Source organism: Telopea speciosissima, chromosome 5, assembly GCF_018873765.1.
Source record: "Telopea speciosissima isolate NSW1024214 ecotype Mountain lineage chromosome 5, Tspe_v1, whole genome shotgun sequence".
NCBI lineage: Eukaryota > Viridiplantae > Streptophyta > Magnoliopsida > Proteales > Proteaceae > Telopea > Telopea speciosissima.
In genome coordinates this window covers 63,563,669-63,694,995 of record NC_057920.1, presented here as the reverse complement: position 1 = coordinate 63,694,995, position 131,327 = coordinate 63,563,669, and the positions used below count along the sequence as shown (strand labels likewise).

General features: G+C 39.3%; 7 protein-coding genes and 1 pseudogene across 9 annotated transcripts; 4 read left to right on the top strand and 4 right to left on the bottom strand.

Annotated features, from left to right (window-relative positions):
- Positions 1-523, bottom strand: part of LOC122663250 — a 3,399-nt pseudogene extending 2,876 nt beyond the window's left edge.
- Positions 524-19,373: 18,850 nt separating this feature from the next.
- LOC122663249 (putative disease resistance RPP13-like protein 1) lies at positions 19,374-22,935 on the bottom strand. Its single transcript, XM_043858938.1, has 2 exons — positions 19,492-22,935; positions 19,374-19,394 (listed from the first exon to the last, which is right to left on the bottom strand). Exons 1-2 carry the CDS (start codon positions 22,819-22,821, stop codon positions 19,374-19,376), a joined length of 3,351 nt encoding a protein of 1,116 aa, XP_043714873.1. The 5' UTR covers positions 22,822-22,935.
- A 10,845-nt stretch (positions 22,936-33,780) lies between these two features.
- On the top strand, positions 33,781-47,013 carry LOC122662756 (UPF0481 protein At3g47200-like). The gene is made up of 2 exons (XM_043858476.1): positions 33,781-33,886; positions 45,797-47,013. Exons 1-2 carry the CDS (start codon positions 33,817-33,819, stop codon positions 47,011-47,013), a joined length of 1,287 nt encoding a protein of 428 aa, XP_043714411.1. The 5' UTR covers positions 33,781-33,816.
- Positions 47,014-53,734: 6,721 nt separating this feature from the next.
- On the bottom strand, positions 53,735-78,158 carry LOC122662744 (mitochondrial import inner membrane translocase subunit TIM44-2-like). Of its 2 annotated transcripts, none has more exons than XM_043858464.1 (16): positions 78,146-78,158; positions 68,314-68,325; positions 65,883-66,022; positions 65,602-65,708; positions 64,407-64,490; positions 64,194-64,269; positions 63,425-63,469; positions 62,890-63,312; positions 62,710-62,778; positions 62,280-62,344; positions 62,104-62,172; positions 61,932-62,004; positions 61,701-61,805; positions 55,443-55,514; positions 55,285-55,347; positions 53,735-53,866 (listed from the first exon to the last, which is right to left on the bottom strand). In XM_043858464.1, exons 3-16 carry the CDS (start codon positions 65,955-65,957, stop codon positions 53,735-53,737), a joined length of 1,458 nt encoding a protein of 485 aa, XP_043714399.1. In that variant the 5' UTR covers positions 65,958-66,022; positions 68,314-68,325; positions 78,146-78,158. The 2 variants fall into 2 exon arrangements, with proteins under 2 accessions (XP_043714399.1, XP_043714400.1); XM_043858465.1 differs by lacking the exons at positions 68,314-68,325; positions 78,146-78,158 and adding exons at positions 69,024-69,030; positions 70,231-70,234 and having other exon boundaries at positions 65,883-66,021.
- An 8,552-nt stretch (positions 78,159-86,710) lies between these two features.
- LOC122663247 (UPF0481 protein At3g47200-like) lies at positions 86,711-87,651 on the top strand. Its single transcript, XM_043858937.1, has 2 exons — positions 86,711-86,948; positions 87,077-87,651. The coding sequence occupies exons 1-2, from the start codon at positions 86,711-86,713 to the stop codon at positions 87,646-87,648; spliced, it is 810 nt and encodes a 269-aa protein (XP_043714872.1). The 3' UTR covers positions 87,649-87,651.
- Positions 87,652-94,880: 7,229 nt separating this feature from the next.
- On the top strand, positions 94,881-106,541 carry LOC122660781 (E3 ubiquitin-protein ligase RNF170-like). 2 transcript variants are annotated; one of them, XM_043856013.1, is made up of 6 exons: positions 94,881-95,066; positions 96,700-96,899; positions 99,541-99,621; positions 104,734-104,835; positions 106,217-106,268; positions 106,346-106,541. In XM_043856013.1, the coding sequence occupies exons 1-6, from the start codon at positions 94,976-94,978 to the stop codon at positions 106,456-106,458; spliced, it is 639 nt and encodes a 212-aa protein (XP_043711948.1). In that variant the 5' UTR covers positions 94,881-94,975; the 3' UTR covers positions 106,459-106,541. The 2 variants fall into 2 exon arrangements, with proteins under 2 accessions (XP_043711948.1, XP_043711949.1); XM_043856014.1 differs by lacking the exon at positions 99,541-99,621.
- Positions 106,542-108,573: 2,032 nt separating this feature from the next.
- LOC122663246 (probable F-box protein At4g22165) lies at positions 108,574-109,788 on the top strand. The gene has a single exon (XM_043858936.1). The coding sequence runs from the start codon at positions 108,574-108,576 to the stop codon at positions 109,786-109,788; it is 1,215 nt and encodes a 404-aa protein (XP_043714871.1).
- Positions 109,789-125,466: 15,678 nt separating this feature from the next.
- LOC122663245 (GTPase Der) lies at positions 125,467-128,069 on the bottom strand. Its single transcript, XM_043858935.1, has 3 exons — positions 127,973-128,069; positions 127,797-127,889; positions 125,467-127,488 (listed from the first exon to the last, which is right to left on the bottom strand). The coding sequence occupies exons 1-3, from the start codon at positions 128,067-128,069 to the stop codon at positions 125,615-125,617; spliced, it is 2,064 nt and encodes a 687-aa protein (XP_043714870.1). The 3' UTR covers positions 125,467-125,614.
- Positions 128,070-131,327: the final 3,258 nt, after the last annotated feature.

Genomic DNA, 131,327 nt, shown 5'->3' with positions numbered 1-131,327 from the left:
AGGAACAGAGTTACATACCTGTTGAGTTTGGTGATGGTGGGTCTGATATTCAGATTCCAATCTCATTCTTTTTAACTTCGCACCGATATCCCTTACTTCTGATCCAAACCTTTTAATTCCCTGCAACATTTGGTGATGTTTTAAACCTTAGGCACTACTTTCAATTGATGGAGTGGAAGGAAAAGGGTTTCGTACCTGTTGGGTTTGGTGAGGGTGGGTCTGAGATTCCGATTCCGATTCCAATTTCAGCCGTAGAAGTTCAGTGGCGTACCCATCGAGTATGTCCTCCGCATCATAAAGGAGTTGTTTGATGTGGTCGAGCCATAGTTTCAGAGGAACGCTGATGAACTGCTTCACTTCAGCTTCATCAGATAAAGCCTGAATCATGGCCAACGTCAACTTCAGTGACTCTATTTCATCCAAGTCGATCTTCCATCGGCGAACGAAGTTCCTTAACTCAGGAGAGGCAAACCTGTCGAAGACCACCTGAAGGAAGGCCGATTGTCCCACATTTGACATCTTCTTCTTTGTTTTTTTTCTCTTTCAAATAGAGAAAGATGTAGTACTCAAAGAGAGCTCAACAACTGAACCAAAGAAAGAGAGAGAGAGAGAGAAAGAGAAGAAGAAGAAGAATAGGGAAATGAAGAAGGAGAAACTCTTTCCCAGGGTCCACACGTTTTAGTTTTAGCTTCACAGAAGCCATCCGGTTCATGGTTTTAGTGCACCGTATGGGGAAGGGTATCGACCAACCCAGAAAAATAGGATTGTTAACCATTTTACCCCTTTTTCATATCGTATCACTGATATATTTCGGAACCATATTGGAATCAATCACATGCAAAACCGATATGTATTGTCTGATAGAATATCAATACCTCAAACCATGATCCGGTTGCTTTTGAGTTTTCTAATCACTTCTCTAACAGGAAAGTTCCTGCATATCAATCGAATAGCAGCAAAATTTTGTCTGATCTCCGATCAATCCGGATCACAATTAACACCATCGATTTCTGGTCGATTCTATATCGGTGGAATGGTACAGACCACCACGAGTAAAAATGTTTGGGAGGGTTAAAACTTAAAAGAAGGGTGAATCTGGAGTGGAGAGGATGGATCTGATGTTGAAGACCTCACAAGTCAACAGGAGAGCCCAACCCACCCTACGGATTAAGAAAAAGAGGTGGTGGGTGGTGGTGGTAGTGGACAATGTGACCAAAAATGTCCAAGAGAAATAATTGTGCAAAGAAAAAAAATAGAAGAAAGAAGAACTACCACTTAGCTTGACTAGTCACACCCTGTAGATCGCGGAAACCTCTCCTTTGTTTTCCATAAATAGAGGAGAGGAGAAGAGCTGCCAGCTGTGGTAGGAGATGGAGAATCCAGTCTAGCAAAATAAGGGGTGTTTGAGTCATTTCATAGGGGAACTGTACGGAGCTGAGATAAATAAATCGCAATAACTATACAGAAGATCATTTCAAGAAAAGATGCAATAGAGATCCAATGATCAATGAAGCTGGACTTCATATGAACAAGGTGCACTCAACCTATTGGAACAACTGAGATCGTTTGAGGAAAGTGCAACATACCCACAATGATCATCCGAGCTGGTGTTCAGGGGTTGCAGATGGGACAAAGATTTTGTTTTAGGGACGGTTCAGGTGGAGAGCGGTGGTTTAGGAGCCGTTATCGTCTACGGTTCCTGACCGGTGCAGTTCCCTAGTGCCTCTCACAAGAGGGGAGGTGGGACCCATCCGGGGCACCTGACCGAACACTCTACCCGGGTGGGGTCCACCCTCCTCTTGTGAGAGGCACTAGGGAACCGCATACAATAAAAATTCGTGGTTTAGGGGGGGACTTGGCTCCTCTCCTGTGAGCAACCCATCTAGTGAGAGTGACCAGTGAGGCATCCAACGACGGAGCTGCTTTGTGTGTGTCGACATGTGTGCCTGGACCCGCCTCGGTGGGCATCTCGGTGCGTGCTAGGCACTCAATGGGCAGGGTACTCATTGGAGTTTAGGGGGTTTCAATTAGGTCAAGGGGTTCCGATCGGATTGAGCTCCTCTCCAAGGAGCCCAGCACCCAGGGAGTGCCCAAGGGGCATCCAAGGGCTGGGTTTTGCTGCACACTTCCTGGCGTGGGCCCAATCAACCATCGGGATATGTGCGGCATAGCCCAACGACTGGATGCCCCTGGCACTCCTTGGGCGTTCCAAACGGAACAGAAAACTCTCTCATAATGTTTTTCTTATTAGATTTGATTTAGTCTGTGATGATGTACAATAAATACAATACACACCCCCATACGTCATTGATGGATCAGATTTGAATGCTTCCATCAACAAGGTGGTCTTCATCCAATTAAAAGTCGTGAAATAGAATCTCCTACAGTCAATGTGCAATTTGACTAGGACAATCAGAACCAATCCTAAAATTTGTTCTACCAAAAAAAAAAAAATATCCTAAAACTTGAGGATGAGTTTTCTTTCATATATGCAATCCTAGGCTTAAATTTAGGATTTTAATTATTTTCGATTTATTTTTGTTGATGGATCAACGAAGTCCATGAGTTTATTTTATTTTAGGTTATGTTTGGATGCCAAAAAAAAAAATAGAAAAAACATAATAAGACAAATCATAATGATGCAATGATTGATTTATGTGTCTCGTTTTCTCTTCAAATTCAAAATTTTTTGTATTTTTTTTTTCTTTTCTTGCTATCCAAACGTAGTCTTAATTAGGGAACTTAATTAGATTAATAGTTGAGGTTGATTAGGATTTTGCTCAGGTTTTTATTTTCTTATAAATGTGTAATGAAATAATAATGTAAGGAGTAGAAGAATTAACTGAATTTGGAGTTTCTCATTTCTAAGATTGAAGAGTTTCAACCCCTTCCAAATCTTGAAGAGATTGAAGACGAGCGTGAGAAAGTTTTGTCCCTGAGCCTAGAAGAGTTTTTGTGGCGTAAAGCCTTGAAGACCTTGTATCTACTCCAAGTCTCCAACTGAGAATAATCCCCTCCCCCTTTTGTCGTTTCTAGAAAAGTACCACTAGATCACCCCTCATTTGCATCATGGTTTGAGGAATCGGTATTAGATCAGTCAATTTGTATCAGTATTGGTGGAGCCTGATATTGATTTATGGTTGATCCCATTTAGATGGATCGGTACGGACAAGAGTAAAAATGTAAAGAATTTTGATTTTTTTTTAAGAAAACAAAGGTAAATCTGTCCTATCACTACAAGAAATTGGGCCTACGACGGCGTTTTTAAACGCCGTTATAAGTACAAAAAAAGCCGCCATAGGATATAACGGTGTTTATAATTTATGCCGCTGAAATGTCGGCAAAGGTACCGCCATTTTTGTACAACGGCGTTTTTTTAGTGCGACTGTGTATGTACCTTTTTCGTGGCATTTTTTAATAAATGCCGCGAAAAATTACTACAACGGCATTTTCATAAGTGTCGTGATAGGTATTGAATTTCTTTTCTTTTGTGGCATTTTTCAATAAACGACGGGAAAAGTGTATTACAACGGCATTTAAAAAGTGTCGACGGGAAAAGTGTATTACAACGGCATTTAAAAAGTATCGTGATAAGTGTTGAGTTTATACTTTTAGCGGCGTTTTTTTACAAACGCCGCTATATGTATTTTAAAAAAAAAAAAGATTATTTCTATATTCAATCCATTAACCTGTTTCAAAGATAATAGATTCATTATGTCACCTATTTTTATATCCAAACCAAATTCATATATAAAACAGAGATATACCTCACCAAATACCCTACCCATTTCATATTCGAAGTGCATCCACAAAGATGGGATGAAATAAGAGATTTAAGTAAATATTTCCAAGTCATGTTAAAGTCTGATACATTTAAAAAGCAATGGACTGAAACAGAGATTAAGTTATCAATAGTCCAAATTAAACTCAAATCTGACCCATTTATAAGCAATAGGTAGAAACAAGGACTAGAGCAAGTAATTATCCAAATCAATAGACTGAAACAACGTGTCCTTTTATGCACAAATTCAAAATTCATCACAGATCATCTAAAAAGAATTCGGAGTTTGAGATGCTCAAGTCTAACTGATGCCTTAACACACTTGAGGGGATTGTAATCTAATAATTGATGGTATATCTCTAGAACTGTCATGAGATGGTAAGTTACAATGAATGCTCTGGTACAGAAACATGAAGCATGTTAGGTATTATGAGATCCAACACAAATACTTGTTAATGATTAGACAAACAATATCACAAGTATGGATGGTCAACTAAGTATAAGAATAGGTTAGAAACAAATATGTCTCTTGAAAAGTTGGTCTCAACTATATAAACTAACTTGTTCCTCTTTAGTTATATCAAGTCTAAAAGAATAATAAATGAAACACAATATTAAGCTAAGCATGGCATAACATAGAGAAAATGAAATTTATGAACTAACAAGAAATAGAGTTTTAATTGGATCCTTATCACCTAGCATCACACTTCTTTATACTAACAATGAAATATTACTCTTATAAAGTACTTAGCCCTTCACTCATAATCAAATGAAAACATGTTTTGCAGCCACAGTACAGTTATAATTGCCTCTTCTTACAAAGATGATTACTTTAACCATAGCATTTCAAGATTCCTAAATCATGTGGATGTACCTGAGGAGCACTGCCAAAAAGATCGTCCGGAGTAGATCTGCACAGCAGGGTAAAGTCTACATCATCAGCATTAACTTGAGCCATTTGAAGAGCTCTCTTTGCTGCCTCAACAGCCAAATCCGTCAATCTATCTTTTCCTACCAAGGCACAAGTTAAACCAAGAAATTCAATATTTTCATATGTAGACTATCATAACCTATTAAGTATCAAATAAGCTTCCCCTTACCCAAAAAAAAAGCAAGTAAGCTTCCCAATGATTGTTCACTATGTAAAACATGAAAAAGAAAAAGAAAGAGGGAAGTCTGAATGGTGGGTATCAACAGCCAGCAGCATTCCCATAGTTATTTGAGATCTGAAGATTGTGAGGATGAGGCTACCTGAAAGAACTCATCGATTAAGAATCCCAATGCAAATAGAAATCCATTCATCCATACTTACCATCTATGCAAGCCCAATTTCCAATCCCTTTCATCATGAGAAACAAGACTCATGATATGCATTTTGTGGCACATCCAACATACCCCCAAAGATCTGAAAAACACACTCACACAAATCACATGATCTGATTTTACAACCCCATCCCCAAAATCACCAAACACACACACATGAGCTCGACTAACTACAATGCTTAGCAAAAGCTTCATCAATTTCATTAGAAGTAAAATCAGAAATTTGTTGTCATATTACAATATAGAATTATAAAATAAAGTACAAATTGCAAAAGAGCAATCTTACCGCTGTGCCGAGGCCAACCCTCTTGCATTAGCATCTTCAAGTACCCAATCCAATTCTTAAAGCTTAGGAGATAACTATGACATGAATGCTACCAATTTCTCATGATCATGCTGTATTTCCTAGAAATTTACCAAACTGTTATAGTCAACTTCAGTTTCAAATTAGTTGTAATGTGGTCATCCCTTACCTGCCATTTCTTGACAAAAAAAAGTAGAGAAATCACATGCCTTGGTTGAAGAGGAAGGGAAAAAAGAAGAAAAGAAACAAAAAAAAATGTCCACCACGCCTATCCATGAAGCTTTTCAAAATCCAACATAACTAATCATCCTTGTTCCTATGACTTGACCCATTCTAATGTAATTCCATTATTCATGTAGAAAGGCTATGGGCCTTTTAGTTAAAAACATGTCATGTTTATGCATGTAGAAAGGAAAGAACTCAATCTTCACATACAGAATAATAAAGTAGAAGACAACTAGGAGGAATAGTTTCTGCTTTATATCCCCTTCTCTAATGGGACTGTTGAAGTTAAAGAAGGAGATAGAGAAGATAAGAAGAAAGGAACACAGATTTTTAACGTGGTTCGGTTTCTCAAAATCTACATCCACACAACTAATATTTTCACTGCTCTAATTCTTCACTAATCCTCTTTTTATATAGATGAAGAGGGTTAGGAAATATGGATTTACAAAGATAAGTACAAGGTTGTTGTATCGATCTAGAACTTCTCTTAGTATGATCTTGGAGATTAGGAGAGTTAGGCGATGACTCAAACACTGTGGAGATATCCACAGTATCTTCGGTAATGCTTGGGCTGTTATCATATGTAACAGTTTGATCCTTGCTTATCTTCTTATCACATGCAACGACCTGGCTAGACTTTGATCTTGTGACTATTGTAGATAAGGCTGAGTTGGATATAGGCTTATCGTTTCCACGCCCCCTCAAGTGCAAGGTGGGCTGAACCTTGAGCTTGGACAGAAGATGAGTGTATCATTTACTGGCGAGAGCCTTTGTAAAGATGTCTGCAATTTGATCCTTGGTTGATATAAACCTAACGTCGAGGTCACCCTTTGCAACCTTGTCACGTACAAAGTGGAAGTCGATTTCCACATGTTTTGTACGAGCATGAAACACCGGATTAGCCGTTAAGTATGTGGCACCAACATTGTCACACCACAGGATTGGTGCTTGAGCCATGTACATACCGAGTTCTTTTAAGAGTGATTGAAGCCAGGTGATTTCCGCCGTAGCATTAGCGATAGCCCTATATTCTGATTCTGTGCTTGAACGGGCCACAGTTGCTTGTTTGCGAGAACTCCAGAAATTAGATTTATGCCGTGATAGATAACAAAGCCACCGTGGATTTCTCGTCATCAGGGCAACCACTTCGATCAACATCGAGTAAGCAGAAAGCTGTAACGTGGGCTGGCGGTGAAGATAAAGCCCATGATCAATGGTTGATTTCAAATATCGCAAAATTCGCTTTACTGCTGCCCAATGTTCAGTACAAGGACGGTGCATGAATTGACACACTTTGTTGACGGAGAATGATATATCAGGCCTTGTCAAGGTCGCATATTGAAGACCTCCAACCACACTATGATAAAGAGTAGGGTCATCCATCGGAGTACCTCCTAGCCGTGACAGTGACTGAGATGGTGACATGGGTGTGGATATAGGTTTGCAACCAATCATGTGAGTGCGATCTAGGAGGTCCAAAATATATTGTCGTTGAGAGAGCATGAGTCCGGTTGAACTGTTCTGAACACTGATGCCCAAGAAATAATGAAGATTGCCTAGATCTTTAATGGCAAATGTCTTGGCTAGTTGACCAAGGAAGCGGCTGATGAACTGTGAATTGTTGCCAGTGAGGACAATATCGTCTATGTATACCAAAAGATACATTGTAATTTCAGCAGTGTTATAGATGAAGAGAGATGTATCTGTTTTAGACCCAAGAAAGCCGAACGCAGTGAGGTACTCACTTAATCGATCAAACCAGGCCCTTAGAGCCTGCTTAAGGCCATAGAGAGACTTATGAAGACGACACACATGATTCGGGAACTGCAAATCAGTGTATCTAGGAGGTTGAGTCATGTACACCTCTTCTCGAAGGATTCCATGCAAAAATGCATTTTGAACATCAAGCTGTCGTACTATCCATCCCTTAGATATAGCCAAGGACAACACAAGGCGAATGGTTGTGGGTTTGACGACAGGACTGAATGTCTCTGAATAATCCAGTCCCTCCTGCTGGTGGAACCCCTTTGCCACTAAACGAGCTTTATAGCGCTCAATAGATCCATCTGCCAGTCTTTTGATGCGGAAGACCCATCTACACCCAACGACATTCATTTGAGGTTATGGAGGGGCAAGGGTCCAAGTACCGTTCTTGAGTAAGGCATTAAACTCAGTATCCATGGCTGTACACCAATGTGGATTTTTAGAGGCAGTGGTATAACAGGTGGGTTCCGAGGCTTGAGCCGTCGATTCGGTTAATAGTAAAATGGGTATAGGGTGTTTGGTGGTAAGAAGAATCTTGGCACGGCGTGTACCATCTCTTGTCCGGGTTACCATGGGATGGAGAGAAGTGGTGGTAGAGGGTGGGTTTGGATTTAATGATAGAGGTGGTGGTGGAATTGATGGTGAAACAGATGGTGATGTGGGTTGAACCGGTGGGGAGGTGGATTGAGGAGAATGAGCGTGGGGGGTGGTGGGGGAAGTTGATTGGGCCGGTGTGGGATTTTGTGGAGGCGATTGGGCCTGTGGGGGGTTTGATGGAGAATGTAGTTGGAGGTTTGGTCGAAGTAGAGGTAGAGATTGAGAGAGGGGTGAAATTGGGGTAGTTGGTGGAGGATTTGATGGTGGGTGGGACCAAGAGAGAACTGGTGGTGGGCCAAGAATGGAAGGATTTAATAAGGGATCAGTGGATGGTAACCGTGCTGCAGCCTCAAGGAATGGGAACCGGTCTTCATCAAAGACCACATGTCTGGAAATGATAATGCGCTTTGTGCGCATGTTTAGACAATTATAGTCCCTGTGCTTGCAACTGTATCCAAGAAAAACATGCAGCTCAGATCTGTAATCAAGTTTATGCTTGTTAAAAGGCCTTAGTAATGGGTAGCAAGCTGTTCCAAAAACCCGTAATGTCATGTAGTCCGGTTGAGTGCCAAACAATTTAAATAGAGGACAAACATTGCCAAGGACGGGAGTTGGAAGCCGATTAATTAAGAAAACTGTTGTAGCAAAAGCATGGTCCCAATATGATTTAGGAACACCTGCATGGGACATTAAGGCTAGTCCCGTCTCAACGATGTGACGATGTCTTCTTTCAGTAGATCCATTATGTTCATGAGTATGCGGGCAAGATACTCGATGTTCAATGCCATTATTTTCCAAGTATTTGGAAATAGAGTGGTATTCCCCACCCCAATCACTATGTAGACGCTTGAGTTTCCTGTCAAACAAATTCTCAACAAGAACCTTGAATCTGATAAAAATAGGAAGTACATCTGACTTACTAGTGAGGGGAAACAACCATATAAATTTGCTAAAATCATCAATAAAATGCACATAATAACGATGTCCATCGGATGATGAAATTGGAGATGGCCCCCAAACATCAGAATATAGTAAGTTTAATGGGCCAGTAGAACGATGGGATGAGGAATAAAAAGGTAATTTATGACTTTTGCCTTGCTGACAGGCATTACAAACATTAAAACCTTGCTGTGAATTTAATGGTAAATGAAAGCTACTAGTAAGCTGACGAACAATACGAAGGGCTGGATGCCCCAATCGATTGTGCCACTGATGTAGGGATGTGCGTTCACCAATTAGAGCCCGTGGGGCTGGTCCATGGACTGTTGGAGCACCTTTATTCATAGCCAGCTGGTATAACCCATCCTTACTGATTCCCTGGAGAAGACATCTCCCCGTGTAACGATCCTTTACATAGAAACGATCAGGGTGAAATTCAAACATAACATTATTATCCTTTGTAAATTGAGATACCGATAATAAATTGCGAGTAATTGTAGGCACATGTAGAATATTTGGAAGAACAAAGTTCTTATCAGAGGAATAAAAATTAGATGATCCAGTATGTAAAATTTCCAAACCTGAACCATTGCCTACTTGGACCTGATCTTGGCCAGTGTAATCAGTGGATATAGCCAGGTTATCCATATCAGCAGTGATGTGGTTCGTTGCTCCCGAATCAGGATACCAGACATTATTGGGTGCTGGTGTAGTACGATTATAATCGACCAGATTGGCAACAGGTAGCACATTGTCTTGAGGTGGTTGGTATGCATGATTGAAGCGATTGCGACAATCGAGAGCCTTGTGACCAGCCCTGTTACAAATTTGACAAACATTTGGAGCAGGATTATGAGGTTGAGTAGCCTGTTGATTCATACCTTGGTTAGGATATCGTTGGTATCCAGTTCGATTGTTGTTACGACCATTTCGGCCACCACGATAATTACCACGGCCAGTGCATGGACCATTGGTGCCACGGTTGGTGCGGCCACCACGAGATTCAGTAGTAGTGGTGACGGTGTTGGCTATGACAGTCAACTCAGTCGAAGACTATTCATCAAGCATTCGGATTTCCTGTGTGAGAAGCATACCACGCAGGTCAGTATAGGACAGTGGTTCTCGACGGGTGGTAATCGATGTGACGAATGCCGAATACTCAGATCTGAGGCCACCGAGTGTATAGAGACATAGGTCTTCATCAGTGATGGGTTTCCCTGCAGCAGCCAGGAGATCAGTGACACTTTTGATCCGTAGGAGATACTCTTGAATAGTTGAAGAACCACACTTGGTATTTTGAAGCTGAAACCAAAGTTGCAGCACACGTGCATTGGAGATATTGTTGTAAGAGCTTTCAAGAGTACGCCAAACCTCATGAGAGGTGTTGCAGCCAATGACTTGAGCATGGACAGATTCTGTTAAGGAGGAAATCAACCAGCTCATGAGAAGTTGGTCTTAACGCTGCCATTTTTGGTAGGCAGGGTTGATCGTGGGTGGATCCGTTGGAGACGCAACGGCCATTGGTGTGAGATATTCAGAAGGGCATGGTGTTGTGCCTGTAACCATGCCATAGAGATCATATCCTCGTAGGAGGGGAATGAACTGAGATCGCCACAACAGGTAGTTAGTGTCGCTCAGCTTAATAGCAATTGCATGGCTAAGGGAGGGAAACAGAGGAAGAGTAGAAGGCCCTGTTCCAAGGCTGGGTAGGTTGCTGGTAGATCCCAAGGAGCCCTGGTCGGATGATACCATGTTGAAGTTAAAGAAGGAGATAGAGAAGATAAGAAGAAAGGAACACAGATTTTTAATGTGGTTCGGTTTCTCAAAACCTACATCCACACAACTAATATTTTCACTGCTCTAATTCTTCACTAATCCTCTCTTTATATAGATGAAGAGGGTTAGGAAATATGGATTTACAAAGATAAGTACAAGGTTGTTGTATCGATCTAGAACTTCTCTTAGTATGATCTTGGAGATTAGGAGAGTTAGGCGATGACTCAAACACTGCGGAGATATCCACAGTATCTTCGGTAATGCTTGGGCTGTTATCATATGTAACAGTTTGATCCTTGCTTATCTTCTTATCACATGCAACGACCTGGCTAGACTTTGATCTTGTGACTGTTGTAGATAAGGCTGAGTTGGATATAGGCTTATCGTTTACAGGGACCAATTCCCCAAAGGAAACTCTAAGAAAGATGAAGAGAGATAGAGAGGTTAGGTTTAGAAGAACAAAACAGAATTTTTTTAGTTTCTTGATCCAAGAGCTCCAAACAATTGGATTAAAACCCTAAAGATGGAAATGGAAGAAAACATATTTAAACATTTATGGGACCCAATACCAACCCCCCCCATACACCACTATTCCCAAACTGAGATATCCACTGAAATTTCTTGATTCCAAACCTCTCAAATCCAACAGAATAAATAATAACTTACCATATTCCTGTCAACCCACGTCAAGCTATATATCTCTTCACCATATTCATAGTTTCATTCCTGCAAGCAACACTTAGAGAGAGAGAGAGAGAGAGAGAGAGAGAGAGAGAGTCTACAAAAGAGGGCAATATATTACAAACCAGGTTATGTATGTACAAAAGAGAAAATCTATTAAACTTTCTCATAAACATCAAACATATCTCTCTCTCTCTCTCTCTCTCTCTCTCTCTCTCTCTCTCTCTCTTTGTAACCCCATCTCTAATTTACAATCAACCTGTAATGGTTGACACTGTTCTCATAATATGTTCATAAGTATGAATATAAAAGCAAGTTATGTCTATAAACTATCTCTGATTCCGGGTTCAAAATCATACTAACCTAATTAGTAACAATAAACCAAAGAAAACCTAAAGGAAATGAAATTAAGCAGATCAATACATAATGAGTAGAAAACAAATAAGATTTAACCTACAAAAGTCTCTGAAAATTGATCAAATGCAGAGAGAGAGAGAGATTAGCAACTAACCTTTTTTTCCCAGTGAAGAGAGGTGGAGCTCTTAGCTAGAGACGAAGTCGGGGGTCTGTTGCTCCCCTACCATGGCTGTTGAGAGGAAAGATTAGGAATTAGGATTTTAATTAATAACTCAAAAATGCGAATTTGTTGATCAGAATCAAAGGCAAGCGAAAATGAGCATCCAAGTCCATTGCAGAGGGTTGCCCAAGTCATCAGCTGCAATCTGTCCCAGCTTAAGTTTGATCCGAATCAAAGATAATAAGAGAATTATTCAAATAGTTCAAGTTCTAACAAAAATGGGAGATAAAAATAGTAAGACAATTATTCAAATAGTTCAACCCCCAGGAGGGGAGAGATTAGTGAGATGAACTCTTGCAAGTTGGAATCTATTTATACACACAAGCCTCAAGTTTGATCGGGATTAAAGTTCATACAAATAATGATTGAGAAAGGGAACCAATTGTCCAGAGGTTGGATGGCTTTATACAGATGGTAAAGCTCCTTGGGTTGCATCCATTTACTTTGCATCCCATATTTTAAATATGAAGAGATTTTCCAAAGACTAGAAGGAAAAACACGAATTTAACACATGCCCTTCTTAGAGAAACTTCAAAACTGTACATAAGAAGATAACACAGTCACCATGCTCATTCCGAGCTAGTTGATCAGTCAGAATACAACATTACAACGTACAAAGAGACAGAAAAAAAGGGGGGGAAAAATCCAACCAACTGACAACTGAACTCTTACTCCAAAAATGAATACATTTCGTACAAAGAATGCAAGCTATAGAGACAAAGAAGAGACCTAATTATCCAAGGAACTACGCTCATAACTTGTCAAATGAGTACACCTATACATAACGCAAGATACGAGAGACAGCAAACAATTTATCAATGCAGCATTATGTATCACTAGAATAATGCATTTGTGATGGCTATAGTTTCACCAACTATATAGTAGGATTTGTTACATTGTTGAGGTTTTAATGGTTTCACTCTTAAACTCTAACAAGAGTTTCTAACCCCAAAAAAGGAAGAAGAAGAGAAAAAAAAAAAAAAGACATCCACAGCAACTAGTAATTAGAGCTAGGTAATTTCTAATAATGATTAGAATTCAGAACCAAACAAGATATCAAAAATCTAACATCCTAAACACACTTAGAAACAAATAGAACAAAGATGAAAGTAAAACCTATTCTATTTTCTTTTTCCCCACCTTTGTTTGATCAAAACAAATCCAAATTAGCTCAAATTCTACTGTTTTCACTTTTCACCATCACATCACCAACATAGACACATGTTCATACATATATAAACTACATACACAGAATGAATCGAAGCAAAATGAAGTTATTATTCCTCAAATGTCTGCAACAGCTTTGCTTCAAAAAGCTACTCAAATGGGTTCAACAGCAAGCAGTGGAAGTGGTTCTTTGCTTAGAGGTTTTGGCAGTTCTTCATTAAGTGGTCCTAAATTTGACAGGTGTCACTTGACTGCTAATTTTAGGGCCAATTTTGGAGGTGGTGGGGGTGAAACATTGTCACAGATGGAAAATGAAAATCATCTCCAAGATCTAATGAATTCTCTAGCAAATGGTGGCTCCTCCATTTTTGGAGCTGCTTCACGAGGAATCCCTACCTTTGGAGTGAATTGCAATAGTGGTGGACATGAACAAGAGACCAATTTTGGTGGATTCAATACAAACAGAATGTCATTGGAACAACAACACCATCAGATACCAATTTTGGAAACATGGAAGAACCCAAGTTGCATCAAAATCTTACAATGACACTCCCATTACAGCACACAGAGATAGAGAGAGATAGAGAGAGATTCCTTCATGCACCTTCAAAGGTGGAAAAGAAAAAAAAAAAAAAAGAAATCTTAGGTGGTTTCTTCAGTTTCCTCTTTATAAAAAGAAAGTGTCCTACCTGCTACCTAATAGTAAAGAATATATAAATGGTGAATTTGAATTCTATGGGATTGGGTTGGGTTGACATTCTGTGAAGACACAAAACCACACTTCTCCTATTGTCACACTTCTCCTATTGTCTTTCTATGTTGACTCCTATTCACTAGAATGGCATCTCTCCACTCCACTCCTCTCCTCTCCCCTCCTCCACCTTTAACCATCCTTTTAAGTTTTATAAGTTTTATCCATCTCTTTAACTGCTCTACTTTATATTGATTGCTTGCTGAAATGTCAACATCTTCTCTTGGGGTCTCAATCTTTCTCCTCCTCTCCTTTTTCCTGAATTGACTCAATCATTGACAGAGAAGTTAGTGGAGGTCGATCTGACTCTATCCATAGTCCATACGACCATACCCAGTAGTATTAGTACTGTAGTATGATATATCAACACCTCACAGGCCATAAAACTCTATAAAGCTCCATAAAGCTCATGCCCTCAAAGCGATGCCGCCGACGATCCCATTAGAATTCCAGAAATCAAACCCATCTTTTTTTGTGCTTAAACGAAGCAAAATAATCGAATGAACGAAGACGGAAGAGAGAAGTAGAAAATACTCTCCCCCCTTAAAGATCAAAACCACATGTTCATACATATATAAACATAAGTAAATCCAAAGATAAACACAGAATGAATCGAAGCAGAAACAGAGAGAGCAGGAGAGAAAGGAGAGTTTAAGATTAAAAAAAAAAATTTAAAACAACAGAATTAACTACAAAAACCTAAACAAAAGAATTTGGACAAAAAACTTGAAATACTAACAACAGATCAAACACAAGAACTAACACTTTCTGACGAATCAAAACATGTAAGAAAAAAGGAGAGAAGAAGGGTTCAATGGGATCAAACCTTGTGGGACTTGCGAGAATTGGTGTCGCCTATTCACCGTTGCTCTGTCGTTTGAAAGGGATTTCAGAGAAGTTTGACGGTTGAGGGGAAAAAGATTTGAGAGAACTTTGAGAGAGAGATGGAAAGAGCGGGGGAAACGAAAACGTTTTTGAGATGGAGATGGGAAGCGCGGGGAAGTGAAAAGATTTTGGGGTTTTTTATCGCTGCAAACTATTACTTTATATGGCGTTTATCTATAAACGTCGTTGTATTGTGACATGCAGCGGCATTTCTTTGAAAACGCCGTTACAAAAAAATATTAAACCATTATTAAATAGTAAACTACAATGGCGTTTGTTTAAAAAACCGCCGTGGAAACTAGTTTATTTAACGGTGATTGTGATCAAACGCCGTTATATATGCATATATGACGGCGTTTAAACCCATACGCCGTTATACCTTTATATATGACGGCATTTTTAATAAAATGTCGGTATATCTTCACAGATGACGACCTTTGTAAAATATGCCGCAATAACTCAACCCAAAGTGCCGCCATTGCACCAATTTCTTGTAGTGTATCCAGACTAATAAGGACCAATCCGGATCGGTATCGAACAAGACCGATACCGATTACTAAAAGCTTGATATGCACCCCTTCCCTCAAGGCCCCTCTATCTTAGTCAGGAATTAAAAGATCAAATCCCTTTCTTAGTTGCTACAAGAGTCTCAAAATTTCTGTTTTTTTTTCTTCCTGATTCAAATTTCTAGATTTTAAGCCAATTCTAACTGATTCTGATGGAGGCTGATCCCATGTTCGATTTTCCTATGTACTTGAACCATAGCCGGTTCAGATAGGACACCACAGGGGTTAGAAAAATATGGTGTAGATAAATGGGTCTTTTTCAATTTAGAGGCAGAAAATAAGCTGAAAATTTGGATGTTTCCAAGACATTAGGTATATAAAATAAGGGACTAAGTTTTCCTCCACCCATAGAGGACGGTTCATCAACCATCCTAGGGTTCACAAACCCCTCCTAGGTTTTTTGTATGTTCCAAAATACTGTCTTGATACCCTTTCCTGCCCGCTCCCGTCCTTGCGGTGAATGGGATCCCATTTATAGTGGTTGGAGGGAAACTCAGTCCTAAAATAAGGGTAAAAGATTTGCAAAACCCTAGCTTAATTTTAAAATTGCATGTGGGCACCCCTCATAAGACTCTGATTACTGTAGCACCACCCTTGTAAAATGTCTCATATACCTTCCTTATTTTAAGTATTTTCGTATAATGCCTCTCCTCCAATTCATGAAACTGCACACTGTCCATTTAGCAAACCTCTCGCATAAAATAAGTATCTTTTGATTCAAGACGAGATGGAAAAAGAAATTCTTTTAACCAGAATTTGCAACTGGAAATATTATATGAGGTCCATATAATAATTAAGGGAAACAGAACGCTACCTAGGCACATGAAGTGCGCTGTCCCTACACCCACACACATAGCGTGTAAAATGATTGCCATGCCCTGGGGTTTTCCGCTTTTCCATAGGGCGTGGCACTCATTTTCACACACCATTATGTCTTGGCGCAGGGGTAGAGTACTACACATGCCCAGGCAAGGTTCTTTCTCCCAATTATTAATATATTAACTACCAACAGGATCCAGCCACACACTTAATCATAACTTTAAGGAGCATTACGGATTGCTAGTTAGGCAACTCAAGGTTGGTCCACATGGAATTCATAATTGGTTCCCTTTGTACTTTATTTTCTTCTTTTGCAAATAATACTATCGAGGACACTCTCTATCTGGAATATAGATTATATTGAAAGAGGTACAGTTAAGAATTAATAACGTTGCATAACAATGATTGGCAAAAGAATCATACATATAAAACACAAATTTACGTGGTTCATCCAAGAGGACTACATCCATGGCTAAGCAATAACAGAGCTTCCACTATTCTAATGAATAAATTACAAAACCCAAAATCACACTTTTTTACGAGATAATACCCTATATATAAAGTTTTGATGGTTACAATATAGAGAAACCCTAATCCTCAAGTATAAACAACTCTTCAGTGAACATGATTTCCAATATAGGGGAAGAGTGACTAGTACCATCTGGACTAAACTGAGATCAAGCTTCACCAATGTAAAGCATTTAGTAACTGCTCACAACCAGAGCTTCATTCAGCCAATTTCTAGTCACCGCAAATGCTTTTCTCCATATCGTTTAAGATACCAACTGGGGAAAGTAGATCATTGTCCCCAAAATAAGTAACACAAACTTTTATGCGAGCTGCTAGAGATGGATCCATCCTTGTCCCACAGAAGTAGTCATCAGCGCCGAAGCAGTCTACTATAACACTGCAAATATGGATAAAACACAGAGCCCCATCATAAGGGTGAGGAATAATTTTAAAAAAATTTCAGCACGTGATCAATTGGCACCTTGTGGGCTGGTAAAAGCCCATACTGGCCCGGCCCATCCTACCCATGGTTAGATCATAGATGAGAAGAGTATGGAACGAAAATGGATTTTTGCTCATGAAAAAATGGTGTTTCTATTCGGAATCGGGCCAATTGGCCCAATACATGTCAATAACAGTATTGTTCGGTGGTGACCGATTCCGTAAACTAAATACATGGGAAAAGGGTGAGTATGTAGCCGGAATGCCCACCCTGTGTCTGTCTCTCTTTCACCCCTATGGAAAGGACCAGCTTGCCCATCCCATCCCATCCCACCCTACCTAACCTATTGGTCTAGGCCGCCTGCTTAACTGAAGTGGGCAGTGTGCCCGCCCTCTGCCCTAAATCCATAGTAGTGAGGGGAAGTCATGTTCACATTCACATACGAGAACGGCTCACAACCGTTCAGATGGAATCCACCCTGTAGGACCCACAAGGAGTGGATTTCATCTGAACGGTTATGAGCCATTCGCTTACGTGAACTTGAACTTGAGCCCAACTGGTGAGGGGGTGGGTACCTGCAATTTTAGAAGCAGAGACTCTACGGCTGCTTTTGACGTCTGATCCAACGCAGCTCCTCCTTGCTACCAAGCACAAGAAATCAAAATTAGATTTCTATAAAGAATTCAAAGAACAAGTTTGTAATGTAAAAAAAAAATGATAAATAGACTCCCAATACCAATATGGGCCTCATTCTTATTCCAAGATCTTTGTGGGCTGCCTGAGCCTGCACAAGCCAAGAATGCAATAAACCAGAGATACATAGTATGAAAGTTTAAAGATGAGACAACTCCAATGTATTACATACCTATAGCTCATGTAGTCTCTACTGTACACTGCTGGAATGATATTGTCTTCCAACATATTACTGACTTCCTAGAGATTTAAACCCTAAGAATGAGTGAGATACGAGTCAGGCAAAAATTTCAAAACCAGCTAAACCTACTTGGATGCATTTGTTCATTTAGGGTTCAGGGATTAGGGTTTAGGAATATGGGGTTATGGGTTTCGGTTTATGGTTTATGGTTTACAGTTTTTGGTTTAGTTTCGATTTCGGTTTATGGTTTACGTGTTTTTAGTTTAGTTTAGGTTTTAGGGTTTTAGGGTTCTAAAGTTTGGGGTTTGGTTTTTAGTGTTTAGAATTTTATGAAGGTTTTTAAAAAATAAAATAAAATAAAATTATTCGGGTATTAGGAGTTTAATGTTTAGAGTTTTAAGGTTTAGGGTTTGGGTTTTTAGTATTTAGAGTTTTAGGATTTATTTAGGGCTCGGGTTTAGTTTTTAGGGTCCGAGATTTACTGTTTAATTGGGGGAGGGGGGGAAGAGGAGTGTGTATGCATTTGTTCTTGAGAGAGTGGACAGTTTCACATAGAACATTTGCATATGAGGCCACACTCAACATTTTATTTATAATTAAAAATTAAAATGAGGTCATTATTATTATCATTATTTGTCATTCCTAATTAGAGGGGCCATAGGCCAGTAAGTGATCCAAGAGGTGGGTAGGGTGGGGAGTGTGGCAGGGGTGTGGAGTTGGGACCAAGGAGGGGGCAGTACCAGTCAACACTATAAATACTGTGGATCGAAACCAAAGCCTAGGAGCTTGCTACGACGAAACAGAAGCTATCCAGCTGAGCAACTCAATTGTGCAATTATATTAGAGAGTGAAGAAGAGGAGCATTCCCATCGAGAGTTTCCCAGCCAATCGACCAAACATAGAGGAGAGGGATTTATGTTGGAGTCCATAAGATCAAAAGGGGTTACCACTAGCATGGTAAATTTTGAAGGTTAAAAGGCAAAAATATATTTTTGATCATTTAATAACCTCTGCCTCACATGCATAATCTTGTAAAGAAAGGAGAAAGTTGACAGAAACAAGATACCTTTACGAATTCAGTGCACCCTTCGCTGGCAGCTAATTTAGCTGAAAAAGTACATGTAATTGCTATATCACTTTGGGTCGATTCTTGGGCACGCAAGGATGTGTGTCTGTGGGGTCTGATGCGCATCTCGGCACGCACAGCAGTTCAACGCCATTGAATGCCTCCCTGAGCACTCTGTGGATGTTGGCTGGACTCATAGGAGATCGAGGAGCCAAATCCCATTTCAAGGAGGTGAATTCCGCATCATAATCGCAACAATAATAATAATAATAATAATAATAATCTTCCCTGCATATTTGTTTGCCGGCATTCTTCACTCATGCTCTTCACATCTCTTCATCATTCTCCTATGAAGAATTAAATTAAATTAAATTCACACGTATCATAACATAACATAAATTAAAGATAGAAATCCTAAATTAGTTTCTGATTTAGAAGAAATACCTGACCACTCGATGAGGCCAGGACCAAACGAAACGGATAGTCACTTAATTCCGCTAAGCAAGCATCGAATGCTACTCTATAAGGGATATGACCGACCTTTGACCATTCTTCTCCTTCCTTATTTTTCCACTGTTGTTTTAGCCTTGGACAGTTATAGATTTCCAAATGATGAAGAAGGGTTAGCTCAGAGAGTCCTTCAGGTAGGGATTCAAGACTCGGGCAATCCTTGATGATAAAAGCCTGAAGATTGGTGGGAAATAGGCCCTTTGGAATGGACACAAGAGCAGGACATCCACCAATGGTGAGACTTGAAAGAGAGGTGAGATTATGAAGGCCTAAGGTATGTAAGGGTTCAAGATTCTTACACTCCATAAGAAAATAGCAATTTGAAATCGTCAGTTTTTGGAGATTTTTTAGTCTGTCCAGTAGTCCCAGAGGCAACAAATTCAGCTTCCCACATTCTCGAATCCGCATCTCTCGAATTGCGTTGGGTAACCCCATGTTTGGAAAAGACTCTAAAGCAGGGCAATTTGAGATTTCTAATCTTTCCAGGGACGGGAGACTGTGCAGCCCTTCTGGCAGAGACTTTAGGTTTGGAATGTCACATAGTTGTAATGATTTGAGGGACTCCAAAGTAGGAAGGATGCACATTAATGATTCTGTCATATTAGGACAACACTTGATTTCTAGCTCACGGAGGCAAAGGAATAAGTTATGTACTGGTGCTGGTGGTGGTGATGGGTGGTTAGAATCCGGCAATATTGTTAATTGGTCACAATTGCTCAAATTCAACCTCTCAATTGATGGAAGAAGGCGAGGTAGTCCTTTTAGCTTGGGACAACCGCATATTAATGCCTCACGAAGGCAAGGGAATTGTCCACCTTCTTCTTCTTCAACTATTTCGAGCCACTCCTCCAACTCCGGCATGTTTTCTATAAGTAGTGTCTCCAATGATTGAAATCGCTTTCTAGCTGATGATGAACCATCCTCATTTAACTCACTTTCCACTATTTTTGTAGCATTGCCGTCCACAATCACTAGGTGTTTGAGCAAGGGTAATTTCCAAAGATGAGGTAGGAACTTGCAGTTGTGAAAACCACTGAGAATCACACTCTCTAAATTAAAGAAGGAAGGTTGCCCTATCCAGCTTGGGAATCTTGTACCACCATAATTTTCAACCCATAGCCCTTTAAGATTGGTATGAGGGTGTAGTTGGTCAAGTACATCCTCCTCTACTTTTTCATCTATCCACAAGTTATGAGACCAATCCTCACTTCCATCATCACTATTCTCCTCCTCTACTTTTTCATCTGTACACAAATCATGAGACCAATCTTCACTTCCATCATCATTATTCTCCTCCTCAACGTCTTCTTCTCTCCCCAAATAAGGAAAACTATCCTGGCTTTCATGATCACTATCCTCGGTAACATACTCACTCCAACGCAGCCGTAGCAAAAGCAGGTATGACTTGTTCTTTAAATTGACAACCATGGCTTCTGTCCCACTATTTCCTAGATTTTCCAAATTTGAAATTTCGAGAGTCCCACGGAGTTGGGACAAATCACTCAATTCACTATTATTGTTTGGCCCCATAATGAATGTGGTCAATGTTTGAAGACTAGTTAAGTTACCCACTCTTAATGGCATTTCGTAGGAAGCATACCCTAATGAGGGAAGAAAAAGATGTCGAAGGTTTACGAGGTTTCCCATATCTTTAGGTAACTTTGTAAGTCTCCCACATCCAATTAGGATCAACGTTTGTAGATTGTAAAGACTTGTAATGGAGTCGGGTAACCTCTCAATATCAGAAAATGAGAGATCAATAAGCCTTAGATGTTTCAACTTGCCAATTGAATCAAGCAATTCATAATCACGACACTTTCTAAAACGTAGCACACGTAAGAATTGGAATTGAAATTCCATGGTGGGAAAAAGCTGCTTGATACTCAAATTGTCATTACGGAAATATTCAAGATCTAGAAAGGTTCGCACATTTTTTATGCCCTCAAATTCTGTCGCCTCAACATTAGAATTCATCTCAAGGAAGGACAAGTGACGGGTTGTTGCAAGAACTTTGGATGGCTTATCAGACCCTTCTCTCCTACAGTATATTCCACCCAAAACATATTCTGCTAAATCATGGATGAGATCATGCATCACAAATCCTGATCCTGTGTTATTGCATGACTCAAAAAATGATCTGATGTGAAGTTCTTCAGATAACTTAAAAAAAAACTCCTCAAATGCAACAGGAAAGTTTGGATTTTGAAAAAGGAAAGATTGGTTAGAAGGATGTCGGTTAGATAATTCAAAGAAGGACCTCACAAATAGTTCATCAAAATATCCAGCCCCTATATCTTCTAGTCGTTTCCTTCCTTTTGATCGAACTAGACCTTCCGCCATCCATAATGTGACTAATTCAATCTTGTTAAATACATAGTCTTTGGGAAACAAAGCACAATATGCGAAACATCTCTTCAGAAGTGATGGAAGATGATGGTAGCTCAACATGAGGGATGGAAGGATCTCACTCTCCCTTAAATCCCATATTTCATTCCCCAAAATATCTTCCCACTCACTGTCCTCCATTTTATCTCGCAAGAGGCCGGCAAATGTTTTTACAGCCAAAGGTAAGCCCTTACATTTCTTCACAATTTCTTCACCAAATAATTTCAACTTTCGATCTGCATCAGAGGAATTCCGATCCAAGAAAGCATGCCTTCTAACCAATGCTAGACTATCATCGTTTGATAGACCTTTAAGATCATAATCATGATCGTTCGAATCTGTGCGCACTATTGATGAAACACCTTTGCTCCGTGTTGTAACCAGTATCTTGCTTCCTGGTTTACCAAATGCAAAAACGGTGCTTAACACATCCCATCTCTCGTAGTTCTCACTCCACATGTCATCTAGAACCAATAAGAATCTTTTCTTGCTCAATTCTTCTTTAAGTTTCATCTGTAATTGATCCAATGAATTAGAAAATTGGGATGAACGAGTGACTGACTCTAGAATTTCTTTGGTTAACCTCACCACATCAAAGTCTTCTGATACACAAACCCAAGCTTTGAGACCAAAATGCTTTCCAACTGTCTCATGGTTATAAACAAGTTGAGCAAGGGTCGTTTTACCAACTCCACCCATGCCGACTATGGGCAGCACCGAGAAATTATTATCATTGTTACTGCAAGTTTTGTCTGAAAGCAACCATCCAACAATCTTCCACATATCATCCTCTCTGCCCAACACTTTAGAACTATTCACCAAAGAACTCGTCGGTGGCCTTTCACTGAATACCCTGGGCCTTGAGGACCCAGAAGCCATGCTGGAGTTCAAGCCTAGAGCAACACCACCCTGTGCTACACTTTTTAACCTCTCATTGATGTCCCTTACTTTTGATCCAAATCTCTCATTGATGCCCTTAACCACAGATTCTGTACCAGAGTAAACACTGCTTTCACCTGAAGTGAGAGGAACAGAGTCACATACCTGTTGAGTTTGGTGAGGGTGAGTCTGATATTCATATTCAGATTCCAATCTCATTTTCTTTAACGCCTGCTCCAATCCTCTTACTTCTGATCCAAACGTTCTAGTTCCCTGCAGCATTAGGCGAGGTGTTAAAAAAAAACCTTAGGTTAGGCCCAATGCCTTTAATGCAATCTAAAGTAGTTTCATTAAAGCCCTAAATTAGGGTTTCGTACCTGTTGGGTTTGGTGAGTGGGAGTGTGATATTCAGATTCCAATTTAAGCAGTAGAAGTTGGGTAGCATAGTCATCAAGTATGTCCTCTGCATCATAGAGGAGTTGTTTGAGGTGATCGAGCCATAGTTTCACAGGAACACTGGTGAACTGCTTTACTTCAGCTTCATCAGATAAGACTTGAATCATGGCCGACGTTAACTTTAGTGACTCCAATTCATCCAAGACGATATTCCATCGGAGTAAGAAGTCCATCAACTCAGGAGAGGCAAACCTGTCCAAGGCCACCTGAAGGAAGGCCGATTGTCCCACAGTTGACATCGTTTTTTTTTCTGTTTTTTTTTTTTGCAGAGAGAAAGATGTAAACAAAGAGAGCTCACTCAAAAAAAACTACTGAATCAGAAATGAGAGAGGGAGAAGGTCAGAAGGAGAAGCTGGAGGAGGGAACTCAGGGAAGTGAAGAAACAATTAACGATCTTCGATGCAGGTTCGCTTTCGATATTATGAACGATGGTCCACACGTTTTGTCGGTTAGCCAAAATTTTATTCAAAGTGCGGTTCAGGGGACCTTTAACGGGCGTCATTTACATGACCATTCGATTGCTTTTGAATTTTCTAGTCACTTTTTTTTTCTTTCACAGGTATTTGCTTTGCTTTTGCCTCGCATGGCCGACCCCCCACACATCTGTTTATGATGAAATCACTTTTCTATAGGGGTGCAATTACTATCACTACCTTATACTTAACTTATATTTACAAAACTATCTTACCTTAAATTTCTTTTCTAATACCACCCTGCTTTTAAGCTTTTATATTTCCATCTACCCTCATGTTTGTAAATACTCAGATTGCCCTTCCTTTTCACCTTGTAACCTGCTAATCTATGTAACCTACTATTTCATCTTCTACCTTTTACTTTTTTTTTTTGTCATTAAAATAATAAAAATGAAAGCACCCACTAACTTCTCTCTCCCGTTTTTCACTCCATTCGTTTTTTTTTTCTTTCTCTTTAATTAATTTTTTATTCAACATTTCGTTCTTCTTGTTCTTTTTTTAACAAATCATGGTTCTAAGTATCAGTATCGTATTGCCCGTTTCAGGCAATACATACCGGTTTTGCTAGTCACCGATACCAATAACGTATTGGTAGCACGGTATAAACAAGGGGTAAAATGATCAAAAAATTCAATTTCTAAGGAGATTCAGGGGTAATTTTGCTTGATACAGCCAATCCAAGTTGATACCGTATCGGTATAGTATTGGTTTTGTAGGTTACCGATACTCGTTCCAATACCGTGCACTATAACCATGAAACAGATCAACTCTCTTCAAAAATAATAAAAACTACATTAAATAAAAATAAGAGAGAGAAGAAGTGGGGTGTTTTGAAGAGAGTCGACGCACAATTTTGAAACGGGTATCGGTAACCTGCAACACCGATACGATATCGATATAGTATCGGCCTGGATCAGCTGTATTTGGAAAAATTACCCCTGAATCTCCTTAAAAAATAAGTTTTATGACCATTTTATCCCTTGTACATACCGTGCTATCGATACGGTACCGACATGGTATTGGTATCAGTGACTAGCAAAACAAGTACGTATCGCCCAATACGGGCGACATGATACTGATACTTAGAACCATAATCTGTTCGAATTTCGAAGAAGAATGATGAGGCTGAAATGCTGAATAAAAAATTAATTAAAGAAAAAAATTGAAAAAAATACAAAACAAAAAAAACCGGATGAAGTAAAAAATGGGAGAGAGAAGAAGTGGGTGGGTGCTTTCATGTTTTACTATTTTAATGGCAAAAAAAGTAAAAAGTAGAAGATGAATGGAATGTTAAATAGATTAACAGACTAGTAGGTGAAAAAAAAGGGCAATCTGAGTATTTAAAAATATGAGAGTAGAAGGAGATGTAAAAGTTTAAAAGCAGGGTAGTATTAGAAAAGAAATTTAAGATAGGATAGTTTTAGTAAATATAGGCTCAGTATAGGGTACTGATACTAATTGCCCCTTTTCTATATGGGATAAAGTGGGAAGCTGGGATCCACACGGTTGCTTTTGCATAATTAAAGTTGAGTTCTATTGTTCTTTTCCAATTCATTTCTAACTACGGTCCTTTCGGGTGTGAAAATGGGCTGTGGTTCCCATACACTTATCGTTTCCCAATCATTATATGACACGTACAAAACTGTCAATAATTGCCACGTATAATGATTGTATTAATTAAATAGAAAATAAGGTAAGATAGTTTTAATAAATATAGGCTAAGTGTAGGGTATTGATAGTAATTACACCATGATTTTATCAATGGTTGTTTAAAATAGAATTTTCGTGGTTGGTATTCAACATTGGGTTGTAATTATCAGCAGCAAGGCAAGATTGTTGAATGAAGATGGATCCCACATTATTTGATGAGATGTTACTTTAGGGTCGCACAGTGCATGGTGGAGTGTTCAAGATCTCTCAGTAGATATAAGGGTATTTCGGTAAATTTCTAAGTGTTTCGATTGTAAATGTTGATTGAAACTCAACATCTTATTTACAGATATGCTACAAGGACAAAAGATCCTGACAAAGACAAGTATGGATTAAACATACTTGGACGCCATTGCACACCATGGCCAAGTACGAGTTAGCTTCAATTGACCTCACTCGACCATGGATCTAGATCCTCTACTGTCGACCTGTCCGGCAGAAACCTATTGTCAAGACACAGTAAGGCAAGGAATGATTACCTTACCCCTGCCCGAGCACTTTGCCCGAGTCGGGGTATGGCAGTCATTTACCGTCTTGCTGTGTCTTGACGCGCAATAGGGTTCTACCGGGCAACTCGGTAGTAGAGGATCCAAATTCCTCAAGCATCATGAACTACTATGACCAACACATAGATTGCCCCTGTAAAAGACCACCTTCCACATATCAATCAACCTACTGACTTGGACTATGCCCATGGGAACCCTAGTGAAAGTGCAACATAGCCACAATGACCATCAAAGCTAGTGTTCAGGGGTTTCAAATGGGACAAAGATTTTGTTTTAGGGATGATTCAGGTGGAGAGGGGTGGTTTAGGGGGACTCGGCTCCTCTCCTGCGAGCAACCCGTCCGGTGAGTGACCCGTGAGGCATCCAACGATGGAGCTACTTTGTGTGTGTCAGCATGTGTACCTGGACCCACCTGGACGAGCATCTCAGTTCATGCTGGGCACTCAATGGGTAGGGTACTCACTGGAGTTTAGGGGGTTCCGATCGGATTGTGCTCCTCTCCAAGGAGCCCAGCACCCAGGGACTGCCCAAGGAGCATCCAAGGGCTGGGTAGTGCCGCACATTTCTGCGGCATAGCCCAACAGCTAGATGCTCCCATGGACACTCCTTGGGTGCTGAGCTCCATGAGAAAGGAGTCGGATTCGTTCCGATCGGTCAGGGAGTTCCAAACGGGACAGAAAACTCTCTCATAATGTTTTTCTTATAAGATTTGATTTAGTGTGTGGTGATGTACAATAAATACAATACCCACCCCCATACGTCATTGATGGATCAGATTTGAATGCTTCTATCAACAAGGTGGTCTTCATCCAATTAGAAGTCGTGAAATAGAATCTCCTACATACAATATGCAATTTGACTAGGACAATTAGAACGATTCCTAAAACTTGAGGATGAGTTTTCTTTCACCTGGTGAGTATTTTGCAATCCTAGGCTAAATTTAGGATTTTAATTGTTTCCGATTTATTTTTGTTGATGGATCAGCCAGGCCATGAGTTTATTGTATTTTAGGTTATGTTGGGATGCCAAAAATAAATAAATAAATAAATAAGACAAATCATGACGATGCAATGATTGATTTATATGTCTCTCTCTTCAAATTCAAAATTTTTTGTATTTTTTCTTTCTTTTCTTGCTATCCAAATATAGCCTTAATTAGGGAACTCAATTAGATTAATTGTTGAGGTTGATTAGGATTTTACTCAGGTTTTTATTTTCTTATAAGTATGTAATAAAATAATTAGGGGAAGGTTTTCATAATTAAAGACAAGCGTGAACGAGTTTTGTCCCTGAGCCTAGAAGAGTTTTTGTGGCGTAAAGCCTTGAAGACTTGTATCTACTCCAACTGGGAACAATCCCCCTCCCTTTTTTGTCGTTTCTAGGAATCGGTATCAGATCAGCCAGTTTGCAGCAGTATCGGTGGAGCCTGATACTGATTTATGGTCGATCCCACTTAGATGGATTGGTATGGACAAGAGTAAAAATGTAAAGAATTCTGATTTTTTTTTTTTTTGGAAGAAAATAAGGGTAAATCTGTCCAATGCAAACTAATACGAACCAATCCGGATCGGTATTGAATGAGACCAATACCTATTACTAAAAGCTTGATATGCACCCCCTTCCCTCAAGGGCCCTCTATCCTAGTCAGGAATTAAAAAATCAAATCCCTTTTTTAGTGGCCACAAGAGTCTCAAAATCTCTGTTTTTTTCTTCCTGATTCAAATTTCTAGATTAAAGCCAATTCTAACTGATTCTGATGGAGGCTGATCCCATGTTCAATTTTCCTATATATGTACTTGAACCATGGCCGGTTCAGATAGGACACCACAGTAGCTAGAAAAATATGGTGTAGATAGATGGGTCTTTTTTAAATTAGAGGCAGAAAATATACTGAAAATTTGGATGTTTCCAAGACATTAGCTATATAAAATAAGGGAATAAGTTTTCCTCCACATATATAGGACGGTTCACCAACCATCCTAGGGTTCACAAACCCCTCCTAGGTTTTTTGTATGTTCCAAAATACTTTCCTGATACCCTTTCTTGCCCTTTCCTGCCAGCTGCCGCCCCTGAGGTGAATGGGATCCCATTTATCGTGGATGGAGGGAAACTCGATCCTAAAATAAGGGTAAAAGACTTGCACAATGTCAACTTAATTTTAAAATTGCATGCGGGCGCCCCTGATAAGACTCGGATAAGACTCTGATTATTGTAGCGCCACCCTTGTAAAATGTCTCATATAACCTCTCTATTTGAAGTGTTTTCGCATAATGCCTCTCCTCCAATTCATGAAACTGCACATTGTCCATTCAACAAACTTCTCCCAAAAAATAAGTATCTTTTGATTCAAGACGAGATGTAAAAAAGAAATTCTTTTAACTAGAATTTGCAACTAGAAATATTATATGAGGTCCATAAAATAATTAAGGGAAAGAAAACACTACCTGGGCACATGAAGTGCCCTGTCCCTATACCCCACACACATAGCGTACAAAATGACCGTCATGCCTTGGGGTTTTTTGCTTTGCCATGGGGCGTGTCGGTCATTTCTCACACCACTCTGTCTAGGCACAAGTGTAGAGTACTGCACATGCCCAAGTAGGGTTCTTTTTCCCAATTATTAATATGTTAACTACCATCAGGCTCTAGCCACACGGTTGATCATAACTTTAAGGAGCATTACAGAATGCTAGTTAGGCAACTCAAGGTTAGTCTACATGGAATTCAGAATTGGTTTCCTTTGCACTTTTATTTTCTTCTTTTGAAATAATACTACCAAAGGACACTCTCTATCTGGAATATAGATTATATTGAAAGCGGTACTGTGTTAAGAATTAACAATGTTGTATAACAATGATTGGCAAAAGAATCAGACATAAAACACAAATTTACGTGGTTCATCCAAGATGGACTACATCCACTGCTAAGCAATAACAGAACTTCCACTATTCTAATGAATTAATTACAAAACCCAAAATCACATCTTTTTACGAGACAATACCCTATATATAGAGTTTTGATGGTTACAATATAGAGAAACCCTAATCCTCGAATATAAACAACTCCCGAAAATAAATAACACAAACTTCTATGGGAGCTGCTAGAGATGGATCCATCCTTGTCCCACAGAAGCAGTCATCAGCGCTGAAGCAGACTACTATAACACTGCAAATATGGATAAAACACAGAGCCCCATCATAAGGGGAAGGAATAATTTAAAATTTCACACAATCTAAAGAAATTGGGTCCATAATGTACGGAGGAAAGTGTACAGACCTAGAATGCAATCAACCAGAAATGCATAGTTTGACAGATTAAAGATGAGATAACTCCAATGTATTACGTACCAATAGCTCATGTAGTCTACTGTACACTGCTGGACTGATATTGTCTTCCAATGTATTCTTGACTTCTTGGAGATTTAAACCCTAAGAATGAATGAGATACGAGTCAGGCAAAATCCATGCTGCTCTACATCGTGTTAGATTTGTTTTTACACTTCTTAGCAGTCTTGTTTGTATTGATTACATGGTCTTCTTCTTTCAATTCCCATTTGAGTCTAAAGAGAATTGTTTTCTTCGATTTTGAAATATTATGTTCTGTTCCTATTGTGTTGTTGATCCTGAGTACCTTAATTTGGTCTCCTTTGAAGGAATTTTATGTGCAACTTGATACTGGAAGTCACATATTGTGGGTTGCTTGCAATCGCCCAACATCCAGCAGTCTCAAAAGTAAAATATCTATCTATTTCTCCCTAATTCTTCCATTTTCGGTTAAATATTTTCCACAGATCATGTAGTACCTAATCCAACTTTGAAGCTGAATTCTTGCGCAGTGATACAAGGTCTGGCGCTGGCTAGTGATCTTAGGATCTGTAATTCAGAATTTCATTCTAAAGAAGTTTGAAATTTGATTGTAGAAAGGAAGATAAAAAAGAAAGATCATTCTCTTCTCCCACACTACCAGCCCATGCCTACACACTTGTTCATTTGGATGGGTAAAGAACCATCTTGTTGCAAGCTTGTGTTAAAAATCAGATTTGTCCATTTATTGCTTTCTGGTAACTGGTAACGTGTTTTTTCATGTTTCATTTCTGCCTGAAAAAGGAATCAGGTTGTTGTGGACCCCACTGGATGAGCCTATTAAATTTAAAATCCTAGATTTTCTTATAAATACTAGCCGGAGACAACAATTTGTTTATTCCAAACTTGATATGCAGGGTATTATTGCTTTAAGCAACATTGTGCTTAAACCCAAAACCCTAACAACTGAATTCTGACTTGTAAATGAATGGGTTATGACTCATGATAGTATATTCGAGCTTTTGATGAATTGGGGAATTTGGAACTTAAACTCCTAATAAACAAAACAAAGGGAAAAAAGTATAACTAGTTTCAAGCAGAGGCTAAAACAAATAATAATCTTACCCATAAGAAATAAGCAAATTAATGCAATTCCACTTGTTTATTTTCATTCTTTCTTTCTTTTAATTTCTTTATTTATATGTCAAAATCTCATTCTGGTTTTTTTTTTTTGTGTTTTCTCTTGGGGGGCGCCGGGAGGGGGGCGTTTCTCCCTCTTCTTCAAAATACGGTGTTGTAAGGAAGAAGATTGCTGAGCATTTTATACACAAGGGCAAGACTAGACTGTCTTTACAGAAAAGAAAGATTTACTTAGTGCCATTAACGACGGAGGAAGTGAAGAACAGCTACAAGTACCAGAAACTCTCAGAGACAGAAGAGGAGAAATTGATGATATGAAGAATGGAAAAGAAACAGACAGACATGGCTTCTGGGTTCGCGATCTCTCTCTTTCTCTCTTGATATCTAGAATTATTGGTGATGGGACGATTCAAGCTTTATTTTTTCTTAACTTTAGCAAACAGAGAACAAGAAGGGCCATTAATTTGACACAAGAGAACAAGAAGGCAAGACGACGGGGGGTACTCGATAAAAATAGGGAAGATGATGGAATTATAGTTTTTTAGTTAAATAATTAAGGGGGTAAAAGGGGCATTTCAACTTTGGGTGCTAAATGTGCTTAACGTTAGGGGGAAGGTTGATATTTTGACAAGGTTTAGAGTGTCCGTGATATATTATATACTTACAGGGGGTGTGCGTGAAGTTTTCCCTATTTTTTAAGTCATTCACGTTTTCCATTCTTCTTTAATATATGGCAAGGGTTGGGCAGTGGACACGCCGCCATAGAGCTGAGCATAACGTCATTTCACGAGGGGGAGAAAAGTAAACACATGGCTGGGCTAAGGGTGTCAATTGATCTGATTCCAATTCTTCGGTTCTGTTTTCGTTTGATTTACATTTTGATAAGATGCAAATCAAAATCGAATCGGATAGGAATTAACCAAAGTCAGAATCATTTTGCATTCAGTCTAGTTTTATTGGTTTCTATTTGGTTAGTCTTGCAATTTTAAAAAATGGTTTGGAATTCCAATTTGTAATGTGTTTAATTCTAGTTCACATTCAATTTACATGTGATTTGAAGTACTGGTTTACATTTGGTTTCAGCTTTGTACCCTTTAATTCAGATCAACTCTTTTTACATATAATTTGAGAGTATGAACAAATAAGTTTAGAATAGCTAAAGCTTACAATCTCAATATATATTGTGGATTCTCTTACTTTACATTCTAAAATCATAAAAGGCCACCTTAGAAATAAAATCCCTTAGAAACATGGAATCGGTCATGGCTTGAAGATGAAGTATAGAAAATTGAGTTTATTCAATCCAAGTTTATCGATTTTGATATTCAATATAGACCGTTGGCTTTCCAATGAAAGTCAAAATCAAATTGGAAAAAAAACCTATGAAATCAAAATCAAGACATTTCTCTGTGGCCCATCAATTCAGTTAAATCGTAAACGGTCAGTTCTTATTCCATTTTGATACAATTCCTCACAAGGGGGACTATCAACTAATTCATCACCATCACCAGTAGGATTATCAACTAAAGCAATAAAATAAAGATGTCAAACTTTATTTGGTGATTCTTCCTCAGTAGAATCACTTTCATACTACCCCAGGTGGTAGCCATTTATATATGGTGCCTGGTTCCTCCTATAATTTACTTAATATTTTCTCTTGGATGAACATTCACTAGCCATATGATCTTGCCCATTACAGTGTATATATATATATATATTATTTTTTTTTATTTTTTTTTATTTTTTTTTTGCTAAAGGTCAGCAAGTATTAAATCAAAAAATAAAAAAATATATACAGATTTAACGTCCAGACATCCCCGGATGAAAACAAAAACGAATAACCTTATCAGCCCCACTTCGGCATCAACAGGAACATAAGGAAGAAGCCCCCTTTTTGACTAAATCTTTAGCTAAAAAGTCTGCCGTTGGATTAGCTTCCCTAAAACAAAGCATAATTTTCTATCAAATGGATCCCAAATACTCCCAGAGTATAACCACAACTGAGATGAGTTATCATTATGATTAGTAGAAGGTCCATTCTTGTTCATGTTACCATTATTTCTAAAACTTTTTCTATTAAAGCTCCGGAACTTCCTAGTGAGGTAGGTTTTTTTTTTGTTTGTATGGTTAGGCCCCAAGGAGAGTTGAACTCATGACCTCTTATTTGTGAGGTGTTGGTCCTTGCCAACTAAGCAACCCCCTTGGGGTCCTAGTGAGATAGCTTGCTTCGTCATCATCTAATTTTACCTCCTCATCATATGAAGACGAGCCTTGGAGGCCCATCCCCTTTTTTTTCGGGATTCAAGATCCCCTACAGTCATCTCTTATAGGCGGTGAGAGGTGGTGAGAAATTTTTGTCCAATTAAGCAATTATATACTATTACTCCTATTTTTTATGGATGGCTTTTCCGGTTATAACCAGATCACAATGACACCCTAGAATAAAGAAAAGGCATCTTTTATCATACAATGGGGGACATTTCATTACAAGATGATGTCATTTGGACTCAAAAATGCTGGGATAACCTACCAAAGAGCAGCAATCACAGTACTCCACAACCGCAACTCAACACTGAATTATTATAAATTTCTGAATACCATGGTTAGTTCCTCAGAAGAGATGGCCCCTCGGAGGAAAATTATTTGAAGAACATGTAACATACAAGACTGAAAGAGGGACGAGGCTTTCAATTCGTTCCCATCCCCTTCGTCCTAAGCACCCCAGCTTTTCTTGTGTTTTTAAATAGAGCGACTCATCATCCTTACAAACCTCCAAAGTAAAAATCATTAATTTTTTGAATCTTTGTTTGCTTTGATGCTATCGTTTCACCTAAAAACTTGAATTTTTAGCAAAGAAAACTCTTGCAATGCACTTCCAAGGAATTAAACATTTGACCTTTCTGCTCTAGTACCATAAGATAGGAAGGAATCAATCCAATAAGTTCTTTGTATAAAAAAATGGCGTAATATATAAATATAAAAAAGGGACTTTGTCTTTGTCCAACACTAAAATAATATAAACAATAACAAACCAAGTTGTGCCTTCAGTAAATATGGACAGCTTGGTGATGCCATCGCCTTCAACAAATGTTGACGGGGCTTGGTGTTGCTATCCCAGGCTCGATGTGGGCGGCTAAGTAGTTGAGCTATCTAGTCCTTGACGATGTCAGTGGTTCTATCCAACTGCTTGATGTGGATGGATTGGTGTTGAAGGAGAAGATGTTTCAATATACAGAGTGTTCGATCACTAGTTAGATCTGCAAGAAACCTACAAGAGAATTTCATTTTTTGTTATCTGCCGTACTGAGGTATGTAGATCATATGATTTGGTTATCAGAATTTTAATTACTTTTTTCCAATTCCATATCTAATGGGTTTTTGATTTTGGCATCAGGCGGAGATAGAAGCATGGAGCATTGTGCTTCTATAGATATTGATTTGATCAGAAAAAAGCTTTCTCGGAGCTGCAATCCATCCTTTGGGTTAACAATCTCTTGCATTCACAGAGTCGACAAAAGAATTCGCAAATTGAACGAAGACGCCTACACTCCAGATACGGTATCCATCGGTCCTTATCATCGTGACAAGAAAAACTTGCAAATGCAAGCCATGGAAGACCTTAAGTCACGATACGTACAAGCACTGCTTGATAGAACGTGTGAGAGAACCAGTTTGGAGAACTATGTGGAAGCTCTCAAAGAGATAGAACCTAAAGCCCGTGAGTATTACTCAGAACCCATCAATTTCGAAGAAAATTTCATAGAAATTATGTTCTTTGATGGCTTGTTCATCATTGAGTTATTAAGGAAATATGCAAATGTTGTTGAGCCAGATTGTAATGATCCCATATTTCATTCCAGTTTAAGGAGATCAAGGGTTGTGCGAGACTTATTATTGCTTGAAAACCAATTACCAATGTTAGTTCTTCAAACTTTATTCGATCTAAGTAAGGATCCTAAACAAGATTCTAAATCACTCATCGAATTGGCTCTTGATTTCTTCGAAGGGTTGGTACATGAAGCCATGCACAATTATCCTCAAAAGAATGAGAAAAAGAACATTAATATCCACAACCATTTATTGGATCTGTTAAGCAACACACTTGAAGCTTCTCTTCCTCAAGTAAGGGATCGAGAATCAAGTACAGCACTAGAAGCTCTGCCATGTGTGACGGAGCTCCGGCATGCCGGTGTTAAGTTCAAGAGACGGCTCGAATATGGTTGTTTGATGGACATAAAGTTTAGCGAAGGAGTATTTGAAATCCCTCAACTATGTGTTGATGATTACACAGATACATTTTTTCGAAACCTTATTGCTTACGAGCAACATCGTTGTGGAGGTAGGAATTACATAACATCATATGCTCTCTTGATGGATTACCTTATTAATTCTGCAGAAGATGTTGCATTTCTCCGTAGCCGTGGAATTATTAAGAATCAGTTGGGTGATGATGATAAGGTATCGACTCTATTTAACAATCTCTGCAATGAAATTTCTGCTGATCACTTTTGTTATGGTGATCTTTGTGACAAAGTTCATGAATTTTATAACTCTCCCTATAACAAATGGAAGGAGGCATTCAGACGCGATTATTGCAACAGTCCATGGACGATCATTTCAGTGATTGCAGCAATTCTATTACTTCTTCTCACTGTCTGGCTTGCCGTATTTACCACACTGCCTGTCTTCAATGTTCATACATAAATCAGGTCAATCGGCATCACCACTATCTCACCACAATCTACTACAGTTCTATGCCATTCAGGCAGCTCGGCAGTACAGGATCCAAATTCAATTGTAACATCCAAAGTTACCTCTGTTGAATTTATGTGTTTGTCAAATTCAATTTAATGTGTTTAAAAATATTGCTTTGAATTAACCACTTTGGGCGAAAAATCGTAAGGTATTACCTTAAATTGGTCGTAACTAGGGATTGAGCTTTTTGTTCATTTGGTTGTCGCATTTTAGATAAATTAGAATAGTAGTGACTCTACAAACACAAATGTGGGTGTGTATTCATATTTATGTATCTTGAATTGAATCATTTGAGATCCTTCTTGTATGAATTATTATCAGCTATTTGAGAAACAAGACTCTCAAAAATAGCTAATTTTGGTCCCCAAACATGAGAGACATGATAGGTCGTTACTATTATAGGTTAATTTTGTGTGTTTTTTTATTAATTAAATTTATATGTATATATATATAGTTATAGGCCATATCAATTTATTCAAAGGGTTTTTTTCAAGTGCCCCCCTCATATTGCCCAAACATACAAATGTATCCTTAAAATTTTATTAATTTCAAATGCACCTAAACTTTGTAATAATCTAGTTCAGTTCGTTAGTATGGGACGTTAGACAATAATTTTAGGGAATCTAATGACCAAAATGCATTTGTGATAAAAACCCACTAAAATTAAAGAGTAAAGTAATCAAACTGCCCTGATCTTCCCCAAATCATATAAGGTTTGAAATTAAAAAAAAAAATTTTGGTAAGAAAAACTGAAAATTTTTTCTCCATTAAGGAGTTGTGGATTTCCACCCAACTCAAAACCATGGGCAGTAGAGTGAGCACTTTTCATTCAGCCCAGCCACCCCTTCCGCTTATGCTTAAAACCGTTTGCTCTCTCTTTCTCCTCTCTCTCTCTCTCTCTCTCTCTCTCTCTCTCTAGTCCATCCCTACTCCATCCTCTTATGACTCTATCCCTCTATTCCCTTTGCTTCTTAATGTCAAATACCCCTTTCTCTGTCTCTCCTCGCTCTAAAGATTTGTTTTTAATCCTGATTTTAGTCGAATAAAGCGAAAGATCTTGTAAAGTTAATGAATTTCTGCAATTCTGGGCTCGAAGATTCCTTCAATAGCTGTAATCCTGCAGCTCTGATACATTCTCTCTTTTTGAACTTTCAGTCTTTGGGTCTTTCAGCTTCAATTAGTTTCTCTTTGAATTTCAATTTCAGTTCGTTTGATTCATTTGTCCAGTTTCTTCTTACTTATGGACACCAATGGAATTTCGGGGGGATTGTTTCCGGGCATGGGTTCTGAAATGCTGGGTGTAGAGATGCCTCTGCACCAATAACAACAATAACACAAGCACCATCAATTTCTCTATAAACCTTGACCTTTCTTAAGGCTATGACCAACTATCAAAGAAAAAAAAACACAAGCACCAGCAGATGGTGAACTTCCCTACTCATGACATTGACCACCACTCCAATTTGAATCCTCTATTGCCGAGTTGCCCGGCAGGACCCTACTGCCAAGACACAGCAAGGTGGTAAATGACTGCCTTACCCCCACTTGAAGGACTATGATCCTTAATCTGGCGTTGCATAACATCTAAACAAACAATCTTGGCCTAAATGCCAGAACTTTGTAATGATGGACCAAATGAACTGCACATAAACAGGGGGAAAATTATCGAATGGAAAACCTTAAATGCATTCCAGATAGGTCTATTCTTAGGATGACCAGCTCATCCGATCTCACCTACCACATCCAATCTCACCAACCTTATCTTCTTATGTAAATATAGTATGTAATTATCACATTTATGTACATACCATATGTAGGAGACAATAGATTAGGAAATTCAATTTGTTTATGTACACCTACACATATTCTTCTTCAATCAATGGAAGCACAATATCCATTCCAGAATTATTGTCTTAACATGGTATCAGCTTAAGGAACGATCCTTACTCCTTTACTTGGCCTCCATGGTTGGTTCACCTACGGTGGCTGCAGCCACAGTTCGGGCCACTTTGTCTCCTTCTTCCCCATATTTTTTACATTCTAATAATCAGCCAGGTGCCTCTCTCATCACTCCCCTTTTGGATGGCGACAATTATCCCACCTGGCACCGTTCGATGTTGATGGCCCTTGAAGCAAAAAATAAGACTGGTTTTATTGATGGCACCCTTCCGATCTCGGCAACCTCTTCTTCGGATTATGCTCACTGGGTTCACTGTAACAGTATGGTGAAATCATGGATCATCCACTCTACTGTTGCATCTATCTCACACAACATTCTCTGGATCGATTCAGCCCAGGCTATTTGGATTGATCTCCGAGATCTTTTTTCACCTAAAAATGCCCCGCGCATTTTCGAGATACGTCGGGCTTTGTCCACACATGTTCAAGGAAGTGACTCCATTTCAGCATATAACACAATCATCAAGGGTTATCGAGACGGGTTACTGTCCTACCATGCCCTCCCTGCTTGCTCCTGTTGTGCACTCAAGACACATCATGATTATTTGGAGACCGATCACTTGTTGGATTTTCTGCAGGGATTAAATGACAAATATTCGGTTGTTCGCAGGCAACTACTGTTGATGGACCCTCTTCCCACCGTGAATAAGGCTTATTCGCTCCTCTTACAAGAAGATCGGTAGCGTAGTATTCATGATGTTCGTGCTATTCCCACCGATCAGGCTGCCTTTGCTGCCCCTAAATCTGATGGCACCGGCTCCTCTAAGCCATTTTATCACTGCACATTTTATAATAAGGACGGACACTCTGAGTCCCGGTGCTTCAAGAAGCACGGTTTTCCTGATTGGTGGAAGTCGTGTGATGCCTCAAACAAGGGCACAGGTTCGGCCAAACCTGCCTCGTCTCGTGCCTCAAGCACTCGGCCTATGGCTGCTGCCGTGGAGACCTCTGCAGCCCCATCTCTCACTGCCGACCATATCCAAAAGCTTCTGGCTCTTCTCCCTACTGATGATCACCCTTTGGTAAACCTGGCAGGTACTTCTTCACCCTGTTGTTTCACCTCAGTTCATTCTTGGGTCTTGGATTCAGGAGCCACTGATCACATGGCTTTTGATTCCTCTTTGTTTGCCTCCACTACAAATACCATGTCCCCCTCCCCTGTTCTCTTACCCGATGGTTCTCAGGCTCCCGTTATCAATGTTGGTAATGTCACTTTGTTTCCAGGACTTAAACTTCTCATTGTCCTTTGTGTTCCATCATTTCGATTTAATTTAATTTCGATTCGTAAACTTATCAATGATCCTAACAGTTGGGTTATTTTTACTTCTGACTCATGTCTTATTCAGGACCCTCAATCGAAGACGACTTTAGCAACAAGTAGGCGGCATGGTGGTCTATATTATTTGGACGTTGTTCCCCCCCTCCACCTTTGTTTCGGTAGCCTCTCCGGGTGCCCATTTCGACCTCTGGCATTGGCGGTTGGGTCACCCTAGTTCTACCTCTCATTCCAGTATTTCTAGCATTGATTCTAATATTTATTTTTCGGACAATTGCACTTGCACTATCTGCCCTCTTCCTAAACAAACTCGGTTGTCTTTCGTTTCTAGTACAATAAAAACTGTTGCATGCTTTGAGTTATTACATGTTGATGTCTGGGGTCCCTTTTGCATTAAATCATTATCGAGTGCTCGTTTTTTTCTCACCATAGTTGATGATTATTTGAGATGCACATGGATCTATTTATTTCAATGCAAAACTGAAGTGCAGTCCCTTATAATTGATTTTTTCAACATGGTTCACACCCAATTTCAGGCGACCATTAAATGCCTGCGATCTGATAATGGCACAAAATTTTTTAATGCAGAAATTTTTGCTTATTTGAACTCATTGGGTATTCTCCACCAGCCCAGCTGCATTGACACCCCCCAACAAAATGGGGTGGTCGAACGCAAGCATAGGCACCTCTTAAATGTTGCTCGTGCCCTGCGTTTTCAAGCACACTTACCCATAGAATTTTGGGGTGAATGCCTCTTGACTGCAGCATACCTCATAAATCATTTACCCACCAAACTTCTCCATGGCAAGATGCCATTTGAAATCCTTCATGGTTGCCCCCCAAACCTCTCTCATCTATTGGTATAGGGCTATTTAGCATTCAATCGTCACACTCATATCACCCATACATTTGATAAAAGGGCTTCCCCAGGAGTTTTTTTGGGTTACCCTCATGGCCAAAAGGGGTATCAAATTTTTTATCTCACCTCAAAAAAAATATTTGTAACCCGTGATGTGGTGTTTCATGAAACCATATTCCCGTTTTCTTTACATTCTGATCCCACCCTCTATGGATTTCCTGTCCTTCCATTACCCATCTATGAACCCTCAGATCCAATAGCCACACCTACCCCTCCACCACCTGCACCATCGTCCCCCCCATCATCTAATTCCCCACCACCACCCCCTCCACCACCCCCACCAACCGACACCACTATTTTACGATGTTCTCAATGCACCCGTGTCCCACCACGTTGTCTTAATGATTACCATTGCCCGCTTCCCTCGTCTCCAGTTTTGTCGACGGCTGTTGGGTCAGGTACCACTTATCCTATGGCAAATTTTTTATCCTACTCTCATTTTCATCCTGCCCATTTGGCTTTCCTTACTTCTTTATCTAGTGTGTCAGAACCTGCTACTTTTACCGAAGCTGTGAAACACCAAGAATGGAGAGATGCTATGCAAGCTGAGATTCAAGCTATGTCTAAAAATAACACTTGGACTATTGTTCCTCTACCACCTAGAAAGAAGCCTATTGGCTCTAAGAGGGTTTACAAGCTCAAACGTGCTTTCGATGGTTCCATTGAACGGTATAAGGCCCGTTTGGTTGCAAAGGGATACACTTAGGTGGAAGGCATAGACTATCATGATACCTTCGCACCTGTTGCCAAGTTGGTAACCGTTCGACTGCTTCTTGCCATTGCCATTGTTCGTGGATGGTCCCTCCATCAGATGGATGTTCATATTGCTTTCCTTCACAGTGATCTCGACGAAGAAGTTTATATGACCCCTCCACCTGGTTATCGTCGTAAGGGGGAGACCTTTGTTTGCCATCTTAACAAGTCTCTATATGGTTTGAAGCAGGCATCTCGCCAATGGTACTCCAAATTTTCCACCTCATTGTGTAGTTATGGTTTTCAGCACTCTGAGGCAGAGCATTCATTGTTTTTTATGCATCGTGGGGAGCACAATATATTCATCATTTTGTATGTGGATGACATAGTCATTACTGGTTGCGATGATACTTGGATTGGCACAGTTAAGGCTATGCTTCACAATGACTTTCATATCAAAGATCTTGGACCGTTGAAGTATTTTCTTGGCATCGAGGTGGCCAGATCGAAGATTGGTCTTTCTCTATATCAAATTAAGGAAGTATGTTCTGGACATTTTGGATGACACTGGTTTGAGTGGAGCCCGGCCTTCTGACACACCCATGGAGCAAAATTTGAAACTGAGTGATTCAGATGGCACCTTGTTACTAGATCCGTCCTCTTACCGGCGCCTTATTGGGCGATTGATTTATTTAATGGTCACCAGACCCGACATTTCATATGCAGTCAATATCTTGAGCCAGTTCATGCACCAGCCTTGCTAACCCCATCTTGATGCTGCTCACCGGCTCCTGCGCTATTTAAAAGCAACGGTTGGTCAAGGCCTTTACTTCCCTGCCAATTCCAGCATGGAATTGCACGCATATTGTGATTTCGATTGGGCTAGTTGCCCCATGACCCGCCAGTCAACTATTGGTTACTGTATCTTCGTTGGTGATTGCTCAATCTCATGGAAAACAAAAAAGCAACACACCGTGTCTCGCTCCTCTGCCGAAGCTGAATATCGCGCCATGGCTGTCACCACGTGTAAAATCACGTTGCTAACTTCTCTCCTTAAAGATGTTGGTCTTCAATGCTCTCGACCCATACCACTTTTTTGCGACAACCAGGCGGCCTTACACATTGCGGCAAACCCGGTGTTCCACGAACGAACGAAACATATAGAGATTGACTGTCATTTAGTTCGTGAAAATTGCACCAAGGACTCATCAGACCGGCCAAGATTCCCACAGCCTCGCAAGTTGCGGATTTGTTCACGAAACCATTGGGCCGTGACCGATTTCGCTCTCTTATTTCCAAGTTGGGGGCTCGTAACCTTCATGCTCCAACTTGAGGGGGAGTCTTAGGATGACCAGCTCATTCGATCTCACATACCACATCCAATCTCACCAACCTTATCTTCTTCTGTAAATATAGTATGTAATTATCACATTTATGTACATACCATATGTAGGAAACAATAGATTAGGAAATTCAATTTGTATATGTACACCTACACATATTCTTCTTCAATCAATGGAAACACAATATCCATTCCCGAATTACATCTATGCATTAAAATCAACAGGCGATATAACAAACCGTGAAAAACCGATGGATCCGCCTTTCAAACTCTTTGGCTTCTTAAACTGAACAATTCAGGAGCAGGGACAATTATGGTGTCAATAGAGAAAAAAATTTCAGTTTCAAACCCTAAACGATTTGGGGAAGATGAGGGCAATTTGGTCACTTTACTCCTTAATTTGGTGGGTTTTTATCACAAAGGAAATTTGATCATTAGATTTCCTGAAACTATCGTCTAACGTCTCAGACTAACGGACTGGACTAGCTAGATTGTTACAAAGTTTAAAAACCCTCATTCGAAAGCAGAGAAAACATTATACAAAGAAAAGACCCTACCCTAAAAAATGGGGGTACAACAAGAACAAAAGCCCTACAATGGGCATACAAACAAAAGCAAAAAATGGAAGAGCTCCCACGGGAAGCGCTAAAAGGTATGCATGTCTTGGGTAATATAGAGACTCCCCAACACTCCTTTATCCTGAACACTCCATTATCCTGCTGTTACGGGAAGAAGGCTTCGCTTTGAATGTGATGGAGTGGTACTTCTTCCCAATTTCAACTTTAATGTCCCGAATGAGCATCGGCCTCGGTCTTGTCTTGTTACAAAATAATCTACCTTTACTCTCCCTCCAAGTGTGATACACAGTTGCACAAAGTGCAAGTTTTTTGCGATGTCTCCAATGTTTCCTCTCCTTTCCCCACCCCCCCCCCCACCCAAAAAAAAAAAAAGTTCTACCAAACCAAGGGGCTATCCATAATGTTACTATTAGGACCTGAATGGATGAGCACAAACTAAGAATCTCCTTCTAGACTTGGGTTGTAAAATTACACTCAAAGAAGAGATGATTTCTACTCTCAAGGCCTGCCCAAAAGAAGCAACGAAATGGTCTTACTTGGATGTTCCTTTTAAGTAATTGGTCCATATATAGTAAGGAGCATATCGTTTGAGCATCTCCAAGTGATGAATGAATGTTTAGTGTATTCTAGGTAACCTTCTCCATTCCCAGTTTGATTTTATTATCACATTTGTTCATTGAGATTATATCTCTCCAAATTTTGTAATGGTATTCGTATCATTTTTGTTTCTGCGTTGCTAAGAAAGATAGTTTTCTCCATGGTGATTTGGAGGAAGAGATTTACATAGAACAACCCGAAGCTTTCAATATCAAGGGTAAAGAACACATGGTTTACAGGTTTATGTGTTTTACAGGTTAAGGAAGAATCTGGACAGTTTGAAATAGGTTTCAAGACAGAAGTACAAGAAGTTCAATTCTTTTATTGTAGAAAAGAACGTAACAACTACAGATCAATGTGTATTTTTGAAAAAAGAAATTCAGAATGTGATTTTGTTACTCTTACTCTATGTTGATGAAATGTTAATTGTTTGATAAGATATAAACAAAATTAACAGGTTGACGCAAGAATTGAGTAAGTCCTTCGCTATGAAGGACTTGGGACCAGCAAACAAATTTAGGCATGGCATGTTTGGATTTATCATATCTCTCCTTGAGTCAGAGTGGGATTTTACATTCTTCGACTCCTCACTTTAAGGAGAGGGACCCACACTCATATACGAGTCAATTCCTCTGCACATACGTGCACCTACACGTATGTGTGAAAGGTAACCACATGTTCCATAAATGCCATTTACAAGGGTATTGAGGGGTATTAATGGAAGAAAAAAAGGGGCAAGTAGTTACCTCTCTCTCTCTCTCATATGTCGTCTTACTTTTAAGCCGTCTACATCTTCCATTATCTTTTCATCTATATCTTAGGCCAAATGTTCTTTGTGTTGGGAGCACAGGCTGTGCCGAGACACATGGGATGGACAAAATGACCAACCTACCCCCTGAAAGACCAACCTATGTGTTAGCGCAGCCTGCGCTGCAGCACAGAAGACATAAGCCCTATATCTTATTAGAATATTTAGATAAATGGGAGCATGTGAGAGCGGTACATACAGAGAGGGTAGTACGACATATTGTTTCTCTTTGTGTACGGAGTATACAAAGTCATGCTTCCCATTCCGTATGAAAACTTTTTTCTTCTCTTGATTTTTTCTTGTGTGTGAGTGAAAAAGATTCTCTGGGTGTTTTCATGTGATATTCGTGCCTAGATTGTAGCTTAATAGCGTTTACTCCAATTTTTTGTTTTTTCTGTTTTTTTGAGTCAAGAATTGCGTTTACTCTATCAAGGGAAGTAGGGAAGGTATTGTGGTTGCTCCCGTTAATGTCACATCGAGTTTTGAGATGACAATAGATTTGTTTTTTATACTTATCGGAGGAAGCATAGCAAGGACTACGGAGTTGATTTTGGGTTTTTTTTTTTTTTTCCATGTGTCTAGGGTTTACAATTGTTGTATTTTAAAGAGTTGAAAATAAATTTATGATTCATAACACCTCTTATTTTGTTTTATTTTCAAGCCCCCCATGGTGCATGCATATCTTTCTTTAACATGCATGGTCTCGGTTTCCCAGTCAACTGAAACCATTAATGGTGAAAAGCTAGAAAATTCGCATCTTTTTTTTTTTCCTCAAAAATATATCGGGACAATTTCCTCCATCTACAAGAAAAGAAAAAAATTTACAAAACAAATAGGTTTAGAAAATAGGTATGTATAAAGCAAAGCCAAATATATTTGTTTTGTAATTTTTTTTTCTTATCTTACAGATCTAGGAAATTGTCCCAAACATATTTTGATGCTTTGATTATCTTCAATTGATATCTTTTAACCAATTAAGCTGGCTACTATTTCACTGACCTGCTTTATATATAGGAAGAAAATCACTTTAAATGTGTAGGCACTTGTATGCATTTTAGAAGATCAGGATAAAGAAAAGGGGAAAATATAGGGACACCCCCCTCAACTATGGCCTATTTTCATGTACACCCCCTCTCAGCTTTAAAACTTTTCAAACATACCTCCTCATCTATTGAAAGTAAGTAAATTAGTCCATCAAACTAACAGTCGTTAATTTTAAATGTTAATATTCATCCAACCAATTTTTAGGACCAAATGAGCCAAATTAAATGTTTGAAGATGGAAATACCCTTTAGGGGTAAATATTAAATACAAATCATGCTTTTTTTTTTTTTTTTCCCCTAGTTTGCCTTTAGGTGTCCCTATATTTTCCCTTTTTTTTTCCCATTCTCGTGATAGTAGTAGTACAAGGAAAAGATCCTCCCGACTACGAGTTGGATAAATGATCGAGTGTCACATCCATGGGCACTGTGCCACCGTCGGATTATAGTGAAATAGCCTGAGTTCGATTTGAGACTCGGATAAATGATCAAGTGTCACGCTCATGACACTGCGCCATTGACGGAATACGATGAAATTGTTGTGCCAATCTCAATCAACATCTGTCCCATCATCTGAAAGGTACCCAACAATCACGTGTCGCTGACGAATCGGTCGGTGGATCCCAGCTTATCAGGCAAGTAAAGATCAGAAACGGACGATTGTGTATAGCATTCTGGTTCTAGTATTTACCCATAAATGGTACTTTCATCTTCAAACTTTTAATTTGGATAATTTGGTCCTAAAAAAATAGTTGGGTAAGTATTAATCTTTAAAACTAAACTGCAGTTAGTTTGATGGACTAATTTACTTACTTTCAATAGATAAGGGAATGTATTTGAAAAGTAGGTTTTAAAGATGAGGGGGGTATACAAGAAAACAGGCCATAGTTGAGGGGGTGTCGGCTTATAATTTTTCCCTAAAGAAAATGAAGAATCAAATAACTTGAAGAACATGTTAACATGGGTCCCACTACAAAACATGGGACGCACACAAGTTGTTCAGACTTCAGAGTGGGAAACGTGTTATGAAGTTGAAGGAGGCTTTCAATTCGTTCCGATCCCCTTCGTCCTAAGCACGCCAACTTTTCCTGTGTTTTAAAAGAGAACGAGTCATCATCTCCAGCACCCTCAAAAAATCCAAATCATTTTTGAATCCCTTTATGTTTATATAAATTGCCAATCACTATTTAGATCTGCAACAAACCTACAAGGGAATTTCAGTTTTTGTCATCTACAGTATTGATCGAGGTAAGTACACCACATGATTTTGGTTATCAGAACTTTTAATTCCATATCTAATGAGGTGGTTTTTTGATGTTGGCATCAGGAGAATAGAAGAAGGATGGAGGAAAGTGCTTCTATAGATATTGATTTTATCAGAAAAAAGCTTTCTCGAAGCTCCAATCCATGTTTTGGGTTAACAACTGCTTGTATTCACAGAGTCGACAAAAGAATTCGCAAAATGAACGAAGATGCCTACACACCTGATACTATCTCGATCGGCCCTTACCACCGTGACGTTCCCAAGAAAAACTTGCAAATGCAAGCCATGGAAGACCTAAAATCGCGATACGTACAAGCACTTCTTGATCGAACATGTGAGAGAACCAGTTTGGAGAAATATGTGAAAGCTCTCAAAGAGATAGAAACTAAAGCTCGTGAGTTTTATTCAGATCTCATCACTTACGAAGAAAATTTCGTCGAAATTATGCTTTTTGATGGATCGTTCATCATTGAATTATTGCGGAAATATTCAAATGTTGTTAAGCCAGATGATAATGATCCCATTTTCTATTCGGATTTAAGGAGAACAAGAGTTGTTCGTGATTTGTTGTTGCTTGAAAATCAATTACCAATGTTAGTTCTCCAAACGTTATTCGATCTAAGTAAAGATCCTATCTCTGATAAACTCTCACTGACCGAATTAGCTCTCCATTTCTTCGAGGGATTGATACCAGAAGCCACACACAAGTACCCTCCAAATAACAAGATCGTTACACACAACCATTTATTAGATCTGTTAAGTTATGCACTTGAGGATTCTCTTCCGGAGGTCAAGGAAGGAGGAGCATCAAGTACAGTATTAGAAGCTCTACCATGTGTGACGGAGCTCCGGCATTCCGGTGTTATGTTCAACCGGAGTCTTGATTATGGTTGCTTGATGGACATAAAGTTTAGTGATGGAGTATTTGAAATCCCTCAATTATGTGTTGATGACTACACAGATACATTTTTTCGGAACCTTATTGCTTACGAGCAACATCGTTATGGAGGTAGGAATTACATAACATCATATGCTCTCTTGATGGATTACCTTATTAATTCTGCTGAGGATGTTGCATTTCTTCGTAGTCGTGGAATTATTAAGAATCATTTGGGTGATGATGATAAGGTATCTACTCTATTTAACAATCTCTGCAATGAAATTTCTGCTAATCATTTCTGTTATGATGATCTTTGTGTCAAAGTTCATGAATATTATAACTCACCTTATAACAAATGGAAAGAGACATTGAGGCGTGATTATTGTAATAGTCCATGGACGATCATTTCAGTGATTGCAGCAATTCTATTACTTCTTCTCACTGTCTGGCTTGCTGTATTTACTGCACTGCCTGTCTTCAATGTTCATTTATAAATCTTTGTATTGACACTGTATTTGGGCAATTGATTGTCCTAATGTATTACCTTAAATTGTTCGTAACTAAGGATTGAGCTTTCTGTTCATATGGTTGTCGCATTGTATGTTAATCCGAATAGTGATTCGAAAACACAAATGTCGGTGTATTCATATTTATATATATTGAATTGGATCGTTTGAGAGCCTTGTTGAATGAATTACTGTCAATTGTTTGAGAAACAAGATTCTCTGTAATAGATGGATTCTAGGGCTGGGCTGGGCCAGATTTATTAAAACCTTAATCCGACAGTAGGTCCGGTTAGCACAGCCCAGGCCCAGTCTGGCCAAAGGTCGTGTTGGGATATCTATTATCTCAGCCAGGTCTAGTCCTACCAGGCTTATCCCAGCCCAGCTCAAAGCCCTGAAAGCCCGAAGTTGGGCCAGATGGGCCCAAATTGACCTACCCTGTTGACATCTGTCTTTGCTGAAAAAAATAAACCTCTAATGGCTACATAATTTTTTTTAAATTTACACTTAAAAAAGGAAAATTGAAATTGAAATCCAATGGTTTCTAAGTATGATTCAAAGAGAACCATACATATTTATATTGATGAGAGATCGTTGGTCGTACATGGCTTCCTTTTTAGGCATTATACATAGGGGTAAGGCTGCTTATATTATGACCCTCCCAGACCCGCAATAGCAGGAACCTCGTGCAATGGGTACGCCTTTTAGGGATAGTACATTTTAGGCATTTTAGACACATGCTCATGAGTTTGAGGGAATTTTCAGACATTAGTAAATAGTGAGAGAAAGTAACATGGAGTAATGATTAGACGGAATGGCCACATTCCGCTCCTTGATTTCATGAACTTACTGTCTAAGAGGCCTTAGGTTTGTTCACGTTCTTCCATTGAATGAATTCTCTTTTATCCACCCAGAAAAATTTTCATATTAAAATCTAAATTCTTATTCACCATAGTAAGTCGAGATTATTAGTATAGAGAAAAGGCTGTCTAAGCCTAAGGCATATTTCTTATTATATTTATTATTTTTAAGAAAAAAAAATAATGTGAGAGGATGTAGTGTAGCCTACTTGCTCAGAGAACCCTCTCCCATTAATAAATATACAATCATTCGTCGGTGCATCTTTAGAGCTTCTCAAACTTGAGCGTTGCCCTTCTACCAAAAGAAAAAACTTGAGGGTTGCCCCATTCTGAATGGAGTAGAGACTAGCTTGGAATTTTATAAAACATTTCCTCCATGTTTTAATACATACAGTTTCGGTTCCCCGTCTTTCTTTCCCTTATACTCGAGCTTTAAAACTACACAGATGTCTTGTACCTTTCAACAGTCCTGTACTTTTATCAGCGTGGGTCAATGTCCATGATTTCCACTTTAAATGGTTTTGCACTATACTGGATCCGGCTCCTCTCTAATGAGCGCACCACCTAGGGAGTGCCCAATGAGCATCCAACGGTTGGGTTGGCTGTGGCACATCCCTGAACGCACACCAGGATGTGTGCCATCCAATCCAGCCATTAGATGCCTCATTGGGCACTCATTGGGCAGATGCCTTATTGAAGAGGAGCCCGACACCACTATACTCCCATGATGGCCCATCAAAAGAGAGAATGAACCCCAACCCTATAGAATATGGAGGTGAAAAAGGTAGAAATTAGAAAGCCAAGAAATCTCTGCATTGAAAAAAGAATCGATGTCCCCTCCAATTCGCTACCCCCTCCAATTCCTCATATGGGAGCGGAAATGACCACCCTAAACCCTGCCTGAAAACACTGCCCAAGGTGGGGTTCACTCCAATTTTTATCTTCTCCTGTCACAGCATGGTGTTATAACGCATCGTGCGGCGGCTGCAGAGGTCATGTGCATCATGCGGGGCCCACTGTGTCAGATGGCCTCTGCAGCACCGCACGATGCGTTACAGCACCATGCTGTAACAAGAGAGGATATCGATTTGATTCACTCCCCCCTCTTAGAGGAATTGGAGGTGCCCAAAAATTGGAGGTGATAATTATTCATTGAAAAAATAGTTTTACTGTCAATTCTTTTTTGTCTCACTGTGGCTATTTCCTTCAAATTCCAAATTTTATGGATATTCAATAGAGCATAAAAAAGGGAAATGTTTTCATGAACGGTTCCATGAGAGAGAGAATAACTTACAAATAGGGGGATTGTTTTGTCATTTTGACCCCTCATGTGACTGTGAGGAGATAGGGTTGTGCACGGTGTACGGCTATGTAGGAAACTTTTTGCCAAATTTTATCAAGAAAATAAAATCATTAAAGCATAAAAGATCCTTTTATTTTTTGTTATTACCTTCATATATTATATTTCCTACAAAAATTATTTGATTTTTTTAAATAAAACTTGATAATAAATTATTAAAGATGGTGATTACCATAAAAAAAAATTGACAAAAGATGGTGAAGTTGATAAATATTTTATTCCTTGACCTATATGGTGAAAAAACAAATTTTGGGGAATCAAGAACAAGTAATCCAATAACAAAATACCTAAATATTTTATTCCTTGACCTATGTGGTGAAAAAACAAATTTTGCGGGAATCAAGAACAAGTAATCCAATAACAAAATACCTCTTCTTTTTAAGTTACTCATACAAGGCAATCAAGAACAAATATATTAGATCACATCCGTTGCCCAATTGGTCTACACTTTATTTTTAAAATAATAAACCATTTTTCTTCTTTCTTTCTTTCTCTCTTTCTCATGGATAAATCCTTTGCATCTATCCTTGGATTTATTTGTTTCTTTCCATCTCATAAATAGATCCTTTACACTTATCCTTGGATTTAAGTCCCCAACCTAGCATTTGGACCAAAATACACTGAAATTAAATTTTTGGACGAATTGATTCCATTAAATCTGAAATCACAAAAACAATTTCTAACCTTGAGGCCGGTTCACCATTGGACGAAAACTCAAAGATGTTGAGCGAAGCATATTCAGATTTGACTCGAATTCTCAATGCTGAAGAACTATTCTGGTTTCAAAAGTCCAGGGAAAAATACATTGTTCAGGGTGATCGGAATACCAAGTTTTTTCATGCCATGGCCAAACATAATCTCAGATCGAACCGGGTTGTCGCTCTAAAAGATCCTTCGAGCATGGTTACCTCTAACCCTCCTGAAATGGTCCATCTTTTTGCATCCCATTTCCAATCAATTATGACCTCATCTCACCCACTCGACCCTTCTTTCGTGGAATGCTTGTTTCCACCCCTACCTGGAACCACCCACCTATCCTCATTAGATCTAGTTTCGGATATTGAGGAAGTTAAATCTGCGGTGTTTAGTATTGGTGCTTTTAAAGCACCGGGGTTTGATGGCTTATCAGCTGGGTTTTATCACCACTGTTGGGAGCTTATTCACTCTGGCATCCTCCGTTTTATCCAAGACTTCTTTTCTCACTACCACCTTCCTATTGGCATCAACCATACTCTCATTGCCTTGATTCCCAAAAATAAGTCATCTCTAAAGGTTGAGGATTATAGACCTATCAGTCTCTGTAATGTATCATATAAAATTATCACAAAAATCCTTGCTACACGTTTAAGGCCTATCCATCTCCTTTTCATATCCCCAAACCAATCTGCTTTTGTTAAGGGGCACCAAATCACTGACAATATAATTATTGCCCAAGAGATTTTTCATTTTATGCGACACAAGAGAAGGGGTAAGACTGGGTTCTTGGCCCTCAAACTCGATATGTCCAAGGCTTATGATAGGGTTGAATGGAGTTTTCTTATTAAGCTTTTTCAGTTCTTGGGTTTTGACGACCATTGGACCCGACTACTTTCTACTCTTTTGCAATGCTCCTTCTCCATCAAGCTTAATGGCAGCTCTTTTGATTATTTCCAACCAACTCGAAGTCTCTGATAGGGACGCCCGCTTAGCCCCTATCTGTTCCTCCTTACCATGGAATGTCTCTCTCGTTTGTTGCAAACTTACAGAGGCATGGAACTGTTTAAGGGTATCAAGATCTCACGACACGGACCTGAAATTACTCACGTTTTTTTCGTGGATGACACACTTCTTTTCTGCCAGGCCACTTTAGAAAATGTTCATACTCTTAAGGATGTCATTAACCTTTTTGAGTCTCTGTCAGGTCAACAACTTAACCTGGCCAAAAGTAGCATTTACTTTAGCAAAAATACCCCACCCCGGCTACAAAAAGACATCTGCAAAGCCTTGGACATGACAGTAATGGGGATGGAGTCTAAATATCTGGTCACCACATTATTCCCTACAAGATCTAAAACCTATTGTCTGGAACCTATTATACACCGGGTATATGCTAAATTGGCTGATTGGAAAACCAATTTTTTGTCCCAAGCAGGTCGACTTACCCTTATCAAATCGGTTCTTCATTCTATACCCACTTTCCACATATCATACCTTCTTTTTCCAAAAACACTTTGTTCCAAGCTTGATTCTATTAGCTCAGCTTTTTGGTTGGGTAAACCATCGCCCGAAAAAGGGCTATCCCTCATCTCTTGGGCATCTATCTGTAACCACAAAAGTCAAGGGGGTCTAGGTCTTCGTTCACATTGGGATTATAATCGTGCCCTCCTTTTGAAGTTATCTTGGCGCCTTAACACTGAACCTCATTCTCTTTGGGCTCAACTTCTTAAAGGCAAATATTTCCCCAACCATTCTTTTCTCAATCCTAGTCGATCTTCATGGCCAGGATCGTGGACTTGGAACAGTATCCGAACTGTTCCCTCAACTCTTAGGAAAATGGTTAGTTGGCAGATTGGTAATGGGACTCTGATCAATATTTGGGGTGACCCTTGGATTCCAACATCTTCTTTCATCACCCTAAACCAACTTGCTCGGAGGAACCCCCTTTTCAACAATGTGAATGAACTTTTGAACAACCGAGCATGGAATGTACCATTGCTCAACTCTCTATTTCCTGCATCTGTTGTGCAGAAGGTCATCTCAATTCCAATATCAGTTCACCCCTTCATTGATCACATTTTTTCACCGGAAACTCACAACCAAAAATATAGCATCTTTCCTCAAGTCTCACCCTACATCTCACCTTTCACCGTCGACACGCTGCTTTTGGAACACAATTTGGAAATTGAAAATACCACCCAAGTTTCCCCTCTTTCTATGGAAACTTTTCAATGACGGTGTACCCACAAAATCAAAACTTTTCCGGAAAACACATGACAGTGTTTTGTGTCCTTTGTGTTGATCTGCACTTGAAACCCCTTGGCATCTGTTCTTCTCCTGTGAGTTTTCCAAGCGAATCTGGGCGACCATCCCACTCGGTATCCGGACTGAAAATATTATAGGAACCACTATGATAGAGGCGTGGACCAATCTGGTACAGGCGGGGGGTACTTCAAAATCTCATGTAACTACTATTATGAGCATTGTGGCCATTACTTTATATTTCATTTGGATTCTTCGGAACCAAGTCATTTTTCATGGCCTACAGGTTAATCCCTATTTTGTTCTAAACAATATTTCCAGATGGATTCATGACTTAAATCTCTGTCACTATGAGATTTTAGTTGAACATGGCCAATGTTCAAAGGGCCAATCAGCCTTATCCTTCACCCCACTTTCTCAATCATTCTACATGAGTTTGGTTAATCCAGAGGCATGTGTTATAGTCTCGGACAACAGTTACTGCCCATTAACTAATCAGGGAGGATGGGGGTGTCTTGTCATGAATAACCAACAATTATTTGCTTCTTCTATGAATTATGGTTCTGTAGGGTCAGCACAAGAGGCAGAGTTGCGAGAACTCCAAGAAAGGCTCCAGAAGGCACTTCCATTGGTAGGACGGAAAATGATCGTTTGGTCTGACTCATAAGAGATCACGAATTGGCTCAATTGTCCTGTTAATCATCCATGGCCATATCAGTTTTTTACATGGTTATATGATATTTCACATCTCATTGCAACTATTGGGTCTGTAATAATTTTAAAACAACCTAGATCACATATTGAACCTGTAGATAGGCTTGCTAGATTTGCTAGGATTAATTCAGCATCTTCGGACTCTGTGGATGACAATGTTTCTATTATGTTTTAATGCGAAGTTGGTTTTTTCATCAAAAAAAAATAAATGGTAATTTTCTGTCCAAAAGCATGGCCCCTGCACTAGCATAGTAGCCAATGGGAGCACACATTGAAACATCACAGGAGCGGCAATTTTGCTTTTCATGAAGGGCAACAGTGTCATTTCATAGGAGCCTGTGTCTGGACACAAGAGTCTCACTCCCGGTCACGCTCATTTTTCCTTATATAAATAATGGCAAAAATGGCAAATTGCATTTCATGTTGTAAGGGTAAATGGTTTATCTGAGGCAGATGATATTTCTTTCGAACATTTAAAAAGTCCATTTTCGAAAGTATAGAGGCAAAGAAAATAGCTGGTTCTATTCAATACCTATATGAGGCAAAGATGAAACACTAAGGCCAATACTAAGGGTAAAAGTTTGGCTCGGAGAGCCTGAGACCAATAGGGTCCGGGATAGGCTTGAGATTTCCAGGCTGAGGTAGAGTCAAGCTGAGCTCAAATAAATTTTCCCATTGTGCTTATTCTGACCTCAATAAATTGAAAATAACTATCATGGTTTCCCTGGAGATGGAAACAAAAACCCAAGGAAAATAAACCATGTCAGTTAAGACCACAAAAACCACTAGATGAGAGCTGCTGATTAAAAAAAATAATCCACTAGATGAGAGCCTGGACACCAAGTTGCTGCATTTCTCTCAACCTCCACACTGGGAAATAGGCACCTTCCCCAAGCTCTTCTACATCCATTTGCTGCATAGCCCACGCGTAGTATACAGTGTGAATTGTATCCTGGAAGGAACAATGAATTCAGATATTAAAAATAAAAATTAAAAAAGAGGAAAATTTAGGGTTTAAAAGGAAGTGAATGTTTTTTGAAAGAGGGTTAAAGCTAAGAGCCAGTCAATGGATTTGATCTTAAATGGGATTTCGATCGAGAAATAGATCAACTCGACCAAGGTATGAAGGGCAAGCCTGAGGTATGTTGTAGGGTGAAGAAAAGTTTGTAAACAGGTCTTTTGTCATCTTTAACATTGGACATTGACAGATATCGATGGATAATTTCAACTTACACCAAACAAACAATAAAAGAACTAATTAAATTTGCAAAAAAAAAAAAATAATGAAAATAGACAAATTCTATGGACAAAGAAGGACCAAAGTCTCAGCAACAAGCAAATGTTGTATTTGACAAGTGATATCCAATAATAAAAAAAAGTTCACATGGCTTCTTCGAACTTCGCCATATATGCACCACATCGTTTACATAACCCCACCTCAGAGAACTCTGAAACTGAACCATAACATGAAGTCTATCCAGGTTTACCAAATCAGCCCAGATGACTTTGGGCTAAACAACTAATCACAGCAAAAGACAACTGACTCAATCAAGTGAAACCCAACACAGCCCAAATGGAAACCACAAAACAAAAACCCTCAAGACTCAAAAGCAGAAAATAAAATATTAAAAGTAAATCTAATTACTAAAATGACCACATCAGAGTCAGCCCATAGGTAGGCCCTCTTTGAAGTGTGAGCAATCAGCCAGAACCAGAACTTGTCACACGGGCATACATGATGCAACATCCTAACATAAACTCAGCTGCTTGATGCCCTTGTGCATGTTGACCATTTTTTGTGGTCCATTATCAGTAAAACTTTGATCTTAATTTTATGGTCGCTTGCAAGTTTTGATATCTCTAAAAAGAGAAAATATACTGTATGACGGGAAAAGAACAGACACAAAACTATGATAACAGTTATCATGTAAGTGACACAGGTATAGGGATGAAGGGCTCAGTTCTTACCAAGGGCATTCCCAAGGTTATTTATCTACCTGAAAGCAAGAAATGAACGTATTCTGAAGTTTCTAGTTTCTACCATGAAAGTCCCAATATTAGTCTATAAGATGGGAATCTCATAGCATCCAATCTCGTCAATACTCTCCAATTCAATAAATGCCATCGAGATTCTGATGAATGAAATATATTTTACTTCAGGCAGGAATATGGTTAAACCATGACCAGATTTGGTAAAAACAAAGATCAAGGTAAGGTAACATAAACATTGTGTCTGTGCATTGATTATAAAAACAAGACTCAGATTTTAACCCTCATCCCTTCTCTTACAGGATCACGCCATTAAATGCTAGCAAAAGATATGTTGAAAAGATTACACATTTAATTGCAATAACAAGATCAAGAGCTTACCTTTCCCCCTTCTGTTATGGAGCCATGTCTATCTCGCACACAGTAGATTTGTTGTGTTTGAAACTATGGCAAGTCAAAAGGAAAAGCGCACATCAGCATCAGTGCTTACAACCATAAGTAGTAGATATTTTTCAAATAACTGTCAATGAAATGCTTACAGCTACAATGATTATGGGAGTGCTTCCCATAAGTTTGGTCTCTCTAACTTCTACCTCAGATATATGTAAAATCTGCAATAAGGAATCATTCACAAACATTTATTAACAAAATAAATTAATGATTATGCAATTTCATACATATTTTATCCTATGAATTTTTCGGTTGGAAATCCAGGCATTTAAAATTCCAACAACTGTAGCCTGATGAATGTTTGGAATTGGTTATACCTTCAACTAACCACAAGTACTAATCTTCTTAACATTGAATCTGATGTCTACCAATATAAACCACTCCAAAACAGACCAACCATAAAGAAATGCTTGACATGCAATTTTCATCCCCTACAGGAATTTGAAAACAACAAAAAGAATTGAAAGGCAAATACTTACATTTTTTCAGGAACTAAACATGGTGATTTGCCAAATAAGGCTTTCTCAAACATCAAGAGAGACAAAACTACCAACATCCTTACAGAACACCAAACCGTCCCAGTTAAATAAAAATGAATTCAAACAGGCAAAATAAGTTCTACTGTAAATACTAATTCAATTGCTTTGGAATCTCCTCTTTTTTTTCCCTGGGGGTGTGGATGGAACCAATGACAACCAAATAGCCTTGAAGCAAGTGCAGCTTCCCAGCAATGTACCTAGAGGAAAAAGAAAAGTAGGTGGAAGAAAAACATGTCCTTACAAAGGAGACCCAAACTTATGTCAACGACAGGCCCAAAAAGAAACCTAGGCAAGGAGGCCAATTGGACAAAATGCTCCTTCCACACTAGTTTTAAACAGGCTGCTTCCAAGTGATTATACTCCCACAGCGCACGCACACACACACAAAGATTAAGTCCTAAATTAGATGTGGCAACTGGGCAAGTTCAGGCAGGTTGAGTTAGGGTTTGTTGGGAAATATGCCTGGCCTCGACCTGCCATTTTATATAACATGCGGATTGTAGGTGCGCTCAAGGCCAACCCATTTATGATCAGGCAAGTTTGGGCAGCACATGTAAATTTTTAAATACAAAAATTACCTAAAAAATTGCTTAGTTTTAATTATTGTATTATGATAATAATGTTAATCGGGCTACTGAATGGGAAACTGGTGGGGCTAAGAAGGTTCAAGATGGGAACAAAGAGTATACAGTAGGCAGTAGGACATAAGGTCTGGGGCTGATGGCGGAGGCTAGAATATTTAATAATATAATGTAAGGCTGAATACAGATGTAATCAATCCCAGTTAAAGATAAAACCCCAACAAATAACATTAATAAACTCTCCAAACAACCACAGCAACTTAAGATCAGATTAAATGAAAAGGAATTCAAACAGGCAAAATAAGGCTGAGATTAAGAAAAATCTGTAACTCACAAAACCTGGCCCCAAAAGGGCTGTTCTTCTGATCGAAGGTAGCTAGTATGAAGTCTAATAAAACCCCAAAACAGCAGCTTGTTCTGACCAGAGGTTGCAGAGATATGACCCCAATTAGAATTAGGGCAATTAGGGCTGGATTGGGAGAAACTGAATAACTCCAAGCACAGGCCTTCAAAGGCCCTGATCTCCTGGTCAAGTGTCCCTTTTGGGGAGCCCAACAAAACCCCAAAAGCTTGGCTAAAACAGGTCACAGGTGGGGGAGATCTTGGTTATCGATCCCTGCCCAAAATTCTCACCCAAACTGAATCCGATGGGTCTGCTTGGTGTCTCCTAGTCTTCGATCAGCAACTCAGTTGGGTGATCAGTATAATAACTCCGGAGGGCCTCGGTAATGTAGATAAGTCACCTAAAGGGTTTATTTTATTGGAATAAGCTTTGGGTTGGGTTATATATGAATTGGGACTTTGATCCCATGGGTTTATTTTATAATTGGCCACTTTAATGAGCCTAAAATTTGGTAGAAAGTAGGAAAACAGGATTTACTTCAATAGTTTAGTTAGAGTCCTGTTTTGAGTCTATTTCCTTTATTATTTCACTTTCCTAATCAATTTAGGTTATCTTATTAGTTAAGGATTGGTTTAGGCCTTTCCATTTTAGTGTTTAAGTTTATTTTTGAGTCTTTTATATATGTTTGTAAGGGAGGCCAGCATTGTACACGAATTTGATTAATGAAATATTGGCTTGAGCCTTTGTGACAATCCTGAGATAGGATGGGTGAAATGCCCAGGCTGAGATAGCCAACCCCAACCTTCCCCCATCCCCTTCCATCGGTTCTTGATTCCAAACCCTAGTTTCAGTCAAATCGAGTTCAAGAGTACTACAAGCTTTTGGGATTTTTTCAAGAGATTGTTCTCATCGATTTCTTGAAGATTACCACATCAAGATCATTGCTGCCAGGGTTACAAGGCTTCTATTTATTCAGGAGATTATTTATCTTGATTGCAGCTTCAACAGATTACAATTTGTGGGTTTTTATTTGTTACTTCAACCAAAAAAATTGTTCCCTCATTTGAGTTCCCATTGTTCTCTTGGTTCCCTCATATGATTTTAGTTCCCATTGTTCTCTTGGTTCCCTCATATGATTTTAATTCTCATTGTTCTCTTGGTTACCTCATATGACTTCAGTTCCCATTGTTCTCTTGGTTTCCTCATATGATTTATTGTATATTGGAGGGTTTTCTTTTAATCCTGCTTGGGCTTAGACCTATTCTGGTTCTAGTCTTATATTATTTGTGGGTTTTTATTTGTTACTTCAACCAAAAAAATTGTTCCCTCATTTGAGTTCCCATTATTCTCTTGGTTCCCTCATATGATTTTAGTTCCCATTGTTCTCTTGGTTCCCTCATATGATTGTAGTTCTCATTGTTCTCTTGGTTCCCTCATATGACTTTAGTTCCCATTGTTCTCTTGGTTTCCTCATATGATTTATTGTTTATTGGAGGGTTTTCTTTTGATCCTGCTTGGGATTAGACCTATTCTGGTTCTAGTCTTACATTACTCGGATAGCAGCAATTACACAAATAAAATCAGAGAAATAGAGAACAGAAAAGAGTAGAAAAGAACTCGATAGGTGTGGGTGGGGTAGGCTCTCTCAGCCTTGGGTCTCTCACCCATAGCTATCCCAGCTGTTGAACAATCTATCTCAGATTTAGAGGTTGCATGCAAGCTTCAAAAAATCATTAATTAAAAGTGTAGAACATTACAACCGATGGCCCATTTATATAGCTTGGCCCAAGCTTCTCAAAATAGACAGTTTAAAATTAGAAACTTAAAACCAAAAGGAAAGAACATAGACTTAGAAAGCATAGTTGTCATGGTGCTAGGCGATCCAAGGCGTTCGAGGTCCTCCCTAAGCACTTAGACGCTTAGGCTCCGCCTAGGCGGCCTAAATTGCATTCCAGTATTATTTTTTTTAATATATCAGTTAAATGTGTAAAAACAATCAAAACACACATTTGGTTTATATATTCTTGGAATTGGTCATTTTCAGGTATACCTAGCCTCACATTTGGTTTACACTATTCTTAGAAAATATGATGTTATCAATAAGTTATCAACATGCTCTCGATTTAGATAATTGTTCTGGTTCACTAAGGAATTTGATTGAACAAATGATTTTACTTTTACATGAGACTTTTGTATTAGGTAGAGCACAAAAGCAGCTTTCCAACAAATCCAAGATTACTTAAATCTGAATTGTATTGAAGGAGTATTGTTCCGGTCAAAACTTATTTGGTGTGCGCGAATGCTGCCAAAATCCCTCTGAATGAAAATATTTTTTTAGATATCAAAACAAATGAATATTTTACCGCACTTTTGGTTTTTAGCAATGTTTTACCATATTAAGATTTATGGAATTTTTAGATTTGAGAAAAACCCCAGCACTAGAAAGTTGAAAGTTTCACCTATTGCCAAAAATCCAATTTTTTGTTCTTGAACTGGGGGTTTGACTTTTTATCCTTTTAGAATTTTATTTTTTAACTATTTTTATTGGATTCAAATAGGGGGGGTATTTGCTTATTTATGAATAATATCTTAAGTAAATGAAATAAAAAATATAAAAACATTTACATTAAGTAAATGAAATAACAAATATAAAAACATTTACTTAAATGATTTTTGGCATAAATAAGTGTCAGAACCTGGTTCGATACCAATTAAACCAACGCAATGCGCCCTACAATAAGGCGGCAGCTGACTATGCACCTAGAAATCTGCCTAGACGCCTTAGCAACTATGTTAGAAAGTACTCAGGATAGGAAACCACTTGTCTAACAAGGACTTACTAATCTAACTTGCTTGCTAGCTAAGGAAATAAAAATAGAAGCAAATTAGTCTTCTAGAAACTCTAACCGTTCTCCCCTCCTTGCTGCTGACTTGGTCTCCTAATAAGACAAAATAGGGGACAGATTTGGACTTCCAGAAGGGCTGGGCTAGACCAATCTAAACCAGGCTTGATTGGACCAGCTGCTGGTCCTGGTGCCCTTCTTCCTCCTGCAGTATTGTAGCCCAGTGAAGGGATCTACATCAAATAATCAGGCAACTGGGCCAAACCAGATAACTTACCATCTATTAGTTGGGCTTCATTTAAGGTGGGCTAACTGAGCAGGGCTGGAATTTGCTGCCCCTATCGTAAATTGATGCAATAGTAGAATATGATTCAGGTACCTGACTTGAAATGGCTGGGAATTGGAATAAATCTGTAGTGATAGTGAAAAGAAGGGTGAAATTATCACACTATTCTTCAAAGTTCCCCAATCAGCTCTCCACGAAGCGGGAGTGAGACTGTGTACATCTGCCCCTCCCCAGACCCTGCAGTAGTGAGAGTCTCATGCACCAGGGCACCCTTTTAATCAGCACAAGTAGTTATACATAAACTACTTATTCAATACTGATCTGCACTTTCGTTCTGATGGGCAAGCTAGAGAGTATTATGTTGGTGTAGAACTATTTTATAGGCAAGAGGTCCTCCACAAAGAAAAAGGCCCACATAGAGAGGCCTTCCTTCACAGCCCACCTACTTGTGCCATGTGGTGAGGTGATGTGGCAATTACAACGGTTGGATAGATATGGTAAGGTCTGGATTGGTCACTCACTCTTGTCAAATTTTAGAGAAAATTTCAAGCAAATATCATCCCATGTATTGGCATTTTTCTCTCTCTTTTCAGTCTTTCATTGTTTTCAACTGTTTTTCAAAAGATTTTGCAAGCTTTATTTCGCCACATGGTCGATCCCATTGTGGTTAAAACTTAACATGTGATTAGGAGACCTGGCCCTACCTGCCAAGTGCCCAAAAAATGGGGCCCGCCTAAAAGGCCACATGGTGGATATAAGGGCCACCTAGGAAGACATGGACCATGCAGGAAACCATAGCCCTATCATTAATTACCAAACAATTTAAAGAGTATCTAGATTAAGGCAGTGATTAGTTCACCAAAATATCCAAATCTAGGTACAGAGAAATCAAAGAAGAAAATCTATAGAGTCTCCATGGCAAAAGAGGGTATTCTACTATCTATAACTAACTATGCTCAATCATGTATGTGCATAAAAGCAGGGTTAACTGCTACGGCAGTGATAACTGTCACTGCAGAGGCTACTCATTTCTCCTTTCTCACTAGTATAATGCAACAAAATACATTTTTTAGTTCTAACGTGACATAAATTACTTAAACACCACTAAAACAAACTAAGATCTTAATAAATTAAAATAGGCCATAATAAAAGAAATAATTGTTAACACTACTGTTGTTAATTGCAACCCTATTTAGTTGGTTAATTATATAATGCATGTAAACTGTCATTATAGGCTTCGTAAAATGTAATGGTAATTAATGGCCATCATGGGTATTCCAAAACCAAGTAATATGCACAATAAACAACTTCACTGAATTGGTTACTTGCATGACTCAAAAATTCCCCTAGTATGATCTAACATTATTACTAGTGGTTAACAGTATATCTAATCGGTGAGAACAGCTACAAAGACCAAATGCTTCATGTTTTTCACCAATAAATTCACTGTAGTTTCAAGAAGGCTTCCTATTTGACCATTTGCTGCATATAGTAAACTTTTTAGTGAGCAGATAAAAAAACAAAAACCCCATGGACAAAGTATTTGACATTTCCATTTATATTTCCCATTATCCTTTCAACTGTATTTGGCCATGCATTTCAAAAAAAGGTTACTCTCAGAAACATTCACAAGAACCTTTACAAGTGACAGAACAATATACTTGGACCAATTTTGTCCAGGAGAATCAAGAATGTTGACCCTGACCTACTGGATGCAGAAAAATGAATATTGGATCAACAATTCATCAACCATACCTTATTGTCAAAGAAGATACCCTGGCTTTCATAAGCTCTATGCTCTGCTTTACAACGCTCAAGCACTTCAGGGCTACAGTTCTTCTTCAGTGTTTCCACGTCCCCCTGCACAAGAATTTATTACTTAGTACAGATGTAATCAGGCTGCCAAAATAACACTATAATACACCAAAAGGGAAAAACTAAAGACATTTCATGTTCCTGCAATTTCATATGAACTTCAGTAGTTACCTTGAGATAAGCATTCAAGGTTGGCTTGATCATTTCCTGAACTTCAGCTGCAAACTCCGGTAAAGAAAAAGACCTTGAACATGCGAAATTTCATACAGCAGAGTGATTAGATTGCTATTGTAGAATAATGAAAACCCCAGAAAGAGAAGGCAGAAGAAGAAAGCTATCTTACGGATCTCGACGACGTATCTCCTTGAAACATAATGCAGCTGTTGTTTCTCCAAAAACTGTTTCATTGATACTGTCAATGAGAACACACCAAATTAGCAGCAGAAATGGCAAATATAGGAAGCCTCCAGTACAATAGCAGAAAGGAAATCACAAACAGATTGAAGTGTAGAAGCATACTCTTGTATTTTGTGAACAACCGGATGATCACTAGTTTCCCAACGTTCCCGCAAGTCCTCTGCAAACTGCCAAATTCCAACTCCAAATCCAATTATAACCTCTTACTTTCAACAAGGAACCATGAGCATAACAGAATGTCTGTCAAACATCAAAAACTCAAAAACCAAAGAGATAGGCATGTCCATGCAGTTAAATTGCAACATCTCTTGTCAATAAGGTAAGAAAAAACCCCACTATTAAAAAGAATTGAAGAGTAGATGAAACTGACTAGGGACGGAGTTTCCCAGTAACTATGTCAGTGTTCTTATATTGATCATCCTTTCCACAAAATGGAGTGTTCCAACAATAGTGAGAAAGATTATGCACCAATAAAATGTGTACAAGCCAAAACAACAATGTGATGTGGCTGGGAAGAAAAAGGAAAATGTACCTCCTGACCCTTTGTTACAACAGGCTCACTGATCCCACTTATGCGCTTGAATACAGGATGACCTTGCATCTAGAAAAAAACAGAAGATCAAGTTCACGTGAGGAGCTACGTACTAAATGAAAGAAATAGTTCATCTACGCTATTCCCACAGTTAGGAAATAAGACCAGTGGACCATTCACCTTCGTTTTAAATGCTCCCCACTTCTTACCCCACTTTGACTGCTTGGTGGGTACAACAACAATGTCAGTTCTCGTACTTCGTTCTCCTGTTGATGCAGAGGAAGCTACATTTTGCACTTGCCTTCTCTTAGCAGGGTTACCACTTAACTCATCTTTTACTGTGTCATAGCCCTTCTTGGCTAAGTCAATGACCTTTGCATCCTTCATTTTTTGAAAGGCTGCAAAAACCCTAGGAGAAGCAGAAGAAACACCGGACTTAAACCTGCCAAATAATGATTCTTTAGCATCAACAGATTCGGATTGCTGGGAATTTTCTTTTCCAGATGTAGTACTGTCTCCATCCTTAGCAGCAGCATCAGATTTAGCTGAGGTACTGGAGGATCCAGATGACTCTTGTTGTCTTATTCCAAGGCTCTCCTTGACCTAAATTGTGATACAAGGGGAAGGCAATAATGTTTTCAGAGGGTCCTAAAATTCTAAAAAAAAAATCATGATTCAATAAAAGGCTTCACAAATGCAATAAAACATGACTCGCCTCTTCCGTGGCAGCTGAAATCTTCTCCTTTACATTGGCAGTAACCTGCAAAGAAACAAAGTTCTCAAAGATTAATGAAGGAACTATAACAAGATTTGAAAACCAGCTTTGCTGGATATAAAGCAAAAGCATGGAGGAAAAATTGCCATACACAAAGGGACCATGAAACAATGGCTTGGAAGAACGTGATCCACAATGGCCATAACAGATCGCAAATTATCCAAGATTAAACAATAGTGCATGCAGGCAAGGGAAAGCAGCTTACTTTCAAAATTACAAAAAACTTACAATGCAGCTGATGCAAACTGAAAAACTAAGTCTGACCTATACCCTAGGGCAAGTGAAACAAGGAAATAAAAATTTTCCCCAAAAAAACCAGAAAGAAAATCTTTTTTCAAGAAATTGGAAAAATGGCTAAGATCCCAGAACAGAACAAGGACACAAATAGGAAAGTGATAGACTCGGTAAAAGTAGAATGACATATGCACCAACAGAAGTATGGAGACGAGTTTGCTTTAAACCAGAGGGAGGAAAATAGAACTGCTACTCTGTCATTCTGCTAAGAAGTAAAACAGCAAAGTTATGAACCCAAAACATGTCTAAAAAACATACACACAAAAAAACAAAGTTTCAAAGGTTCTGATAATTATTACAGCCACAAAAAGTCATGAATCTTCAAAATTTAAACCAATAGAATAATTCTGATCAGTTAGTTTCAGGAAAAAAATCTTTCAATCAGTGCTGCATCTGTCGGTATTTTTTAGCTTACCTTCTTCGCTGTAGATTCAGCTTCTATCCACACGCTGTCTGCACGCTTGTACAACTGCTCCGCCGTCTGCTTCGTTCTGCATTCACTAGTTCACCATCTAAGGCCCTCCTTTGAAGTGTCTGCCAGCCTTTGGCATACAAAAGTATGTCTCAACCTACAACCTAGAAAACTAAAAATTCCAGAAGGCATAGAGCGACTATATCCTAAAATTACCTGACTTTTAGTTCTTCTTTCACCTCCTTCAGCTCGCCTGCTTTCTCCTTAAGTTCCTTTACTGACTGTTGGAAATCCGTATTACTACCACCACCAAATAAAAACCACAGATAGAGATTAGAAAAGGTACATGATATCATATATGAGCTGAGCACTGCCAAGTAACAGAATGAGCAAGTGTAAAGATGGAAGTAATAGTAACAATATAATAAAGGTGGCAGTGGTACACAGAAAGGCAGTAATACTAGCAGAAAATGAAGGGAGGCATAAAGAGTTGGAATAAAAAATGGAGTAAGGAATTTATTTCTATCTCAGATAGATTTAAACCCATTATAAATAGCTGATCCATCCGGCAAAATAACGCAGAAAACACAAAGATATCAACCCTAACAAGCAAATGACACATTTTTTTGACCTTTAGTAGAAAGAAGTAACAGAGAAAAAGAAAATAGATAGCTCAAAGAAGAAAAAACCTGTACTTTATTTTCAATATTTCAATTTCATTTCGGCCTAACTCAATTCTAAGACTAATAATTTCTCTTACCTTTTTCTTTTAGATCATAAACTAAAGTCTTTCTTTCCATATTATGGAATCCCATCCTTGTAGTTAGGTTAAAAAGGAACCTTTGGATCTAATGCAGCAATGGTTGCATCACGAATATTGATTATTCCAATTATTGATTGGTCTCTTTCTTTCATCGAATACTATCTTCTTACTTCTCACGGTAAGACCAACCAATTCCTTGCAATGAAAGGATTCAACAAAAAAACCTTTTCTTTTGTACAACCACTAGAAGGGATTTCTATATTTCGCATCTAATTAAATTATGTTGTGAGAATATTCAGCCAACTTAGTATAACAGAGTATTTCTGCTGCAATTAAATGGGTACCCAACCTGACCCCCAACCCATAAAAAAAAAAAGGCATTAATTCTTGCACAAAATATCGATTGAAACAAGTAACTAGTAACAATAATGTAACAAAGAATAACAGTAAATTGAGAAAGTAAACAAGCTAAAGCAGACTTAAATAGAGAACTCTTCAGTTGTTCATTTCTCTTTCTTTTCAATGTATTAGACACAGACAATGTCTTCTGGGTTTTGACTGCCAATTTATAGAATCAACAAGAAAACAATGCCGAATTCCAAAACACAAGGTTACATGAAAGTTGCAAAGTACAGAGGGGAAGCATACCTTTTAACTTCTCCTTTTACTTTCTTTGAGAACTCATTGAAGACACTGAATCCACGAGAACCCGAAAGTCCATTTTCCGAGAGCAATCGCAGCCGCGTATTCGAAGTCTAGATGAAGAAACAACACAAAAGCCAAACGTAATATTTCCGGGATTACGTAAACAAAGAGAGCAGTAACCAAAAGTAGGGTTCCCGTCACTCGTTTTCTACATATGTATAGCTCAATATGACAATGAAAAAATAGAACACTTGATGCTGAGATTAAAGTCGTGGCGAACAAACCTGGTATGATTTTAGCTGCAGAGAAAAGAGTTGCTTGGACAGAAAGAAATCTCGCACCAGTTTTCTGCTACCCATTAGAGATAAATTTAACTCGGAAATTCCAAACCTTGCTTGATTCTTGGCCAAAACAAGACCTCTCAGGCTGGCTCGCTCGGTCGTCCTCTTTTTTTTTCGTCAAAAGCCGAGGGTTGCAGAATAGACGAAGAATAATTTGAAAAAAAAAAAAAAAGGACAAAATAACACCTTAGCCCGACCTAGGTCCCTTAAGCGTGGCCCGGCTCAGTTCGGCAAGAGATCGGGCTAGGATATCTCAGCCAGGCCTAGTCCTATCGGGCTTAGCCCAGTCCAGGTCATCCTTGAAAGCCCAAAGTTGGGCCCCGACGGGGCAAAGTTGGCCCACCCCCATTCACACATGTATTCGCTGAAAAAACAAACATTTAATAGTTTTCATTTTTTTAGCTTATCTGGAATTCTTTGCGGCGACAAATGTTGTGTTCTCAAATAGTAGACAAATACTGGTGTTGCTCCTACAGCAAACCAACCATGACAACACTGGCAGCACTAGGAGCCTCCACTTGTTGGTGTTATAAAGATAAAGGGCGAGCGGTAGCAGCGCTCGAGCACTACCATTATAAATTAATGTTAGCAGTGCTCCACCAATCTAAGCCGTTGAATTGCTATAATCTAATCTGAAACGTTCAATTTTTAAACCACATTATCTGTTCTTTACCCATCTTGTCGGTGAACCTTTCATCCCTTCGTCTCTCCACTGTCACGACGTGACGATCGACTACCCCAGAATCCATTCTCTCCTCTCCAAGCTTCTCTGCGACGATGGTGCGACACCCTCACGCCGGTGCACCCTCACGCGACGGTAGAGAAAGGAATCCGTCAAATCCGCTGCTTCCATTGGCGGCCTCTACCTTAAAAGCCCTAAATTGAACAAATCTCTTCCTCTCTCACAACGACCAAACCAAACGGTACAGAAAGGAATCTCCTTCTGCAACTCAATCATTCTACTAATGGACCTTCTTATAACTTCAATCACTCTAGGTATGCTCCATGGCTAACTCGCCATCTCTTCCTCCCACCTTCACTCTCTATTTTATGATTAGATTCTGAAATCATGTGTTAGGATTTTTAATTTAGAATCGTGGATTTAGAGCTTTGAATGAGGTGATTGTGGTAGCGAAGGTATTAAGCCAATAGAGGAGTCTGGTGTAACCTAGGGGCAATGGCACCACATGTAAATACTATGTCATTTAAGGGTTATATTGTACCATTATTTTTACATACATAAAATCATCTCTTAGCGTGATTAGTAGAGAGAGATCACTTCTTCATCTTCGTATTTGTTTCCTTTTGTGGTATCAAAGCTGCGAGAAGCAGACCTCTCACATTCACAATCGGCAATGGCGAATTCTGATTCTTCTCTTGTGTTTCCATATCCAAGCAACCTTAATGTCGTGAATTTCGTGACACAGGGGCCACTGTTCATGTCACAGAGTCACCAGGTATACTCCGATCCATTACTCCTTATAAAGGTTCCAACAGAGTTTATGGTAGGCGATGGTAAACATCTCTCTATTACACACACTGGTGATAGTTCGATATCTGTTGGTAATATAACTCTGCCATTGAAAAATGTTCTGTTGGTTCTATCGATTAAGAAAAATCTTTTATCCGTATCTCAGTTGACTAATGATTATCCATGTAGTTTTGAGTTTGATAAACATGGTTTTGTGGTTAAGGATCTTCCAACCAAGAGGATACTAGCATCGGGGAGTAACATTGGTGGTCTCTATAAGTTTGATGCTTCTTCTGGAGTTCAGTCATATAGTGCTCAGGACCTTCAAGTCCATTTTTCTTCTCGTTTTCAATCTACTTCTGAAAACATTTGGCACCAGCGGATTGATCATCCTCAAAGCCGCTTCATGAAACACCTTAGTCACAAGGGATTAATCTCTGTAACCCAGCCTTCCAAACATATGTGTTCAAGTTGTGAACTTAGTAAGAGTAGGAGACTCCCTTTTATCAGTTCTTTTACTAGATGCAGTGCACCTTTAGATCGTATTCACTGTGATTTGTGGGGGAAGGCTCCCATAGCTAGTGTTCAAAATTTTAAGTATTATGTCATCTATATTGATGATTTTTCAAGATACAGCTGGTTGTATCCTCTTAAGAGGAAGTCTGATTTCTTTCATACTTTTTTGGAATTTCAGTCTATGGTTGAGTGCCAATTTGCTACTATAATCAAAGTTTTTCAATGTGATGGTGGTGGTGAATTTTCTGATAAGGCTTTCCTATCTCATCTGAAACGTTGTGGCATTATTAATCATGTTTCCTGTCCGGGTACATGCACCAGCACAAAACAGTGTGGCAAAGAGGAAGCATAGACATCTTGTTGAGCTTGGGCTTGCCATGATGTATGCAGCCTCAGTTCCTTATAGATTTTGGGTGGAGGCTTTTTCTTCAGCCATTTTTTTAATCAATCGGCTCCCTTCAAAGGTGTTAGAGATGGACACTCCTCTCAATGTATTATTTCACAAGTAGCCTGATTACTCCATGCTATGTGTATTTGGTTCTCTCTGTTATCCATACTTACGGGATTATGCTGCACATAAGTTTACACCTCGGTCCTTACCCTGTGTGTTCCTAGGCTACAGTGATAAACACAAGGGATATCGGTGTTTACATCTCTCTACTGGACGTGTATACATTTCAAGACACGTTGTATTTGATGAGGAATTCCTTCCATTTCGGCAACCTGGTTCTTCTGTGCCCAGTTCTGAGGAGTGTACTGTTAGCAGCTTTGCGAGTTGGGCTTCACCCGAGTCACACATAATACCCACAACAGGTCCCTCTAAGTCACCTTTGCCATGGTTCTCTGAGCCTACTGATTCTCGGCTTCCAAATGCCTCACCAGATGTGCTTATCCAGCCCACTAACACTCAGCCTGTTGCTAGCCCACAGGTGGCTCGGCCTACTACTGTTCAACCTGTTGTAACTCCATCAACAGGTCTTACATTTGATTCCCTAGCTAGTTCTGGTCAGCCTGCTATGGCCCAGCCTACAGATTTAACACCTGGAACGCTAGTTGATTTCAATCCAACCCATTGTGGCCCACTCACCCACAAATATTCAGCCTCTATTGGCTGAGACTACTCACCTGATGGTGACTCACTGCAAGGTTGGTGTACGCAAGCCCAACCCGAAATATGCTCTTGCATTATCCACCATTCCAACCGAGCTCACGACTATTAAGGCAGCTCTTTGTCATCCAGGTTGGAAGGCCGCTATGCTCGAGGAGATGCCGGCTTTGGCCCATAATCAGACTTGGATGCTGGTTCCTAGAGATCCATCCATGAATATTGTTGGATGTAAATAGGTTTTCAAATCTAAGCTCAAAGCCGATGGCTCCCTGGAACGTTTGAAGGCCCGATTAGTGGCTAAGGGGTATTCCCAACAAGAAGGAGTGGACTTTATTGAAACTTTTAGTCCGGTGATCAAACCAGGTTCCATACGCTTGGTGTTGACTATTGCAACAGTCGTCCAATGGCCTATTCGTCAACTCGACGTCAAGAATGCGTTCCTCCATGGCTTTTTATCTACACTGGTTTTTATGAGTCAACCACCTAGTTTTGTTGACAAATCTAAGCCCAGTTATGTTTGTCGCTTGGACCATACCTTGTATGGGCTTCGCCAGGTGCCTCATGCGTGGTTTGATCGTTTTAGCTCTTTCCTCATCAAATGTGGTTTCTATTGCTGTACTTCGGACTCATCCATGTTTGTCTACCGGTGCAATGGGTGTGTCTTGGTTCTCCTCCTGTAGGTGGATGATATTGTTCTCACTGGGAACGACTCGGGGTTCTTAGACTCCTTTATCACTACCTTGGGAACTCGGTTCTCCATGAAGGACTTGGGTCCTTTACACTATTTTCTTGGGATTGAGGTGACTTCCACTCCGCATGGCTTATTTTTGTCACAAGCAAAGTATGCTGCTGACATCTTGCGTCGTGCTCATATGGATAGTATCAACCCCACGGCGACTCCTATGGTCTTACGACCAGATTTGTCCTCTGATGCGCCATTTCCTGATGCTACACTATTTTGGAGTCTTGTTGGAGCTCTGCAATATCTCACTATGACTCGACCTGATCTATCTTTTGTTATCAACTCTATTTGTCAGCATATGCATGCTCCCACAGAGGCACATTTTGGTATGGTAAAGTGTATTCTACACTATGTCCGTGGCACACTTGATCGAGGTCTTCGGATTGTTCGAGATAGTTCTCTTGCCCTTTATGCTTTCTCGAATGCCGATTGGGCCGGTTGCCCGGTCACTCGCCGGTCTACTACGGAGTTTTGCACTTTTCTTGGCTCCAACTGCATTTCGTGGAGTGCCAAGAAACAGCCCACCATCTCTCGATCTAGCACAGAGGCTGAATACCGAGCAATGGCATCTGCAACTGCAGAACTCACTTGGTTATCTTTTCTTCTTCGTGATATTGGGATTCTGTAACCATGTCCGCCTCATTGTTTAGTGACAATCTCAGTGCGCTTCACGTGACCGTCAATCCGGTCCTCCACTCTCGTACAAAACATATGGAAGTTGATTATCACTATGTCCGTGAGAGGGTGGCTCTCGGTTCACTCATTACTCACTTTGTTCCTTCGCATCGCCAGCTTGCAGATATGTTCACCAAGCCACTTACGAAGCTTGAGTTAGATTCTATCAGTACCAAACTAGGCCTTTGCTCTCGGCTTAGTTTACAGGAGGATATTAAGCCAATAAAGGAGTCTGGTGTAACCTAAGGGCAATGGCACCACATGTAAATACTATGTCATTTAAGGGTTATATTGTACCATTATTTTTACATATATAAAATCATCTCTTAGTGTGATTCTCTTAGTAGAGAGAGATCACTTCTTCATCTTCGTCTCTGTTTCCCTTTAGAAGGAACTTTGATTCCAACCTAACAAGCCAGCACGATGTTCTACCAAATCTTGATCACTATTGCCAATACCCAAGTGCTTCTTTGTGCATTCACTCTTAGAACTGTAATGGCTTCAAAAAAAACTCTCAATTTCTCTCAAACGAAGAAGCTGATCAACCTCAGGCCCAAGAAAAATAAAGTTTCGTTGGCACATTGCGGGAGATATATGACCAGAGAATTTTTGCTGACTTTATTACCCTGATTTTCCTAGAATTCTCTCCTCATCATTAGAAAATGACTTAACACCTCTCCCACAGGAAGAAAGATAAAAGAGATGTAGGATCTTCTTATTAATGCCTCTACGAGGTTGGGAATTCTTTTGGCCATTTATGAGAGAACTCTGATACAGTTTAATAATAGAGCCAATGACATCTTTGAGCCTTGAAGACAGAATTTACACCAAAATCTTTTATAAATTGGGAATAGAGCTGATAGCAAGAAAACCTCTAATATTTTCCGCATCTTCTGAGATCAAAAAAATGAAGCTATTATTCAAATTTTTGTCCCACCTGGGATCCTTATAAAATTTCTTTCTAACACAAGGAGATTTTCTTTCTATTCCGGCACCTTTTATAGAATGTAAAATCAAACCCATCTGTTCTAGGGGATTTATCACCTTTCAAATCCTTTACAGTTTCCCAACTTTCACTTTCTTCATAAGGCCTTTCTAAATCATCAGCTTGGTTGTGAGAGAGACATCCGAAACCCAGTCTGAAATGAATGTCTGACCTTTCCATCAGACATGAACTAGTTCTTTTAAAAATTTAAAGCAATCCTTTGAATGTCCTTCTCTTTTATAAAGTGTCTAATACCCTCTTAATCTGCTGATATGATTCACCTTCCACGATGAGAGTGTCTAAGACACAAATCGCCACGACGAGAGAGGTTCACAGCAGGATCTCCATCGAATCGGTACTCCAACAGAGGAGTGGCTCGTCGCACTGCAGATCTTTGCTCACAACGGCAACATCTCCTGCAAATCCAATGCCATTAAGGTTTTCAGCTTGGTGAAGCAGAGAAAGGGTACAAGAAGATGAATGCTTGGTAAAACAGAAAAATGGAAAGGGATTTGGGGGATTGTGTAAGATGGATCAGATTTTGGGGATCGTGTTTGAAAGAGATGAAAGATTAACCGGCTAGGTGGGTAAACAACATGTACTGTGGTTTAGTAAAATGGACATTTCAGATTAGATAATAGCAATTCAATGGCTCAAATTGATGGAGCACTGCTAACATTAATTTATAATGGCAGCGCTTGAGCGCTGCGACCTTTTGGCCAAAGATAAATTGTGATGTTGCGTTGCCACAAGGGAGCTTCAAAGGAGCGCAAGGCTGTGTCAATTTCTCAACCCTTTGGGTCAATCATTCAAAGTGAGCTCTTGGTTATGCGCAACGCTCTACCGATAGCGTTGGAATTAGACTTTGATCATATTCAGGTTGAGTCTGATAGCAGGGATGTAGTGTTGTTTATTGAAGGTTGAAAAGCTCCTATAATAGATGTGGTGGGGACTTTTGCTGCCTCCTGTTACTGTATGGTGCAGTGTTGCATCATGCGATGGCTGCATAGGCCATGTGCACCATGTGGGGCCCACTGTGCCACATGACCTATGCAGCGCTGCACGATGCAGCACTGCACCGTGCACTAACAGGAGATGATAAAAATTCGATGTAATGGATCTAGTTTCTGATGTTTAGAAGCTTACACATTCTTTTTGCCTCTATTTCTTTCTCTTTTATTCCACGGGCTATGAACTCTATTTCAGATGCCCTGGTTTGGAAGACCCTGTCTCTAGTGTGTGTAACAAATTGATCATATTCCATTCGGTGGCTTCATGATCTCTATGTAAATGAGGCCTTTGGTTGTACACAAAAAAAGTTGTACACACTCTCCCCCTTAGCAAAAATTCTTGTTTACCAAAAAAAAAAAAATAGTTTTCATTTTTTTGGAGGTGGGGGGAAAGGGATCGATGCTCGTGCGCAGCTTGGTTTTTAGTCAGTTTGGACATATGTTCACGAGTTTGAGGGAATTTTCGGGCATTTGTAAATACAGAGAGGTAAGGATGTAAACGGATCGAATTCAGTATTCATATTATCATATTCGATTATATATATTCTGATTGATTCAGATAATATCCTATTAGTTTTCAGACATATTCGGATAGTTTCCAAATAGTGATTTTTTGAATACGGATTCTCCTAAATGGATATGAACACGGATCGAATACGATTTTTGACTATCCGTTGACATCTTTATAGTTTTGTTGATGAGGGTTCAACAACTACCCTTTCTTCTACTCTTCTTAGTCTTTGATTTTTTTACGGTTTTTACTTTTGATATTATCTTGTATTTATTTTAATAGATATGTGATTACATGTATCACTGTGCATAAAACAATATATATAAACCAATAAAAAATCTTAAAAAAGAATCACATTATCTTAGCTTATAAAATTATAAAAATAAGAAAACAAAATCCAATAAGGTAACTTAATCGGATAGATGGACACAGATATATTTCAGACATTTTTATTATTGTTGGTTGCTAAATGGATCAGATAATAATCGGTCGAAAAGAGGGATTATTTGATTTTAGATCAATTCCTCAGCCCAGATGGTTCAGCCCAATCTTAGGTCTACAAACTAACCCAGGCTCTGACCACGGACTGAAAAGCCCGACCTAGGCCTTGCTGGGCTCAATGTGAGCTTGGGCTAGCAAGGGGATTTGGCTCCTGTCTTGCCGTGGCGGGAGCTTGGGCGTCCAGCACCCCCCACAGATTCTGCCACGTGGACAGGAGACCATCCAACGGCATATGTTTGAGTTTCAGAACTTTAACCCATTTTCTTCTTTCGTTGCTCTGTCACCCGGCGAACCCGACCGATTTTAGATTTTTGAAATCTGAAACCTAAAACGAAACCCCTTCGTCTTTCCCCTTTTCTTTCTTCCCCCTGTGTTTTCTCCGTCCTTCTCTTGACCTCGCCTGACGAAACCTAGCAGCGGCGACACCTCATCTTGTTGCGACAAAGGGGCGAGAGATGAATGGCGGTGAGCGACGAGCAGCAATGAGTGACCTCGCGACGAACCCTAGCAGCGGCGAACACCTCTCATCTCGTTGCGACACAGGGAAGCTCCACTGCTTGAGCGACGAACGGCAGCGAACAACGAGTGGCAGTGAAAGGTTCTTCACAGACAGAGGTATTCACGTCCAGTTCTCTTAACCTTCTTCTTCTGCAAACTTTGTATTTCCCTTTTCCTTCTTTTCGTCTCTTTTTTTTTTTTTTTTTTAGTGTTTTGCACTGTGACTTTCATTGGGCCTAAGGCTGAGTGAGGCTGAGTGAGAGAGAGACAACTTTTGTGCAGAAAAAAATCGATTCTCATAGGTGCTCCAGCATTCCTAGAAGCTAAAAGCCTGCTGCCCTTCCCCCCACCCCCATCCCCTGTGGATTTTCCAACCTACACTACTTTTTTACCCAGCTTGAGAGAAAAATTTAAACAGATTTTGCTGAAATTCCAGAATTTTCGTCAAATTAATAAAATACAAAACATAAATTAGAAAAGAAACTAGGTACTTGGTCCTCCCCAGAAACTCTACCTATTTTTCTCTGCCTGGTCCTCATTTCCTCTCTAGCCTTCTGATTTCTTCTGTATAGTTTTCCATCTGAAGAGAAATTTATGACCAAATTTTATATTAAAAAAAAAATAATGAGATTCTGAAGCTTCAACAAAATTTGCAACCTTGATGGTACATTCTTTTTTTGGAACTGAGGGTACGTGACCATGACTCCCAGCCCATATAAGGAAGAAAATTCATGTTCCCTTGGTTAGGTCTTACCAAATGCCACTATACAAGGTTAAATATTTTGCAGTCATTGGCTCTGTGAAGTGGGTCATAGCATATTATTGTATGACTAGGTATGTTCACCCTTATGGAAATAGCAGGTCAAAGAGGAGTAGAAATGATGCCCTAAGCTGCCAAATTGGATTCTATACTTCTAATGGGCACTTCCGGCTTTTCTCTCTCAATCTACACCCTTACAGAGTGTCTTCGTTTATTCTTTGTTAATCAAATCTGTCATTAGTTCATTACTTCTGAAATCTCTAGATACTCTTCTTTTTTAGTATGTGAGGTTCTTTATCCACTTTTGCTTCTATTGGATCCTGAAATTGGCCTTCTTTTATTTATTGCTTTCTAGCTCTTGTAATTTTTTTTTCCTTCTGAATATTATCTACTCTTTTTGTTTTTGACGGAATTTTGTTGTAAATCAGTGTAATAAGCTGTTGTTGTTTCCCTTCAGAATGTTTATAGTAAAACCATTCTGTGCCACTTCTGTTATTTATCTAGTATTTTCTGGGTACTTTCCATCAGAAATTGGGATGTTTTGGCTATGATTACGCCATTATCTGGTAATGATTCATAATTCACTATTATGAAGTCTGTATGCACTTGGTGTTCCTAGATGAATTCAAGTTAACAATTAACTTTTCCTTTCCTAGGTGAGTCTTTAGCTCAAAAAGAAAGAGCACCTGGGTTGTTCCCAGGAGATGATGGTTCGAGTTCATCAAGATTCATGTATTCATCAGTAGGTTGTATTTCTTTGCAAAAGCAATAACTCTCGTGCATGACCATAGTTTTGTCCATACTATTGAATCTTTTCAAGTCATCAGGAAAAAAAAGGTCCTTTGCTTGACAGGCATTATGCATTTGTAGTGGTTGTCTGGGCCACTGTGGAGACAGATCCAGACTCAAATATTGCTGGGTTTGAGTAAATCCAATTTAAATATGTCTAACTATAGCCTCACATGGGGGGGTGGGGTTTGGATTGACAAATACAGGAACATATTGCTTTGCTACGACAACTTCCATGGAGGAGTTATTAATGATTTAGATAATTTCTTTGGGATAGTGACAAGACTCCTGTAACAAAGCCATATTTGCTTACTAGCTTACTTGAACAGAATTTCTTTCTAAAGAAATGGAGTTGGTTAATTACACGAAAGAAGTCTTTTTCCCAAGATCATCCCTGGCAGGTCCAGCTCGTAATAACAAAAGAAATAAAGTAACAAGAACAAAGAAAAACAATTGGTAAAAAAATAGATAGTTAATATACAATTAGAGGACAATCAATGATGATTATACAAAGACTCAATGTAATCTTTGACAAGCATAAAGAGGGATCATGGTGAATCAAGTCTAATGTTTGATCAGCTAATTGGTCAAAAGCCAAGAAGGAGACTGTTTAGGGGGGAAGGGGGTGGGGGGAATCTACCTTTTCCTCCCTTATGAGAATTATCTATTGAATATTTGTGGTCTTATAGATTTCCTACACAAAGATCTCGTTGGAACATTATTACAAAATTAAGGAAAATAAATTCATCTTCCCTCTTCTGCCAGAGATGAAGGTGAAGGGAGTTGATTTTCTTTTTGTTATAGATTAATGGGGCTCAAACAGGGTAAGTTGCACTGATCTGGGAGCAATCAGTTCTTCAGGTGACCGTATAACAATGTGGAATGCAGATTGAGCTTTCATGGTAACAATGGATTACCACAACAGTAGAGAAGGTTCTGAATGAGTATTCATGAATTTATATTACTAAAATGAAGAGGCAGATAGAGAGGAATTATGGACAGAGCCTGGAAAATTTTGAACTTAGGAGAGGAGGAGCTTGAGTAGTGGGGGAATTCTAACATGATGAAGTGTTTTGAAGGGAAATAAACAAGAACCAAAGGCAAACCAATAAAGTAAGTGCCTCACCAACCGATGCTCCTAAGTTCTCAATTGGAATTTGGTGTGGGGCCTTTATTGAGGAGATTATTTCAGAAAATTGAAGAGTCGGTTGAGCTATTCAAGAAGCTACAGCTACAAAGAAGATAAAAAGCTATAGAAAAAAGGGGCAAAAAAGGGTTTTTCACTGTTTAATCTAACCATGAACACTTAGTGAATGGCTGGAACGTGATCTTTATGTAGTGCATATATGGGGATAGCCTTGTCCCTCCACCATGTTCTGTGGTTTGGGTGCAGGAGTTTGTTGAGCAGTTGGATCCATTTGACCCAGGAAACTTTGAAGTTAGGATACAAGGACATGTGTCTAAAAATGGCTCAGTACAGGGATGCAACTAAATTATCTCAGGAAGGGTTCAAAGTGGTATTAATGCGTCACTAACTCCTCCTTTACAGCCATGTCTGAGTGTTCTGCTGGTTCATGCCAAACAAATATCCCATATCCATATCCATATCCATATCCATGCCATGTTGTGGCTACTCGAGGTGTACATGAAGTGCCCGAGTAAGAGAGGTCCTTGAAGGGTGAACTTTTTTGCTTGGGTAGTGACCCTCGATTGAAGTTCCTCACTAGTCACTATAAGGGAAGTGGTTTGATGCTGAAAAACAATGGTACCTAACGTGAGGAGGAGAAGAGTGGGTGAACCACCTTTTCTTACCTTGTAGATGGCCAGGACCATATTTGCAGTAAAACATGACAGAGGTAAACAAAACAAAGAAAATTACTGAGATACATCTATAGCTATAGAACCTCTATAGAAAAACAAATTCAAGGCATAGCAACTTTACGGATAACTTGCAACTGTTATACAGCTGAACATTTTAAACTTGCAACTACACTTTAGTGTTCAGTCTTCAATGCATCCTCTATTGCAGTAACACATAAAGGTAAATATAAATAATATTGTGTCTCCTCGTAAAGAAATTAGGAGCCTTGGTGGAGTCGAACCACCATCTACTAGGCCTAACCCCAGTTGCTCTTCCATTTTGAGCTAAAGACTCACCTATCTCCATAAATCATGTTAGTTTAATCTAATATTCTGAAGAAGGGTTACCCATGTTCTGAACTCCCATATGGAACAATAATTGATGGGCTCTGCAGAGCTGGAAACACTGGAAGGGCCCTTAGCTTGCTCAGGGAAATGGAAGAGAAGAGCAGATGTAAGCCAAAACCTATTTCAGTAACAAGATAAACCCTTCAGTATTACACGATTTCATGACCCCAAATCACACTAAAAAGTTTCACCAAAAAATCACACTAAAAAGCCAGCCTCTACTTTGAACTTGGACACAGTCAATGGGTTTTGGGAAGAGATCTTAAAAACTAACAAAGAAACCATTACAAGAAATTGACAACAGACAACCATTAACAAAGAAACCATTACAACAAATTGACAAAAGACAACCATTCACTGCAAGGGGGCAAATATATTTACAATCTGAAATTCAAACCCCCACCCAATAATGGGAGCTCCTTCTTTTTACACATTCTCTTCTCCAAAAGCCACAAAAGGTAAAATCAAAACCCCCCCATTAGCCAAAATAACACCTCTTCCCCCCCCCCCCCACCTTCCCTCATCTTTTTTTTTTTTTTTTTTTAACATTACAAAAATATGGTACATGCACAGTGGGTGGGGGTGGGGGAAGGGCAGCAGGCTTTTAGCTTCTGGGAATGCTGGAGCACCTATGATAAAAGAAGAAACAACAAAAAGAAGATATATTCTGGTTCTGCTATTCAGTTAAAGTTCTTCAATTTGGAACTGATATTGCATAAAAACCTATGCCAAATACAGCACATGCTTCACCATCATACAACCAAAGAACCTTCGCACCAAATATCACAAAAAAATTCAAGTGCAAGTACCGTGACAGGAAAATATCAAGCAAGACCACTCATATTAGTGTCACGTACCTAGTTTCTTTTCTAATTTATGTTTTCAATTTTATTAATTTGACAAAAATTCTGGAATTTCAGCAAAATCTGTTTAAATTTTTCTCTCAAGCTGGGTAGAAAAGTAGTGTAGGTTGGAAAATCCACTGGTTGCCATGAATGATAGAAACAATACATGCACGGAGGATGGGGGTGGGGGGAAGGGCAGCAGGCTTTTAGCTTCTAGGAATGCTGGAGCACCTATGAGAATCGATTTTTTTCTGCACAAAATTGTCTCTCTCTCACTCAGCCTCACTCAGCCTTAGGCCCAATGAAAGTCACAGTGCAAAACACTAGAAAAAAAAAAAAAAAAAAGAGACGAAAAGAAGGAAAAGGGAAATACAAAGTTTGCAGAAGAAGAAGGTTAAGAGAACTGGACGTGAATACCTCTGTCTGTGAAGAACCTTTCACTGCCGCTCGTTGTTCGCTGCCATTAGTCGGTCAAGCAGTGGAGCTTCCCTGTGTCGCAACGAGTGAGAGGTGTTCGCCGCTGCTAGGGTTCGTCGCGAGGTCACTCGTGCCGCTCGTCGCTCGCTCGCCGTTCGCTCGCCCCTTTGTCGCAACAAGATGAGGTGTCGCCGCTGCTAGGTTTCGTCGGGCGAGGTCAAGAGAAGGACGCAGAAAACACAGGGGGAAGAAAGCAAAGGGGAAAGACGAAGGGGTTTCGTTTTAGGTTTCAGATTTCAAAAATCTAAAATGGGTCGCGTTCGCCGGGTGAGGGAGCAACGAAAGAAGGAAATGGGTTAAAGTTATGAAACTCAAACATATGCCGTTGGATGGATTCCTGTCCACGTGGCAGAATCTGTGGGGGTGCTGGACGCTCCAGCTCCTGCCACGGCAGGACAGGAGCCAAATCCCTAGCAAGGCCAAACTTGCACCAATAATGGTTGCACATTTTTCGAGTACTCATTTGAAATGACATGATTACTGTGTTGAAATTGAATGCTCCACAATTAATTGCAAAAATTACGATAAAGTTTGTAAAACAAATAAGATTTGCAATGGTTTCAAACTTACCTATTTGGCCTCTCACCTATCTTTGACTCTATCAGTCATAGCCTTTCTCAAGACAACAAACAGGCACAAAGCAGGCTTTCATTATTTATAAATCGTGGGAGACTCCATAGTAGCGTGTTACATTTTATTGGTAGGAGACTTGCTCCTCAAGTAGGAAAATAAAATAGAAGGTTACGATAAAAGGAAGTAAATAGAAAATAGACACCCAATTCTGTCCTAAACTGCAACTTGGCTGCTTGATAGACAACCACATTATTGTCTAAAATAATAAACTGAGAGAAAAAAGGAAACATAATTAAGCCTTCTAGAATCATCCCGATCAATCTTCTTTTGAGGCGGGTGAGTTGTAGGAGCTGACTATTGCTAGAACGAATTGTTATCTCCTCCAATTTACAGTTCCCTCTAATTCTTCACATAGGGGTAGAAATGATCATCCTATTTCTTGTTCGAAAACACTGCTCAAGGTAGGGTCTACTCCCCCCCACCCCCTGTTAGAAGAATTGGAGGAACTGAAGGTACCCACAAATTGGAGGTGATAATTATTCTAATCGGTCAGGACATCTATTATAATTTGGAACGTAACGAAGATTTATGCTCCTGTACCTCAAAAGTAAGTTTATACCTCTTAGGCTCATCGTGGTTGTAGTAGGAGAGCGGCTTGGAAGTTTCTAAAACTTTTCCATCAAGTTTCAATGCTTACTCTTCCCCTTTCCAGTCGATAATATTTTCACACTGGTGCTTTAAATTTTCACAGATCCGTTCTACCGTTAGAGATACCGTCACTTTTATCGTCTTATTTCCAATTTTCATTCCACTGTTTATGATATCCACTTCAAACATTTTTGTGCCACCGACCCACGGTGGGTCATAAGAAGAGTAATTCTTATAAAATTGGTACATAAATTCGCGCCTGTAGAATATGAAGGTGAAAAAATGGAAATTAGAAAGCCAATAAATTTTCAGTCTGAAAGAATGGTTTTACTGACAATCCTTTACATTTACCCTAAAATAAAAAAATAAATAAATAAGGAGCGTTGTGTTCTCTGTACTATAGTGTAGGCTGCGCCCAGGCACATGGGGGTTGGCGCAATGATCGATAGGAGATGGGGATAGGCCCCAAGCCCCAAGGTGGTTTGAACTTATGACCTCTTATCTGAGGAGTTGGTCTTTTACCAACTGAGTTGACCTCTTGGGGTTAAATAACAATCCTTTACCATCGTCTCACCATCACTAGATAGTTTCCTTTAAAATCCCAAATTTTATGGAAGATTCAATAGAGCATAAAATTTTGTCAAGAAAATAAAATCATTAAATATATACATATATAATAACTTAGTAAGATAACTTTTCATTGATAACAAGATATATCTATATATAAAAAAAAAAGGGGCGCCGTTCTCGGTGCCGCAACGCAGGCTGCGCCCAAGCACGTGGGGGTGGGCGCAATGACCACCCTGCCCCTTGCACACGCTGCCCATGTGCCTGAGCGCATCTTGCGCTACGACACAGAGAACATTCTCCCCCCAAAAAAAAAATCAAGAAAATCATCAATTATATGAAAATCCTCACCGTTTCTCGAAGAAAATGGATTTGGGTCCTATGTAGTGCGACACAGTGTGTAGCACTCCAACAGGCTGTAATGCTTGGGCACGTACGGGTGTGTTGAGCTGCATGCCCAAGCATTGTGGGTCATCGGATGATGCACTACACATCGTTTCGTGCTACAGAGGAGTCCCACGCACCGGGAGTAGGAATATTCTTGTTTGGTGCCCTATCGGCCATGCACCACATTTTGGGATCAACGACGGCCTCATCACCGGGAGAAGGTTTCAGATGTGTGACTGAGCGAACCAAGAGTGGATGGGTTTTCAGAATCCGCCTGTCAATACACAAAAAGACAGATACACGAGGCACAACCATTCACCTGAAGTTAGGTCTTACAGAAAGAAGAAGAAGAAACAGGGTGAGGGCGAATACGTGTGAGCTTACCATTTGAGTGAAGCAGAAAGCATCGAATGGGAGGAAGGAGGTATAACTTAAGATGATCAAATTCCACTCATCAAATTAATTTTCCTGATCAAAATTAAGTGGAAATTGGTTTAAATAAACATGGTGATTAATGCACCATTATATTAACTTATGGGAGAGTTCCAAATTCACTGTTGATAAGTCGTCAAAAAAAGAGGTCGTGTTTCACACATTCTACCGAAAAAACAAAAATGAAAAAAAAGTGTTTCACATTCACTTCTAATTAAATATCGTGCAGTATAACATCTTAATTAAATATTGTGCAACTTAACATCATAATTAGTATTTAATTAAGATTAAATATCTTATTAAATTAAATCAAGTATCGACTATCTACAAGACCAAGACCAAGCGGAAAATTATCCTCTTCAATTCCCTATAGCTTGGCAGTGTGGCAGTGTTAGTGTGGATATCCGACACGTGGCAGCTCGGACATCCAACGGTTTGAGCTCATTGACTATGTTGAGTTTAGACTGTTGGATGTTCGAACTGCTACGTGTCGAACATCCACACTAACACTGTCGCACTGTCGAGCTATAGGGAATTGGAGAGAATAATAATCCAGACCAAGCGGAAAATTATCTCCTCCGATTTTCTACCTGGCTCAATTCCCTAGTTCTTCTACGAATCATCCAGCACATAGGGACCGACCCAGTCAAGCTATAGCCTTTCACACAAGAAGTGAGAGCCTATGATAACACTTAAAGGAATGTAATTGGAATTCTAGGCACTGAGATCACTATGGACCCAACCAAATCCCAAGTCGAATTCCAAGTCATTGACATTCCTTCATCTCTAGTCCATTGGACTATCGATGGCCGGATGCAGGTCAAACCTCACAACCTTTCCGTCTAGCTTACAACCAGTCAAATCAGTATATTCGTTAGACTTCTAGTCAAACTACAACCTCGGTTCAGTATCTGTGGCTGACGATGAGTCAAGCAAGTCAAGATTCTTCTCAGTCAACCCATTCTATGCCCCTTTTCCAATCGGTAGATTCCATCGGATGCTTTAGGGTGCATTTGGTTGCGTAAATCAACAGAATAGTGTTCTGTCGGATCATAATTCTAAATTAATAAAATCGTTTGGTTGCCTAATTCCAATGGATTACAAGAATTACACGATTCTGATTTTTACACTAAACATGATCCATATTTGAGTTTCCCTCTTTAGGTGAACTCATATGTGAATTACAAATTCTATTGTTAGTATAAATAGCATCATCCGACATTGAATGACAGCTTCTTGCCCTAAATCAAAAAACAATTCATGAATCGCGACCTCTCTCTCGACTCTCTCACGACCTAGGGAAACAACGATTGTTCATCCATGGCTTGAACCTGCGTTCTCTCTCTCTCTCTCTCTCTCTCTCTCGGACTCTCTCGCTTCCTCTCTACTCTCTTTCACAAACTCAAAACCTATCTTCCTCCAACCTCCATCGCCTGACGAACAAAGCTCCAACGAACTCGAACCTGGTGTCTACAAGTCCCAAGCTCACACTCTCCTTCTTGATACTCGTCCAAGGAAAAGCTCCTCCATTGCTGTAGACGGTCCAACCTGCTTCTCCGAACGAAGCTCCTCCATCGCTTCTCCAAGGAACACATTCATCCTAGGTTTGCTATATCGCCCTCTTTGCCTCCCTCATTCTTTCTATGACTGATACATCCATCTCTTCCATCTCTGTTTCGAATCCCAAAGCCTCAAATCCCTAGTTTTTGTGAAGTTTGTTATTTGTTTTATGTTGAACCCTAAATTGAGGATTTTTTATATGCCCAAACCCTGAAATCCTCAAAATTTTTTTATTTCGAACCCCTAAACACATTCGAATTTATATATGCTCAAACACCAAGGAATCTATCATAGGGAATGAACTAAACACTTTCTATTCTGGTTGCTTGGTATGAACCTTTCTGTTTTATGTGTTGATTTTACTCTTGTCCTACGCTTGACTTTGTTTCTCAATAGGGTCTCTTTGATGGGTTTTATTTCTAAACTGAAATTTGCAGCTTTAAGATATGAAATTATATTTGATGCAGTAGTTTCTTTTTTGTTATCTTGTTTGAGTGAATTTTATCAAATACAGAGACCGATGAATAGGTTTTAGGTCTATTGTGTGATTGCTGCTTTTGTGTATTTTAATTCAAAAACACATGGGCAGCAGCTTATGCTTGTATGTAATTTTTATTTTGTGATTGATGTGTTAAACTCTCACTGTTTCGTCAGCAGCTCCTACTATTCCCAAATACCTTTCTTGTTAGGACGTACCCTGCAGTAAGAGTTTGTTCCTGTTCGTGCTAGTATTGTTTTCTTTTTAGGAATTTACGTACATTGTCCTCTTTGGGCTTGATGGAAGAAATGCTTCATGCATGTTGTAGTAATTTAGAGCCTTGTGATACGGTGATGAAGCCTATTTTAGCTATGCCAACAGAGTAGAGCAGTCTGGTCCTCATACTCTGTGATCTCTATTTTCTGTTGTTCATCCTGTGCTTCTCGCTCGCTCTCTCTCTCTCTCTCTCTTTCTTCTTGCTTGCTGTCCTTTAATTCTAGTTTGTGTACTAGTTCCTACTGGCTGGCTGATGTTGGGAGTTGTTCCTGGCTGGAAAGCTGGTGAATGGCCTTTATGTATAGATCATGAAAATGATGGAAAAGAACCCTTTGGTAGTTGAAAATTAGCATTTAACAGAATTCAGTATGTTGAAGCAAATCAGATCTGATGAACAACTGCAGAACTGAAAAGATCTTTCCAGTCCATACCAGGTGAAAGATGGCTCCAGTTTAGTGGTTCCTGATTCATAAGATGTGTATATTGATGTTCTTGGATCTCCTAAGGTGCTTTTGATTCCATTTGCTCACTTTTGGGTTGCAAAGTAATATGTTCTTTGGATCTCTACATACTCCAGCAAGCTCTATCTGATAGCAAGTCAAATTGCTCACAAATCATTTCACACTGTTCGTTATCCATTGCTGATTGTTATGTTGTAGTAGATGAACTTGCACTGGTATGATTGTAGCATGGTTATAGCATGGTTATGTAGGACCCTGTGGATATTTTGCTGCTGTTCTTGTTTATATTTGTTTATAAACTTGATGGATATGAAGCATATTATGATTTTCTTTTAAGGTAAAAGCCTAATTCATTAAGGACAAAGAGCAGGCCAAGGCCCAGGCCCAGGCCAAGGCCCAGGCCCAGGCCCAGGCCAAGGCCCAGGCCCAGGCCCAGGCCAAGGCCAAGGCCAAGGCCAATTACATCGTCTCTCACAAGGAAGATGAGAATGTGGGGGAGAAGGTGCCTCTTAGTGCAGAACCTAATAGAAAATTAAATTAAATAAAAAGAATGATCAGGAGAAGGTGATGGTATTGAGTATGGCTGGGCAATTAGATAATAAGGAAGAACAGCAGAAAATAAATGATGTTGGATCTGTGGGTTGGCTTCAAATGTTTTTTTCCCCACTTTTGTTCAATTGCTATATGTTTTTGTGACATGATTTATGTAGGTAGGTGAGTCTTTAGCTCAAAAGGAAGAGCACCTGGGTTTGTTCCCAGGAGATGATGGCTCGACTCCATCACGACTCTCATGTAGTAGTAGTTTCTTATTTAATTTCATATCTTGAAGTGAACTGATTACCCATCAAAAAAGGGTGAGGCTTGGGGGAATTTGAACTTTTGTTTTACTTAAATGAAAGCTATTAAGTCATACTGAGTCATACCCTCTATGTTGTCATTCCTGAGCACACAGTCACCCCCACCCCTTGCTACCCCTACACCTGAACACAACATTGATACAGTCACCCTCACCCCTTGCTGCCCCTACACTTGAGCACACACTCACCCCCACCCCTTGCTGCCCCTACACCTAAGCTCACACTCAAACATAGCAATGGCATATTAATAATTTTAGGTTATATAAGGTTGGGTGGTAATTGGATTTAATTAATTATTTGAGAACATTAATATGGTAATCATATTTTTTTTGGTTAATGTGTCTTATACTTTTAAATGTAAGGTTTAGTATTCAGGTAGATTCAGGGTAAATCCAGCTGACAGACTCAGGGTAACCAAACAGTTTTTCAGATAGATTCAGGGTGAATCCAACTGACCGACTCAGGGTAACCAAACAGTTTTTCAGGAAGAATCACGTCGCAGAATCATAATAACCAAACAGTTTATTTTCTAGAATTACGATTCAACAGACGGTAACTCAAGTTGATGACCATCCACAATCAGACCACATCCAAAAGATTTATGCAACCAAACGCACCCTTAGATGTGGGGATAGTGGACCCCACCAAGGTAGAGTGTTTGGGCAGGGATAGGTGGTCATTCACTCATTTCAGTCCCCCCTTGTTAGAGGAACTGGGGAACTGAGCTGGGCAGGACGCTGAAGGTCATAAAGATCCCAGACCAAGCAGCCTTCTTTCTTTGTAAAGAACTAAGAAAATTTTGAAAATAGACAGTTTAGAAGGAGGAGGGAGAGGGGGGGGGGAGGCAAGAAGAGCCGTTGGAGAGCTCTTGGAAAAAGTGGGAAAATTGGGGTTTAGTGGTGCATCATCTGAAAGCGAGAAGCGTGCTCATAAACAGGTTTTTAAAATTTTCTTCCTAATTGCCTCGATCTGCAAGAAACCTACAAGGGAAGAAATTCATTTTTTGTTTTTTGTTTTTTGTTTTTTTTGTTCTGCATGTGGTAGACGAAGCTCTATATGTAATAGGTTCTTTAACTTTGTTGGCATCTGGCAGATAGAAAGATGGGAGATACATCAATTGAGATTTCTCAGATAAGCTCCAATCCTTCATCCTTGGTGTCAACTTATTGTTTTTACAGAGTCGACAAAAGAATTCGCAAAATGAAGGAAGATACTTATACGCCGGACACGGTCTCTATTGGCCCTTATCACAGAGACATCCGACAACCAAAACTGGCAGATGCAAGACATGGAAAAGCTTAAGTTGCAATATGAACAGGGACTGCTTAGTCGAACAGGAGCCAGTCGGACGGATTATATGAATGCTCTAAAAAATTTAGAAACTGAATCCCATTGGTTTTACTCAGAGCCCATCTACTTAGAAATGATGGCCGTCGATGGCCGTTGATGGCTTGTTCATCATTGAGTTATTTCGGAAAATTTCAGGTCATTTTAAGGTATATGATAATGATCCCATATTCCATTCTGATTTAAAGAGCACTAGGGTTGTGCGTGATTTGGTATTGCTTGAAAATCAAATACCCATGTCAGTTCTTCAAACTTTATTCGATTTAACTAAAGATCCTATCTCTGATCATTTTTCACTTGTCCAATTAGCTCTCATTTTCTTCGAAGGTTTGATACCGAATGGTGTGAACAAGTATGGTGATGCTAATCCTGAAAATAAAAATACCATTAATTCAGCCAAACATTTTTTGGATCTCTTAAAGTGCACACTTGAGATTTCTCTTCCGCTGGTCAAGGAGCAAGCAACACCACAATCTCTGCCAAGTGGACGGAGCTCCAGCGTTCCGGAGTTAAATTTAAGAAGGGCTCCGAATGTGGTAGCTTGATAGATATAAAGTTTAGCAAAGGAGTATTTAAAATACCTCCACTACTTGTTGATGACTGCACAGAATTCTTTTTCAGGAACCTTATTGCTCACGAGCAACAACATTCTCAAGGTACACACTACATAACTTCATATGCCCTCTTGATGGATTACCTTGTTAACTCTGCTGAAGATGTGGCATTTCTCCGTGATCTTGGAATTATCAAGAATCACCTGGGTGATGACAATAAGGTCTCGTCTCTATTTACCAATCTCTGTAGTGAAATTTACTCTGGTAAGTTCTGTTATGGTGACCTTTGCGACAAAGTGCATCAATATTATAACCAGCCCTATAACAAATGGAAAGCGAATTTAAAGCGCGATTATTGCAACAGTCCATGGACGATCCTTCCAGTGGTTGCAGCAATTCTCATACTTTTTCTCACTATTTGGGCCACCTTATTTACCACCCTGCCTGTCTTCAATGTCAATTTCAAGCTTTAATCTTCAGATCAAACCGGCATCACCGTTACTGGTGGTCCGCTAGGGCTCTGTGCCTTTGTATGAGCAACCACTGTAATTGTACCATCCCTCACTTTTGAAGTTGTCTCTGTCAAGGATTTATGTATTTTCTTAAAGTGTTTAAATAAATTTTTTTGCATCAACTATTTTGGAGGATTGATTGTCTTAAAAGTGTTTTCTTATGGTTGTTTCATTTTGTGTTTATCTGACTGAATCATTTAAGAGTTTTGTGTGGTTTTTGCTGTCAGTTGTTTAAAAATCAAGACTTCCTGTAATGGTAATTTTGATCCCCCAGACATGAGAGGGATATACATGATAAGCATGATTAGGGTAGGGCTTCAACTAGTGTACATGGGAGAGCTTTCCTCTATTCATAATCAGTATTTGATTTTCATTTCAGGTGTACAAACCACTCAATTTCCTGACCTCCACCAATACAGCACAGCAGCCTTAGCCACTGGACTAGGTAAGATTGTTCTCAGGTTCAGGAATGTATTTGAAAAGCTAAGAGCATCCACTCCGTCAGGCTCATTCTGTGAAGACCCTCCCCAATACAACAGACTGATATCGTAACAGAAAACAGAAATTGAATTTAGAAATAACATGAATTAGAATTCATATTTTGAGGAATTTGAGAACTCTAACCACTGAATTTTCAGTTGAGTTCCTTTAAGGCTCAGACCTAACTAATAAAACAAGAAGCACAATTTTCTACCACAGAGACAAGTATCCAATTTCATCATATTAAGGGTTTCAACACAACAGAGTACAGGCAACAATGAGAGCACTAGAAGACTTGTAGAACAGAAGAAACTGATGATCAGTTTAAATCAGAATGACTAAAATAAGTTCAAACACTGACTTTAGTTAAAACAGAGTACTATAATGTTAGTTTCAGTTACTATCAGAACTGCAATATAAGAAGATAAAACAGGGTATCATATGTGTTTTCTGATGAATTAATCAGAGTAGAAACAGTATGAGAGAATAGAAGAACTTAATTTCCTAGAATCCACACAACCCTTTATGAAATCCACCTCAGAACTGAACCATGAATACACATGGCTTGACACAGTGCTGTCAATTACTGTTCCTTCTATGTTTGACCTAATCCAACTAACATTGGCATCATCCTCAACTAATTGGCTATCAGAACTTTTCCTATTATTCAAGAATCCTTGTAAGTAGATTTGAACAGCATTGAACACATCCCCTTCTATGCCATATGTATCTCTTGTCCTTGTTCTTATGGCAACTAGCCAATCTAGCTTAAGGGAATCTTGCACATAAAACACATGCACTGGTTGTGAAGGTAATACAAATGGCTCATCAATCTCTTGCACTCCAGTATGCATCAAATTATTAAAATTAACTAGCGTGAAACCCCATTCATCTTTCTCCACTCACTTCTATTTATGAGCCCAATCACATCGAAATAACACAGTTCTCATAGTTGCAGAGGATTCTAATTTGATAACTTGCTTTAGAATACCATAGTAACATACATTTCCTTCCACGGGCTATTGGTCTCTAAGAATTGCATGGCTACATGGCGACGCCATCACAAGAACACCTCTGTTTTGAGTTTGTCTTTTAAGTTCAAGATCTTTAGTATCAAACTTGATTCCATTTATTAAATAACCTTTGAAACTTTTTGTCTCAAAATTAGGACCATTAGCCAGCCATTTGATATCTTCAGGCACCTCAACCCCACTTCAAAGGATCTGGTGTACCTGATAAGGAAAGTGAACCAAGATAATTTGTTTATTAAATAACCTTCATAACTTTTTGTCTCAAAAGTAGTTCTTTGTTATATCATTATTATTCACTAACTGTTATGCAGGTTTCCCTTCTTTAGTTCTCATCCTACGATTTCTGTTCTAACAAATTCTGGCCACAAGATTTGTGTTTCAGTCCAGCCAATCCAGCCATTGGGCTGGTTTAATTTTTCCAATATTATTTGTTTCTTAGACCTTCCTACATTGGACCAGAATTGGAGAATCATCTGATCCACGAATCATGAATTATTGATCGTCTTAGAAGCTACTAAATTCTGTTCCTTATCAGTTCTATTTTATGTTACCTATTGTTTCTGCAGATCCGACCATTGGATTGGCTTGATATTTGGTGGATTATACATCTATATAGCTAACCACTATATTGGTTTAAGATGTTACATGACAGTATAAGGTGGGGAAGGGCATTAATCAGATTCTGCTACCAAATTGGCGGCTTTAGAAAAATGGAAATTCTTCTTAATTTAAAACCAGGAATGCAAAAAAAAAAAAAAAAGAGGATTATAACATTTCTTCTGCCTCCTATTGTATGTTTGCTATCCTTCAGCAGCAAAAATTTTTGCTTAAAAGCCAGGGGATAACAACTCTGTTTTTAAGATCAGAGGCTTTTTCTTAGGTCTGTCGAACCTATATCGAGCTTTTATGTAGTTTTATATCTTGTAAGATCCTTCAAATTTCCAAATCAGATGAAAAGAACTCTGATTCAGTGATGGTTTGCTCACGGGGAAGCTCGGAAAGGGTAGGATTAGGGATTTCAACCAGTGCGGAGAGGTTTGTGGAAACACGAGAGGTTTATTTTTATTTTTATTTATTTTTTATTTTTCCATCCAACGCGGGAAGGCGGGAAAATGTAGGGCCCGTTTATTTTGGTGAAATAGGATAATTATACAAACTTTCCTGATTGAGCTCCTCTCCCGTGCATGGGATGATGTCCAGCGCACATTGTTCAACTGAGGAGGTCTCGATCTACATGCCATTGCACCGGGATACATGTGACAGTGTAGATCGGAGTCGATGCACAAGTGTGTTGGAGAGGAGCCAGATCCAACTTTCCTACTCATGAGATTTTAAGTAGTTTGTTTTTATAGAAATTTATATGCTTTTGTACAGACTATATATGGTTTGTTTGAATTTTTTCTTTAGATTTAACAAGAAATCTAAGCAATCACCGTACTTTATCAAAACCTAATTTAATGTTTTCTTTATGTGTGAAAAAAACACCACCTGGTCGTGTTAGATACGCTGCCCTTGTGCCCTAACACAAGGGCGCGCAAAATGACCGTTGCACCCCCTAGAACCCCGAAAAATGATCTGGGGTGTGACGGTCATTTCGTACGTTGTTGTGTCACGGCACAGGGGTGATGTGCGTTGTGCGATTGAGTGACGTTCTCTTTCCCTTTCTTTGTTGTCTCTAAATTCTAATCTCACTGCCCTCCCTTTTAAGCAATTTATTATAGTGATAGTAGAGAAAGTTGACTGCGATAATTGGTTTCTACATGATGATCCACACCCATTATACAATTATTACTAGTTCATCAATATCCTCATAAGATGGGAAAAACATCTTATGCAGTCAAAATCTATTTGGGCCATAGATGTTCAAGTTTAACGCATACATAGGAGTATCTAACTAATAATATTGTCATTGAGTTTAAAACCAAAATTAATGTATTTTTAAGTTTAATCTTCCAAATCATATTCATGTTGTTTTATTTCCCTTTGAAGTAGGGTTAATATATATATATATAAAAGCTTGAATTTAAAATATATTTATGTTGCAATTGATTTTAATTTAATTATTTTTTTCTTTTAAGTACCTATTTAGAGTGATTATTATTTTCATTGTACATTAAAAATGGTGGATGTTGAGTCCGATGTTGATCGGATCCATTGATTTTTCTTACTTTGGCACCTCAACCATCTAACAAAAATGGTGACAATGTCATTTCTCCCCTAAGTCTAATAAGCCTAGGAAGAGAACTTTTGTTTGTTGGAAAAATAATTAGTACAAAAAATTGGCAGAAAAATCATTGATGTTAGGCCTAAGGTAGAATGTTTAAAATCAATAATCATATTAGACATCCAATTCCTTGTCCCACATCTTGTCTCGTGTAAATTTGCTTTTATTTCTAGGTAATCCAACTCTGTTGCTGATTCCTTAGTCTGGAAGGCCTTATCTTTGCAGTGTAATACAGTTTAGCCTCTTTCTAATCCTTGTTGATAGAACTTTGTAAATCAACCAGGTGTTCCTCCACTCCTAATCAATAGATCTACCTTTACCCCAAAAAAAAGGAGATGTTAAAAGGATATGAAAGATGTTTATTTGAATAATTTATTATTTGAATCCGATTTGATGTTTGGTGATTTGAAAATATAAATTTTAGGCTTTGCCCAACATTTATATGCTTAAGAATTGATTTTTAATTATTTTATTTTTAAGAATATATATTCAACTATTTATATCTTAAGAAATTTATAATATATATTTTAGAAATTTTATACATATACATATTTTTTTCTGGGTGAAAGACATATCATTAAGAAATAGAATTTTTCAGGCACTGAAACAAGGTTCCAAGTAAATCATATTGCAAGTGGGCAACAAAAAAAGGGGGGAAGAATTCATATTCCAAATGTAAAACGACCTAGAGGAGATAGCAAAAGATGCCAATTTGTCCACAAAAATATTCCCTTCTCTCTAAGTGTGAAGGATGAAAATAGAGTTGAAGTGCGTTAAGAGCTCAAAACAGTCCGTCATTATTTTTGAATATGCCAAAGGAGTGTAGTAGTCCTCTTAGAGAGGATATTTAACTATTCGAGATTTTGAGTGCTTAGAATAATTAATAAATAAAAATCTTACCATCTTATCATCAAATGAGACTGGAACTGACCGTTTAATGAACAAGATGGTTTGGGAGATCCCCTTGTAACTAGGAGTTAGAACTGTTAAAGCCCTGTTAGTTTAGGGAGGGACTTAGCTGGGGTGGGAGAATGCTGCAGTGGCACTTCAAAATCCCACCCTAACCTTGTTTGGTTAACTTGGGGTGGTGAACTTATAGAAGCTTATGGGATATCATTAATTGCTTTGTTTGCTGATCTTTTTTTTTTTGCACTAAAAACCTTGCAAGCGAGGCAATATATTATGCCTCAGAGGGCAAAAGGGAAGTTACAATATTAAGGAGGTCCATCAGAAAAGAAGACTTTCACAAACCCAAATAAGGGTAGCACAACGCCCACTTAGAGATAGCGTGGGCACAAGCATTGTCATCTCTACCAACAAAAGAGAAAGAGATAGACTCAAAGCATGAAGAGAGAAGCCTTAAATCCATTATACTGATGGAGACTTCAATCGGGGGGGGGGGGGTATGGGGTCCAACAGACATTTTACAAGAACTTAACAGTTGGAATGGAGAACAACACGGCGAAGTCCATCATTAACTGCCGCTTTCAACCCATGATGGATTACTCTCGCTTTCCCCAATAATAGCTGAGCTGGGGAACTCATGCTTAGTAGACATCATGTACAGGTGCCCAAGATTAGTAGTTATAACCGCCCCCATACCCATAGCTCTAGGCCTATCGGATAGGGAGGCATCAGTAAAGATGTGAAAAGCCCCCACCACTAGGCAAGGAGAAGATCGGGGGATAAAGGGGGTGGCAGGGGAGCAAGGAGGATTAAGGATCAATAATGATTCAGTCACACATTTGTTAATAGAAGTCACCAAGGATCAAAAGACAGGGATACTCTTCTGAAAGGTCATAGCATTCCGACGCTTCCATATCTCCCAAAGGATGATTGCCTGAGCAGAGAAGCATTCCCTTTGTTCTTTTTTCGATAAGCCAGGAAGGCAGCCTCAATGCACTGCCCAATTTGAAACTGACCAACTAGGATGAATTGATGCCCGCAGAGAGACACAAGAAGCAGACCATGCTCGAAGAGCCTGGGTGCATTGTAGGAGAGCATGCACAATAGTCTCTGAGCCCTCCTTACAGTCCGGACATAAGTCAGAAGCAACAACGTTTCTGCGATGGAGGTTAACCAATACCACAACAACATTTACACACACTTTCCAAACAAAGGTTTGGACTTTTGGATGGATACTAGATGACCAAATAATCTTCCAGACAATCTTTGGAATAGAGGCAATCCTAGTTCCAGAGGAGGAAGAAGGCGGAGAGAGAGAAGCTCCCCAACGGTAAGCAGACTTTACAGAGAAGAGCCCCTTAGTATGGGGGTCCCAACAATCCCTATCTTGGTAGTCATGAAGGCTGATAGGGATCTTTAGAATTGCTCCCGCCTCAAGAGAAGAGAACAAGGACTTAAGCTTGACAATATCCCAGGTTTTATCTGGAGCAATCAACTCAATAACCCAAATATAAGGATAGAGCGGTGGTTGGGTGGATAAGATCTCGGACTTAGGGAGAGAGGGAATCCAAGGGTCTCGTCAAAAACTAACATTCCTTCCATTCCCCACAACTTAGACCAAGCCTTTTACCAGGAGACCCCAACCTTTTAAGATGCTCTGCCATGCTTAGGAGCGGCGGGACCTAGACTGAGCTTGGAGTAAGTCACCATCCTGAAAGTAAATGCTCCTCAAAAGCCTAGCCCGCAAAAAGTCTTGGTTTTGAATCAGTTGTCAGCCCAGCTTTGCCAACAAAGCCAAATTTTGAGTACGAAGACCGTGAATCCCAAGCCCCCCCTCCAACTTCGGCAAACAGAGACAATCCTAGGCAACCCAATGGATTTTTCTTTCGTCCTTCCCTTGCCTCCATAAGAATCTGCAACCCTGTTTGTTATTCTCATCTGACATTCCATCCAGCAACTTGAAGTGTGACATAGAGTAGATAAGGGTAATTGTGGCAACGACCTCCCTACCAGTAGGGGACTATCTTACTCTCCAACCTGCAATCTTGCCAAGGGTTCTATTGTTTGCTGATCTGACACTTCAAAATTCTTACCTTTGTTATCCAAAGTCCCACCAAATTGGTTAGACTTTGATCATTGTTCATGGGAAAAACACCTTTACCTCAACATTTCTTACTTAGAATCGACCCGTTTAAGGAGTCTAGCTCAAGTTCACGTACCAGAACAACTCTAGGACGCACAAATGGAATCGAAATGGATTCCCGTTTGAGACCCTTACTCCAAGCAAAGAGAGAGGGTTTAACTCCAAAATAATACATGGACAACTTGGACAACACGTCATGCTTTAAATATTTTTATTGAATTGCCACGTGTAAGAATTCCTTTTCCAAATCCTCATTATTATTAAAAAATAGAATATCACAACGCCGCTTACAATTCACGTCTAGTTTGACTGCCGACAAGCCCGACACTCACTCAAGTTCTAAGAGGTTTGATGATGATGATGATGCGAGTGATGCATTTGAATTGAGTTGCTTTGTGAGCAACAGTCGAACATCACAGAGAAGAGAGAGATTTCTTATATTCCCATAGCTATTAAGCAGAGGAGTCACAACTCACAACAGTAAGGGAAGAGATAAAAGATGAAATGGATGGCCCTCCGGAGAACGATTGCTGTTCCATCTGTCACGATAACTTCAACATTCCTTGCCAAGCCAATTGCTCTCACTGGTTCTGTGGTGCGTTTTTCTTAACCCTCATCATGGATCCTTTTGCCATGATAGAACAAAAGAAAGGAAGAATATATAGAAAAGTTATGGCCACCTTTACTGTCTTGTTTTTTTCTTTTGATGGATTTTGTGCTATAATTAGGGCACATTTCTTGATGCAGTGTTGCTATTCATGGGATGAAATATAGGGCAGAGAATCATTGATTGGTTTTGGTTTCATTTGAGATGTTTAAAATTGTTCAGTTCTTGTACGTTCCTTTTAAATTTTCTGAAAATGTCCGTATTTTTGTGATTCATTTGATTGGTACTTTAATTTCGATTAGCTGAAGCTTCTGACTGTTAAAGATTTAATTTTTTTTTTGTCTGAGATGCACTCATATGAGGCATCGCCGGAAGTTAAATAAGTAGTAGAAATGAGTTCATTGGGTGAAAATCTAAGTACCCAAATGCTATTATTCATTAAGATACCTTTGATAGTTCTAAGGTGGTTCCATCTTCAAGCATGACGGAAGACTCAATTGAAGGATTTGATTCTTGTGTCGGCCAAAGACGGGCTTAACAATTAGGACTACTTGATTTTTTTCCGCCCTAAGTTTACCACAGCGGTTTCTAAGTTGGAAAGTACCTTGGGATTACAAAACATCATATGAATTATATCATGAAAAAATGTTCCTAGCATAAAGAGATAGAATTCAATGGAAGTCATTTTTTGAACTTCTAGTGTGAAAGAGATCTGGATCATTATATTTCCACAATGAAATATAACAGCCATACCAAAGTAGTGTAGGCAACAACTAGTGGTTAAAATTGCACTACAAGGAAATGAACAGAAAATTTTGAATATATAAAATAAGAAGGAAAAAAAAAGAAAAGAAAACCTTAAAAATGTCAAAACTACTGCCTGGAGCATCTCACTCACCTACTATTATATATAGACTCTAAAATTTAAACTAATTTGAAATTTCTACTTGATTTTGCTTGATTGTTACTTGATTTCTGATAGACTTAGGAGCTCCTACAGCTCCCAAATATATGGCAGCATTTGTGCTATTAATAGAAACACTGAACAAAAGAATATGATTCTGCACTTCTTGGTTAATATAGAATAATGCTCCCATGCTTCAAGTCCACCTTCCCTGCTTCTGCATTTGCCATTGCACCACTGAATTCTAATCACTGGTGACTAGTAAAGCCTCACAAAAGCCAAAAATGGGCTGTAGTCAGGATAATTTGGGGAAATTTTTGACCTGGATCATTATCCTTTAGTTCCCTGAAGTGAATGTAGGATCTCATGGTACCATGACTATGTTGGGCCTTTGCGTTTACTTCCTCTAATAGGGAAAGCTCATAATTGAGAGCCTTCAGTTTAGTGGTCGATTTTTGGCTGTAGATGTCCTGGTGTCACTAAATCCAAGGGAAGGGCTTTCTTATTGTTTTAGCTTGATGTAGCCGTGAGGGAACAGTGCATTTATCTTCAGCGATGAGCTAATGCCATAAATATTTTGTTTCTCTGTTTTCTTTTTCATAGGATAAGTTGTCTTTGAGTCACACACTTGACGTTCTACAGAAAATAATGGAACTGATACTTGACATCCTTTTGCTGCTCCTTTTAACCTAGAACGTCTTGATATTGTGTTTACAGGGAATTGTATTCTGCGCGTTTGGCAACATGGAGCAGCACTTAGTCCATGTAAATGCCCCATATGTCGTCATAGTATAACTTTGTTGATAACTCGTGAGGCATCATTACAGCACCCTCATGACCCAGAAGTTAGTGAGGTTTTAAAAAGTATCCGAAGGTACAATCACTCATTTGGTGGAGGCACGAATAGTCTAATTCAGGTATGTCTAAACTTATGTCTCAGCTGGCAGATCTGGTACATCTTTGGGAATCTAGAAGTGGTGTTAGCCGAGTTGGAAAATAATTTAGAATAGGGAAAATTTCACGGATACCCCCTGTAAGTATACAATATATCACGGACACCCCAAACATTGTCAATATATCAACCTTCCCCCTGATGTTAAGTACATTTAGCACCCAAAGTTGAAATGCTCATTTTAACCCCATTAGTTATTAAAAGGGTTAATCTGATTGTTACTAAGGTGGTTACAACACTATTGTAACCAAATTTCTTTTTCCTCTTTTGCCCTTCATATACTTTTCATTCTACTTTAGATTTTTTTTTCTTTTTGTAATTTCACTCTCCTCTCCCTATCCATCTCCGACACCCTTCCCCCTCCTCTGCTCAGACTCTCCCTCTCCCTTCCGGCCTTCCCCGACTTCTTTGGCTCCGGCTCCCCCTCTCGCTACCCCTCTGTAATTTCCGAATCCAACCCCAGTATCCATCACAAAATAGACAAGGATTAACCTGTTACAAATATACAAGCCTATGGCTGAAGGCAATTACACCAAAAATCTTTCCTCCATTACATATATGCAAGCAATGATGACAGGTTAGGCATCATATTAAGATGATTTGGAATTTCCCACTGTTCAATCAGCCTGGCAAAGCTGGAGGCAGATGTGTTTGATTCTGTTGAGCAAGTGGTAATTTTGAGAATAAAACCTTTTTTATCTGAGTTATGTGGGTTATGTGATTCTTCGTTGTGGTTTTCCTGGCACTCCATGAGTTGTGTAACTAAATACCACAAGGAATTCCTTTCCCCATTTTTGTCCCACCTTGATTTCTCTTCTTGCTTCTCTTAATTTTATCTCCCAGATCTCTTTTCATGTATGTCGGCAAAAGCTAGCCCACAAATATAATCAGGTATTCCAATGGTCAATTCAGGATTTTCTCGTCGTTAGAGAAGATGTTCCAGACAACAGTTCCTACCAGATAGAGGCCAACTGAAACCTTGAAGACATCATCCTAAGTTCCTGAACAGTCAAGTGATGGAAGAATCATTAGTAAAATGAGGAAATCTAGGCCGATGGTGTCAAAGTCCATATGAGATACATCACTTGATTTCTGCAGATTCTTTACAGAAACGAGAAAGACAGTTCGATTGCATATGCTTGCTGAGGGCCTCCCTCTACCCCTCAAATGCATATGCTTGCTGAGTGCTTCCTAAACCACTGACTGCCAAGTTTACCTTCACAAAAACTACCATTATCAAATTCAATCGGACCATTTTCTTCTTCATTTTCCCTCTCTTCCGTACTGTAATCACAAGCCTCCATCATTTTTTTCCATTTCCTATCCAGCAACCCGAAATCTACCTATCCAGTTCGATTTTGCTTTCTTTTCTTAAATAAATGAATGATCCCTACTTCATTATGGATTGCAATAAAAAACCACAATCCATCATTCAGAACAAGGTTTCGCCAGATGGGTAGCACCAAATCTGCAGCAGAATCAAACCCAGAAACGGGAGGCAGTAACCTTGTGCTGCTCCAGATGTAAGAACTTCTTCATAAGAAGTCCGATTGAAGTGAGATTTCAGGGCATGAATCCTAACACAATACCCTTCTGAATCCAGTTCCAAACCACCTGAAAGAACAACCCAGATTTAATATCAAGCTACTGAAATTATACCTGGCGGAACAAGGGATATCAGATCTAAAACTCGATTTGTTTCCCACAGCCCACATAAGTATTAGGCACCAGATTCCATAGACTGGTGCCTAATACCTAGGGTAGGTATTAGCACAACAAATTTGGGGTTTAAAGGGTTAAGGCCGAGAGAGATCGATCAGATTAACTGTGCTGTGAGTACTGTTAGAACAGAACTGATGAACAATAGCAGTATAGCACGAAGAAGAGAGGAAGATGGAAGAGGAAGGAGCAATGAGCAGGAAAGAAGAAAAGAATAGGAAGGAGAAGTTCCCTGTTCTTGCTTCTTCTGCCTTCAGAGCGTGGAAATGGGTCAAAAAATGGCGTCGATTGCAGATGGAGAAGTTCCCTGTTCTTGCTTCTTCCTCCTTCAGCCCAGTGAAAACGATGAAGAGAGAATGGACCTTTCTTTCCTTCCCATAAATTGTTTTAGAATTAATGGAATTTCATAACTGAATGTCAATTCCGAAATAATTTCTTATGAAAAATTATATGTTGTTCTTTTCTGGATCTCAGTGGTAATTGATATTGATCTGATGGAAAGACGAAAGTGGAAAATAGTTGCTAAAAAATTACACTAAAAGGAGTGTTAATAATTACAAAATTGGTGAAGATAAGCCAAAGTCAGAATAGAGAAAAGGTAAAATCTAATTTATTGTGGCTGTAAGGCCATAACCATGGCCGTAATACAAAATCAGTGTTTTAAAAGGTGTCTGAAACAAATGCATTAAACCTTGCCTTGAGGCATGGGTTCATATTGTGAAGCACATTGCACTAGTGCTTTTAAAACCAGGCTGGAAATTGATTAATGCTGGTTGGCTGGACAGTCTGGTCATCCTGTCTAAATGCTCCGGGCAGTTCAATTATATGTTTTTGAAAAGCCACAGAAATTTAACAATATTAGGTAAGTGGAGTTGTTTTCTGGACAGGCCATCAATGGAAGCTTCCCTGTACGGCTCTATTATATGCCATGTGGCAGACCTGCTAGGACCCACACAGTTTGTGGACAGGTAGGGCCTGGTCTCACATTCACACATCCATTTTCAGTCCTAATGTAGTTGGCCATGTGGTCAAAAGTGCTTTGAAATAATGGGGAAAGAAAGCTAATACATGGAGGTATATATGATTAAATCTGGCTCTGAGACAGTACCCCTTTCTTTGCAACTTTCAGAACTGCCAAATTGCCCCATGACATGGCTTACATTAGGTGGGAGGCCAAAGAAATGCTCCCCTGAGACTTTGCTAATTATTTAAAAGGGTCCCTTTTAAAACACATATTTAGACTCGTGGTAAGGGTTCCTTTGCATTAAATAAGAGTTTTTGGGTTTGTTGTATGAAATAGTTTTATAAGGAATCTCTATACACAATAAATTATCCCAAAAAAAAAAATGTAATAAAAAAGCTGTGGTCTATGATCTAATTTTCAAATCTTCCGATTTGAATTAACTGAAAGTCCCAACCAATTTGAAGCGAATGATCCTTGAATGGTGGATGGTTTTTAAAGTGATTTTGGGTGTTGGTATGACTTTCCAGGTCTTGCAGTTAATGATCCAAACTATCTTATCCTGTCCTGTGCTTGAAAGACTTTCTCCTGCCCTATTGGGTGTTGTGCGACTCTACCACTTTACAGATTTCTGCTGATGGACCCTGGAGATATATTCACCTCATCAGGAAAGCCATGTCCTCATTTGTTCGAGGGAACTTTTCTTTTTCTTTGAGGCTTAGATCAGCAAACTCTCTAGCAGATTTTAATTAGCCAAGGAAGGGATTAACGGAACAATTTAAATGTGGGATCAATAACCATTAATATAGATGGCGGACCTCGGCTTAGTGGTAAGGTTGCTCCATTGGGTCATGGGTTCAAGTCTGGAAACAGCCTCTCCGTGAAACGGGGGTAAGGTTGTGTACATTATGACCCAACCCGGACCCCGCTGCGAAGTACCATGTACTTAATATTTCACATCTAATTGTTGCAGTTCCCATCCAAAGTTGACTGCAAATGAGAGGATAACTCTGATAGTATTCATCTTTGCAACCGGAGCAAAAGTCTCCTGATGGTCTATGCCATAAGTCTGGGTAAAGCCTTTGACAACTAGCTTGGCTTTGTATCTGAGTATCTGACCACTGTTCCGTCCACTTTTTGTTTAACTGAAAATACCCACTTGCATCCCACAGGATTCTTTGTTGGAGGAAGAGAAACCCGCTCTCAAGAGTCATTCTTCCCAAGTGTCCTCATCTCTTCAAGCATAACATTTTTCCATTGAGTATCTGCCAGAGCCTCCTGACAGATCAGAGGAAGAGAAACAAAAGACAAGGAAGAGACAAAAGTATAGTAGGAGGACAACAAAGATCTATATAAAACAACAATAGAGATATGATGTTGAGTGCAAGACCTGATTCCTTTTCGAACATCAATAGGTAAGTCGAGAAGAATCACTATCACTAGGAGAAAAGAGATTACCAGAAAGTGGAATAAAACCTGGATCAGAGGTTGACGGTTGGCGTGGCATAGTGGTAGTAGTATCTACTTTCTTCCTAGGTGTACGAACATACACTTGTAGAGGTCTAGGAACAGGAAGATCCTCCTCCTCAACTACATTATCCTTTTCCTTTCAACAACAGCATCATCATCAGCCTTATCCTCAACTTAAAATATTGGAATATCATGAGGAGAAACAAGTGGCACATCTTCTCCATGGAGAACATTCTCCCCTTGAAGGGGTGCCGATAAAGAATAATAAGTCTCATACTCATGAAAGACAACATCCATGGTTGCCAAAACATGACGAGAAGGAGGGTGGTGACACTTATAACTTTTTTGTGTAGCAAAATAGCCAATGAAAATATGCCTGAGGCCCCAGAGATCAAGTTTCCCATGGAGATGATGATTATGGGCAAAGCAAAACACAACCAAAGGTTTTTGGAGGAACAACGAAGGAGGATGAGCATAAAAGCACATCAAGGGGCTAGCGAAAGTCCAAAATGCGAGTAGGCATCCTATTAATAAGATAGGCAGCAGTGATAATAACCTCACTCCAAAAACGAGCAGGTACATGCATAGCAAACATAAGGGACCTAGCCATTTGTAACAAGTGCTGATTTTTGCATTCGACAACACCATTCTTAGCAGGGGTATCAACAGAGCTGGTTTGATGAAGTATACCCTGATCAGCAAGGTATGATTGGAAGGGACCTTCCATAAATTCCTTGTCATTATCAGTGTGAAGGATTTTAATTCTTGCATCAAATTAGGTCTGAACCATGCGGTGAAACAACTAAAAACAGCGAAAAACTTCATTTTTATGGTGTGATAAATAGACCCAAGTAGTGCGAGTATGACAGTCAATAAAAGTTACAAACCAACGATAACTAAAGATCGAAACAACGGGCAGGGCCCCACACATCTGAATGTATTAAAGGAAAAGAAGTGGAACTTTTATTATCAGAAATAGGATAAACATGATGAGTTTGCTTGGCAAAAACACAATACAGAAGAAACTATTTTGATTACAACGTTGAACTAAACTAGGAAAAACTTTAACTAAAGTGCTAAGAGGAGGATGGCCAAGACGCCTATGCGAAATATGCTACTTGGTCAGAGCAGAGGAAGAGGAATCGGATTGATGAGCTTGTGTGCTGATGATAGAAGTAGGAGTACCATTGTCAAGAAAGTATAAGTCACCATGCACTCTACCGATGCCAATCGTTTTCCCCGTCTCCAAGTGACATAGTGAGAAGGGAAAAAGGTTATCTTACAATTCAAATCACAAGTAAGACTACTAATAGAAAGAAGATTCATAGAGAAATTAGGAACATGTAACACGGAGGATAAGGATAACAGAGAAGAGCACTGGATGAATTCCTTTCTAAAGGTAGTGGAGAGGGTACCATTAGCAACCCTAACTCTATCTTTACCTGAACCTAGAGAGTAGGAAGAAAATTGATTGGAAGACCCAGTCATATGGTCAATGGCCCTTGAGTCAATTATCCAAGGGACAGATACAAGTGAGGTGCAATGACCACTGAAGGAAATACTGAGTAAGAAAAATTGGAGTCGGATGTGATTGGCACAATAGAGGCAGAGGCAGCCAATGGTGAAGGTGAGGAAGAGGGTTCTAACTTGGTCATCAAACACCGAAGAAGCTGCAACTCATCCTGTGATAAAGAGGCACCCATGAGTGCAACATCAGATGTCTCAGTATGGTTTGCATGGGACTGGTTGGATTGACCCCTACCATGACCACAGGAAGAATTAGTGGGACGACCATGAAGTTTCCAACAATGTTCCCTGGTATGGTGCTCTTTACCACAATAATCACACTTCACAACTTCATAGTTAGTGGAAGAATGACCACTAGAACGTGTGAAACTACCTCGAGATTGTGATGTAGAGCTGATCTCTCCTGGGATATGGGTTGAAGCATGGTAGTACGACGGCTGAACCATAGCATAGGGTTGCTCCAGAGAAGCATGTATGTGATCGTATTCCACATTGAGACCTGCCAAGAAATTATAAACACGAAGTTTGTCTTCACGCTTCTCGGAACTAGTAGCATCTGCAGAAAAAGTAGCTTGAAATTCTTTAGAAATCCAACTCCTGCCATATACCGCATAACTCAGAGTAGTGTTGAGATATAGACATCTCCTCCTGTTTGGTTTCATGTATTTTCTTGCGTCATTCCCAGCATGAGAGAGTGTGTCCTTGGTAGCCTTCCAAATCTTTGCAGCGGTATCCAATAACAGGTAACCGTGTGCAGTATTAGGTTGCATGAAATTGATAAGGAAAGACATTACCAGAGAATTATCCGAACTCCATTTCTTCAAAGAGGGACCAGCAGTAGTAGGCTTCTCAGATTCACCTGTCAAATACCTGGAAAAAATATGGGAGTCGATAGACAAGAAGCAGGATCAAGACCACATCAAGTAATTGCTCCCATCCAACTTGATAAAGCTAATAGGGAACGAAGGAAAGTCACTACGACCCATTCCATTAGTTCCAGTAGATGCGGGTGTGATGTCAGACATGACTGCTGATCTCAAATCAATCAAACTTTAAAGTTGAAGGACCTTGAACACATGCTACAGGAAGAGCAGCAACCTTATCAAATCAATCAAACCTTAAAGAGAAGATGTGAAGGACTTTTAACACATGCTACAAAGGGCAAAGTCCTCAGTGGGGAGAAACTCTCTCTCTCTCTCTCTCTCTCTCTCGGCTTCGATGGAGAGAGAGAGAGAGAGAGCCTCCTTAATTTATAATAGAAGAAGACAAACCTAGAACATTCTAATAGGATAAAATACCAAGATTACCCCTATAACCTGTTACACCCATATTTCAACACCTTGGATTCGCATCTTATGGTGCCCTTTGCTGTTTTTTTTGTATCATATCCCTCAGGTTCCGCTCTTTTCTTTAATAATTTTTATTAGTTATCTGAAAAAATAAAAATAAAAAGAAAAACCATGCATGAAAACATGCCTCACACCATAAAATTTTGTGCTTCCTAGATCTAAAAGAATGTTCCTGTCATTGAATTGAAAATTTAAACATAATGTATTCCTCTTAATATTATTTAGTTTTATCATTCTCTATTATATATTCTTTTCCATTTTTTATTTTGTTCTTTATATTTTTTATATAGATTCTAATATTCAATTTTGGGATGGATTTCAGACCAAATGGGTATGGAAGTACCTCATGAAAGTTTATTACTTTATGGAAGATTAGGAAATCCTATGAAAACCTTAGAAGTCCATGAAGACAATGGATCTTTGGGATGGGACTTCAAGAAGAACTTTGATAAGAACCAATGCTCATAGGGCCTCTTAAATAGAAATGGAAGTAAGCAGCTTGGATTTGAGCTTTGTTTTGCTCTGAAGGGAAACTTTGTTTGTATTCCATGCCCTTGGTTGTAACACTTGATTCTAAAACTGCTTTATTACATGATTTTATTATTGGTTAGTAACTGCATATTGCCATATTCCACATGTTTATGTAATGCTAGGCATCAACTAGTTAGCGATGGACCTTTTCAGGCCAAAATGACTAGTCGTGGACTAGCTAATTTGACAACACTGCTTTTGCTTGAAGCTAATGTATGAAAACACAACTCTTTTCTCCACAGAGGTTACAAGACCTGCCATTTTTGCTCTGGAGGTTGTCACGAGCATTGGCGGATCCCCAAAGATCTCTTCCTCTTTTTTCCAGATTGCGCATGGTTTTACCAGTTAAGTCTATGCAACTTCTATGCAAACTGAAAACAGTCTTGCTCCACTTATTCTGTTTTGTTGATCTGTATTAGCATTTATTGTTATGTAATTTGCTGAAAATATTCTTCCTCTTTTCTTTTTCCCACTTGTTGTCATGTGTCCTAGATATATTTTCTTATTAATTTTTCTTTATCATTTAAGCTTAACCACTATACTCTTTTCATTAGTTTGTTGTCTGTCAACTGTCAACAGAAGATATAAATGACATATTTAGGGCTTTTCACTCTAAAATCTGTCAGGAAAAAATTTAAACAGTGTAAGCTTAGGTTACAACTCAAACTCAAATCAACTCAGCCTTATCCCAACTAAATGGGGTCGGCTACATGGATCTTTTTTCTCCAATTAGCTATATTCAAATATGTTACAACCACTTATCCTAAAAACTCGAGCTGTTAAGTAATGGGCTATTATGATGTATATCAACAGACAACAACACCCCTCTGTACGAGCAGGCCCACACACATACGGCTCTGCATGTGACACCATCACGTGGCACTGAGGGGCCCAACAACACACAACACAAACCCCTCGCACATACCAAGGATCGAACACCCGACCTCCTGGCTCCGATACCATGTAACAATAACATAACCTGAATCAGCACCTAGGCATAAGCACCTAGGCATAAGAAGGAGAGAAGTAGAGAAGAGAAGATGAGAGGATGGAGAATACTGGCCACGGTTTGAGTGAGGAGCAGAATCCTCAAACCGTGGGAAAGTGGGGGGAAAGTTTATATATTAATATAAAAAACAGAAATTACAAACAGATTCTGGGTCCACAACTTAAGACTACTACTTAAGTGTACTTTACACTTAAGGACCAAAAAAACAGAAGACCGTTACGAATTTTACTATACTTTGCTACCAAATCCCTTGCATTTGAGAAGGAAAATAAAGATAACATCTGAAAAGCATGATAACCAATATGGTAAGAATTTTAAGTAGGTTACACAATCATGACTATAAAACCTTCCTTTAAAAAATAAAAATAACACTTTCAATTCCCTTCTCTTTGTTACTTGCAACCAGACAAAGCCATTATTAATCTTGGAGCAACACTGTGGACTTTTTTGTACCCAATACTAGTTTGTTGAAAACCGCATTGACTTCAGGTTCCATTTTATTCCCTCACATAAACACCATGTAAAAAGAGAATAAAGCTTTATATGAATATTTTTATACTAAATTTTTATATGAATATTTTCCTTATAGTGGTTTTTAGTGCGGAAAATAGAGCTTCAATATTTTTTCTATTGAACAATCTTGTACTTATTGCATAATGTTTGACTGAATTGAGATAATTTTGGATTTCATAGCATTCTGAATTTCTTATCTGCAGATGCTAATGACCTTCATCTACATGCTAAGCCCCATTAACATTATCCCAAAAGGTATTTTGGTCAAACCATTTTGATAATGCCTACATAACTCGGTCGTTATTCAACAAATGGTGGTTGCTGTTTGCCAGGGATCGCGGGATTTATAGGTATATTGGATGAAGTCGTCATAGCTCTCATCCTTTTCCTACATGTTGCTGCTATGTATCGATCAGCACGTCTTTCCCGACATGGAGGTAGTTGATGATCAGATGTCCCATTATCATGCAGTGTTGGAACCAAAGTCATGAAACATAATAGACATTTCCAATTGGATGTTGAGAAAGAGTAATACTTCATCAGATCCTTAATTTCATCCCAGGGAATCCATTGGATTCACTTATCTTCACATTATGCACTTAAGACAAGATTGTGAATTTGTAATATTATATGGGAGGTTCAATGTTTCTAAACCACTGGTCTTATACTATCTTCCAAGCAAATGAACTTGCAGGTTACAATGGTAAATACAGGTTCTTTCTATGAATATTTTTGAATCTTCCTTTTCGTTTTGCCACGATGAGGGAAATGTGAAGGTGATTTGTTTATTACTATGAAGCGCCTAGATTACTCTTAAGACTTGCAAGTACTAATGTTTTTAGAAAGAATCTATAATCACAAGGGAAAAAGCTAAGGGGAGAGTTTTTAGAGGAACACTTGTCAAAGGAGATGTGTGTCTTGATAACAAAACTAATTTAAAATTTTCTATTTTACGTAAGAAGAAAGTAATTATTTTTTAAAGGGATTTTTTTTTTTTTTTTTTCCAGTAAGAAGGGATTTTCTTGTTGACATCGAGGTAAGAGGTGTTAGGAAGAGTAGGGGTGTAAATGAATAGTCAAAATCCGTTTCCGTATCCGTGTTCGTATCTGTTTAGCACTATCCGAATCCGTCCGAAAGCTAAACGGATGCGGATACGGATAGGCGATAGCTATCCGAAAAGCTATATTTACATCATTACATGTAAACAGATAAAATATCCGATCTGTATCTGTGTCCATATCTGTTTAGCACTATTTGAATCCGTCCGAAAGTTAATCGGACGCGGATGCGGATGTGGATATAGTACTATCTGAGCCGAATCCGATCCGTTCACATCCCTAAGTAAGAGATAGCAACTTTCACCGAGAGATTACAAAAGAATCACAAAGGTGTTGAGATCGGAGAGCAGAGAGGAAAGCAGGGAGAGACATCAATCCTGCTGTCCATAAATGTCGTCTCTTTCCAACAAAGCACCTCACACGGTGGCGTCCAACAGATCTCCGGTATGTAGTATCCACTTTTTACCCCCACCCTTCAAAACCTTTTTCTTTTTCGAGGTTATTAGGAATTTTTATCCTCTCAATTACACTGCCCGTACTTGAGCTCAAGTACATCTAATAGAAGGAGGTGGACCCCACATGGACCCCACGTGGACCCCATCTCGGGCAGTGTGTTTGGGCAAGGGATAGGATAGTCATTTCTGCCTCCTATGTTAGATGTACTTGAGCTCAAGTATGGACAGTGTAATTGAGAGGATAAAGATCAGGTTATTAGTAGGATTTTAAAATGTGGAATTGGGGATGAAATCGGTCTGTGGCGGATCAGTTTGGAATCGGCCGAAATTGGTCTCTAATAACCCTAAAATCGATCCTCAGATCCAAAAACAGGGAATTTTTAGGGTTTTTGGATGTGAATCGGCCACATTGGATCGGGCTGGATCGATTCCAATACAAATAGGTCAATTCTTTGATCCGATTCTCGATTCTTAAAACCCTGGTTATGAGGTACTTTTACTTTCTCCTCCTCATGGGATGGGTTCTGGACGGTTAGTGTTTGCTGGATTTGGTGGGAAAAAAAAAACCTATTTTTGACAGTTCGTTGGTGAACAGGTTCTTTACTTAATGTTTTCTGTGGGAAGCATATAAATATTTTTGATATTCTGCTATGTAAAAGTTTGCAATTAAGTTTCTTCTTAATCGACTGCTCTGTTTTACTGTAGTTTTGGAAGTGAAAGATTCTCTGGAAATTGAATGTTCTATCTATACCAACAAAGTCATACTTGGAATCGAATTGGGATGTGGAGGGTTTGATTTTGATCCCATTCCTGACGGCGAGACTGTATATCTTTGAGAAATTGAATGTTCAATCTATACCAACAAAGTCATACTTGGAATCGAATTTGGAAAACTCACTACAAATAATAAATTGAATGTTCTATCTATTTATATCCCATATTATGTGTAGTTAGTCGTGTTGATCGATATACCAATCTGATTGATATATATTTATTTTTTGGGGTTTCTCCACTTTCTAGTAGTGTTTTTGTGGGGACTTCGGAGATATGACTGCGGCAACACAACCCCAACCCAAGGACTGGTCAGAGCTTCCAGAGGATTTGGTTGTTATGATCAACGAAAGGAACTCTGCCCTTGCAAGAACCCGCCATCACCACCCTGTCCCATCTCGGCCGCATCAGTATTTTCCCTTCTTGTTTCTACCTTATGAGGATGATAAGGATAACAGGGATAACCACCTTAATGGTCTTCCAAGCAAGGAGTTTAGAAGAATGTACTGTCCTGGATCCTCTCATGGTTGGCTGGTTGTGGTAGAGGAGAATACTTCTTCCATGTATCTCATCAACCCTTTCACCAGAGCTCAACTCCCCCTTCCACCCATGTCCAAGGTCCGTATTTTAGTTGGTAAAGAAAAAGTCCATTGTAATTTTGAACTAGGCAACCCCAGCTACTCAAGGGTGAGAAAGGTTGTCTTATCGTCAAGTCCTTCTTCTTCTTCTTCCAATGTTGTTGCCATAGCCATCTATGGTGGATTTTCAGAAATAGGCTTCTCTAAACCTGGAGACAAGGCATGGACTCGTTTCGGCGATTTTCCAGTCATGGATGTCTTATTCTACAGGAACCATATCTATGCAGTAAGAAAGAGCTGCAGCCGGGAGATCGACATAGAGATCTTAGTATATCACATGGGCGCAGACATTACTGCTGCTGGTGGTGGTGGTGGTGGTCCTGTTCCAAAGCTTGTAGATATCATAAAACCACCAGAGGGATATCAAACTAGGTGGAGGCCTTATCTGGTGGTATCATGTGGTGACTTGTTAATAATTGAGAGGGATGTATTAACTCTACTTAATGATAAACAGTTCGATGTTAAAACAGTCGGCTTCAGGGTTTTTAAGTTGTGTCGTCTGAGAAACAGTAGTGATGACAATAATAAAACTTCATCATCAACTGCTTGGGAGCAGATAAAGAACTTAGGTGACAGAATGTTGTTCTTGGGAGTGAATTCCTCTCTGTCACTTTCATCGCATGATTTCCCTCCTGGTTCCTGTAGAGGAAATTGCATCTATTTCACCCATCGTCATGATTGTGTAAACATAAAACAAGGTTGGGGTTATGATGATATGGCGAAATTCGATATGGGTATATTCAACTTGGAAGATAAACACATTGAGCCATTTCCATTGGAATCTTCTTTTACTGGAAACTCCCTCACAAGACTTTGCCCTCCACCAATTTGGCTCACTCCCAGCACAATCTAAAATTGTAGTATTTTCTGTTGCTCTACTTTCTTAATTTATTAGAACATTTTGGTTGTAATTTGTCTATTTAATTCAGTGGGATGGATGATGATTAGTTTATTTCTCCTAGTCTATTAATCTGATCTTCTATTGCAATTACTTTGATAATTTCTTCTTTTTGATGTCTCACTTGTTATTTACAATGTCCAATCCCTTTTCTTTCAAAGAAGAAAAATAAAATTTTCCCTAACTATTCAACTGCAACTACATGGGTGCATGATCCAAGTAGTGAAGGAAGAGGAGCAACACATATAAGTTTGGGAATGACTTTTAAATTACCTCTGTTTAATAAGTAGATTTCGGTTGGCAACCCTATGTGGTTTAGCTAGTAATCCTTATCAATCTTGTCTGAACACTTCAGCTTTGAACTTTTACTAGAAGCAACCTATGAATTGGGTGTTGGCTGAGAGATGGATCTAAATTGTTTACATTTCCACTGTAGAAGACTGTAACTCTGTCATGGTTATCTATACTCTAGAAGACAGTATAATTCTATCATGGTTACCAGTTACTGGGAGATTATGAGGTTTTTTTTCTTTTTAGTATGCGTGAGTGTCACTCATTCCTGATTATAAGTTAAGGACAGTTCCCTCCACTTATAGAGGACGCTTCACCAACCATCCTAGGGTTCACAAATCCTAATAGGGTTTTAAAATTTTTTCCAAAAGACCCTCGTAATGCCTTCTCCTGCCCCATGGTGACTGGGATCACATTGACCGTGGGTGAAGGGAAACTCAGTCCATAAGTTAAAGGTTAACGGCAGTAACTATTTTATTTTATTTTCTTTTCTTTTGCTCCCCTTTAGGATATGAAAGGAGAGACCAATAGGAATTACTTTAGAATGAGATATACAGTAACTAGATTTAGAGGCCTATAGGGGCATACCACCACCACATTATCGCCTCTATATATCATATCACACAAGAGTCCGTGTTGGTATCCTTTAGCGGTGGTTACCTACCAACGCTAAAGGTTATTAGGAAGCAGTTACCTACCGTTGCTAAATACCAAGGAAGTGTAATGTATAAGGAGCATTTAGAGGCGATTTTAACGACTTCTAAATGTTCAAACTCTTTTGAGGTGGTAAGAAACTGCCTCCAAAGGTAGGATTTGGATCCTCTACTGCAGCCTGCCCGTCCTGCCTGTCTGTTTCCGCACACATGCAAGGGCACAATGACCACTCTACCCCACTGCCCTATCGCCCTGGTAGGGTGGTCATAATGCCCATGCCACAGGCAGGACGGGCAAGCGGCAGAAGAGGATCCAAATTGCAAAAAGTAATACCTTATTTTTTGAAGCAGGTACTTGACCGCAGCTAAAGATATCACCCATTACTTTTAAGATGCGGGCATGTATTGCTTCTAAAGCTTTTCACAGTTAGTTTATAGCGGGGGTTTTCTACCGCCTCTAAAAGAGGTTAGTAGGACTAGGTTTTATCCCCAATTACTTGTAAGGCTATATGTAATTTGCTTACATAACTTTAAGCACACATTGGGAGTTTTTAATTTCAATGCAAAATAAACTTTACAACCAAATGCATGCATTGAAAAAAAAAAAAAAAAAAAAAAAAAAACGATGTGATTTGTAACTAGGACATCCTTGTACAAGGTTTCCAAAAATAGGAAAAAAAATATAGATTGCATACACATAGCAAGCATGCATAATTTGATAGCAAATATTGATAGGCGTGACCAAGTATGCATCGCCTTTGTCAATGCTATGTTCATTATAGAGAACAAACATAAGCGAAGACACTTAAGATTTATCCTTATGCAGGTTTATGGAAAAGAGAGGGTGGGCCTTGGTGCAACGGTAAAGGTTGCTCCAGTGTGACTAAGTAGTCACGGGTATGAGTTTGGAAACAGCCTCTCTGTGAAAGCAGGTAAGGCTACATATATTACGACCCTCCCCAATCTCATAGTGGCGAGAGCCTTGTGCACGGGGTATGCCCTTTTTTTAGGTTTATGGAAAGGAAGGTGCATGAGAAATGTTTGGGGAGACGGTGGATTTATATTATTGGCCACAGACATTCATTGTTCGCACTACTGCACTTTCTCAGATCTTAAGGCTAAACAGGAATTCATTGATTAACATAATTCATGCAAATATGGAGGATGGAAAGATGATCATGAACAACCTTCTCCAGGTAACCCTCTATTTGTAAGTGAGTGCGCGTGTGCGTTTGGAGGGGTAGATGATTGTCGAACAAACTATAAAACTAACAGTTCTACATTCCATTTTGTTCCAGAAACTAAAGGGACTGGAAAGGCCAGGGTTTGCAGACCTACACATGGATCAAGGGATAATAATCCACCAAGATTGGCTAGTTGAATATCAAGAAGATTTATTTATTTTTATTTTTTTTAAGAAAAGAGAGATTTTATTGAATATATAAAAGGTGGCAAACAAGCCTATGACAGAATACTGGCAAAGAAAGCTAAAGCTTAAAAAAGGGGGAACTCAGTCCTAAACCAAATTGGCGAGGGCTTCAAGCCACTCGCTTACCCGAGAAAAATAATAAAACAAGCCTACAGGGGATCTGCGAGGCGCACCGAGGGGGTCCTTGTCCTATTTGATCGTCGGGGGATCTCAGCATATACACTAGGCCGATCAAAAGCCACACGAGCCAAAAGAGCCTCCTCCTCTGGTGAAAAGGGAGATGAAGTTTCCTTTTCAACCAGGGGTTGTTCTACTGCCGTGTCCACCGCTTTAACACCAGGCTTTGCCTTCTTTTGACGACGAGTTCTACCAATAACTGGAGTTGCCATACGGCCACCCATACGACCACCTCGAGGGGCATTCCTACGGCCATCACGATTTTTCCGACCCAACACCTGAGTCCACCCACCTTGCATCTCCTCATGATCAAATTGGTCATAATCCGACCCACCCACATCTGACCCAGATACGCAAGCAGAACCCATACCCATATTTAGGCCCGAATCCACTCCATCCGACCCACCTTGCATCTCCTCATGAACATATGTCTCTCCAATCTTCTCAATGTCCTCATTATTGACCAATGATTGCACTTGCATGGGGGAATCTCCAGTTGTAGTATGGGTAGGATTTGCAGTTTCCGGAATTCCCAAATCTTCTCTAACCGTTATAGCTATGTCCTCCTTCCTTCCACGACTTTGGATCAGCTCCACTACTAGAGGTGATACATCCCCTACCTCATCTTCCTCGTTTAAAGAGTCCTTAGTATTTTGGTCATCTTCTAGATCTTTTCCCAATAAGATATTGCATGAGTTAGCATCCAGCATTAGCTCCGTAGGATCATATGTTACCTCCTCCGTAATATCTTCCAACAAAGCAAAACCATTAGTGTGTACAATCTCCTTCCCTTTCCCAGCTAGATTCTTAGGGATATTATTAGGCAAGTGTTTTGAAAAACCATCATTCTTCTCCAAAGATATGGCAGTTTTGGAAGTCTCCACAGATTTTGCTCCACTGTTATTAAGGGGTATCACAATCCCAGCACCTTTGCTTCCCAAAATAGCGCCACGATTTAAATTTTGAAAATTGGCTCCATCACTGTGCCTGGTCTAAGAGTCCCCACATGGAGATTCACTAATTCAAGGAAGGGAAATAGGAATCCTGGAAGCTACAAAAAGTGGAAAATAGACTGTTTCTAATCTTATCAAACATGGAGTTGATGTGAACTCAACAGATGCAGATGGCCAAACAACCCTTCAGTTTCTGATCTTATCAGACATGGAGTGATTACAAAGTTGCAAAATGATGTATAAGTAATGAAGTCTGAGATCGAACAACCAATCAAATGGGTCCAATTAAGAGATCTAATGTTGAGCTTAATCAAAGAGCAGGGCAGAAGATCTATTGGATCATGGTGGATAGATCGACCTGAGATATACGGAAGAAAATCAGAAGATAAATAAATTTTTAAGTCATCGATAAAACAAATACTGGACAGAAAATATGAGATAAAAATGTGGATATAAATGGGAAAAAAAGCAAGGGAGAAAAAAGGAAAGAGAGGAAAACGTGGAGGAAAGAAGAGAAAGAAGAGCAAAAAGAGAAATCTCCAACATGGAGGGAGAGAGAGCGAATCCATTTACCAAATCGGGGGGAGGGAGCGAAAGCAAATAAATCAATCCATTAACCAAACTCATCATAAACTTACTATACTATGCTGCCTAATAATTAGAACTATGGAATAACTAAGAACTCTAGAATTTTAGATCTCATAAACTAACCCATGCTAACAACTAGTCTCCTGACCAATTAACGACATCAAGGGACCTACCAAACCTTAATCATTTACTTAATCCTTTAAATCCCAATTTTTGGACTTATAAAAGAGACCAATTACATTAATTAAATGAAAAAATAATATGTCCAAGACCCATAAAACCCAACCAATGTGCCAAAATAAAGCATACCAAAGCCTAATAGGTCCAACTGAACATCCTTGACTGCATGAGGATCATTTGTTTTTCACTCAACAAGAGTGGAATTTCAAGTACTGATATACTCTAAAAATTGTTAAGAGGATAATAATGTAGAGTTGGAGATAGTTTGGAAACTAGAGGCCGCAGAAGCCAAAAGCTTCTGTCACCGATGCCATTGAAATAACACTTCACATCTTCAACATGGCCAATGCCAGTCCTTGCGGAACTGATCGAAACAGCAAAAGCATGTTCAGATGCTTCAAGGATATCAAAGGAAACTGAGACTAACACAAACATATCCAAAGGAATAACACTGCTGTCTCCAAACATCATGTATAAATACTTCAGTATCTTGCCCAAGAAGGTGGTTTCCAAAAAAGAAACAAAACAAACTAATCCAAGGAATATCACTGCTGTCTCCAAACATCATGTATAAATATTTCAATGTCTTGCCCAAGGAGGAGGTTTCCAAAAAAATAAAAGAAACAAAATATAGATTGTATAGGTCACCAACTACACTCCTCCACTGCTCCTTCATATATGTACCAAAATCTGTTTAAAGACAATAAAAAATCAGATATAAGTTAAAACACATACATATTATGCTTCTCTAGTACAATGACAATAAGACATTAAAATTATTATAAAAATCACCTTTGGCATCTTACAATTTCAATTAGATGAGTATCTAGTATCATGCCTGTAGATTCACATGATTTAGGATGTCAGATATAAAAGATTTCATCAAATTGTAACCATGTATCATTAAAGTTCATTGCACATATGGTTACCTCATCACCTTGGGCACAACTTCTTGCTGGCTCCTTGAGATCTTTTGGGCTTACGCCAACTCCATACATGCGCACCCGGCCATGGGTATCATTTCCCATTACTTGAGTGAATATATAATCATGAACTGCCTTGTCACTCTGTGACTCTTCACGCAGTTCACTCAACTTGTCTGCAAATTTCATCTGTAATTAATTGCAAGACAAGTTATCCACAAAATCGTCAAGCAGCTGCCTCCGACAAACACACACACCCATAAACACAATGAGAATTATCTATTTCTCCACGTAAGAAGGTAGTGAGATTAGATTAGCTCAAAACAAAATTAACAGAAGGATCAAGAAAAGGAATAAGTAACATAAGGATAGCAAGTTCAACAAATTGTTGGTTTTACAGGCAAGGATCGAAAACAATCTACTAAGACACCTAACAAGGTTTAAGAGATTGGAACCGGAGGATCTGAACAGGTTCTGGATGGATTTTCCTAATCCACTTGAAGGACTGGACGAACCAGTAGGTCCCTATTAAAAGTTTGATAGGATCAGCTAATCTTTATCCCAGGTGTTCTCCAGAAAATTTCTGATCCTTGACACCATAAAACAAAAACAGAGCAAAACGATGTAACATAGATATGAGATATCTGATCATCTAAGAAAAATTAGTATATCGTGTGAATCGAAGTTTAGTTTCATTTAAGGGATAATTAGACGAACATAGACATTTTGATTGCACACAATTTACATTCACCCACATATTCAGATAACAAAGATGTACATTACCTCAGATTTCATTGACTGATTGTCTGAATTTAAAGAACTTCACTTGTTGCTTTTTATTTTTTCCCAACTTATCTGGAGAAGAGATTGTACTTGAGGATAAAAAAAGGGCATACCCTGTGCACAAGGCTCCTGCCATTGCGGGGTCTGGGGAGGGTCATAATGTACGCAACCCTACCCCTGCTTTTGCAGAGAGGCTGTTTTCAGAGATTGTACTAGAGGAGGATTTTCATAATAGTTTATCCACATTCACCAGATGATATCCAAAATTGAAATACAGCAATTTATCAGTAAATCAAGAAAAAAAAATAATAGAAAACATTTAGCAGGCAGGGGTTGGTAACCTGTCCTGTTCCAAATATAAGAGGTCACTTTTGGTTGGCATCCCCACCAAAAATACATGAGGATACATTTAGAAATGCCGGGCAGTTCAGTTAGTAAACTGGCGTGCCCTGTTGGGGGGTGTTCAGGTTTGTCACCCTTCCATCACAAAGGATGCATTAGGGATGCTAGGGTCAGTTCAGTTAGTAAACTGGCATGCCCTGTTAGGGGTGAGAGGTCTTCCAGTTTTGTTACCCTTCCATTACAAAGGATCTGGACCTGCTATGAAAAAAGCTCATAACCAGATACAGCTGAAAAAAATACAGATTACATATAACAGAATGGAGGAAGGAAAAACTAGGAGCAGCTACAAAATACTGAACTTCCCGATTTATCCAAAAGTAATCTAAAATGGGTAAAGTATACTGAGACCAAAGCTCTGCAGAAATGTAAACCACTCTTATCCCATTAACCACTTCGTTGTGCAGCTTACATGTATGAAATCTGATTGTTAAAGAGGGAAACTCATCAAACCTGCACTTTGTGCCATGCATCATCCTTGTAATGGGTTGGTACTTTCCTCCAGTCTGCAGAATTACATGGTAACATCTTAGGATTCGTTACTATGGTGCCCGTCCAAGTCAGTAGTTGTGATGCCTCTTCACTAACGCCCTGCCCTTGCTCATTGATTTCCACTTTTATGCGCTGACCAATGGGCATTGATGATGTTTTGAAGCCTCTAGAACGACCTCGTTTCTTAATACTTCGGCCTACATCCAAAATCCAACGTAAATCATCATGCAACTTATAAATTGTATGACTATAACATACGTAAGAGGTCATACCTGGAGTTGTCCCACTAGAACTAGTGCACCCATCAGTATTGGTAGCCATTTTCCACACCTGCAATAACTGTAAGTCTGCCTCTTAATCATTATTTACTACCAAGAAGAAAAAGAAGGAAAACATGATTGCACGAATCTATCTCAAAGTAAATGCACAATAAACTGTTTACCCTTAAAAGCAAATATAAACCCAAAAAGGCAATCAACTATTATTTGAATCTTGAATTTAGTAAACAAATGAATCCATAATAAGTGAGAGAATTTCATATTCAAAAGCTTCTATACAAGCACAAAGGCTAGTGACTAAGAACTATCATAGTAAAAAGGAGAGAATGAAAGAATTCCCTATTCAAAAGCTTCTTTACAATTACAAAAACTAATGAGTAGAAATCGCAAGGTTGTCGTCATGCATTATAGCATCAGTGCATGTCAAAAGAAAACTATTATGGCATCCTGAGTTGAGGTAAGCCAGCATAACTAGATCCATTGAATTCCTTGAGTTTGATAGGCCATTAGGGCAACAGCATTGCAGTTATAGCTATGACCAATCATATTTCCAAGGCAATACTGATTTACATAAGGTTTTGCTTCTAAAGAAAAACTAGTTGTTGCATCTGACAGTTGTATCATTAGAAGATCAAGTATCAAAATCCAGGAATAAAAGGCGTAGAAGAATTAAGCACAGAAGAATACCTTGCATATGCACATATTGGTACTAGAGAACTTAAAAACCTAGAATTCCACAAGAATCACTAGCACCATGCATCATCCCTGTCAAGATATGTGACACGATTTGGGGTTTGTCCCAACGAGATATAGTTGGTTTATATCTTTATTTTTCTTTCTTTTACCTTCCTAGCTAGTCTAGTGTTTTATTCCCTAAGTTAGAGTTGGACAAGGATACTAGGATTTCTATTTCTATAATGACTATGCTTTGTAAGTGGTTGTTTTAGTATATATACACGATGGAGAGAGGCAGCTATATCTATCGGCTGCTCTTCTCCTTGCAGTCTTATTCTTCTCTTCTAAAACTCTCCTCTCTCTTCTCTTTTCTCTTTTCTCTCACCACTTGCAGGTACTGGTTACTGAATCTGGGTTTATTACATGGTATCAGAGCAGTAACCAAGTACCTGATTCTCTCCGCAATTGCAGTCTTGAGAGTTGTTTTGGGGTTTTTTTATTTGAAGAAAGAAACCCTAGTTCATAGAAGAAGTAGGGTTTCGTATGGTTTCGATAAAGATTGTGGAAGAATATCATACCTGCTACTGCTGATCAATTCCTCTATTGCTGGAGCTCTATTTCTGCCAAGCTGCCTCTACTGCTACTGCTGATTTCTGGATTCTTGGTTGAAGACGAAGGGTTTGATTCTCCGTTGCTGTTGATTACTGATTACTGCTACTGCTGATTTCTGGTTGCTGAAAGTGATTCAATTTTCTGCTATCTTGTTTGCCGCTGCTCTTATTTGCAAATCCTAGGACTGGCGTTTTCTGTTTCATTAAGTTAATGGTAGGAATTAACAACACAGCGGAACAGTGATTTGCGAAAGAAAAACGTAGATCACACACGCAGAAAACACAGATTTACGTGATTCACCCAGGTAGGCAACGTCCACGGCCGAGCAATAAGTTGAGTTTCCACTATTTCGATGATGATGATGATACATGCCCTAAACCCCTATATATAGTGTCTCGTGCAGTACATATAGAGAAACCCTAAGCCCCAAAAGTACAAAGTTGCCCCTAGTATAAATGATTCCCCAAAAGTTCAGGTCGGGGGCCAATATTTGGGAATAATCACTAGTACTTCTTGGATTAAGTTGAGATCAGGCTTCACCAATAACAGTTATCCCCAAATCGTGATGATATCGATTGTTGCTGGAGTTATCAATTGTTGCTCGGGAGTTGAAGAGTTGAAATTGGTTTGCTAGTTCTCGATTGGTATTTATTTGAATCGATTCCGCTATTACTCGATCTTCTCGATTTTGAAGATATTTGCGATTATTGGTATCTTCTCGGATTACTGTTGTTTACCGTCACTGGTTTTCGATTGCAAGGTTGAAGACAACTGTGGGTTGTTTTCCTTAAATCATGGGTTGTCTTTACCTTTATCTTCATCAATCCCATAATTATTACCCCCTCTTACTAAATTAGTTCCATCCTATCCTCTTTTTTTTTGGTTGTTTCACTATAAAAAATATCCCTTTTGTCTATTTTGAAGACACCTATCGTATTTTAGCCTTCCCTGCTAGGTCATTATTACTATTGTCTTAAGTTTCCATATTTACCACTCTCTTTATTTGTAATCAATTCATATCCCAACTTTTATTTTGCTTCCAAGTTTACCCTTTAGCTTGGATTGGGTTTTAAAAGTGGATTTCAACTAAATTACAAATTTACAACCATACCATCCCTTTTCCAACATGGAAATTCTGCCATCAGCCCTTTTGCTGTATTTACTGTTTTGCCACTAAGCTCTTGATTTAATTCTTATTTTGCTTGGGGGGTCCCATTAGAGTGGTCAAAATTTATGAAATTGCCATTGGGCTTATATCTTTGCCATGTTATTGCTTTGGCGGGCCCTCAGACACATCAGTTTGGGATATTCTATTTTTTTGATGATTGGTACTTGCATGGAAATTATTTGCAACTATTAGTGGAGATTGGAGATTTTTTACTGGAGATTATTTGCAGCTGCTCTTGATTATGAGATTTATTGTGACACTCATCCTTCACGATGCTGATTATTATCTATTAGTTCGGTGATTCTTATCTGCTCAAGTCATTAGTTAGAGATTACAATTACTTATTTACTCGTGTCCTCAACAACAATTTTATCAGTAAAGATGATATTCAGAAACAATACATATTTATTAGGTCTATAACAACCTGATGTTGAGTTATTTGGTTCACAGCAACCTGATGTTGTCTGGTCCCCAACAACCTGATGTTGCTACTTGGTTTGCAATAACCTATACTACCTATTTATCAGTTGAATTTTTTATTTGAGACCTGTGTTTCGGGCTGTTGAAGTGCCTTCCTTGAGAAGGGCTTATGTGTAGCCATTGAAGTTGCATTTTAATCTATCTTTGTTTGAGCAGGTTACTACTTACTACTTCCCTACAGTGGGAGGGACTTATGATGTAGCTGTTGGATGCTGCACTTTTATCTTTCTTTGGGAAGATTACTACCTACTACCTGCCGCTTATGATGTAGCTGTTGGATGCATCATTTTTATCTTTCGCTTTCGCTCGAAAGATTACTACTTGCCTTCTTTGAGAAGTGACTTAGATATTGTTGTCACTATTATGATATTATAGAATGCGATTAGTGTTCACTATCGCCTATTTTTCTCATTACTAATTGGGTCTATTCGACATGAAGATTATTATCTACTGAAGTTGCTCATGATTGATGTGCTTGAGTTGATACTACTACCTAAATATAGTTCTCCATATGCTCACTGGTGTCTAATACTATTGTTTATGCTCAAGGCTGATGCAGCTTTTATATCTGTTCTTGTTGTTCCAAGCTGGAGCCTCTGCGAGATATATGGTTTATATCTTTAGTTTCCTTTCTTTTACCTTCTTAGTTAGTCTAGTGTTTTATTCCCTAAGTTAGAGTTAGACACAGATACTAGGATTTCTATTTCCATAATGACTATGCTTTGCAACTGGTTGTTATAGTGTATATATATACATGATGGAAGGAAGCAGCTATAGCTATATCTATTGGCTGCTCTTCTCCTTGTAGTCTTATTCTTCTCTTCTTCAACTCTCCTCTCTTTTCTCTCACTACTTGCAGGTACTGGTTACTGATTCTGGGTTTATCACAATCCCTAAGAGAAAAGTTGATAAAATCGTCCTTTTAACAGAGTTCTGGGGTGTAGGAAATGGGCTAAAGAATCTCACAATATATTGCTATGTTCTAGGCTTCTAGCGCTCTCTAGGGTTATGCCAGAGAACCCCATGGAACATGGTTCCTTTTATGTGGGGTTCTACGGAGGGAGTAGAACAGGGGAGTACTTGAATATATAGTCACCTATGCCAACTGAACTTTTCTAACTACATTTAATTCCAAAGAACAACTTGTTGAATTATGTACACCAGAATACCATGGGGGTATTCTGGACTTTTTACCTCTTTATTGCTCTTTATTATTCATTCTAGTATGTAAGGGCAATTCTGTCCATGTAATGTTTTGGATTATTATAAATATAGAGCTTGGGGTCAGTCTTAGATATCCAAGCATTAGCCTTTCCTAATTCTAATCTCTCAACATGGCATCAGAGCAGATTTGAATTAGGAATTTTCTTCCATTCTCGATTTCCTCTTTCTCCCTTTCACTCTCGATCTCTTCTTCCCACCCTCCTCTTCTGTTTTGATCTTCTCTCTCCATCATTATCCCACTAGGGCAGCACTGATGAGGTGATCGACAGATCCAGTTGCTGCCCTCTTTTACCTCATCCTATGATAAGGTTTTTTGATCGACAGGGACAAGTTCCAACTCCAGTTGCTGCCTGCGATAGTTGATGCTTCAGTTTTTTTTTTGATTGCTTCCACTCCTTTCCAAGGAACCAATCTACCTCATTGAAGACTCGAGAACTGCGGCAGTGTTTACTTCTTTGGATCAGTTCCTATCTCCAACAGATTTGAAGACCTACTAGATCGAATTTTTTTCACCAACTCAGGGTTTTCTCAAAACCCTGACAAATATCGATCTAGGTGTTTCAGCAGGGTTTGATGGAGGTATAAGGAGTTATCACACTCTGAAGTTGCAGCAGAAATCCCAGTCCAGAAACAACAGCAGCCTGCACTCGAACGGGGGAAACAGTAGCAGCAGCAGCCTTGGAGGTTGGTGTGGTTGCAGCCTTCCAAAAGGAACTCCAGTACTTGAAGTAATCCAGCAACAGTAACAGCACAAGGGAATCTCGATTGGAGATGGAGAGAATTAGAATGTAGGGGGGATAGTTGGATTAGGCTCTCTCAGCCAGGCTCCTTCAGCCCTTCAAGTCACAACCAATTGGACATGAGAATATTCATTGCACTCAAGCAGAAATTTCATTCATCAACTAAATAGTGGTGGAGGCTGAGAACAGCCTTTATAATATAAAAGAGGGCATGACTTGCTCCTTAAGAAAATAGAAACTTACAAATTTAGAAACTACTTGCAAAATACTAATCTAGGACTGAAATAATATAAAATCCAAGTGATAGCTGGAATCTTCAGATGGTCCCCACAAAAGAAAGAAATCGGCCAGCACTTAAGTAAAAAATTGTGTCAATAGAATTGACACTTATGCCCCCCACGATTTGGATTTGAGAGACCCAGCAACTCCCATCCCTATTGGGTTGGCCCTATGGCCCATGGGGTTGGTCCACCAATTGGTGAAGTGAACCAGCCCTTCTCCCATGTGTCTTCCTAGAATATTTCTTGCCTAATAGCTTGGCTTCTGCATCACCTAGATTTAGTGACACCGGAACATCTACAGCCAAAAATCGACCACTAAACTGAAGGCTCTCAATTATGAGCTTTCCCTATTAAAGGAAGTAAGTGCAAAGGCCCAACATAGTCATGGTACCATGAGATCCGACATTCATTTCAGGGAAGTAAAGGATAATGATCCAAGTAAAAAATTTCCCCAAATTATCCTGACTACAGCCCATTTCTGGCTTTTGTTAGGCTTTACTAGTCATCAGCGATTAGAATTCAGTGGTGCAATGGCAAATGCATAAGCAGGGAAGGTGGACTTGAAGCATGGGAACATTATTCTATATTAACCAAGATGTGCAGAATCATATTGTTTTGTTCAGTATTTCTATTAATAGCACAAATGCTGCCCACATATTTGGGAGCTGTAGGAGTTCCTAACTGTATCAGAAATCAAGTAACAGTCAAGCAAAATCAAATAGAAATTTCAAGTTAGTTTAAATTTTAGAGTCTATATAAAAGTAGTAGGTGAGATGCTCCAGGCAGTAATTTGGACATTCCTAAAGTTTTCTTTTTTTCCTTCTTATTTTATGAATTCAAAATTTTTGTTCATTTTCTTGTATAGCCCAATTTTAACCACTAGTTGTTGCCTACACTACTTTGGTATGGCTGATATATTTCATTGTGGCTGCTTTTATGCCTTTTTTTCTCTCTATAGGCTGGGAATATAATGATCCAGATCTCTTTCGTCCATAACCAAACACACAAAAGCTTAAAAAATGCCTTCCGTTGAATTCTATCCCTTTATGCTCGGAACACATGATGTTCTGTGATCTTAAGGTACATGCCAATGATGCAACCTTGCATTTATGTATCACAAAATCCCCCAAAACTCATCAGATTTGCTTCTAATCTGCGCGACTGCACGGAAACAGCAATATCCTTATCATTCGGCATCGAAACGATGTGTTTCCACTTTTCCAGTTGCGTTGGAAAGACTTGATGCTCTATGTTTATCATGTAGGATGCTCTGCCCAGATCTGCCATTTGACCCTCCGAAAATGCCGGCGAACCCTCTACCAGTGCGTAATCCTATGAAATCATCATTCCGGAGGCATCTAGCCTTCACCCGAAGCTGTCCAAGGCTGACAAACACTGAGCAACCATGTAATAAGGTGCCCTATGCTGCCATATAGGTCTGGATACTCCTGCATCACTGCCAACATGTCACATCACTATCAAATGTCCAAAATACCCCTGTGAACTGTGTCGACACTCCACAAACCTATGATTGACATAATCATCAAAATTTCCCTGGATGCTGATTGTCACCTGTCTAGGCCATCTATACTATGTAAAATTATAGAAATGCCCTTATAATGTTGTCTATGCCTAAAAATGACGAAACTACCCCTTGATGACTCCCAATCACTGTGGGACCTCTGTGTACACTGCCAGACCCCTGTAACTCTGTTACTGCCACTATGAACAATGTAAGAACTATTGGGGCTGCTTGGAACACTGTCCAATCACTGCCTGCATTGCCAGAAGTCCACCAACTCATCCAAAATGATGATTGTACTATTGACCTCTGTAACTGCCCTGGACTGCCACTATACACTGCTACTATCACTGTACTACACCAAGATGCACTGTGTTGACAACAGCAACACATGCATTGTGTTGACAACAATGACAACCAACACAGTCATTACTATATGCACTATGTGTTCAACAAGATGGTGAATTTGTCATGTGTACAGGGTATGGATGTGACTTGAAGGATCATCACAAAGGGTGGTTTATAGTTCTCCACGGAACGGCAGACATGTAAGCTTCAACTGTCCAGCTATGTAGTACTGACGTACTTGAGTCAAACATAGTCCCAAAAAAAAAGTGGATTTTGGGCTTGGAAGGATAATATTAGGTTGTATTAATAAATCTGTCATGTACTTATTCGAACATGAAATCATTTGACTTGCAATAACTCACCATATATTACTTCGATGCCAATCGAACAGAGTTTCCACGGGTCATAAGTTTTGAACTAGAGTATCATTCAATAAACAGAACAAGAAAACTTAAGGAATGAAAGTAGCTTCAGAGAACCCATCAGAAGTTTCATTATTTGTTCTATTCAATCCATCAATCCACCATAAGAGAAAACCAAATGAAGTAGAAAACCAGATTGACTATAAGCTGAACCATAGTCCTCCAAAACCAACAGAAAAAAGGCCCATCACTAAAACACCACAAACCCTTAATGGGAACTTCAAAACCATATTGACTATGAGTTGAGCTACACGAATAATGATGCCCCATATAACATAGAAACATATATTGTAAACACACTTTAACTTTACCTGGTTTAAAAAATGGTCTCCTTTCTTCCTGCGACACGATTCTGCAACATCCTGACCCAGCCCAAAACAAAAAAAAGGATTTTTGAGAATCAAAGATCGATAAGAAGAAGAAAGAGGTACGGTAAATGACCCAATATGAGTAATGGGAAGAGGAGTGTTTTTTTTTTTTTTTCAAATTAATCTTTGTTTATTAACTTGCATAGCTAGTGTAGGAGTTACATATGATCAAATGCCTTTGGCACTGCTGGGGTGCATCAGCTCTTTTTAGATTATAACCACATTAGGACATGGTGGGTCTGTTGACATGGGCATTCTGGGTTAATCTTGAAGCAAGAAAAAAGATGAACTAAGTAGGAGTTACACATGATCAAACGCCTTTGGCACTGCTGGGTGCCTTTTCGCCCTAAAACAGTCAGCTCTCTTTAAATAATCAGCGGAGAGAAGCAACCTGGGGATGGTAGTGCAATTAGAACTTTATTTTCTGCTACAACTCTTTCAACCTAAAACAGCCAGCTCTTTTTAGATAATCAGCTCGATTTGGTGCGCCTTGTGAAAGATCTGATAGGTTAACCTCTGGATTGGCCAGATGAAAATTTATGACCATCTCAACTTATGGCCCCCATGTACTTTAGTATCCCCTTGTATTTAAAATAGTTAATACTTTCCAAACTATTTTGACCTTTCTACCATCTTCAAAGCTTTACTGCCACACGGCTTAGTCCTTTAGCCAACCCATCAACAAATATAGGTGCTGCCCTAGCTGCAATATGGCAGGTATGGTGCTGGTCAGTCAGTACTCAAAATGGCCATCTACCAACTTCTTCCCTACAAAGACAAGGCAGGCATATACTGTCAAGCGGGTATACTCCTCTTATCAGATAGTTTTCTCTCGGTCCTCCTCCCAATGGATTGGCTGTTCTTACCACCAGAGTTTCTCACTTTCCTTGGGATAGCTCGCTGCATGATCCTGATGGGTATCCCACCCATGTCAAAATCTTCCTTCAAAGACTTGGTTAAGAACCTAATATCTGTATCTGTAAGCTGTCTCTTTCCAATCAAGAAGGCAACAAAGGTAGGCGGGCGAGCCTTCACTTGTGTGAAGTACTTGATCTTGGGTTGTGCAGCTTGATCTTTCCATGAATGCCGTCTCATAACCTTATGCAGCCAACGGTTAAGACATGCCGTTGACAATCTTAAGCACCATTTTTCATATGTACTGACAACTTGATGCATGACTGCTATACGACCCCTTCCCTCCAGAGCTGAAACAAAGACGACAGGTATACCCGTCACCTGTGGTATGAGTGTTTGAATTTCTTCTGGAACAGCATTTATGACCTTTTCATATAACTTGGAATTTTGATTGCCCCTGAGAAGATCCATCTTGTTCACAATCACAACCAGACCTCGACCTTCCTCAATTGCTCGCCTTGCTATAACTACTTCAGCGTGCTTCATGCTACTTCGTGATTTTGCAACCTCCTCTGCATCAAGCACCAAAGCAACCACATGAGCCCGAATAAGACTTTTTCTTGACTGCATAATGCTCAAGGAGGCAGGTCCATTCTCACGCTTTGTCCTTTGCAACCAACCTGCAGTGTCAACCAAATATATAGTCCTCTCTTGAAATTGAAAATGAGCTCTAACTGAGTCTCTTGTCAAGCCAGCTTCTGGCCCAGTCAGAACACGATTTTGTTGTAATAGTGCATTCAACAGTGTCGACTTGCCAACATTAGGTCGTCCTACAATTGCCAACTGCAAAGGTAACTTTGAGTCCTTGCCCTCAACGGAGATATTGTCCTGACTGTTACTTAAAATAGGAAGCATGTAGCCCTCAAGCAGACGCCTAAGAGCTTCATAGAGTTCTGCCATGCCCAGTCCAGTCTCAGCAGATATTGGAATAGGGTCACCGTATCCTAATTTGTAGGCTTCCCCAGCTGCTGCAGTGAGAAACCCAAGTTGATCATCAAAGGACTCAGATTTGTTCATCACTAAAATTGTACTGATTCCAGGTGCATGCCTGCGCAACCACTTTCCAACCTCAGAATCTAGTGGTTGTAGCCCATCTCTCACATCGATTAAGAAGATTGCAAAATGAGACCTCGATAGCACATTTGCTGTCAATTCTGCAGTTCTGTCAAGAATACTTCCTGAAGATGCTGCCATTTCTAAGCCAGCTGAATCCAATACCTTGAACCGCAAATCTCCCAATTTTGCAATGCCTTCACGTATGTCCCTTGTAACATGGTCATTAGGAGTGTTGTACACAAGAGCTTCTCTCCTCCGGATAAAACGGTTAAAAAGTGCAGACTTGCCTACATTTGGACGCCCAACAAGGATTACTGTTGGAAGCAGCTCCGCATCAACTTTGCTGAATTCCACCACTGATTTTTTGGAAACACGCTTCTTGACTTTTTCTGCTTTAATAGCACCAACACTATCATCAACCAAATTGGCCGATGAGGACCATCCACGAAATATTAGAAGAGAGTGTCTCTCCTTCCAAGGTTTTGCTACCTCTCCAACCAATTCAGAAATTCCATAACGCTGTTTCTGAGGCAAAACCCATAAAAATGACCCAGACATGAAAGGTAGTCTGTGTGGCATTAATCTCCTCCCACTGATACCGTGAATAATATCCTTTAGCCTGTGCATCCTTGAAACCTTTCCTTCCTTGATGGGATTGAGATCAACCTCAATCAGATGCTCTACCTGCTGGTTTGCAGCTTTCCACCGAGAGTCAAAGTCGCAGTCTTTTGCCGAGTCTCATTCGAACTCTCCAACCAGCGATCGGCTTACTCTCCTTGTAGAAGTCGAACTACTATAAGGGTTACCTATTAATTCTTCGTTCGAATCAACAGCGTCTTTTGAACCAATACTTGCGCTAACCTCTCTCTCTCTCTCTGTGTGTGTGCATGCAACAGATGATTTGCAGAGATGGTGGTTCGAAGGATTTCAATTCACTTCACAGGGAATAAAATGAGAATTCTTTTCATTCAAAAGAAAAAATGGAATGATTTTTAGGGCAGAGTACGTTTGCGCGCATGGACTCGGCTCCACTCCCTGCAGAGATCTCCCAATGAGTATCCAATGAGGCACTGAAAGCTGACATCTGTCATATTCTCATCTAATGGTTAAAATAAAAAAACTCAATTTTCAGATTAAAAAAACCCTACTCTTGGGAGAACCCGACACTACCACTGCCCTAACCCGATGTTGTCCCATTTTCGGATTTCTCCCCTTTGTGACGATCATCTTCGTCTTCCTTCTTGAGCAGACGCAGACGACTCATCTCCCTTTCAACCATCCCTCGCTAGCGCACATACACACTTACGCACTTCTAAAACAACACTTCACTTCGATTCCATGAAATCTGAAGAAAATCAAAAGAAACAAAATGGATACAGAGAAGCATACCATGAAACTTTAACTAAATACTATGTTCTTGAGTTCCAGTAACTCTTATTGTTATCCATTATCCATTGTTACCTGCTTAGATGCGAATTAAAAACAGTCTCTGTTGAGGCGGCTAGGTGGATATAAGAACCCATCTTCTTGGGGCTCTGATGGAGAGAGCGAGAGAGAGGAGTCCGTCATGAGGTTTCGTGAGGGTAAGAATTGGAGTTGAACAGCACTGGAACGCTGTCCAAGTAAGTCGGCAACCGGTGGCTGGAAATCGGATCTGGTTCGCCGGTGAGAAAACCCCTCCGATGATCCTTTACTATTTAATGGCTGGTAGTAAGTAGTAACTGTGGCTCGAACTAATCTCGGAGGAACACCGATAGTTGCTTTGGGATTTCTGGTACAATCGAGTTCTCCCAAGAGTTGGGTTTTCTTCATCTGAAAACTGGGTTTTTTATTCTAACCATCAGATGAGAATATGACATATGTCATCTTTCAGTGCCTCATTGGGCATTCAGTGGGAGATAGGGAAGCCGAATCCTGGACGAACATGCGAGAATATTTTATTGAGTCCAATCATCATGGGTCAATAGGACTAAGCATTTTTTTATTATTATTAAAATCCTATCCAGTGTGGGCATCTAACGGTACATTGTAATGCGGTCATGACAGCTTGACACGTTTAAGAAGTTTCATCCAAGGATGCGAGCTCGATGCAAGGTAATTTTTTTGTTCTTTTCGAGCTTGGCACCATTGAATGTCGCATCTTCCACGTATCAAGCTCTCAACCCGCATTGTAGTGCACCACTAGATTAAGACCCTACAGAGGAATTTTTTCCTTCTCTTTTTTTTTTTTTGCCAGTTCCTCGTAATGGCTATATCTAATTTGCTTACATAACTTTAAGCACACATTGGGAGTTTTTAGTTTCAATGCATACATTTAAAAAAATCGATGTGATTTGTAACTTGGACATCCTCGTACAAGGTTTCCCAGAATAGAAAAAAAATATAGATTACATATACATAGCAAGCACTCAGAATTTGATAGCAAATATTTATAGGCGTGACCAAGTATATATTGTCTTTGTCAATGATATGTTCATTATAGAGAACAAACCTAAACACAGACAGTTCCTATTTATCCTTGGAAGGTTTATGGAAAGGAAGGTGCATGGGAAATGTTTGGGGAGATGATGGGTTTATATTTTATGTTACAGACATTCGTTGTTCCCACTACTGAGCTTTTTGGCTAAATAGGAATTCATTGATTAACATATGTTATGTCTGTCTCGAATTCTTGTACCCGTTTTAAAGATTGATCCGCTTCGACATACTTCGGTGACAACATGAATGAGACTAGGGCTGCAACAAGGTCGGGTTGGGCCGGGCTTTACAAAACCCTAGCCCAACCCTAAGTCCCCTTAGCTGGGCCCAGACCCGACTCTACCCTAACTTAGGGCCAGAAAAATCCAACCCTGACCCATCCTCAGGGTCGGGCCGGGCTGACCTTGATTGGCCCTGATCATGGGGTAGGGGAAAGAAATGCATGGGTTGGGATGGATTGGGGAGAACATTATCAATTTTACATAAAATAACACTATAATAAAAAGTATTATATCAATTATTGTCTTCATATATAATATATTATATAAAAAAAATTTAGGTGACAATTAAAGTTTATAATGTATATATTATATCAATATATATTTTATAGTATAACTTAAATCAGGGTCGGGTCGGGCCGGGCCATGCTTAGCTTGAGGCCTCAACCCTAACCCGACCCGACCTGACCTTGACTTAGGATCAGAAATTTCTAGTCCTGACCTGCCCTTAGGGCCAGATATCTCAACCCAGGCCTTGTTCAGGCTTATTCGGGCGATAGGGCCAAACTTGCACCCCTAAATGAGACTTTTTCTAAGATTTGTTATGATTGCAGAAGGAGACGCATGTGTATGGAGGGGTGGATGATGGTGGAACAAACTATAAAACTAATTGTTCTACATCTCATTTAATTTCGGAAACTGAAGGGACTTGAAAGACCAGGATGTGCCCACACATGGATCCAGGGATGATCCACTAAGAATGGCTAGACACAGTACCGCAACGGAGTTAGTTCTTACCCACATGGAGATCCATTAATCCAAGGAAGGGAAATAGGAATCTTGGCAGCTACAAAAAGTGGAAAATGGACAGTTTCTAATCTTATCAAACATTGGAGTTGATGTGAACTCAACAGATGCAGATGGCCCGACAACCCTTCAGTTTTTGATCTTATCAGACATGGAGTGATTACAAAATTGCAAAATGATGTATAAGGAAGGCTGAGTTGGAACAACCAATCTAATGGGTCCAATCCAGAGATCTAATGTTGAGCATGATCAAAGAGCAGGGCAGAAGATCTGTTCGATTAGGGGTCCAATCAAGGGATCTAACAACTACGGATCATTTGAGTTTCACTCTAACAACAAGAGTGTGCAAATTCAAGTATTGATTTACCCTAAAAATTATTGGAAGGATACATTCAGAGTTGGAGATAGTTTGTAAACTTCAGGCAGCTTATAATGAGAACAAGAAGAAAGTAAATTGTGTAGGTAAGATGAAGCTCATTGTTCAAAGGCAGAAGGCAGAAATCGTAATAGGATATTGGATAAAAGTCACATTTGACTCCACTTAACTCTGATATAAGGAGTCAGTAAAACCCACCCATAAAAGGGCAAAAAAAACCTAGGAAAATGAAACAGTTTTTTTTACAGAATACATCTTTCAATATTGTCATGAATTTTTTTTATATTTTTTTTTTTGAGAGGTCGCGGGGGCGGGGGGGGGGGGGGGCGAAGAGGGAGACAAGCAACATTTCTGTCTTCAGTTTCCAAATGTGACACACATGACAACAATCACTCAAGCAAAAGTAACAAAAGAGAAGCCAAAAGCTTCTGCTACCGATGCCATTGAAATGACACTTCAAATCTTCAACAAGGCCAATGCGTCCCAGCCGAGCTGATCGAAACAGTAAAAGTATGTTTAGATGCTTCAAGGATATCAAAGGAAACCGATATTAAAACAAACATATCGAAAGGAATAGCACTGGTGTCTCCAAACATCATGTATAAATACTTCAATGTCTTACCCAAGAAGGTGGTTTTCAAACAAAAAGAAAAATCAA

Excerpts from the sequence above, each read along its gene's own strand:
- LOC122663249 (XM_043858938.1), bottom strand. The coding sequence starts at position 22,821 with ATGGCTTCTGGGTCCTCAAGGCCCAGGGTATTCAGTGAAAGGCCACCG. Across the intron at positions 19,395-19,491 it reads TGGCCTCATCGAGTGGTCAG|GAGAATGATGAAGAGATGTG; the intron begins GTATTTCTTCTA and ends AATTCTTCATAG.
- LOC122662756 (XM_043858476.1), top strand. The coding sequence starts at position 33,817 with ATGGAGCATTGTGCTTCTATAGATATTGATTTGATCAGAAAAAAGCTT. Across the intron at positions 33,887-45,796 it reads TCGGAGCTGCAATCCATCCT|CAACTGCTTGTATTCACAGA; the intron begins TTGGGTTAACAA and ends GTTTTGGGTTAA.
- LOC122662744 (XM_043858464.1), bottom strand. The coding sequence starts at position 65,957 with ATGGGTAGCAGAAAACTGGTGCGAGATTTCTTTCTGTCCAAGCAACTC. Across the intron at positions 62,779-62,889 it reads GGGGAGCATTTAAAACGAAG|ATGCAAGGTCATCCTGTATT; the intron begins GTGAATGGTCCA and ends GTTTTTTTCTAG. Across the intron at positions 53,867-55,284 it reads CCATAACAGAAGGGGGAAAG|GATACAATTCACACTGTATA; the intron begins GTAAGCTCTTGA and ends TGTTCCTTCCAG.
- LOC122663247 (XM_043858937.1), top strand. The coding sequence starts at position 86,711 with ATGGCCGTTGATGGCTTGTTCATCATTGAGTTATTTCGGAAAATTTCA. Across the intron at positions 86,949-87,076 it reads AGCTCTCATTTTCTTCGAAG|GAGCAAGCAACACCACAATC; the intron begins GTTTGATACCGA and ends CCGCTGGTCAAG.
- LOC122660781 (XM_043856013.1), top strand. The coding sequence starts at position 94,976 with ATGGATGGCCCTCCGGAGAACGATTGCTGTTCCATCTGTCACGATAAC. Across the intron at positions 96,900-99,540 it reads GCACGAATAGTCTAATTCAG|GCCATCAATGGAAGCTTCCC; the intron begins GTATGTCTAAAC and ends TTTTCTGGACAG. Across the intron at positions 99,622-104,733 it reads CCCACACAGTTTGTGGACAG|AGGTTACAAGACCTGCCATT; the intron begins GTAGGGCCTGGT and ends TTTTCTCCACAG.
- LOC122663246 (XM_043858936.1), top strand. The coding sequence starts at position 108,574 with ATGACTGCGGCAACACAACCCCAACCCAAGGACTGGTCAGAGCTTCCA.
- LOC122663245 (XM_043858935.1), bottom strand. The coding sequence starts at position 128,069 with ATGGTTGAAAGGGAGATGAGTCGTCTGCGTCTGCTCAAGAAGGAAGAC. Across the intron at positions 127,890-127,972 it reads CGAAAATGGGACAACATCGG|ATGAGAATATGACAGATGTC; the intron begins GTTAGGGCAGTG and ends TTTAACCATTAG. Across the intron at positions 127,489-127,796 it reads CCGAGTCCATGCGCGCAAAC|CTGCAAACCAGCAGGTAGAG; the intron begins GTACTCTGCCCT and ends CTCGGTGGAAAG.